General features: G+C 42.8%; 1 protein-coding gene across 2 annotated transcripts; it reads left to right on the top strand.

Annotated features, from left to right (window-relative positions):
- Window positions 1-27,895: 27,895 nt before the first annotated feature.
- HNRNPLL (heterogeneous nuclear ribonucleoprotein L like) lies at window positions 27,896-73,182 on the top strand. 2 transcript variants are annotated; one of them, XM_037066487.1, is made up of 13 exons: window positions 27,896-28,474; window positions 42,522-42,640; window positions 51,533-51,770; window positions 53,186-53,271; window positions 54,659-54,755; window positions 54,841-54,913; window positions 59,059-59,130; window positions 64,066-64,283; window positions 67,489-67,610; window positions 68,093-68,294; window positions 68,884-68,941; window positions 69,026-69,124; window positions 72,959-73,182. In XM_037066487.1, the coding sequence occupies exons 1-13, from the start codon at window positions 28,286-28,288 to the stop codon at window positions 73,012-73,014; spliced, it is 1,629 nt and encodes a 542-aa protein (XP_036922382.1). In that variant the 5' UTR covers window positions 27,896-28,285; the 3' UTR covers window positions 73,015-73,182. The 2 variants fall into 2 exon arrangements, with proteins under 2 accessions (XP_036922382.1, XP_036922383.1); XM_037066488.1 differs by lacking the exon at window positions 59,059-59,130.
- The last annotated feature ends 54,094 nt before the right edge of the window (window positions 73,183-127,276 follow it).

The raw sequence follows: 127,276 nt of genomic DNA, 5'->3' as shown, positions 1-127,276 counted from the left end.
TTCTTTCTGTAACAAAAATATTTGTTGGTGTATAATAATAATTTCTATAGAACAGATTCCTGGAATGTTTTTGAACCAAAGGATATAAACAATTTAGGACTCTTGATAGGTGTTAGTAAATTGCTTTTCAACAAATTTGTATCAATTTACCTGCCTATCAGCAAAATAATGCCCAAAAGTAATATAATATTTAATTTGAGAGGATAGTATTTAAATATTAAATATTAGCATATTTACTACTAGACTGATGGAAGATTTTTATATTTTAACCTGGATATAAATAACTGTTATTTATATATCCTCCTGTTTGAATTTGCTTATTTTGACTTCTGTTTCATTTTCTAACATGGTCTTAGTATTTATCTGATCAATTTATATGACCTGTATACAATATTGATACTTTGTATGAGTTAATGCATTTTCATCTTTTTTTTTTAAAGATTTTATTTATTTATCTTTAGAGGGGAAGGGAAGGAGAGAAGGAGAGAAATATCAATGTATGGTTGCCTCTCGTGAGTCCCCTGCTGGGAACTGGCCTGCAACCCAGGCATGTGCCCTGACTGGGAATCGAACTGCGATCATGTGGTTCACAGGCTCGCACTCAATCCGCTGAGCTACACCAGCCAGGGCATCATCTTTTTAATTTAATAATTTAAAAATGAACTCAGAAAATCTTTTAAATTAAAATATGAAGATTTTAAAAAAGATTTTATTTATTTTTAGAGATGAGGAAGGGAATGAGAAGGAGAGGGCAAGAAACATCAATGTTTGAGAAAAACAACACATGCCCCACCAGGTACCAGGGACCCGCAACCCAGGCATGTGCCCCGACTGGGAATTGAACCAGTGACTGTTTGCTTTGCAGGACAACTCCCGACCAACCGAGCCACACAAGTCAGGGCAATAAAATATGAAGATCTTAAAACAAAAGAATATCTATAGCATATTTATAGTTAAAAGATTAATAATGAATTCAACACTTCTTCCTTTCCACTTAGCCTAAGGAGTAGAACATTAGTGATACTTCTGATGCCACCTGTGTGCAATTCTGATCCCAAGCCCTGGGCTTACCAAAGTTTGAATTTAATTTCTTGCTTTTAAAAATAATTTTACCAGGTGCATATGTATCCCTAAATAATGTATTGCTTGATTTTGCCTGTTTTCGACTTTTGTATAAATTCAGTCATGCCATATGTATGCTTCTATTACTTGGTGCAATGCCAGTTCTATTATCTATCAGATCTCCACATGTAAGTATTTCTGGATTATCTGGTCTGTTCTGTTGGTCTGTTTGTCTCTGGGTGAATGCCCCAGTCTTTAATATCATAGCTTTATAATAAGTCTCAATGTTCAGTAGGACAAATCTCTGCATCTGTTTCTTCAGGAATATCTTGGCCATACTTGGCAATTTGCTCTTCCACCTAAATGCTAGAAAAAAAACTTACAAAGGTTAATGAAAAAATCTGATGGGATTATGATTCAGAATTGCATTGAATCTACAAACCACCTTGAGGGAATGGACACTTTAAGGATGTCTTATTTACGAAAAATACATTTTTCCATTTATATTTGCGGTAGACTGATTTTGCTCTTTGTTGTTTCTGATGATTCTCACCTACAGTGGTTTGACTTGTGATGTGCTTTATGATTTTTGGTTGTGAGATCATGTTTCTTGGGAACTTTGTGGGAATTCTTTGAAGCCTGGGTTTAATGTGCATCCCACCAAAGAAATTTTTTTTGAACCTGTTTAGTGCTTGAAAGCGTTGACAACCTAGGATCACTTAAGCTAAATTTTCAGACTGAGGGTTTTTAGGCCATGCTGGCAGTGCAAACGCTCAGGATTTAGGCGAGAACAGGGTTTGTGGTTAGGACATCTCAATACCAAGGCTCTGGAGGGTCTCTCTTCATTGCACTTTGCTGGGTGTTTTTTCCCTTAGGTCATACATTTAGTGAATCATCTTTTTTTTTTTTTAACAACAGAGTTTACAGTTTTATTTTCACATTTCACAATGCAAATGACATTTTTTTTTTGTCGCACTACTCCTCTCCAAATGATAGAAAGAGGGAGTGAGTCTTCCTTGTCACACTATTAGAAAACACCCAGAGACACAACACCACAATCTCCTGGTGAAGGAGAACAAGTAATATAATACCGATAGAAAGAGGCTCCCCTCTCCTTATCTGTCTGGTGGAGTCATTCCTGGCCAAGTGGGCACCATCATGGGTGGGCAGGAGGTCTCATCACTGGGGGCCCAGGCATCATGAGCATGTGCCCTCCCATTGGTGGCCTCATTCCGGGAGCAGGTCCCGCTGGCATCATCCCCGGAGCATGAGGACCCATCATTGGCATCATGGGAGGGCCCCCCATATGGGGTGCTGGCATCATACCGGGGTGAGGAGGACCTGGAAGACTGGGTGGAGGTAGAATCATCACCCCTGAAGGTGGAGGAGGAGCAGAGAATGGAGTGGGAGGTATCTGTCCTTGCTGACGTGCTGTGGTTGTTTCGATCAGGCTCTGAGCCTGCTCCTCCATCCGTTTCTGACAGTAGCTTTTCACATTCGCTGTGTGTTTCCTCCCACTGCCGTGTGTCTTTCTCACAGGTGGAGAGTCGTGGGTGAAGTGTGTATCGCGGTGGTCACAGTAAAACTCGGGCGTGTTGTTCTGCAGGCCGTTGGCCACTCGGTTCCGCACCACCAGAACGGAGTCATCTTTAGAACGTCCTAATGAGGGTCTCCGTTCTGCTGTCTTATCTCGTGAAAGACTTTTCTGCCGCCCTTACACTCAGAGGTTCATTAAAGCCCAAGTACTAAATCACCAGGGGTTAGCAGAAGCCCCAGGGCAAACACTTGTTATTTACCATAATACGTTGGTGTTGTTTCTGGCCCACATGGGTTTCCTTCACATTCCAGCCAGCTCAACCTCGCATTTAAAAAAATGTTTCTTGAATGTGGATTAAAAAAATCTTGATACAGAATTTTCAGGTGTTCTTTCCTGAGAGAGTTATTCTGGAGAGTTAGGCCACCATCTTGCTGAAAATGAAAGCCCTTAATCACCTTTTGTATTTTTCTTCTAAAATCTCAATGTTTGATGATACTTCGGCTTTCAAATGACAAAGTATTTTAGATGCACCAAAGTGTATGAAAACATTACAGTGAATCTCTAGCCAGCTGATAAATAAAACATTACAAATATATTGTTTGTGATGGCTTTAACAATGTAGGTATGCAGTAGGTATTCCCTTTCCTCCTTTCAGAACAACATGGTGGGTAAGAACTCTGGCTCTTGAACCAAAGAAAACCTGCATTCCGACCTGACCTCCAGCACTAGGGAACACTCATTTTGGGAAGTCTGCCAGGCACAAGCCTTCTCTGAGAACAGCCCCCCGGCGCCATGCCCTGCATTTGTCTGTGTTGTATGACTGTCTGACAAGACTCATCTGGTTTGATCAGAAGGGGAAATAAGATTAATCCACTTCTCTCCCCTAATATTTAGAATTGCGACCACTTCAGTTAAGAGCAAGTAAAGTAGCCCTGTCGGGCGGCTTGGTGGGTTGGTTGGAGCAGTTGGCTGATCGCCAAAAGGTATGATAGGCAGTTCGGGTGGGTACATACTGGAGGCAAACAATTGATGTTTCTCTTTCATATCAGTGTTTCTTTCTCTTCCCTCCTTTCTCTCTCACAGCAATATCCTCTGGTGAGGATTTAAAAAAAAGGAAGAAAAAAAAAAGAACAAGTAAACTTGCAAGCTGGGGCAGGGTGGAGGGTAAGTATATTTGGCCGTGCACATATGCCTGGAGCATAGAAAAGGCTGAAACAGAAGAAAGAAAATATGCAGAGAACGAGGCAAGAGACCTTAAGGAAGGAGGATAGAAAGGACGAGGGAGAGGAAGATGAACACCTAACCACAAAGCACCTTTGCACGAGTTCTGGGCGTTCTCTTGGCCCTGACAGGTTTCCATAGCCTGGTTCAAGTTCCCCCTGGTGCCTGATGTTACCACTCCTGACCCTGGTAACGCTGCTCTTACATTTCCTTTTCGTGTAGGAGGGGAAGCTTAATTTAGTTCAAGTGGCTCTTCATCGCCTGCAATACAAAAAAAAAATGTGACTATCTGGTTGTGTAACTTTAGGCAAGTTATCTGACTTCCTAGCCCCATTTTTCTTGTTGGTAAAATGGGATACCAGGAGTTCACCCACCAGCGTGACTGTAAAGACCATGTATATGAGTTAGAATATGTGAAGTGTTTAACAAAATGCTTGGTGTGTGGTGTAAGAGCCAGCTGCAAGTAGAAATTTCAACAGGATATAGTTAGGCCCCCACCCCAGAATGTATTCAGTGTACAAGGCCAGTCAGGCATGAAGCCAGATAAGGAGAATGTGGAAGGCCAGTAGGAGGAAAAAAAAAGGAAAAATATATATTCTGCCTTCCAACAAGGGGTCCCACCAATGAGTAAGGAGGCTATTGTTCAATGGTACCAATCGCTAACAGCCACATCTGCTTCTGTATATTGCTTGCTTGCAGTATTCTATAAAAACCCTTTAGTCTGTAAGCCAGGCGCGACTTCCATATTGTAGCTCTGAGGAGCTACGTGACTCTGGTCACAGTTGGGGAAGTTCGCCCCTGCGCAGGTTAAGAGTTTGGCCAATAAATAACATCTAAATGCTCTAAGTGCCTGGACATTTGGTTACTCGCTCTTCGAATGTAACATGTGGTATGTTATCCATACATTAGATGTTATTTTTACGGCTGCCTTCTTTTTTCCCCCAGCCAGGCTGCCACTACACTGAGGACAGGACACCAGTGGTGCCACTAAGAATCGTATGACGCTGCTGTAATGTGGCTTGTCACCGTGATTCAGATACACTCCTGGTCTCTTCATCCCCTAAAGCAGTGATCTGTCCCCCCTGAGTGCTTTCCTGAAAGTCTCCAGTCAAAGCAGAGACTGGAGTAGGGGCTGGGCACGGTACTGAGTGACGTGGAGGGGAAGTTTCTCTCTGGGCCGACCACACGACCTGCAGCAGAGAACCGGCTGACGCTGTCTCTTTCCCCGTTGCTGGAGCTGCAAGTCTGGGAAGGCTGTGAGGGAAGCAAGTGGTTCGCAGACTGACGGACGGATGGCTGCCCCAGGCCCAGAGGCAGGTTCCCGGGTTTAGTGGAGCCCACTTGCCATCTGAGGACTCTAGGGTTAGGCTAGTGATTGTTCATAGCAGGTGACCAGGTAACGATCATTGGAAAACCAGCAGGTCGAACTGCTGCTGACACCTGTTTCCTCGACAAAGCTTTCTATCTAGCGAACTAGCAGGAGCATGCCCTTGTGGGACTGTTCTCACCAGCATCAGAGGATGCAAAATGGGTCTTGAGAAAAAAAGTTCTACAAGCATGTCATTTTTCTCTCCCCCCAGCTCTACGGATGTGCAGTTGATATATAACATCGTAAGCTCAGGGCGTACAAGGTGGTGATTTGATAACATGTATATATTGCAAAATGATGACCACAATAAGGTTAGTCAACATCCCCATTATCACCTCACATAGTTACTTTTTTTTTGTGGTGAGAATATGTAAGATTTATTCTCTTAGCAACTTTCAAAGACGGAATAATTTGGTATGGTTAACTGCAGTCCCCGTGCTGTACTTTAGAAACTCAGGACTTACTCATCTTATAACTGGGCACTTACACCCTTGACCAACGCCTGCCTACCTCCCCTCCCCCCAGTCCCTGGCAGTCGCCATCCACATTCTATTTCCATGAGTTTGCTTCCTTAGATTCCATTGTTTCTTTAGACAAATACTGCATAAGTGAAGTCATACAATATTTGCCTTTTCTCTGTCTAATTTATTGCACTTAGCATGATGCCTTCAAAGTCCATTCATATGGTCACAAATGGCAAGATTTCCTTTTTACTGCCAAATAATATTTCACCGTGTATGTATCACATATTCTTTATCCATTTATCCATCTGTTCATCCATCGACACTTTGTTGTTTCCACACAGAGGCAGCTGGATGGAGATGTTGTAATGAATGTAGGGGTACCTAGAAGGTCTGCCAAGAAGGTATCCATCTGATGTAACATGTGAAGTAGAAACATTTATTGAAGAAGATACAAGAAACATTGTGCATGGAACAATGATACCTCAGTCTTCAAAGTAGGCACCTCCTTCAAAGTAGGCACCTTGGAATCTCACACAGTTCTCCCAATCACCGTCAGCTGCCTGGTTGCATTTTCCTGAATCTCACTGATGGTCTGAAATTTCTTCCCTTTCTAAGGTGATTTTAGTTTGGGGAAAAGCCAGAAGTCACAGGGCACCAAATCTGGGCTGTGGGGAAGCTGAGTCACTTGGGCGGTTTTATGTTTTGCCAAAAAGCTCTGTAGGACACATGCTGCATGAGTGGGCACACTGTGGTGAGGAAGCTGCCAATCCCCAGTGGCCCGCAGCTGCGGCCTCCTGAATCATCCGAGTAGTCTTTGTGGAGGAATGTTCAAGCTTAACACAAAATCCGATGCAGATTTGTTGTTCTACTTGCTCAGGCATTTTGACTGTAACAGCCGCACAGGATTCATTTGCACTCAACAGTGTCTACGCCCCCACTGACTAGTACAGTGAAGTCATCATTGTTCACACAAGTGCATTCCAGTTCACTCTCCTTGGCTGCCGGGTTACATCAATGTCACACAAACTGTTTTCATTATATTAACAATGGCTGGACCTTTTCTGGAGAAATCTTGTCACATATCTTTTAAAATCAGTGTTCTTGTGTTCTTTAGATAAATACTCAGAAATGAGACAGCTGAGTCATATAGTAGTTTTATTTTTAACTTTTATGAATAATGAAAAATGCTGTTTTTCATTGTGACTGCACCAATTTGCCATAGTACCATCAGTGCATAAGGGTTCCTTCTGCAAAACAAGTGGGAAGTGGAATATGGAACAAGGAGAAAAGAAAAAGTCAGGAGATTCATTCATTTAATTTATTACTTATTGAGTCTTACTGTATTCCAGGTGCTGTTCTAAGTACCGTTAATGGAAACAAAACAAAGACCCCTATGTTTGGAGCTTGAGTTTTTGCAAGATAGAGTTGAATAAGGTTTCATCACAGCATGCATTGGACATGGGTGTGGGAGCTGTTGATGCAAGTTCACAGTGCAGTCCATAGTATGCCTCCTGTCGCCACATTTGAAACCTACTGTAGATATTAATTATACACATTCACCTAAGAGGATCCTGATAGCAAATTGTGGCAGTGCTGTCCTTGCTGCTGTGAGTGAGCCAACATTCACCAGGTGTAAGGGGTGCAGAAATATAAAACCTAAGTTAAAAGGGAAAAATAAGGCTGGAAAATGTTATATACATTCATTGTTTTAGCCTCAAGTATCTGCGGCACTGTGGAATCTCCCGAACTTTGCTACAAGAAAGACCACTAAGTGATGTCATCGATAGCAAGGCTCTTCTAGTCTGGAAAGAGGACACTACAGTCCCCATGAACACTTCCCAGGCCTTTCTCCTGATATGTTGCTACTTCAATCGATTATGATCTTGTAAGACGTTAGAGAACAAGCATTAGGTAACGTTAGATAACATTTCAGAGAAGTGCTTTTCCATGTGAAGACTGTGGTAGACACCGAGAGTCATCGATTTAGTGAACATTTCCCTTCTTTCTTGTTGATTTTGTTAAGGCAGCAATGGCTCACCCCAGCAGAGACATGAGCTTTCCCAGGTGGTGGTGGTGGTGCGTGTGATACGGTTCTGACCAATAAGATGATATCACTGAGACACTGAGAGCCGGCACCATCTTTGGCTCCTTCCTTCCCTCTCCTGCCTTGAACAGGATGTGATGACTGAAAGTGCAACGGCCATCTTGGAACATGGGGGTTAGAGTGAGAAAGTCACAGATGTGCCATCTCTGACTTCATTGAAGTGGTGAACCAATGCCTGCAGCTGCTACCTTCATCTTGTTGTCAGAAAAACAAACTGCTATAATCATGCACCATTTCAGTCAAGGACACATCACATCTGTGGCAGAGGTCCTATAAGATTATACTGGAGCTGAAAAATTCCTATTGCCCGGTGACATTGTAGTCATAGTACAATGCACACTCACATGTCTGTGGTGATGCTGGTGGGAACAAACCTACCAGTTATACAAAAGTATAGTGCACCCATGCTGGTAGGCCATTCCATCAAGGTTTGTGTTAACTCAGTCTATGATGTTTGCACAATGACAAAATTGCCTAACAACACATTTCTCAGAATGTGACACCATAATTAAGAGGCATGTGGCTGTTTTTCTTAAAGCCACTGTGGCCCAGTTTTCTGTTACTTGCAACTGAATGTAATCCTACCTGATATGAGACATTGAGGGCATAGCAGTGCTAACTCTGCTGATTAAACATTCTCACAGGCAGTGACTGTAACTGAACTTTACTTTTTCCAGAGTCAAGAACTGATTTCCAACAGCTGAATTTCATTTGTCTGTGTTTGTTTCGGGATATGTCTTTCATGGTCAGGCTTCCCTCAAATGTCTGGACTCATTAGCTGGCCATTAATTTTATGAGACTCATGAAAAAGTTCTGGGTAAACTGATAAATTTTGTTGCCTGAAGAGCTTTGCTGTTGGATAATTGGGTAGTGAACCAGCTTCATGACCACTGAGGAGCCCTCTGATGTCAGCCTGTGGAAGTCTTTTCTCCACTGGGACTGTCCCGTTTCTCCAGAGGAGAACTCTCTGATTGAGGGAAGGCAAGGATAGGCGCATGCTGGTTGCTGGCATTCTGGGAGCAGGACAGGGAGGCGCCTGAGGCTTCCGTAGTTCTGTGTATAACTTCTGACATTTTGTACCAGCTTTCAACTCTATGACTTGCCCTTGCCCTTCCTGTGGCTTAGACTCCAACTCCAGAGCCTCTTGGGTTAATTTCTCCAGAGTACAAACCTCTGTTCTCCCAGGAGGTGGTGAGTTGAGAGGAGAATACTTGTTTGGCTACTTAAGAGTTGGGAAGGGGACCTGGGACTAGAGGTCCAACAATTTTCCACACGCACGGTCAAACAATCCCATTAATTTTAGGGACACACCTTCATTTCCACCTTTTGTGGACCTTACTGTCTCCAAACACTGAGATTCTCAGTTTCAAGTTCATTACTCTTTGGAAGTCCCCTCTGATTTAATATCCAGCTTCCACTTTATTATGTTAGTGGTGACTTCTCCATTCGCTTTCCATCTTCCGTAAGTTTGTTGAATATTCTTTGTTTCTGTTCCTCTCCATTTTGTTGTTGGGACTTATACCTCTTTACTATATTTCTTTACTGTAATTTTGAGGTGTTTGGGAGGTAGAATACTGTTCTACCATATTTTTCCTTTTTAAAAATATGTTATTTTATTTTTTAGAGCTAGGGTAAGGGAGAGAAAAAAAGAGGGAGAGAAACATTGATGTGTGATTGCCTCTTATGCACCCCCACGGGGGGCCTGGCCTGCAACCCAGTCATGTTCCCTGACTGGAAATTAAACCAGCGACTCTCTGGTTCACAGGCTTGCGCTCAGTCCACTGAGCTACACCAGCCAGGGCTCCTTCCTTTTTCCAGCTAACCTGATTTTGAATGCCAGGAATTATGGTAGAAAGCATCCCAAAAATTGGCTATAGGAATGAAAACCCCTGAATATTGTTTAATAGGTCAGCATGTTGTGGCAGGAAATTGAATCATTTTTTGGTGAAAGAAACCCTGCTCAAAATAGGCTAAAGCAAAAGAAGAATTTATTGCCTTTTCAAAGTTGGTAGGTTCAAAGAATTGAATGACAATTTTGGTCTATAAGAGAGATTCAGAGAGATAACCTGTTATGTAGGGGGAAGAAAAGCTACCTACATTAATCTGTAGAAGTAAAATACATTAAATTAGCAAATCAGGGCAAAGTAAAAACATGAGTTAGTTTTAGAAGGAGAAACAAATCAAGGAGATGTGGGCAGGAACAACAGAATGTCTATTCTTATGAACTCAAAAGCAAGAAGTTCCAAGAACACAGTGGGAAGTGAACCTGGCATGGTTCAAGTTCACTCAAGTTGTAATGTGCTCTTTCCCCACAGTCATTACTGGCAGTGGAACACCCTCTCTCTAATAACGACAAAGACCACATGCAGATGAGGAAAGTAACAATTAGGGGCAAAGCCACAGGGAGTCTAGCTAACGGAACCTTGGGCACTCCCTGGAGAAGAGCTTCGGAAGTAACATGCGGAGAAGCTTTAGAAGTGATTTGGCCACAGGTAACAATAATATCATAAGAAAAATAATTTCTGTTTGTAACAAGGATGATCTAAAACCTGTTGGCTTGAGAGAGCTAGGTATTTCCAACCTGTTGTCTTCCTCCCTGATTGGTTAATGTTAATGAAAATAATGAATCATAGGCTCATATATTCTTATTGTCTCACTGTGCACCGTATCATGTGTGCACCACCCCAAGCCAAGTCTCTGTCCATCTACATTTATCCCCCTATACTCTCCTCCACCTTCTCCCACAACTCTCCCAGGCAATCAACCCACTTAAAACATTCTAAACGTTTAGAGTGAACATGAAACATAATTTTAAGTAAACTTTAATTTGGTGTAATGATCATAGTACCTGCAGAAGTGATGCTATCACAACCTCTCCTTTTTTGAAGATTTTAATTATTTATTTTTAGAGAGAGGAGAGGGGAAGGAGAGAGAGGGGGGAGGAGCATCGATGCGCCAGAGAAACATCAATTGGTTGTCTCTCGTGTGCTCCCAACCAGGGACTGGGCCCCCAACACAGGCATGCACCCTGAGTAGGGATTGAACTGGTGACCCTATGCTGTGCCGTAGGGCACCCATCCCACTGAGCCACACCAGTCTCACTCTTTAGGCTTTATAAATAGCAGCTTCAAAGTCTGGTTGCTGTGAATGTGACGATCATGGCGGTGGCTAAGAGTGGAGGAGTCATATGGGTATAGTGGGTTTGCCCCAGTTGGCTTGTCTGATCTAGGCTTCATGTCAATGTCTTTCATTATCAAGGTTTTAATCCAACTTACGGATTTTTCCCCCCACTGGAAAAGAATTTAATGGTACTCTGTATATAAATTATACCTAAAAATGACTACTTATAAGAAAACAGGACTTGCTCTACCTTTTATGTATAATCAACTTTTCTGAAGTATTTATGTTATAAAGTGAGGAATACTTATCAAATATAAAACTGGGAACTGGTGGAGTATTTTTGTAAATCAAGTGTAGCATGAATGCTCTTATATCCAGTCAGCCCTTTGGAACCCCAAAACGTCAGATTAATAAAACAATACATGCCTACCTGAAAGACTTCAACAACATCCTCTCAAAATCTTCACCACTAAGTCGGAAGTTGTAGATTGGTTTCTTGCTCACATCCCTGTGGTGGTCCAGCCTCCTGGTGGAATGGAAGTCCCTTGTTCAAAAGTTGTTTGAAGGAGTCACTGGCCCTGTTGCTGGAATCCACCATGTAAATACTGCTGTTCTGTTGCTCCATTCATTTGGAAAGAAATGAAGACAATGTCCCCAGCCCACTCTGTCCTTTACTACCGGGGTCTCAAAACAGTGCTGCATGTAGCCAGTCTGACAAAGTATCCTGAGAAAGTTTCTTCAACTTCTGACTCTAACACTACTTTTCATGAGGATCTAATGAGTCCACAGAACCAAGTGAGTTGACCAGGTAGCGCTCCCAAATTCCCCAGGCTTCCAGGCATAACTGAGTCAAGCATCAAACACCCCGGTGTTTGGTTACAGATTCAAACCTATGCCCCCAGGACAGGAGAGGCTGTGGGTCAATCCCCACCCACCCCTCTCTACCAAGTCTTAGGTTCACCAGATCACCTGCTTCTCAGAGAGATTGCTTTTCAGAATAATGCCATTGAGACTTTCAAAAATAGATTTGAATCATCTGTTCTCGTGGAGCAAGGAACAGGATGGCAATGTAGATGCTGACAGTGGTTTTCTTCTTCCCCAATCCTACAGTGCTAGAGTAGCCCACGCTTTCTTTGTTCTACATTTCGTACTTGCCGTGTTACTCAGCACATACTCATAACTGAGCCTCCACTTCTTGCACTCACATCGATTAAAAGAGAGAAGGAAACATAGTATTCTGCAAGTTAGATGCTATAATACTTAATACATAATTTTAAATAAAATTGGGAGTTGTCAAAATATTTTCAATTATTTTCCCTCTGAAGCCAAACATACATCAAGTCCTTACCCAAATCCAATGATGGGATCAGTGATAAATAATTCTGAATTTTGTTACTTGTACAAAGTCTCCTTTGAAGTCAGCAGCAATTTTGAATTTGGGCGAGCTCTAAAAAGCATTCTGTAGAATAAGAAATATATCCAGTATTAATGAGTCATCCTGTCCTTCTTCCCCATGTGAATCGCATATCAGTTTGACTTTATGGGCTTTTAAAAAATGATTTTGTAATCATCTAAATAAAGTTTCTTTTGATGTTATTATTATAGTGGTGAGATTAGCATTATCTCTAATGAAATGTATAGTAATCTGAAGATTAAAACTCCTTAGAAGAGTTTCTGAATCATAATAGTACTCAATTTTATTTTAACCCTCTTAATATTTTTATTGCAAAAATAGTAAAGAGAATGTTTAAAAGCTTCAATAACTTCATCATCATAATACAATGAAGGGCCTTTCAAATTTTTTCAAACTTCTTCCCAGCTGGGTCCACATGTGCATGTATTTGGTGTAACTGTGACCATAGAATATACATCACGTGTTTAGTTCACCTACTACGAATTCTCAGCTGGGCGTGATTTTGCTGCACACAGTACAGAAAAGAATGTCTAGAGACATTGGCAATTGTCCTAGTAGGAGCAGGTGGGTGCTGCTGGCATCTCGTGGCTAGAGGTCAAGGATACTGCTCAATGCACTACAATGTATAGTTTCCTCTCAAAAAAAAGAATTATCCAATTCAAAATGTCAATAGTGCCATGGTTGAGAAGCCCTTATAAACACACACACACTCTCAGATTTTTAAAACTTTCTGTTAAATAATGAATCTTTTAAAATTTTCACACACTTCTTTTAATTCTCCCTTATTTTATCTAGTTAACAATAACTTCTTTGACGTATTCCCTACTCGCAGACATCATTGTTAACATGTGAACATCTTTAGCACGTGGCTTCTATATTGCTTTAGATTAAACAAATTCTAAGTAAAATGACTTTGAGGGTATTATTCTAATGGTATAATTTCGTAAGTGGGAAGTGATGATGTTGGGGGAGGATTACATCTGAGAGTTAGTTTTAGCTTTTGGGATAGACAAAGTGATTTCAGGAGGAGAGAGACTTCTTTACCCTCCTTTATGTTCCCCACTGGGTTTTGAAACCTCACATAAGTCTGCGGGGAGAAAAAGATGGCCATACACCTTAGACTTCTTTAAGGTAGGAGTGCTGACATGGCCACAGACAGGGTTGCGATGGTGTCTTATTTATCTTCATACCCTTAGCGTCCACCACAGGGTGAGGTTGAAAACGTACATTATAAATGCTTGTTGAATGGACAGAGAGGGGTAGGCGCAGTAGCACAGGACGTGACTAACTGAATGTGACTGACTTATTGGGGCAGATGACAGATGACAGTGTAGAAAGTTTTGTGTTCCTATAAAGCCATGAGCATTCAGTTTGCAATTTGTTTTTACAGTTATCATGCATAATGATTGTGGTTCTTTCTCTTAGACTTGGCTCAAAATATCTGCTAAGGTTGGTGGTCGAAGCCAAGTTATCAAAGGCCTGGGACCCAACACATGGCTCTTCTCTCAACCAGGATGAAAAATCACGCTCTATTAAGATAACATTGTTTTTGATATAATTTAAGAAGAATACAAAGGCATTAACAAATGAATAATTTGACCAATGAATTTTTAATATCTAGGGAATACATGCACATGACACAAAAAGTTGAAAAGTGTAAAATAATATATATTTTTCCAACAGAATTTCCAGCCATCCAGATTCTTTCCCTGGAGGGTCTGACATAGACATGCTAAATATAGGCTAGAAACTGCCATAATTGAGACTCTAAAACAAGGCACATGAGCAAAATAGAAGTTTGCCGTTTTCATGTAACAGTCTGGGAGTACATGGTCCAGGGTGGTGGGGGCGGGGAGGCGTAGCTCTGCTCCAAAAAGTCATCCTGGGACCTGGTGCCTTCAATCTTGTTGTTCTGCCATTATCCCTTGTAGTGTTGTGTACAGTTGCCCCTAACTCAACAACACACCTGTACTCCAGTGTGTGGGAAGGGAAAGAGAGGACATGGTCAGCAAACAATTTCTATTTAAGCAAGTAATCCAGAAGTTGCACCATCATTTCTACTCTTTGACAATTACTTTGGTTGCATGGCCATACCTAGCTGCAAGGGAGGCTGAGAAATAGAGTCTTTAGCTGGATGGCTGTATGCCCAGCTGAAAATGCAGACAAGAACTGATTTTGTAGCTGTGGGTGTCTAAAAATAAAAATTGTTTCACCATGTAGCAATGGTGTCAACTGGGTTATAAGTCACTGAATCTGTCTTGAACTATGATGTCTGATATGTCGCAACTAGATCCCGCCAAAACACCAGAAAATAAATAGCAATCAAGAGATGCCTGATGCTTCAATCCATTTCACTTATATATCATTCGCCTTCTTTAACTCATTCTTCTTTTTTTTATATTTGAATCACTGAGCCTGGGGCTTAATAATATGAAGACCATCGGCAACCTTCCTTCTCCACTACAACAGTGGGCAGAGTTAATCTTTTCAAGTTGTAAAATAGGCAAAATTTGTCATTGGTTATCTCATTTTTCTTTACCCTCTTTCCCTGGTCATACAATACCCATGTTTCCCCGACCATTCAGAAACCCCACATCATAGGGCCCACAGGACTGCTTTCCATGTAAGGCTGTAGCTACGAAATTCTCTCTCTTCTTTGCTCATCCAACAGCTACCCTATTAGTTCCCCATCTCCAGCTGGTTGATAAGAGTTGGGAAGTGGGGGACCAGAGAAAGGGTTTAAGTAGTGGTTGAAATGTTAACATTTGTGAAAAGGACTTAATTCAAGTAGGTAGCATTGTTGCCTTACCTAGTTTAAAAGGGCTAGAGTTTCTTACTCTCTTCAGGGGGAAATATACACATGTGTATATGTATAAGTCACAGACGTGCACATTGGTATTCATGCAGAAACCACCCAAATGCCATTTTTGAGCCCTGGATGGTATAGCACAGTGGATTGAGCGCTGGCCTGTGAACCAATACCATTTTTGTAAATTTTTACTTTTCTGCAAAAAGTATTGCACCCTGGAAACAATCAGGTGGATTGACTTTCTCTCTTCTCCTTTCCCGTGATCATTTTGGTGTCATTAGCAGAATAGCTGAAGTCATCTTCAGCATCTTAAGGTTTTGTTTTCAGGTTGAGACAACATGCCGTACTAAACCTTTATTATAAGAGTTGATTTTGTGATACGAAAAATTGATTATTGCTATCTTTAGTTCTCTTAATTTGTTGCAAGAATATTTAAATTTTTTTCTGCTACTAATAAAAGCATCCCAAAAAGAACACTCGTATTGGTCAATAGTTGGCCAAGACTCAATAACTGACATATTTATTCAAATAGTGCAATGCTTCCCAAATCCTTGCACAGGTTAGAAAATATTAATATTCATCTGTCACATTGATGGGAACTGGAGGTAACTGCCCTGGAGGCTTTGCTTTCTCCAGCCTTATCTGACTGCCCCAGGGTTAAAGGGAATCATCCAGCATACCTCATTCACCGGGCAGCCTCGTCTGCTGCAAGGGCTTATCTAAAGTGCTGCTATTGGAAATGTGGTCTTCACATCAGCTGTTTCAGCAGCACCTGGGAGCTTGTTTAGAAATGCAGAATTGCAGGCTTTATTCCAGTTTACTGAATCATGATCTGCATTTTCATAAGATTCCCAGGTGAGTTATGTGCACATTCAAATTTGAGAGCACTGATTTAGAAAACAGTCAGTAATGTAAGTAGATGGGAGGTTGCACTTACGGGGTATTAACAAAGAGCAAATCATGAAGATGGTATTCCCCCTCCTGGAAGACATTGTACTAAAATGGTGCTGCCTGGGATCTGAGGTTTGATTCTGCAACTTTCCTGTCATATGGAGCATATGCACTCTCTCACACACACGTGTGTGTGCACACAAACACACATCTAGATACATGTGACCTTTTAGTATTTTACAAATGTGCAGCACAAATGTGTGATCTACTTAAACGAAACGTTTAATTTCTTTAGAGAAGTGTGGAGGATAAGGACGATTGTACCTAACAGGCATTTCTTCCTCCTTCAAGCTTAAGTGTGCTTTACTGCAGAGACCTGTAGCCAAAAATCACATCTTCCAGACTCTCCTGAAACTATCATTATGGAAGTGCTTAGCTTTCAACATTCAGATGTTTCCGTGTAAGATCCGGAAGGCTATTTCTCTGATAGGAATGGTTGTAGAGGCATTTTTTCTTCTGTAAAAGTCCCATTGTTCAGTCATTAGCTTTATGAACATGAGCAAGCAAGGGACAGTGTTTCCAGACAGTGGCTATGGTGATGTAGTTGACAATAATTCCTTTAAAAATTGATTTTAGAGAGGGGAAGGGAGGGAGAGAGAGAGAGAGGAAGAGAGTGAAAGAAACATCGACTTGTTGTTCCACTTATTCCCCCCATTTGGCTGATTCTTGCAAGTGCCCTAACAGGGGGTCAAATCTGTGACCATGATGCAATGAGATGGTGCTCTAAGCACCTGAGCTACCTGGTCAGGGCAGTGTGTTTCTGAACTGTCACTTACTTCTTGGGGGAGGTGGGCCATTTCCAAGGTATTTTTGTTTTGCTCAAATTAAAAAAAAGACAGAAAGAATTGATACCTCATACTTAACAACAAAGTTATTAAGAGGTATAGATCACTCCCAATTATTTCACATTCTACCTTAATAACGAAGTGTGAGCAACTGCTTGTTAATCTTATCTATATTGTCACATGCAAGATGATTTACTTCGATAAATTCTGTTTATTCTCAGCTGAGGATGGAATGTTCCGATTTTACTTTTTAAATTAAAATTATTAATATTATTTTAATTGTTGTTCAAGTACAGTTTTCTGTCTTTTATTCCCAACCCAGCCCACCCACCCCTCCCTCCCCACCTCCCTCCCATTTCCACCTAAAATTATTTTTAAAGACCTCTAAAGCACTGTCGATTTACAAGTCAGAGAGAAAAGTAAATTAATTTAAATATTATTTCTAAGGCTGCGTGGCTATAACTGAAAGCAAGTATCTGAATTTTACCTATCATTATCTAATATATGAGCTAGGTCTTCCAAGGTCACCCTGTTTTATTTTTGCAGACTTATCACAAATTATTATATATCTAAAGAGGCTAAACATGGTGGCAGCTCTCCCCCCAACCCAGATGTGTGTGAGGATAGCATCTGAGAATACTCTGGTTACACTTGACTACACACACAGTGAGCTAATAGTGCTCGAGGCACTTCCTGTAGGCTGCACGCTTTTGGGATGGTGGCGCCCACCTTAACTAATCAAATGTGGATGGAAGGAAAGGGGCTAGTTTGCACACCAGGGCCACAGTGCCGCTTTCTCGGTAATCTCTGCCAAACGAAGAAAATGGTATCACATATAACGTACTCTGAATTTGACAAAGTTTTGTAGGAACTAATTGCCTTGTCTCTGAACAAACTTTGTTCTGTGCCGAATTCATGTTAAATATGTCTTAATTAAAATACACCTCTGTGGTCCCAACTCTTTGGAAATGTGGCTCACAGATAAGGTGTGTGCGTGTGAAGGTTTTGACTTTTTTTTTAGGAGTTGAGGCAGGAAACAAAAGTTTTGTATTTTCAATGAAATAGCAGGAATATTGGAAATTGAGTTTTGGTATGAAAAGCTTATAGTTTGTATCTCTAAGTGTTCAAATGATGTACCTACCAAAATTTGAGGCTTTTCTATAGAAATTATATTTTAAAACAAACACTAAAAACAGTGCCTTATGTTTGTAATTTCCTATGGAAGCTAACTGAATTCCCTTACACTAATAAAAATGATGAAAACTATGATTTATTCACCCATTCCCATAATTACAGTTGCATATGCCCTGGTAGCAATTAGTGAATGAATTAGTATCAGGATAAGTGATTATAAATTAGATCTATATGTTCACGGTGGTAAATACTTAAATCATCTTTCTTTTTGATGAAGAGCATTGGCTCTGAAATTAGTTTGCTTGGGTTCCGATCCTGGCTCTCTAGCGTACTAACTGTGTCTTCCAGGGAAGGTTTCTTAATCTCCCCTACACGGTTTCTTCACTTGTGCAATAGGCATAGTAATAATGCCTCTGCTAGGGGCATTATTCTGACATAAATTCTGACAGAATTTACCAACATGACTTTTGTAGCATTTAGCACAGTGTCTGGCACAATGTAAAGGGCTGTTATTATTGTTACATGTATGTAATGTATGTGCCTTGAACCTACCTTCGGGTGTGTACCTTATTTCCTCAATTCGATCGCAGGCGTTGAGAAGGCAGGGAATAGCTTATCTACTTTTCTAGTCCCTTCCTCGTTTAGTACAATGTCTTACAAATTACATAGCAGCAATTTGGGGCTAGATTATAGAGGGCCATGGCTCTCAGTTTCCCTAGGCTTGTCCTGGATCTGTTTGCCACTCCAGGGTAATCCTCTGAATTGTGGCCTAGAGAATTCTTGGCTGCTTCCCTCCCCAGTCAACAGCAGCTAATCCAACCGAGCATTCAGACCATCTGCCCTTTGGCCTACAGCTGTACCTAGCAATGCAAAAGATTTCAGCTGTCATTTAGGAATTGTTCCTGAGTTTGTTAGGTGCTCCTGGCTACAGGGCAATGTATAATTTATTTTTCTCATCCAAATTAAATTACACAGAATATAATTTATACCCTCCTTCATTTCCTCTTCTCATGGTAAGGTGATGAGCTAGATAGCATTTTCCTTATCAAAGAACCTGGTGTCACAGTGTGAGCAACTTATCTGCCAAAGGCTCAGAGGTCACCTGAGGTCAATGTGCTGACCTGTGTCCTTTAAACATGTTAATTTTTACTTCTTCAGGGTTTCTTTTTTAACCTAATAATTTTATTCGAGCTAGTCCCCAAAAGAATTAAGTTTAGTGCAGGTACATACTGACTTCTACTTACAATTCATGAAGTAAGACACTGAGTATAGTGCAAGATTCAGAAAGCGTGGATTTCCTTATAGATTGCTGTGAGAGTTGTATTTTAACCTGGTAGAACCCACAGGTTGGATGAAGGCTTATGAGAATTAAAAATATTTTCATCATCACGTGAAATATTTGGAAAGTTTATATAAGGCCTTTGTTTGGGCTTCTCTCATTCTTCCCTGTGCTCTGCCAATGACGTCTCCTTGTCTGCAACCAGATCTGTAGCTCCCTCTTTCGTATTTCTTCTATCCACTTCCACTCTAACTTAATTTACAAAATACATTCCTAATTTTTTTTTAGTTCTATTTTGCTTAGTGAGTACTTGCAGCCACACACAGATTTCATTATAGCTGTATGGTGTTGTGAAAAAGCTTGCAGCTGAATTCCAAAATGACAGCCAGTGTAAATTGCAAAGTAGAAAGCACCATATTAAAGCATTGCCAACAAAAAAATAAAAATAAAAATGTTTAAAAATGTTTTGGAAAGGAGAGAGAACTAGGTTGGGAGAGGAAACAATCCACACCTAGGAAAGGAAGAGCCGCGTGTAGAAAAACATCTGAGGGCCAAGGACAATGGAAACACTTAAGTGACATTATTTTTAATAAAATACAGTTAACATACAATATATTAGTTTCAGATATATGACATAGTTATTCAACACTCATATACCTAATGAAGTGATCACCATGATAAGTCTAGTAATCATATGATGCCATGCAAAGTTATCACATTATTAACTATATTCCCTATTGCTGTACATTACACCATGACTTATTTATAACTGGAAATTTGTACTTCTTATTCCCTTTCATCTTTCTTGCCCTTTTCCCTACCTCCTTCTCCTGCAGTAACCACAAATTTGTTTTATGTATCTATGAATCCATTTCTTTTTCATCCTTCCTTCTTTTCTTGTAAGAATCCACATATAGTGTTTGCTTCGGCAGCATGTATACAGGAACAGATTCACAGAAATGGAGATCACATAGAGGATTATCAGAGGGGGGAGGGGGAAGGGGAGATCGGTGGAAAAGGTACAGGGAATAAGAAGCATAAATGGTAGGTACAAAATAGACAGGGGGAGGTTAAGAACAGTATGGAAAATGGAGAAATCAAAGAACTTGAATGTATGACTCATGGACATGAACTGAGGTGGGGGAATGATGGTGGGAGGGGGGATACAGGTCACAAGGAAATAAAGGAGATAAAGAAATGGGACAATTGTAATAGCATGATCAATAAAATATATTTTTAAAAAATGGTTCCACATATAGGTAAAATCATACGGTATTTGTTCTGTCAGATTTACTTCACTTAGCATAATATTCTCTAAATCCATCCATGTTGCCACAAATGCCAAGATTTCATTCTTTTTCATGATTTGGTAATATTCCATTGTGTGTGTGTGTGTGTGTGTGTGTAAACTTTTTTATCCATTCATCTATCAAGAATCACTGAGATTGCTTTCATATCTTGGCAATTGAAGTAATGCTGCAATGAATATAGTGATACATGTACTTTTCAAAACAGTGTTTTTATTTTCTTTGGATACATACCCAGAAGTGAAATTGCTGGGTATGGATCCCCTTCAATCCTCCAACGGCTAAGTCACAGAGTTGCATTAGATTTGACAGTGACTCCCCTGGAAGATATACTATATTGTTGCATTCACCAACCTCAAGAACAAATGTCGGAGACTTTCGGGGTTCCAAAGATGTTACTTTATTGGCCAAGTTTAACCTGCGCAGGGGCGAACTCTCCAAAGTGTCCGGAGACACGGTGCCCGCAAGGGCTGCAAATGAGAGTCGCGCCAAACGCTTACAGGCTTAGGGTTTTATGGAGGCGCACAAGCAAGCTGGATACAGAAGCAGATGTGGCGGTTAGCGGTTGGCTCAGGGGCACAATAGGGTTACTGATCATTGGTGAGTTAACTCGTGCACTGGCTCGTGCTCCTTTACTTGATTGGTCAGTTGAGCTCGTGCACTGGGGTAAAATTTCCCTCCCTAGTAACTGTCCAGATGGCTATCTGCCTGACTAACCTTGTTGCTCTTACACCACATCCTGGAACACACCCTGCTTTTCCGGCGTGTCCCGGAGCCTCTTTGCGTTAGTTAGTAAAACACCTTTTGCTTCCTTACAGCTATGTTCTGGCTAGTTACTCTTGCCCTCAACATTCCCCCATTTCCTTTGGGGGTAGGTCAAACCTTTGACTTTTCTTTATTTGGGATGATCAGGGGTCCTAGGACTGGGGCTAGGAAGGAGAGAAGAGTATCCTGCCACTAGGAGGACGCTCCTGTCCTGGCCCTGGGCCATAGTCAAGCCTATTTGTGCATTGTAAGTTTTCTTCAACTAAGCCACTTTCATTATTTTTCTCCTCCTGTGATTAACTATTAGGAGGGGTTCTGAGATTCCTTTCTCTTTCTGGAATCATATAAAGGACAATGGACGAAGGTCTCATCTTCTTATAACTACTTCAGGCTGGACATGGACGTCGTCCTACCTACCCTTGGGTCAGGGGTACCCTGAAAGAGGAGGAGGTGGGTGCAGCACAGAGGGAGTCCTTCCTGCAAGGGGAAGGACCTTACAGGGTCCTGGTCATTTGGCTGTCACCAGGAAGTCGCAGGCTTAGTGTCCAAAGGCTGGCATTACTGGACCGTTGGCCTTCTGATCAGGTCATATTCTGGAGGTGACAGATTAGGCAGGTCATAGGCATACGGCCTATGTAAACAGAAGAACACACAGATTAATTCACACAATAATTCCCAAACCAGTTGCTGTGCCTGTGAGACTGTCTTTTGGGATGACATTCTATTGCAAGGTCCTTCCTGAAATGACATTTAACAGTGGCAATTTGACAGGTCCTTTGCACCTGTAAATTGTACATCTTTGGTGACATCACAAACCTGGTTTCAACTCTTAAATGAAAATTTAAGACAGTTAGCTGCGCCATTCTGATATCTAATACTGAGCATAGTGATTTTCCTAGAACTGTAATTTTTCTCCTTAAGATCACCCTCACTGTTATTATAAGGACTACTTTAGGTTCCACTTTTGATTTTGACTGTTTATTTGCATAAACACACCAAGAGCAGCCTGGATCACTTATGATCTTCAAATCCGCTTTGCTGGAACTCACACAGGGAACCTTCAGATTGACTTCTCAGTCTGCCCCTCAGGGCACAGAAGCAGAGCCACACATCCTCCATCTGGCTTCGCCTGTACTAGTCGTTTTACTCAAATCCTTGAGCCTCCATTGTGCCTATAGGTTCCTTTTAGCCATCTTTCAGGAAGACAACCTTCGTTCCTTCCCTGGAAAGGCTGGCTGGAACTGCACAACCAACCAAAGTACCAGGTTTTTTTTTTTTTGGGCTTTCGCTAGCTTCACAGGTCAATCCCAGTTCCTCTGAGCTCTCTGGTAACGACCAGAACCCATACATGCCTCCTTCAGGCGTGACATTCCAGTCAAAGTCCTGGTTAACAAAACCACTATTAATGACTGGTCTTATTGGTTTTATGCAAAGAAACCTTATGTTATCATTTATTCCTTCAGAATGCCAAATTCTGGAGGGATCAGGTAGGGAGAAAAACACAAAGCTTGAAGGAAAATCTTTCTCCTTCTAATACCCATCAAGATGCATCTCCATGCCTTATACCTTCTGTACTAACACCACATAATTTCTTTCCAAAACTTTCACATTTCCATTTATTTTTATAACTTCCCACAGACTTTCTACAATATTTATAAACCTTTTCCTTATTCACTTTCTTACAGAGTATGAAGTTTCAACCTTTTCTAGAATCTTCAATTTCCTTTTCAGAGCAGATACAGAGCAAAATATGGAACACAGAGTTTCAGAACAATATACAGGTAGAGGCATTCTCTTGCACCAATGTGTCCACTGGTGCCTCGCAGAGACATACTCCTTCAGGCCCGGTCTCATGGCAGAGACATACTGCTTTGCCTCAGGTGGATACACCTATCAGCCCCAAATGACCCTTCCTGGGTCCTGGCTGGCAAAGCATTCTCCCCAACCGGCTACAGGTGACCTTTCCTAGGTCTTACAATACAGGTTTCTGATCAGAAACAGAATACATGTGAGAAATTTGCTCTCTTTCCACCAAATCAGAAAACAAGTAGTTGAGGTTTCCTTTACTCCAGGTTTAAAACTTTCACATTCTTTACATATATTTCTGCTCATCTAGATTTAACCATCATTCTCTTTTAATCTTGGTTCCTTCCCCACACGGGAAGAACTATACTTAAACTCAGTACTTAAACTCAGTATGTGGCAGCCAAAAGTCCCTAGCACTACAGGTACCTTCCACTAAAAGTCCCTAGATTCGCAGGGACATTTTTTCACCTTTTTGAAGCTTAGACCTTGCAAACACCTTGTAAATCAGATGGTCAGCCTTGGACCTCAGTTCATGACCTTCAAAACTAGAGCTATTCCTATCAGAACCAGTTACACAGAGAATTTTGACTGCTGCAGTGTCCACACAGCAGCAGCACACAGCTAAGCAGGTTTACAGAAGCAAGAAATCAGGGCTACTGATAGGGTCATGTTCTTTTGTTCTTACTCCTTAGTTACTTAGTTGTTTACCCCTCCTTATCTTAGTGGCTCAGCAAATGGACTCAGTCTCTCTGACTTGTCTGGGCTTGTCTAAACAGGTCTCTTGCTACATTTCCCCCTTTATCTATTCTGAGGATGGGAGGAGGTCTCCTGAAGACTTAGGGGCATTCCTAATTCTAAGCAGTGCCAGCAGCAGCAAATCTGTCCAAGGTCATCCAGTCTCCTTTTCAGTGAATGATTTTAGATCTCTGGCCAGGGCCTCTCTGAGGGCAGTGGGAGTTTGTGAAGCCCTGTGGCAGTCTGGTCTGGGTCTAAGCCAGCTAGAGTTAGACCCTCAGCAGGCTGAGGGCTGTAGGTGCCTGCTAGTGGGCTTTCTCTTCCCTTTCAGATACAGATACAGAACAAAACTTAAAACACAGAGTTCCGAAAATAACACACAGGCATTGGGCTTTCCCGCAGCTGCCCCGAGCCCCGCCCAGGGGCTCTGATGTTTCCAATTATATAAATCACCGGTGGAGGCGAAGGGCGGGGCCAGGCGCTGGGCGGAACTGCCGTTGTGGCCTCGGCTCCGAGGGGCGAAGGGCGGGGCCGGGAGGAACTCACGTTGTCGCTGGGGCTCAGCGGGGCCAGGGGCAGGAGGAGCCAGACGAGGATTCCATCCAAGAAGCATTGGACTCGGGAGGGCGGGCTGCCGGCTCCCGGATCGACGCACGGCTGTATCTGCCCACGCCGTGGACACACGGAGGAGGCGCGGCGGCGGGCGCGGCGGCAGTGGGGCTTCGGCCCTGGATGCGGCCTGGCTGCACCAGCCGGGGGGAGCATCCCACACCAATGGCACTTCCCGGAGACAAAATGGCGGCGTCTCTCGTCCCTCCAGCAAGGGGGGTGTCACTCCTGCTCCGTAGGTTTTCTTGAGCTTCTGGATCTAAGGGGGTGTATACCCTATAAGCCTCCATAAGTCTTTCTAGGAAGGCAGCAGGGGACTCCTCTCGTCCTTGTATGACCTCACTGACTTTGCTGAAGTTGGTGGGCTTCCTAGCTGCTGCTTTTAGTTCCCTGAGTAGAACCCAGCGATATTGGAGGCGCGCGTCCCTCCCCCACTGGAATTGGAGTCCCAATTAGGTGGCTGAGAGGGGAGGATATCTTCTAGCTCCCTCCTCCCCGCTGCTGTGCCGCCCTCCTCTCCCATGACAGCTTTTGCAGCCTAATAATCCTGTCCCTTTCTTCTGATGTGAAGAGGGTCTGCAGGATTTGCTGACAGTCATCCCACGTGGGCTGGTGGGTTCTAAAAATGGTCTCAAGGAGGGAGATTAACCCTTGAGGCTTTTCCGAAAATGGGGGGGTCTTGATGCTTCTAATTATATAAATCACTAGTGCAAAGGGTACATATATTAGCCGGGGAGGAGCGCACAGAGAGGCATCCAGGGCTGGGGGCGCCTCTCGCAGCGGCAAAATGGCCGGCGCTTCCCGTGGAAACAAAATGGCGGAGGCAGCGTTATCTCCCGCCGGAGGGCCGTGAGCCCCGCCCAAGGTTATGGCGCCTTCCCCATAATGTGTGCCTCCGCGGGTATGTGGAGGACTTAATACTCTATCCCCTCCCGGGTGGGTGGAATCTGGTTTTTCTGGGAGAGGGTAGGGAGGTGGAGCATTCACAGGATCGAGTGGGTCTTCTGGCTGCCCTGGGAGCACCGGGTAAAGCCTGGGCTTACCCAGCGGTTTCCTCAGGGCGTGACCATCGCCAGATTCCTCCCCACCCCCTGGCCTGGGCTTAGAAGTAACACGTATTGCCTTCCTACCCCTCCGGTTTGTCTGCACGCATCTTCCAATAGAACCTGGGCGCTCAGTGGCAATATCCACCCAGACGTCTATGTACAAATATTGGTCCGGGTGGGGGACCCTGTACACGGTTGCCCGGACGGCAAACAGGGTGGGCAGATCAAAGGTGCCCTCCGTGGGCCAGCCAACATTAAAGGCGGGCCACTCGAGCTGGCAAAGGGTTCGGAGGAACTCTGGGTCCGGCGGAGGTCCCCCGTAGCCGCTTGCGCGCCTCTGAAAATCAGAAAAATTCCTTAGCAAGCAGTCAAGGGGGGGGGTCCCAGGCAGGGACTTTCTCTCTGGCCCATCTTTATATATTGGATGACCTTTCGGATCTCGAAAATGAGAGCTGAAATCAAAAGAGTTAAGAAACCAGTCGCCAAAACACACACTCGTCTCTCACACCCACACAAAAGCGAACCGCGGTTCTCAGGCATACGATCACTCTCAGACGGTCGCGGCGCAGCGCAATCCGGAAGCAAGCGCAAAATCGTAAATAATACCAAATGTGACCCAGTCACAACTCCCGAGGGCGTCCCCTCCTTGGGAGCCCCTGGATGGAATGCCGGCAACGTCTCGCCTACCATCTCAGGGCCAAACGGTCTAGACCTTCCAAAACCAAAAGAGGATCCTCACAAAGACTTACTCAGCCCGGGCTGCCCGTCCAGTCTTCCGAACCCAAACTCCACAAAGGGAAATCTCGCTGGGGCCTCCAAATGTTGCATTCACCAACCGCGAGAACAAATGTCGGAGACTTTCGGGGTTCCAAAGATGTTACTTTATTGGCCAAGTTTAACCTGCGCAGGGGCGAACTCTCCAAAGTGTCCGGAGACACGGTGCCCGCAAGGGCTGCAAATGAGAGTCGCGCCAAACGCTTACAGGCTTAGGGTTTTATGGAGGCGCGCAAGCAAGCTGGATACAGAAGCAGATGTGGCGGTTAGCGGTTGGCTCAGGGGCACAATAGGGTTACTGATCATTGGTGAGTTAACTCGTGCACTGGCTCGTGCTCCTTTACTTGATTGGTCAGTTGAGCTCGTGCACAGGGGCAAAGTTTCCCTCCCTAGTGACTGTCCAGATGGCTATCTGCCTGACTAACCTTTGCTCTTAACCCACATCCTGGAACACACCCTGTTCTTCGGGCGTGTCCCGGAGCCTCTTTGCGTTAGTTAGTAAAACACCTTTTGCTTCCTTACAGCTATGTTCTGGCTAGTTACTCTTGCCCTCAACATATATCTTTATTTCCCAAGGCATTGCTGAGCCCTAACTTGTGCGGGGACTGTACAGGAACTAGGTTTGAAACAATGAAAAGAGCACAGTTCCTATCCTCAAGCACCTTCAAGTCTTTGAAAAAGAACATCTTAAGAGGTAAGTACAAAGGCCCCAGCTGCAAAAAGAGAAAGCAGCAACTAGAAGCTTGGAAGAGTCCTCCAGGCTCCACAGAGGAGGGGAGCTGTTGTCCAAATGACAAAGACAATTGTGATAGGCTTTCGTATCTTTCAAAAATAAACGATAATGTGAAATAGATCGTCCATAAAGGAAAGGGTTGTGATGATGAAATTTTACATGGAAGGTTTAAAAGTCATTTAATTTGCGCAGGGAACTTACACAGACAAGTCCCCTATTAATTGTCAGGAAAGAAGAAAGGTCTAGGTGACCACGAGTGCTAACTGATCAAACTGACATTCGCTCGTGTGGAGCGTCTTCTGCAGACTTGCACTTGCTGCATTTAGTCAGTGTTGACTGCTGTTCTCCAATATCTAGTTAGGGGCAGGGAGTCCACCACTTCTACCAGATTTTTTGCACACAGTATAGGGAGAAGGCTACTTTTGTGGTCACAAACCCTTTTCTTTCCTCTCTTCCTGTAGTTTTAGGTTGTGTGAGGCACATCTGCAGGCATTCTAGAGATTTTCCCCTTCTTTTTCATGACAAATAAAAGCATTTAAATTTGGGCGGTTAACAGCCGCAGTTCTAACACCTCTGCACGCCTCATGGCCTGCCCTCCCGGCTCACCACCCGTAGGCCTCAGGTTAGCGTTAACCGCCAAGGGGACGCAACCGCTATCTGGAGGCGCGCGGCGAGCGTTGCGCAGTCTGGAGTCTTAGGCCAGGGTGGAGTTCAAAAGGTGCAGGGAGAAAGGCGAGGCCAGCCGGGCTTTTGACCAACGGCCCTTATAGCCAATTGGAAGCCCGGTCGACTTTTCCCCCTGCCAATAGGGAACGAGACTCAGGTAGGGGTGGCGGGGTGGGGGGGCGCTTCCCGAGGGCTGCGGCTGGATTCGATCCTGAGTAGCCACAGCGTAGGCGGGGGCGGAGGCTCGGCCTCGGCGGCGGGCGGCGGGCAGCGGATCTAGGGAGGAGGGAAGACCGGAAGCCACGGTCGCGTCCCATCCATAAGATTCGCTCCCCCGGGCTTGGATCGGAGACGGAGGAGCGGGGAGAGGCTGAATGTTGGCTCCTTAGTACCAGGGAGCGGCCACTCGGGAGCCTCCTCCCCGGACGCTCTCCTTACGCACCCGGCTCCTGAGCGCGCCGCACCGGAGGACTGCCGGGTAGCGCAGACCTCGCGGAGGACGCGCTGCCCGCGGTGGGGACAGACCAGCGGTCCGAGGCCCGCACCACGCAGCCACCCCCCACTCGCCTGCCCGCCTGTCCCTCCGGCCGCCGCCATGTCCTCCTCTTCATCCTCCCCGAGGGAGACGTACGAGGAGGATCGGGAGTACGAGAGCCAGGCCAAGCGCCTCAAGACCGAGGAGGGGGAGATCGACTACTCAGCGGAGGAAGGAGAGAACCGCCGGGAAGCGACGCCCCGGGGCGGGGGCGATGGCGGCGGAGGCGGCCGGAGCTTCTCACAGCCGGTAACAAAGCGCGGCGCTGTGTCCACTGTTCCTGGCGGCTCCCTGGGAAGCAGGGCCCGGTGACGGGGACTCAGCTGCGGGCCTCCCTCCCACCTCCATTCCCTTTACTGCGCCGACCGTGTAGGGAAGCTCCGGCTCTTCTCTTTAGGGCCCGTATTTGCCCAACCTGTTTTCCGCATCCCGCTCGCGAACCAGGCCCTGGCCCGGCCGCAGGCCCCGGCGCGACTCGGCTGCCCGCCCTGAACTTGGAGAGGGTCGCGGGAGGGGGCGGCGGGGAGGCGTTGCTTCGGATCCGTGGGGCTTTGGTGCGCGATGAGGTCTTTTGTTAATTCAACTCTTGTCGCTGCCGCTGGCATCTGGACGACCCACTCGCTCCTTCCAGCCCCTCTTCCCCTAGCATCCGCACTCTGGTCGCGGTCACAGGCTGGTTGCGTCTGTTGCGACGCGGACGCCTCGTCTAGGTCCGGTGGAGAGTCGCAACCAAATTAGTTGATTACGCTCTGGCGCTCACACCCTAGTTCCACTGAAGGTTTAACTTAAAATGTTTCCTCTTGGCAGGTGTGGCGTGCATGCTTTGCTACCCAGTTTTATGATTATTACTCAATACAGTTTTTAGCTTCGGTTTTAAAAAATGTATTGGTAAGTGTAGGACGCCCTAACTTTCAAAAGAAACAAATCTTAAAATCACCTCATTTTTTCATCGACAGTCCCCCCCCCCCGCCAAGATTTGCCCCGCTAAAGGAGGAACTAAACCCAGGACAACATTAAACACACGTTCCTGGATTCTTGTTTCTCTTAGCAAAAGTGTTAGGTGGAGGTAGAAGGAATATGAAAATCGTTTTTTATCTACAGCAAACAGTAACTCAGCTTCAGCTGGATGGAGGCTTTAAGGAAAGAAGCAAAGCAAGTATTTTTGCCCTTTTTTGGCGCATTAAGCTGTATTAATGACGTCGTAGGTGGTCTTTAAACATTTAACACATTTTAATTGTGATTTCATTTTTCATTGTTCTTGTTTTTTGGGTTTTTTGACTTTGTTTTTTTTTTCTCGTTTCTTCGTTTTTCCCTTTTTTAATTGTGATTTTTTTAACGCAAACTTTACCGGAAATTTATGAAATGGTATACAAATATTATATTATTAATGTGGTTTTCTCCTTTGGTAAGAGGCAAATTAGAAGTCTTCAGCTATTGTTTGAATTTGTATGTAAAAAAAACTCTGATTAGTAGTCCCCAAACTGCTGTTAGAGTCGCAGATACGACAATGTGACAGTTAAAAGGTTGTAACACATTTAAAAAAGGAACTCCTTCCTCTGCGTAAAATATCTTTCTTATGGCTAGATATTACATTCAATTTTTGTGCCTAGCTGTTTGAGATGTTCAAAATGTAACTTGGAAGGGTGAATAAAGACATTACATTTCTTCTTTTAAAGAAAATGCCCAAAGCTATTTCCATTGTGGGCGTTGGGAAGGGTAATATCATAAGTGATACTTAGATGCATTGGATCAGTGTATTTCTTTTGCCAAAAGTCTTGCTTGAGTTTTTGTGCAGCATCATGAAATGAGACACTTTATCAGTTTATAAAAATAAAGCATTAAATATTAAGCCAGTAGTGTAGGATGTTGGGAAGAAAATAATATGTAAGTAATGTATCCAGAGTGATTTGTATTGGGCAGTGGAAGTAGCACCAGGCAGGACTGGGAGGAGTGAGAAGTCTTAGCTAGCATCCAATTTATATGACCTTAGGAAAGTCAGTTAACTCTGCTGAATTCTCTTAGTCTGTAAAATGTGGAAGTTGAACTACATGCCTTCCATACCTGAAGTTGTGGTAAGTGATTAATATAATACAGGTTTTAAATTACCCAGGCAGGAAGTAATGTATGCGGATTGAGTTATAAATTCAAATTTTTGTTCTATCTTGCTCTTAAGTGAGAGTGAATTACTTTTGTTTAACAGTGGAACCCATACTGCACTGCGAAATCTAATGATTGCCTGTTTTTCCTGTTTTTAAACATTTTCTTACATGTTATTTTTGGTCCTCTTTTTGAATTCATTGCAACTATGGAAACCTGTACATAATAAAACTCTCTTAGGATAGGAATTTGTTGAAGTTGACTGTCTAGTGCATCATCATCTACATATATGGTAGTTCTTCCAACTGAAAAGGGGTTTTTGGCTCCACCCTAGTGGCCCTTCAGCCCAGCCTGAGAAGACATACCTTTGTGCTCAAACTGTTAGAAGTAAAATGCAGATTAGGTTACAATGATGGGCAGGCTTTTCAAATCTAGTTGGAAGTTTATAAAGTGCAAAATGAGACTTCATAGATTTACATTGTTTGGCTTTTCATAATTCTTTTCATGAGTGCTTAATAATATTAACTAGATATAAAGAGAAAAGTGAGTGCATATTAAGAATAACTTTCTACAAATGTTCCTAATTTAAAGATTAATTGGTTATTGTGAATGATGATGACGTTTTTAAGGTACAAAGAGAAATGAGTTAAGTAATTTAGACATGAGAAATGAGACATTCTTTGAATTCATATCTCACAGTCTTATTTTGAAGAGCAAAGATTCCCTGAGTGGTTTAGATTCATTGGGATACATTATTGAACAATCCTTGATTATAGAGGTTTGTGCTATGTATTACAGAGTTACTTTACTCTTACAGAGTAAATGATGTTCTTAAGTTTACCAGCCATGACCCTCAAGATTATATTAATTGTAAATTTCTGTATCTGCTTACTTTTAAGGAAGCAGTTTGACTTGAAAATATTGGGGATTGATTTTGCAAAATTAATTGAGGAATAGAATTGGGAGGTTATCTAGAAAAGATGTGTTTTTACAAAGGCTGGTATCAATAAAAAATGTTGGAGTACTAATTTATTTTGGAGAGTTTCAAGAGTTTTCTTTTACTCTATTCTGCTAGTGAGTAAATAGGAAATTAAAGATTATAAAGTGGTTTGTTTGCTGATGAGGTGAAAATTTATGTCTCAATATTTATTAAATAGACTTTTAAGCTGGCAAAATGCCAAGATAAAAATGTAGCTCCTAGGATTTCCAACTAAAGAAATACTATGTAGAGACTCTATTTTTGAATTTAAGACACACTGTCATACTTTAATGCTCTAAAATTACAGTGATGATAGGACTATTACGATAGCTTTTTGGGTGGGTATGGGAGTTGGGAAGAGGTCACTTTGTCAGCTTATCTCCCACAGGAAAAGTTTAGAGACTCTGACAGTAACTATACTCTGGGGAATAAAACATTTCCAGCATGTGTGCCCTGGAGGTAAGTGCCAGATCCTTGAGGCTTCTATTGCAGTAAAAATCACCTTTAGCTAAGCTTGCTACAGTAACTGTGGATTTTCAGGCCTGGTTTTGGGTAGGAAATGAAAAGCAGTAGGTATTACTATCTTTTGGTTTTATTTTTCTGTGTGAGAAATAAGCGAAAAGAGCTTAGTAGAGCCATAAGCCCAGACAAGGCAGGTGCCTTGGCTCTGCTATCAACATGCTTTGGAACTCAATTTGCCACTATCACGTGGGATGGTTAGAATAGATGATCACTGTGATCTCTTTAACTCATTAAAAAATAATTCTTGAGCCCCGACCTAATGTGCCAGGTGCAGTTAGTTATCAGTGATGTAATAGTAAAAAAAAAATCTGTATCTAAAAAATCAGTAAGTCTACATCATTTAGTGTTTTTTCCTTTATGAAATGAAATTGAATATAACTTGCAAAACTTACCATTGCAGTCGCAGCAACAACTCAGATGAACTTAAGCAACACTAAAAGGGGGCAGGGCTAGAGAGAATTTATTGGCCCACGTAACTGGGAAAGCCAAGTTGTGGTGCTAGTTTTGGCATGGCTGGACCCAAGGATTTAGATGGTGCCATGGAGACTTGATTCTGTCTCTTTCTACGTTTCAGCTCTATCTTAAAACCAGCAAATAAAGAGGACATTTTCTATTCCCCAGTGCCTGTTTATCTTCTCTGATCAACCATTTTTTATCTCTCAGTTCATTCCCCTAACTAGTCACTGCCATCTCTGAAATCAGGGAGACATGGCTGTGTGATTGAGAATGCCAATATCATAATACGGAATTGAAGAGGTTTTTATCCTCTTCTTTTTTTGTTGTGTTTATCCAGAAGAAGTGAGAAGGGGTTTTGGGGTAGGCAAAAACCAAAGGATTTATAGTATATGAGAAAAAAAGATTATTTAAAAGAAAGTTATTTGAGTCATATGGCTGTTCCTTTTCATCTTTGCTCTGTTAGTGGATCAAATATACCTTAAAAACTTTGGATAGGAAAATTAACGCAGTTCCCATTTCGGAGTCTGCTGCATTCTCTTGAAGACAAAGACCGAGTAAAGAGATGTGGTTGTTTAGTTTAATTTAGTAAGAAAAAAAATGTAGTTAAACTCCTAAGTATAGAGTGAGTTAAAAAAAATTGCAACTGCCCCTTAAAAGTAGTTTGCTCTTGGTCTATATGAAATCTCCAAAGTCAAAGAAGGGGTAATCTTAAATATACTTCTTTCTTGATACTACAAATTCTAACGAATCCAGAGAAAAATGACCAGAATGGAGAGGGCACTTAAAAATCACGTCGTAAGAGGAATGGTAGAAGAATCTGGGAGGATATTGAACCTGAAGGGTAAACCTAAAGGTGCAATTTAAGAAATCATTATAAGTAATTGAAGGTTATCATGTAGAAGAGAGAAATATAGGTAAGGGTAGGGGTGCCAGCTAATATTGAAACTCTGTTCAGTAACGACATCTAGCAGTGCTAGGCATTTTTATTTTTTGTTTCATTTACTTATTGTGACGTTATATGATAAGGATATTGTTTTCTTCTTTTTCTTTTTTTAAATAGTGAAACAAGCTCAGAAAGTTTAAGTAATTAGCCTAAGGTCACTGAGCCAGTAAGTGTTCAGAGATTTGAAAGCTGGGCTGACTCCCGATGCCATTTTGTATAGGACACTACAGCGAGACAGAAATGGATGCAATATTATGAAGAATTTTCTAAGAATATAATGGATTGCTTCTGTAGGGGGTATGTTTCCTGTCAGTGGAAGTGTTTAAGGAGAGGCACTGGGTTTTCGTGTCTGGCACTGGGGGATGAATTACTGAATTTGAGATTACTGAATTACTGAATTTGGTCTTTTTTTTTTTTAAGACTTTGAGGAAGGGAGAGAGAAACATCAATATGTGGTTGCCTCTTGCGTGCTCTCTACTGGGGACCTGGCCTGCAACCCAGGCGTGTGCCCTGACTGGGAATCAAACCTGTGACTCTTTGCTTCGCAGTCGGGTGCTCAGTCCACTGAGTCACATCAACCAGGGCTGAGATTGGTCTTTCTTAATCCTATGGTTGGAGGGCAGGAAAGGTAGTTCAGTGGCTCTTGAGCACATGTTGGGTGTAAGAATGTTGGGAAAACAAAAAAGCCTAAGGACATTGTGCCTGGCCTTTGTGAGTTTACAGTCAAATTACTGCTTGTCTGTATGAAGAGATGTTAATGGGCCCTGCTCATTTCTCTTAGATTGACACCTCCCTTCTCTTTCGTAGTGCTTGGTCTTCAATCTGCAGTAGTAGAAATCAGCACTCAAGATTGATGTTATTAGAGTTTGTCCTTGAGGGACGGGGCATTTGGGATGGTTATGACTAGCCTGCCATGGGGACCAAATAATGCCTCCATAGTGATCCAGTTTGCCTAAAGAAAGGGTCGAGTAATTAAAAAATAAAAATATATACGTGAATTGCAGGCATACCTTCATTTTCTGGGTACTTGGAATATTGTTTCTAGTCTGATAAGTAATAGATATAAATAGACTGGGAGACAACCTAGATAACTAAACACTTGGAAAGAAATTTGGGCTTTTGTATGAGAATTTTAAAAAATTAATTAAGCTGGAGATAACATGATTAAAGTATTAATACATGATTGGGGTAAGCACTACTGATTGATTTCATCCCGTTAGGAATTAAATGCATGGTGTGATCCTTCAAAGAGGCAATTTTAAGGTAGATAAAAGAAGCTTTACAAATGACTTAAGATTTTTTATCACTAGTTTATAATATAGGTAGAAATAAGAAAAATAACTTTTTTAGAAAAGTGTAAAGCACTTTTATTGCAATAATGCAATAAAAGTTTCATTTCACTTTTATTGCAATAATGAAACTCATTTGTAGTGCTGGTGTGGGGGTTGGGGGTTAGGCAGCAATAATTTCTCTCAAGAACTCATCACACAGGATAGCAAGGGAGCGAGGGGGTAGGGGAGAGGAAAAGCCAGGAAACAGATCTGCGGGGGGGGGGGGGGGGGAGATGAGCATCAAAAAACAGGAGATGCTGAAGCTGTGATGACCAGCATCATTTTCTTAAGATGACCCTCAAGGGTATGTCATGGTGGCTGGGTACAAACAACACCTTCAATTTTATCTTTTGCTTAAAGTTCTTAAAATTTAAAAAGTGGAGCCTGGAAAGCTAAGAGATTATAAAAGTCCTGAATATAGAGAAAAAGTCAGGATGGGGATGGGCAAGAAAGCCAGACCAGGAAGAAGGCTTCAGAGGTCCCTGCTGGCCTGGGGTCAGATATGTGCAGTGCCCAAAATCACAGTGAAAATGGGTTGCTATTAAAAGACAGGGTTTAAGGGGAGAGTGGGGTGGGACACTGGAGGCGAGGCCTCTCCCCTTCCCCACTTCATTTTTGGGTAGGGTTCTAAATGCAACCCAAAGACATCTCTCAACTTAGAGATAATTTGGCCAACAACAGCATCTCAAATCTGCTATAGCTTTGCAGCGCAGCAGCAAGAATGTTAAATATGTAATAGATAAAAAAGTTCATCCAAAAAATAAAGGTTCTTCCCCTCCTCCACCCTGCCAGCACACACACACGTACCAATTCCTAGTCTGAAGTTAACCCATTACTTGTGCTGTTAGTACTTGACTAATACTTAATTGGAAACCTAGACCCAAAAGACTGAAACTGAATCTTCACCCCAAAAGGAAAACAAAGTAGCTTGAGGTTTATGGCATATGGTTTAGCTCAGCACACACAGGAAGAGAAAGGGAAAGAGCAAAGCTGGGTGACAGAATACATTCAGTTGGGACCGATGTTTGTGCAGAGTGTAGTGGAACATAAGGAAACTGCAGATTCGTGTGTGGCACATCCAAGAACAAAGGGCTCGGGGTAGGTCCTTCCTGTCATTCCAGTTTTAGAAGCTCCCCTGGAAGAAAAGTGGCTTTTGGTGGAATGTTACCTGGGTGGCCAGTTGCGCTGTAGGCACGTTTTGGGGAGATAGTTTGGCTCTCTGACCCACACTCATCTGGACAACCCGGTCTTCCCAGCCTCAGGTCACCCCCTGCTTGCCTTTTATTAACTTACAGGGCTCTTTTTGGGTCCTAGGAGAAATCAGATTTCTTTTTGTCTTCACGCGTGGTGTGGCGATGCACCATGCAGGTCTCTCCATGCTTCAGGAAACTCCACCCAAGTGCCCCTGCACTCCTGTGGCCAAAGCAGCGGTGGCTGTGGATGAAGAGCTGTCTAGAGGCGTGATGGGCGGGGTGGACCAAGACCTGACCTGGCAGTGGTTCCGTAGCTTTGCCTTTTCCCCAAGAAAATACTGATCTAAGAAAAGTAATTTGGCGGGTAATGGGGGAGGTGAAAATATGGTTTGAAAAGATATCTTTAATATATGCTTTATATTTGGAAACAACCCTAGGTTTTTATTTTTCTTTTTAAATACACAACACAGAGGATGAGAAATGCTGAAGTTCAAGAAAAGGAGACATAAATTAAAGGTAGAGAAATATCAAGGTCTATAAATTCATGAATAGCAAGTTCACTGAGTGGAAATAAAGGAAATACACGGATACAGGAAATGTTGTTTTCTCCCTTGGGTTTAAGATAACCCATCTTCTCCTGAATACCATATTGATAACATTTCCCAGCTTTTATAGAATGACTTGAGTCTTGCTCTGTTTCATTTGGGAAATAGAACTAACTAATGATATTGGTCCTGTCATCCCATTTTTTTGTGTGAGAAGACTGATTCGGATAGAAGTCATATTCTTTAGAAACATATATACAAGACAGTGGTTATCCATGATGGGAAGGGAGGGAGGAGGAGATGTGTTCCACTGATCGGGGGTTCATGTCTTAGACTGGGTGGTAAGTTATGATGTTCTTTATTCCCTTTTGTAGGTCTTAAGTATTATATAGTAAAACATTTCCCCAATTTTATTATGTAACATGTTCAATTACATATTCAATTTTTAACATTTTGTATTTGGGATTTTTATCTCCAAATGTCTGTATCTACTTATATACATACTTTCCCCCCAAAAAACTGTTTGAAAGTAACTTATAGACATCACAGTTGTCCTTAAATATCCCAGGAATATTCCTAGGAATTAGAGATATTTTTTCCTATACCATTACTATTATAAGCTACCTAAGACAATAATTCCATTGTATAATCTACTACGCTGCCTACTTAAATTCTCCAATTTGTCCCTAAGGTATCTTTTTTGTTGTTGTTTTGAAGATTTTATTTGTTTTTAGAGAGGTCAAGGGAAGAAGAAAGAGGGAAAGAAGTATCAATGTGTGGTCACTTCTTTGAATACCCTCTGGCGGGGGGTCTGGCCCGCAGTCCAGGCATGTGCTCTGACTGGGACTCAAGCCAGTGACCCTTTGGTTCACAGTTCGGTGTTCAGTCCTCTGAGCCACACCAGTCAGGGCCCTAAGATGTCTTTTATGGCAGTTTTCTATCAATCATAAAATTCAGGCCCACACATTGCATGTGGTTGTTGTCTGTCTTTAGTTTCAGTCTGAAATCTTCCACTGTGTTATGATACTAACTTTTTGGAAGAGTCCAGGCCAGTATAGTTTTCTCTGTACTTTTACTTTTGCCAGTTAATTTCTAAGGATCAGTGGAGATAACTGTCTTATATCTTGCAGTTTATTATTGTCTAAATATTTTTAGAGTAAAACTTGTTATTTTTATACTTTAAATGTTTGTTTAAATTTAGGTTTTAAGGTGTTATTTAGCTCTCTTCCTGCATTGTTGTTGTCCAGCAATATTTAAGAGTTTAGTGGTGATACTGCACATTTGGTTGTTGAGTTTCACACAGGCATGGTCTCATTTGTTCAGGTTGCTGAGAGAATGCTGGTTTATACAGGGAACAACCAAAATGTCTTGTTTCAAACTTAGTGGCATGTAAACATAGAAGAAACTAAATCTAAGCAGTTCAAATGAAATTCCAAGGGTTAAATTAGTATTTGCAGATCATTGAAATTATTTGTTGGCTATGACAGTCATGTAGCATAGTCTCATGGTTACTTTTTATATTCAAATCAGCTCTTTTCTTTAAATTCTGATGTGAGAGTTTGCTACATTTTTCTGACAGTCTTTATGATGGAAACAAATTTGGTGAGTCTTTTAGAATAGCCATAAACGGGTTTAATTTTCTTAAAATGATTCTGAAGCTTTAATGGTGCTTTTAGATTAGTCTGTAGGACCCCCCCCCCAAAAAAAAGCTTTCACTTAATAGATTTTTGGGAGACAGACATACATACATACATCTCTCTCTCTGTCTTATCTATCTATCTATCCGAAGTTACTTTAAAGTGATACAAGAGAGGTGCCCAGCAGTGAGCTGTAAATATAAATCTTTGTCTTAATTTATAAATAAGAGCTATTTTACTTTTCAAAGTATTTTCTTACATAGTTCCTTCTATAAATTTAAGTTGCACTTCAAATTATGGTGGGACGAGGTAACCAATTAAACAGGACAAAAATTGATATAAATGTACTATATTACAGAAAAAATAAAGTATATAATCTTTATATTTAAAAAGTTTTAAATTGGGACGTTTTGTTCATTTCTACTACTTGCGATTTTGATTTTATGAAGGTAAAGCTGAAGTTTTGAGTATAAAATCTATTTCCAATCTTAGCATGCTTTATCTGTTGATGTTTTTTCTGAGATTTTCTAAGAAGTTAAAATAAGTTATTAAGTAACCTATTTTTACTTCTTAACTGTAAAAGAATGTACCCATTTGTTTTTATAAATATACTTTTATAAATATATATTTTATAAATATAAACATATTATAAATATATTTATATTATTTTATGCTATTACAGTTCCAATTTCCCCCCTTTGCTGTTCTACCCAGTACTCCCAATTCTCTCCAGCAATTTCCCCCCTTAGTTCATGCCCATGGGTCATGCATAAAAGTTCTTTTTTTTTTAAATTTATTTATCTTTAGAGGGGAAGGAGAGAGGAAGAGAAACATCAATGTATGGTTGCCTTTCATGCGTCCCCTGCTGGGAGTTGGCCTGCAGGGAACCGACCTGCAACCCAGGCATGTACCCTGACTGGGAATCGAACCACGATCCTCTGGTTCACAGGCCTGTGCTCAATCCACTGAGCTACACCAGCCAGGGCGCATAGAAGTTCTTTAGTATACGGTTCTTTTTTTTTTTTTTTAAGATTTTATTTATTTACTTTTAGACAGAGGGGAAGGGAGGGAGAAAGAGAGGGAGAGAAACATCAATGTGTGGGTTGCCTCTTGCACGCTTCCCTTACTGGGAACCTGGCCTGCATCCTAGGCATGTGCCCTGATTGGGGATTAAACCGATGACCCTTTGGTTTGCAGGCCAGCACTCAATCCACTGAGCCACAGCAGCCAGGGCTAGTGTACTGTTCTTAACATTGCCTGTTTATTCTATAATTACCAATTTGTACTTCTTAATCCCTGCACCTTTTCTCCTATTCTCCCCCTTCCCCTTCCCAGCGGATAACCCTCCAAATGATTTCCATATTTATGGTTGTTTCTGTTGAGTTTGTTTGTTTTTTATTTTTTAATTTTTTTTATAATATGTAGGAAGACTATGCAGATTTTTTTTAAAGGGACCCTAAGGTCCTTTTTTTTTTTTAAGATTTTATTTATTTATTTATCTTTAGAGAGGAAGGGAAGGAGAGAAGGAGAGAAACATCAATGTATGGTTGCCTCCTGCCTTGCTGGGACCTGGCCTGCAACCCAGGCATGTGCCCTGACTGGGAATTGAACCTCGATCGATCGTTGTTTGTTTGTTTTTTAAATTCAGTTGTTGATAGTTGTGAGTTTATTGCCATTTTAATATTTGTAGTTTTGATTTTCTTTTTCTTAAGTCCCTTTAACATTTCATATAATGGTGGTTTGGTGATGATGAGCTTCTTTAGCTTTACCTTTTCTGGAAAGCACTTTATCTGCCCTTCCATTCTAAAGCTTTGCTGGATAAAATAATCCAGGTTGTAGGTTCTTGCTTTTCATCACTTTCAACACTGCTTGCCTGTCCCTTCTTGCCTGCAAAGTTTCTTTTAAGAAATCAGCTGACAGTCTTAATGGGAACTCCTTTGTAGGTTACTGTTTGCTTTTCTTTTGCTGCTTTTAAGATTCTCTCATATTTCACCTTTGGCATTTTAATTATGGTGTGTCTTGGTGTGGTCCTCTTTGGGCCCAACTTATTTGGGACTCTCTGTTTCCTGGACTCGTTTGTGTAGTTCCTTCACCAAATTAGTGAAAGTTTCTTTTGTTATTTTTTTTCAAGTAAGTTATCAATTTCTTGCTCTTCCTCTTCTTTTCATGGCACCCCTGTGATTCGGATGTTGGAATGTTTGAAGTTGTCTCAGAGGTTCTTAAGCCTCTCCTCATTTTTTTAAATTCTTGTTTCTTTATTCTGTTCAAGTTAAATGTTTATTTCTTCCTTCTCTTCCAAATTGTAGATCAGAATCCAAGTTTCCTTCCCTTCACTGTTGGTTCCCTGTGTGTTTTCTATATTTCACTTTGCATACTCTTCACTTTTTCCTCTATTTTGCGACCATACTCAACCATTTCTGTGAGCATCCTGATTACCAGTGTTTAGAACTCTGTATCTGATAGGTTAGCTATCTTTTCAGCACTTAGTTCTGTTTTTGGAGCTTTGATCTATTCTTTCATTTGGGCTATATTTCTTTGTTCGGTGCACCTGTTACGTGTAAGGGGCAGGGCCTTGGGTATTTGCCAGGGCAGGGTATCTTCCTTTGCTGCATTGTGGTGCTGTGTGTGGAGGGGGGGATCAGAGAGGGAACAGTGCCACTTTCTCGGCTCTTGGCAAGCTTTCATTCACTTTCCCTGCCACCCACAAGCAGATTGGCCCTTCTGGTATTGATTCCTGGGTGCGTGAGCTTGTGTATGTTCTAGAACTCTGCAGGTCTTCTCCAACAAACTCCAGTAAGGCTGGGAGTTTCTCCTGCCACCACAACCCACATAGGTTTTTATAGCCAAAGGTTTTGAAGCTTCAGTTTTCCATACTGGAACCCTGGATTGCGTGGTCTGTCTTGCTCCCCAGTTGTTCCTCCCGGCTTATCCGCATGCGGATGTGGGACTGCCTGCTCCACCAGCCACAGCCTGGCCTCTAGTCCTCTCTGCCCTGGCTGCCCATCTCTGCTCCTTCTGCCAGTCTGCGTTAACGTTTCTTCTTAAACGCCTTGGTTGTTGGACTTCCATACAGTTCTGTTTTCTGACAATTCTCGTTTTTTGTTTTTAAATTTGTTGTTGTCCCTCTTCTGGTTGTATGTGGAACCAAAGTGTATCTGTCTCTGCCTCCATCTTTGCTGGAAGTCTGATTCCCTGTAAATTTTTCTTTATTTTACTTTGTGTAACCTTTGTTTCTGCCTGGGTCTTTTCTGTGCTGTTGAAGTACCCATTGAGTTCCTTGAGCATCCTAATAACCAGTGTTTTGAACTCTGCATCTGATAGGTTGCTTATTTCCATTTTGTTTAGTTCTTTTTTTTTTTAAGATTTTATTTATCTTTAGAAGGGAAGGGAAGGAGAGAGGGAGAGAAATGGCAATGTATGGTTGCCTCTCATCGGTCCCCCATTGGGAACTGGCCTGCAACCCAGGCATGTGCCCTGACTGTGAATTGAACCTTGATCCTTTTGTTCCCAGGCCTGCACTTAACCCACTGAACTACACCAGCCAGGGCTTGTTTAGTTCTTTTATTGGGGTTTTGTTTTATTCTTTCATTAGGGCCATATTTCTCTGTCTCCTCAATTTGACAGCTTCCCTGTGTTTGTGTCTGTGTTTTAGGTAGAGCTGCTTTGACTCTCTGTCTTAGTAGCATGGCCTATCAGAGAAAAGTGCACCTGTAAGTTGGATGGGTTGGAGCCTTAAGTAATTACCAGGTCGGGGCAACCTGTGTGAATGAGTTGATGGATTCTCAGGTATGGTGTTGTCACTCTCTGGCTCTTTGTGGATGAGGGCTCACAAAGGAGACTATGGCCTCTGCCTGGCCTCTGGAGTTTTGTCCGAGAGGAAGCTATCCCCTAGCATTCACCCTGATGCCAGATACTTCAGTTTCTCCTTACGTGCTCATGGTGCCCTTCCAGCTGCTGCCCCTGGTGCTGGAGCCCAGAGGGAGTGAGTTTGAATAAATCCTAAGTCCATTGTGGGCCCTTTAAGAGGAGACACCCAAGAATCCTGCAGTTTCTTCTGCTGCCCCAACCCCCACTGGTTTTCACAGCCAGAAGTTATGGGGACTTCTCTTGCTGCCACTGGAACCCTGGGCTGGGTGATCTGGTGTAGGGCTGGGATCCCTGTAGATTTTTAACCACCACACGTGGGTGTGGAACCTGTGTGTCTCTACTCCTCCTACTCTTCTGCGTGGATGTGATTTCTGTAATTCCGGGGTTGTCAGACTTCCATATAACTTAGTGTTCTGATGATTCAGGGTGATAGTTATTTTCTAGCTTAGCTGTAAATTTTGCTGTGGTTTTATGAGGAGGTGAGCCATGTTTACCTATGCCTTCATCTCGTCAGGGAGTCTTAAGAATGCTCCCTTTTAAGAAATCAAAATCTTCATGCCAAGCATTTAATTGTTAATTTTATTCTTAGGTTCTATTTACTAACTTGTGGATTGCACTTTTTTGTTGTTGTTTATTTGTTTGCTTTTTATAGCAGAGTTGAATTTACTAAAATAATGCAATTTGGAATTTTAAAGTTTTTTATTACAAATTATTCTCTCTTTCTAGGAGGCAGGTGGAAGTCATCATAAAGTTTCTGTTTCACCCGTTGTCCATGTTCGAGGACTCTGTGAATCTGTGGTGGAAGCAGACCTTGTAGAGGCTCTGGAAAAATTTGGGACAATATGGTAAGACAATAAGGACTTTGTAAAGATTGAAAGCAGTATGGTAGAATAAGCCCTGCTTGGTTGCTGCTACTGGAACCATTGTATGTATCAAATTTGCATATCAAATTTGCATATACTTCGTTGTTTTTAACCTTTCTGGGATGATTCAAGGATGTGTTTTGGGGGCCATTATCACCTCTTATTCCCCAACCAGGTTGTATGTAAAATGGATTATTGCTTCTTTCATCTGATTTTCATGGGAATCCGTGATTCCTTCTTAAACACTGCTTTTAAACCATTGAGTTGATTACACCCTTCAACTTTGGAGTTTGAAAGTGGTTAGTGGTACTTAAATACTAATTTTCTTTTTTGTTTTTTAAAATTATTTTGGAATATTTAGGAATTGGTAACTTAAAGTGGGTAGATGAAAGGTAGGCACTGTTAGCTTAGCTACGCGTTGCTGTTGCTGTGCGTTCTGGCGCAGATCACGAGCAGGCAATGTTTTATGCGAGCATGCCCGTCCCCTGGTGTTTTGCGTTCACTCAGCCTCCCTTCTCTTACCAAAGCTGCTGTGTGCCAAAGAATACTGACTTAAGTGAAAACATACTAGAAAAATGAATCTGCTGCCAAAAACAGACACTTAAAATTATTTTTCGATTATGTCTGGTTGTTGTTCTCTTCCTAGTATCGATAGTCTAGAGTTGATTTTTATAATAAGTTTTTCCTTGATGAATATGTTTGGGTTTTTGTTTTAGGCCTCAGTGACCTAGACTAAGTCAAACCATATAAATCGGAGAGAAATTTCAATGTATTTGCTGAGACAGCTCGATTGCTTTCTCTTGCTTCAGTTTTATAAAAACTTGTATGGAGTTTTTGAGTATTGAAAGGATGATGCGTAACTAGATGGTGAGAACGTGAGCTGAGATGTCAGCAGAAAGGAGTCACTGCCTCTGAGGAGTGGGAGGGGTTTGGGCAATGTCTTCCACCACGGCCTCCTTTTTGTTACTCTGGTCACTTCATTGGGAGGTAGGCAACCTGGTGAAACTGTTTTCCTCAACTTGGGTACCTCAGAAATCATTGACTATTACATGTTGTCCTTGGAGGTACAAATTGGGAATCCATGTGGCCATAAAAAAGCATAAAAAGCCCACTTCTTGAAGTGTCCCTGCGATGACCATGTCACTTCTTAGTCGTTTGGAGAGGATCTTGGCAGTTAAGTCTGTCTGGAGAGTTACACATATATTGAAACAGACTCCTCAGAGTTTACTTGGACTTGCGTGTTGGCATTAGACTAACTCCATTTACTCCGAGGACCTTCTGAGTGATGCATTGTCCCACGGAGTTATAAAGAGGTGGTTATTTTGGGTGTATTTTTCTTTTGCTCTTGTATATTTAGTGCATTTAAAGTTATTTTCTTATAGCCAAGAAATACTGAAGTGATGTCAGAAAAACAGTTGATGAGTATAATATAGTTGGAAATTTTGATGTTAATTATGACCATGACTTAAATGTTGGGATTAAATAAGTAGAATGATATTTAAGTAAGTGGGTGAGTAATTTGAGTTACTTTTGGGTGGCTTGTTCATTTTTAGACTCTATACAGATTGATACTTAAGTCCACAGTAAAGTGTTCCGTATGAGAATGTTACTCAGTTAACTTGCATAGTCCGTCATTCTGCCCTCAAGATTGGTAGTTATGTGGAAAGAAAAGTCATGAAATGATTGGAACATATTAGTGTATAATTAAGAGCTTAATTGGCATAAATAGGAAATTAGGAGTTTCAATTGTATGAAATGATATTGAAAAAGTGACTGGTATGAAAGAACCTTGAATAGTCTCCAATGAAAAGCAAGTGTTTTGCTTCAGAATGTTGTATTTATAGAACATTTTTTGCCTTGGCCAGTATGGCTCAGTTGGTTAGGCTGTCACCCTGCAAACGGAAAGGTCACTGGTTTGATTCTGGGTTTAGTGCACATGCCTGGGTTGTGGGTTCTGTCCCCAGTGGGGACAAATGCAGGAGGCAGCCGATCAGTGCTTCTCTCTCACATTTGCGCTTCTCTCGCTGTCTTTCTCCTTCCCATCCCCTCTCTCTAGAATCAGTAAAAGAAAAAAATTTAGAACCTTTCTCTACTTGTTTCTTTATTTTGTGATGTGTAATTATAAATATTATATTAAAACTGCTAATATTAGACAGATGAATCACCAGGTTTAATATTTGGTAAGTTTATACCTGAAAACTAGATGCATGGGAAAGATGTTCAGGAGAAACTATAACAAAGTGTTAAGAATGACTTTGTCATGATAATAACATCGCTATATTTTTGTCTTTATTCTGTAATACATGTTCATGTATTACAATCAGAAGAATATTTAAAAATATGTGCCCAGTCTCTTTTTCTCTTTCTCTTCCCCCTTTCATTTGCGTTTTAAAAATGCCTCACTCCCATTGAAGGAGGGGATGCCAGGCAGTGATTAGTTAAAATTTTATAACAGAACTTTTAAGGCCTAATGTATGTGGCAATTTTTTTTGCCTCCCACTGGGTTTATTTAACATTTAGTGAACGTGTCTCGCGCTGTGAAGCGAAAGTACCTACCACATCCCTTAGCCTTTTTGTTGTTTTTTCCTGTTTGGTCTTTCAATCTTCCTCATATTTATGCTTTTTAAAGATTTTTAAAAAATTATGTTCCAGGCAATTTAAATGCATTCTTAAAATATCTGCAATATCAAGCGCGGGCCTGCGAACCAGAGGATTGCGGTTCGATTCCCAGTCAGAGCACGTGCCTGAGTTGCAGGCTGGTTCCCTGCAGGCCAACTCCCAGCAGGGGATACACGAAAGGCAACGATACATTGATGTTTCTCTCCCTCTCCTTCCCCTCTAAAGATAAATAAATAAATAAAATCTTTAAAAAAATATCTACAGTATCTGATTTTCCCTTCTCAGTCTTCATATGATGCCACTTTTCTGGGTAACCTTTTTAAGTTTCAAGTCTATTCTTATAGCTCACTTCTACTGCAATTCTGGAAAGCAATTTTACTATAACCAAGTCTAGAATAGTCAATAAAGAATTTATTTTTTAATCTTTATAATCTTTCTGTTTTCAAAGAGCCAAAGGCCATTATTAACATATTTAGTTGGTAATATAGTTTAGCTATTAAACCAACTTAAGTTTGTGAGAGAATATTTTGTCTATTTTTCTTTGATTTCTTTAGCATAGACCTCATTGCATGGTTTTCTATTTTTTATGTGTCTAAGATTTTAGAACTTCTGCAAGTCTGTGTTTCTAAAGGGAGTTTTCTTTTCAAAAAACCAGTTTGTTAGAGCATTGTCCTCCAATGCTCCAACAAAAGGTTGGAGGTTTGATTCCAGGTCAGGGCATATACCTAGGTTGTGAGTTTAATCCCTGGTCAGGGCATGTACAGGAAGCATCTGATAAATATTTCTCCCTGACATTGATATTTCTCTTTCTCTCAGATCCTCAGGTGAGGATTTTTTAAAAAAAGTTATATTGTTTGAGTTTTTTCCCATTTCTTGACATAGACCTGTAATGCTATGAATTTCCCTTTTAGGACTGCTTTCTCTGTGTCCTACAGATTTTGGGTTGTGTTCTCATTTTCATTTGTTTCAAGGTATTTTTTGATGTCTTCCTTGATCTCATTGTTAACCCATTCATTCTTTAGCAACATATTATTTAGCTTTCATGTCTTTGTGTGTTTTTCAGTTTTTTTCTTATAGTTGACTTACAGTTTCATACCATTATGGTCAGAGAAGATGGTTGATATAATTACAGTCTTAACTTTGAGACTTGTTTTGCGTCCTAAGATGTGGTTTATACTAGAAAATGTTCCCTGTGCACTTGAAAAGTATGTATGTTCTGCTGCTTTGTGGTGGAATACTCTGAGGTATCAATTAAATCCATCTGATCTAGTGTGTCGTTTAAGGCCACTGTTTCCTTGTTGGTTTTCTGTCTGGAAGATCTAACCATTGATGTCAAAGGGTGTTCAGATTTCATTATGACTGTGTGACTGTCGATCTCTCCATTTATGTCCATCAGTCTTTGCCATACATATTTAATTAAGTGCTCCTATGTTGGGTGCATGAAGTCTAATTTGTCTGATAGAAGTATTGCTACCACAGCTTTTTAAAAAATTTCCATTTGCATGAAATCTCTTTTCCCATCCCTTAAGTTTTAGTTTGTGTGTATCTTGCTCTGAGGTGGGTCTCTTATAGACAGTGTATTTATGGGTCTTGTATGGGTCATTTTGCCTACCCTGTGTCTTCTGATTAGAGCATTTAAGCCATTTACATTGAAAGCAATTATTTTTTTCTTTTTAATATATTTTATTGATTGTGCCATTACAGTTGTCCCATTCCCCACCTTCGTTCCCCTCCGCCCTGCACACCCCCCACCATTCCCCCCCTTTAGTTTATGTGTCACAAGTTCTTTAGATTTTATATCTCCCATACTATTCTTGCCCTCCCCCCTGTCTATTTTCTACCTACTATTTATGCTACTTATTCTCTGTACCTTCTCCCTCCTTCTCCTCCTCCCACTTTCCTGTTTCTAACCCTCCATGTGATCTCCATTTCTATGGTTCCGCTCCTGATCTAGCTGTCCTCTTAGTTTGCTTTTGTTTTAGGTGTGGTTGTTAATAACTGAGTTTGCTGTCCTTTCACTGTTCATATTTTTTATCTTCTTTTTCTTAGATAAGTCCATCTAACATTTCATGTAATAAGGGCTTGGTGATGATGAACTCCTCGAATTTGACCTTATCTGAGAAGCACTTTATCTGTCCTTCCATTCTAAATGAAAGCTTTGCTGGATAGAGCAATCTTGGATGTGGGTCCTTGCCTTTCCTGACTTGGAATACTTCTTTCCAGCCCCTTCTTGCCTGGAAGGTCTCTTGAGAAACCAGCTGACAGTCTGATGGGAACTCCTTTGTAGGTGACTGTCCCCTTAATCTCTTGCTGCTTCTAGGATTCTCTCCTTCATTTTGGTCTTGGCTAATGTAATTTGATGTGCCTTGGTGTGTTCCTTCTTGGGTCCACCTTCTTTGGGACGCTCTGAGCTTCCTGGACTTCCTGGAAGTCTATTTCCTTTGCCAGATTGGGGAAGTTCTCCTTTATTATTTGTTCAAATAAGTTTTCCACTTGCTCTTTCGCTTCCCCTTCTGGTACCCCTATAATTCAGATGTTGGAACATTTAAAGATGTCCTGGAGGTTCCTAAGCCTCTCCTCATTTTTTTGAATTCTTGTTTCTTCATATTTTTCTGTTTGGTCATTTTTTTTCTTCCTTCTGGTCCACTCCCTTGATTTGAGTCCCAGTTTCCTTTTCATCACTATTGATTTCCTGTGCATTTCCCTTCATTTCAATTAGTTTAGCCTTCATTTGTTCCTCTAATTTGTGACTAAAACCAACCAGCTCTGTGAGCATCCTGATCACCAGTATTTTGAACTGTGCATCTGATAGGTTGGCTATCTCTTGGTTGCTTAGAAGTATTGGCTCTGGGGCTTTGAGCTGTTCTTCTTGAGTCATAATGTTTTGGTCTGTTTGTGCCTGTTACATATGAGGGGTGGAGCCTTAGGTGTTCACCAGGGCCGGGTGATCCAGTTGCTGGGTTGTGATGGTGTATGTGTGGATGGGGTCAGAGAGGGGCAATGACGTTTGTTCCGTGCTCTCTCGGTTTCCTCTGCTGCTTTCTGCAAGCAAACTGGGCCCCCCTGGTGCCGGCTCCCGGGTGTGTGGACCTGTGCACCCTCCAGGACCCTGTGGGTCTCTCCAACAAACTCTCTGTGAGCCTGGGAACTTCTCCTGGCTCCTTGACCTCAAAAGTTTTTCCAATTGGTACTTTTAGGCTTTAATTCCCTTCACCGGGGCCCTAGCCTGTGTGGTCTGTCTCACTGCTTGCTCTTTCACCTGGTTTATCTGAGTGTGAATGTGTGACCTCGGTCAGCCAGCCACCGTGCGCCCTCACTGGGTCAGCCCGTTGCCACCCCACACCTGGGATATGTCAACTGACGCCTGCACACCTGTGCCTGGGTCTGTCTGGCCACTTTTTCCTGCGTGACCCCGCTCGGCCAGCTGCTGACTCTGCCCCTCTTACTGGTCTGGTTGAGTGGTTCATTGTTGTCAGACTTCCGTACAGTTCACTTTTCTGTGTTTTGGTTGTGTTTTTGTTACTAAAACTTTGTTGTCTTTAAACTTGGTTGTGCGAGGAGGCACGGTGTTTCCACCTATGCCTTCATCTTGGCCGGAATTCCTGAAAGCAATTATTGATAGGTATATATTTATTTCTACTTTATTTTTTACAACTATGTTCCTCTGTTCTTTTCTTCTGCTCCTCCCCTTTATTCTCCTTTAACATTTTTTATAATACTGGTTTGGCAGTAACAAATTCCTTAGCTTTTGCTTATCTTGGAAGGTCTTTATTTCTTTTCCAATTTTAAATGATAGTCTTGCTGGGTAAGGTAGTCTTGCTTTTCATCACTTTTAATATTTCATGCCAGTCCCTTTTGGCCTGAAATGATTCTGTTAAGAAATCAGTTGATAGTCTTATGAGAGCTCCCTTGTGGGTAACTCTCTTTCTCTTGCTGCTTTTTACATTCTTTGTCTTTAATCTTTGTCATTTTAGCTGTGATGTGTCCTGGTGTGGGCCTCTTTGGGTTCAAATTGTTTGGGACTTCGTGCATTTCCTGAACTGTGTGTCTTTTTCTTTCACCAGGTTAGGAAAGTTCTCAGTCATTATTCCCTCAAAGAGGTTCTTGGTCCCGTGCTCGCTTGTCTTCCTTCTGGTATCCTGGTGCTGTGGATGTTTTTATGCTTCATGTTGTTCTAAAGGTTGTTCACCACAAAGCAGCAGAATATACATACTTTTATTATCCTTAAATTATCCTCATTAAAAAAGATTTTTTCTTTTCTAGGTATTTTCTGCTACCTTGCCTTCCAAATTGCTGATTTGATCCTTTGCTTCATCCACTCCATTTATTCCTTCTAGTTTATTCTTACCTTTTGGGACAGCATGGGTGGACCTGGGGGGCATTATGCCAAGTGAAATGAGCCAGTCAGAGAAAGAGTACCATATGGTTCCACTCTTATGTGGGATCTAAGGAACAAAATAAATTAACAAACAAAATAGAAGCAGATGTATACACAGAGAACAGACTGACAGCTGTAAGGGGAGGGTGAAAATGGTGAAGAGATTAATAAAAAAATAAACTCACAGACACACAACACTGTAGTGATTACCAGAGGGAAAGGGGTCAGGGGGTAGAAGAGGGTATGGGGAGGTAAATGGTGATGGAAGGAGACTTGACTTGGGGTGGTGAACGTACAATACAATACACAGATGATGTATTACAGAATTGTACACCTGAAACCTACATAATTTTATTAACTAATGTCACCCCAATAAATTCAATTGAAAAGTAAAAAATAAGTAAATAAAGTAAAGGGAATGTTTCTCTCCTAGGACTTACATCTCATATTTTTAGTTGGTAATCTTTAAATCAAGGCCTTATTATTTCTGTGTTCTTTAATTTTGCATGATGTGGGTGGGGAATGCTAACAAGCCTCATAGACTGACAAATACTGATTGAATGTTATCTGCCACTTGCTTCTGAGGATATAAAGATGAATGAGGCAAGGCAAGCAGTTTGTCTAACTATAATCTTGATACAGTTCCAAGTTTTATAAATGAGGAAGCTGAAATTCATAAGAAATTACATAATTTGCCAGGCTTCAGAGTGCTCCGTTTATTATTAATGGACCCTTGGCCAGTTTCTAAAGTATAGCAGTGGGTCCTGGATGCCGGATTGAGAAGCAGTGTTGTCCCCAGGTAGCTGACCTGATGTTATTGCTCCAGCCTTTTACTGTTAAAAAAACCATGTTAATTGTCTTTAAGAAACATTTTTAAGGTTCTTGTTCCTGTGAATAGAGGACCTGTTGTTCCTCTGTTGTGTGATCCATGTGCTCTCGTTTCTTGCCTACTTCTTTCATATCCTTATTTTTTATTTCATGTATTACAATAGATTCCTTCCCCTAGAAGAGCACAGTGAAAAGTAAATACCTCACCTTCTTGCCCATAGACAGCCACGATTGCCATGTTCTAGTGAATATCTTTTCACATCCTTTAATCTTTAAAAATGTTTGGGGAGAGGTTATTGGTATGGAATTTGGTAATTTTTTTGCACTTCATTTTATTTATCTTTGGTTCTCTTTTTGTGAGATAAATGAAAGTAAAGTCAGTTATTAGTGTGGGTACTGGTTTGGAAAAATCAATAGAGGTAGTAGTTTCTGTTTTTAGGGGTCCCATCCACTAAACTTCTGTTGAGTTTTATCATTGTTGGTTTCTTTTTTTTAAATTTTTATTTATTTTTAGAAAGAGGGGAAGGGAGTGAGAAAGAAAGGGAGAAAAACATCAATGTGTGGTTGCCTCTCATGCGCCCCCTACTGGGGTCCTGGCCTGCAACCCAGACGTGTGCCCTAGACTGGCATTCGAGCTGGCAACCCTGGGTTGCTAGGCCGTCGCTCAAACTACTGAGCCACACCAGTCAGGGCTTCATTGTTGGTTTCTGTATTGAAACATTTTCTGATAGAGTTGGGAGTGGCAGCCTGAAGAGTAAACTGAGTAGGGTCATCAGTAACTGGTAACAGAAAATTGTGCCTGAGGAAGGTGTGAAGTGGATATGCTTTCAATCACAGGAGGGTAAGTTTTCAAATATGCACCATCTACCTGCTATAGCACAATGAATTTGGATGATGTAAGAGGTGACTAACTTTGGATACAGGTAAAGAAGACTAATTTGTATAATTTGACACATTTTTTAAAGAAAAAGTCTGCTTTTACTCGACTGAGAAAAGTGATGGTAATTGAGCTTACCGTATGTGCATGCTGTCTCCCAACCCCCTTTCAGCTATGTGATGATGATGCCGTTCAAGCGGCAGGCGCTGGTGGAATTTGAGAACATAGACAGTGCCAAAGAGTGTGTGACATTTGCTGCAGACGAACCCGTGTACATTGCTGGTCAGCAGGCTTTTTTCAACTATTCTACAAGCAAAAGGATCACTCGGCCAGGAAATACTGATGATCCATCAGGAGGCAACAAAGTTCTTCTGTTATCAATTCAGAATCCCCTTTATCCAATTACAGTGGTATGGATTTTTACTATGACAAACTAAAAGTGATTTTCGAGTTTGCCGCTTGATCGACAAACGTATAGTCTTCTTCAGTGTCCTCTCGATATTTAGAAATAGTGGTTGATTTTAGAATTATTAGAATGAATCTTAACTTTGACTATTAAGTGTAATGGACAAACAAATGGTAAACACTTATACTAAAAAGTTCAGGAGTAGAGTTGTCATAGTCAAATAAGCACGTTTAAAGCATCCGTGCTGACTGTTTCTAGTAAGGGATTAGACAGACGTGTTGGAAATTATCTCTCTCACTCACGTGCCAGCACATTGATCAGGAGCATCTCCTAGGTAATGGCGGACTCCTTTAGTACAGTAAGATGCCTATGTCGTTACTGTAAGGTCTTTTGATGTAGCTCATTAAAAACTGGCCTGATTTACTTACATTCCCTGCCTCACCCTTTAAAAAAGTGATATTAGTAGAATTTTAAAAAGGATTCGTGTTGTAGACCAGTTGAGTGTTCTATTTTATAATCCCATGCTGTTTCATACCAAACGAGTGACAAAGACACTGGATTTTTGTACCGAATAGAATATTACAGTAAGGGAAACTTCAGTTAGTGTAACTTCTAGTAAGGGCATATGATATTGGGACATAAATTTAAATATTATCTCATGCCTTTAATTAGACATTTGTCTTTATTTTATAATATTTATAGACATGAGTATACAGTATTGACATAGTTAAAATATTTGGTGTTTTGGGGAAAAGAATATAACTTAATCTAGTACAATTGCCCTTGTTTGATTGTTGTTGAATCCCTAGCACCTCACAGTACGGCTGTGTGATTGTAGATATTCAAGAAATTTCTTGGAAGTTGAAAAATTGTTCCTAAGAGGGTGTTTAGGTTCTCCCTGGTTGATTCAGGCATCCTGTTTAATGTCATTTAACACTGTATAAATGGGCTTCTCTGGGTCTTTTCTTAATAGACATTGCCCCTTGAAAAATTGATACCAAGTTGTTCTACTACCCCTTAATAAATATTTATTACCGCAATTCAGGTGGTTACAATATGAACCATTTCAGAGTCATATTTGGAAAGCAACAGATTAATTAATTGCAGTTCTGGTATTAGTTGTGCTTACATATTGTATTTTAGTCTGTTAAGAAAATAAAAGTTGAGGATTCATTTAGGGATCAAACAGATAATAGTGCTTTTCCGATATTTCATTGGAATTTCTCTACTGTGTGGGTATTGTGTAGGTGAGAAAATAACTTTAGATTTATTGAAGTGAAACCATTTTTAAAAGTAATCAGTAATTAATAGAAATGACATCTTGACAGTTTGTTGTTTTTTTAGTAAAAGAAATCAGTGTATAGCCGTGATGTTTTTTCAAATATAAAATGTGAATAAATTTTGTTTTTTCCTTCTTAGGATGTTTTGTATACTGTATGCAACCCTGTTGGAAAAGTGCAGCGTATTGTTATATTCAAGAGAAATGGGATACAAGCAATGGTCGAATATCCTTTGTAAATTTTTAATTGATATGAATGAATGCTGTGTAACATAGACCTTATTTTTTTCTGCATAGTCGTGTTTAGACAAGTGGTACTTACATCCCCCCATTTATTTTTCTTAGATTTAAAAAATGAAACTGCAGTACCCACAAATAATTTTGTGTGCTATTATAAAACAATCTGGTGCTTCATCTTACAGAGAGTTTTGCCTTTTCAAAGAAGGAAAACTATTTGATAATATGTAAAATTGTACTTTTTTGAGATTTATCTTGAATAAACTTTTCTGGATATCTTCTTAAAACAAGTCATTTGGAAGTACCAAAACTTTAGAACCAATAGAACCTTTCTTTCTTTTCTTATTGAGTCTGAAATGATCCTAGTTTGTGTAAGAACTACTTCTGTGTTAAATTTGTTATGTGTTGAATAAAAAAGAGCAAGTTGCAAAATAGTAAAATACAGTCCTGTTTAAAATAATAATAATTTTTAAAAACTAATGTATGCGTAGAGAAAGGTAGGGATAAACAGCAAAATCCTAATGGTGCTTACTTCTGGCAAAGTGTTTCACTTCTCTTTTTAACCATTTTTGTAGTTTGATTTTATTTTTCGGAAAGAATCATAGAGAAAATTCTTTTAAAACCAATATAGTGGAGATAAGTACATGATTATAAAACCCTGCCTTTTCAGAAATATATGAAATTAAATGTTATTTTGTATTATTTTGGATCTTTGTGATGTTAAGAGTAAAATATTTCCTGTTTCAAGATAGTGAGCTCTCTTTTGCTGGGGAGTGTGATCATGTACCCTTTGCCTTCTCTGTTCCAATTTATAAAGTACTTCTGATTATTTAGAAGGATTAATGTGTAGCTAGGTTGGTTATATTGTGTTGCTGTTTTTTCTTATATTGTTGATTCCTTTTTCTTTCCCGATTTTTTAAAAATGTTTTGTCACATTCATACTTTTATTTTTTTAAGATTTTATTTATTTATCTTTAGAAGAGAAGGGAATGAGAGAGGGAGAGGAATATTAATGTATGGTTGCCTGTTGTGCATCCCCTGCTGGGAACTAGGCTGCAACCCAGGCATGTGCCTTGATTGGGAATTGAACCTCGATCCTCTGGTTCACAGGCCTGTGCTCAATCCACTGAGCTACACCAGCCAGGGCTGATTTATTTTGAAATTACAGTTAACATATTAGGTTCAGGTGTACATTTATATATCTTGCGATGGTACTGTTGCACCTAAAAATAAAATCTACTAAAACTTATCTAGAAATTTTATTTGTTAAAACATTTGCTGAAGTGAAAGTTCTGATTTTTTGAGTCCTTTTCTTAGGGATTGAATAATGATTGAGAATTGGACATGTTAAATCAAATTTCCTTAATAGAGCTTATGTTTGAATCAGTCCTTTGTGCCCAGAAAGCTAAAGCAGCACTCAATGGAGCAGACATTTATGCTGGGTGTTGCACACTAAAAATCGAATATGCAAGGGTGAGTATTTTTCCAACATTTCACCAAAGAAATATTTAGACTTTGGGTATACAATTTGAACTTACTTTCTTTTTAATCTTAACAGCCAACTCGTCTAAATGTTATTAGGAATGACAATGACAGTTGGGACTACACTAAACCATATTTGGGAAGACGAGGTAAGTATTTTACACATTTTATAATGTACTTATATCTGCTGAAAATTTTTGTATGAGCTAGTTCGTTCCAATGAAAATCTTGGTGAATGCTTTTGTTGCAAAAGGCCATGCAATGCTGGAAAATAACCTTGAACATTAGTGCCCCCTACTGGTATGTACTGAGTTATTTATATTTAGTTCAACAAAGGAGCCCACACATACAAGCACGCCCGCAGTTCCAGGACTTGCATTTCTCCAAGCAGCTCTCTCTCTTTGGAGGAGAGGAAACTGATTCAGAATATTCCTTACAAACTTCAAACTTGCACACTGCTTCTCTATGGAAAGGACTTTTCCCCCAAGCTGGACGAGGCATTAAGAAGGATAGAGGACTCCAGCAGGCTGACTCTACACTTCATCATGCACAACATCGGCATCAGCAAAAAGCCCTCTGAAAAACTCAGACTTGCAATTCACCTTGACTGCATACTGCATGCACCATCACCCAAGTTTTTAAAGGTGGACACTTAACAGTACTTCAGAGTTGCATGGGATGAACACCATGATAGACTGTGCCCATTTATTCAAGTTGTATGTGTATATTGGTCTGATTTCCCTTAAGGCTTCAGTTGTAGAATTTAAGACTTTTCATTAACAAATACTAGCCTTTATCTACAATGTTGTAAATCTTAATGCCCATTACTGTAACTGTTTGTAGCTTAGATTCAAATTGTTAATTGGCAAATAACCAGGGCCAGTTTATCTGTAGGTCTTGGGAATTGATAATGCTCAACCAGTCCACACAGATATTAAAGGTAAAAGGATTATTAGAAAGGTGCACACTTGCTGCACTTAAGGTTTTTTTCTTCCCTCAAGTGTGGTCATTGAATAGAATAATATAATGAAAAGTACATTATATGTAAAAGACGGTTTTCTGTGTGGTTTGATTTTTGTAAAGTGGTTGCTTATAAGTTGTTACTTTTTGTAACAATTTAAGGTTATCACTCATGTTAATTTGTACAACTAGAAATTTTGACATTTCAAATGGAGGTGAAAGTAATGTGTCTGTTCAAGGGAGAATCTATTTAAACTTGATAAATCTGAAAGTAAGAGCAGTGCACTTGAGGTACATTTTCACCTATAACCTACAAATGCTAGATTTCATGAGCATAGATTTTACTGATAAAATTGTTCAACGTAAATGTGTGGCAATTTTGGAATATACAGATTAAGATGTGGATCTTGTAAAAACAAGGGGGCTGCACTATTGGCTACATCTCAACTACAATATCAGCGTTTGAACCGTATGTTGGGAAAACTCACCAAGATGAGTGTGTCTGTAAAATTTAATAAACCAGAAAAAAATGTATGGCATCCAAAATATCTTGGGCAGTAGGGACTCTGCAGTGCATATATTCTTGCTCAAGGAAAAAAAATACAATGCAGTGGTTCTTTGCGTGTTTAAATATTTAGGACTTTTGTACGATTGGCCCCTTTAATTCTCAATTCTCAGGAAATCATCTTGCCTGATGTATGTATGGGGTTACAAACATTTGTTTTGTAATGCAGCTTTGGCTGGACCCCACATTTTTTACTACTCAGAAATCTGCTTGGTATAGGCTTGGTACACTTGAGTCCAGTGTTGGAAAACAAAGCCTTAGCACTCAGACAACAGAATGAGTGACTGATGAGAAATCTCTCACTTCTGTCAGATTACAGTCAGTGAACACTCAGGGTTTTGTTTTGTTTCACTTTTTTTCTTATTTGAACTAATGATTTTGGTTATATTTCTCTTAAAACATTTGTAGACATGCTTCTTATTTTAATAGTATTAACATCTTTTTTTTTTTGAAGGTCTAAAGTTTACACAAAGCCAACTTACATTAATTTTTCATGCAAGGAATTACAATCAAAAGTTTTAGAAATGTGTAAGGTAGATATTTAAATAGGGAAGTATAATTAAAGGAAGCCAAACAGAATTTTAGTTGTTCATGCTTTCAAGGGGAAAATTAATTTCTTACAGGTAGATGTTAGTCTGGCAATACTATACCAGTTTATGTTTTCATTTTTGTAGTGAGTTCAGCTTCTACTCAAGTTGATACTGAATTGTAACTTTTTTTTTACCAAAAAAGTACTTTTATAAATATAACTTTATTTTTTAAAAGTTCTTTTCAGCCCAAATTACATTTTAGTGTAAAGAATTTTTAGCCTGGACTGCAGAGATTCCCTCTAGAAATGTTCAATGAAACTTGTGTATATATGTATCTTTTGGTGGAGAAGGCCCACAGTTTCCAACAGGTTTCTGATGAATCCAGGAAAGGTTATAAACCACTGTTTATAGATTGGTGTATTGGGTGTTTTTCGACTCTTCTGCATAGTTCTTCTCTTTTATGTGATCTTATATTAGGTAGTGAGTGCTTCAAATAACGAGAATTATTAGTAATGGGAATGTTTGGCTAAAAGATACCTTGGAGATCATCTACCCTAACTCTTTCATTTTGTGAATGAAGATCGTTTCTGTGATTATATAGCAAACTAGTGGTTAAGTGGGGATGATCTTTCCTTGATAGCACGTGGTTACCTGTATGGATTAGACTGAGCCTTGAAGACACGGTGGTTTTGGTTGAAGTTCCTACATCAGATAGGAATTGTATTTATTGTTTGGTGGCATGCTTAAATAGAAGCACATTAGCAGAATGCATTAGCAGATTGGATTGAGTCCAAAGGAGTGAGATTGAGATGGTGAAGCCTTGTAAAGGGAGGAAGAAACAATGTTTAGACTGGAGAAGAAATGGCTTTGGGGAAATGGAGGGTCATAGTAGCTTTCAAGTACTTGGAAGGGTTTTGCAGAAAGACTTAAGTCTGTGACGTCCCAAATGGTATAGAATGTGGGTAGGGGACTAAAAAGTAAATTTCCTAGTCATTTAGGACTAACTGAAAATGTAAGGGAAAGAAGTGAGTGTCTTGTTACTGGTGTTGGGTCAGCAGAAGCTACATGGTCCCAATTGATCGGGATGCCACAAAGAGGCTTGACTCACTGAAGAAAAGTCGAACTCAGTGACTTCCTGGGTCCCTACCAATGCTGTGATAACTTGGAATAGGTAATTAAAATGCTACTTCTCTAGACAGAAGTGAATATTAAAGTATTTCTCACTCCCGTAAACCTCATTTGTTTAGGTGACTAAGGGTGTATAGAAAGCCTCGCTCTCTGAATTTCAAAGATCAGAATGACCAGACTGTTAAGATAAATTAAGAAAAAGTCTTACTGGTTGCTATAATTTGATCGGCACGCTTTCTAAAAGTATTGTACAGTGAATTTTAAAACTTACTAACCAGTATAGGAAGTGCTTTTAGAAACTTACAAGTCACTTTTTAGTGAAGACTCAAATTAGATTTGGGAAAATCGGCATATCTTCCCTGAAAATGTAACTAAAATAATAATAAAAAATTTAGGAGTATTGTAGTACTCTCATCCAATAATGTAGCCCCCTTGGTTAGCTTCATCTTGGCATCTTTAAATTTTGAGGGTGCTCATAGTCCTGCCTGGTGTTAAGATCTATACACAATAACCAATCCATGATATAATCTGGGCCAGTGATGTGCAGATTTCCAGCTCTCGAGTGTGTAGGTGATTGTAAATATGTGTATATACATACAAAATACTCTGTGTTTACTGATTGTGAAACCATGTAATACAGGTTGTTGTTGGCTTATGCTGAACTTCTTGAAAGAAGCCCACTTTGAAAATGTGTTGCTGTTGAAGCTAATAGTATGATTCAGGTACTGTCTTTCAAAAGTACTGCACTTAAAGCTTGTTTTAAAGACATGTATTGGTAAAAACTTCTGTACAGTGTCAAACTTTAGCATTGTGTACATTCACTTTCTGAGAAGTATCCATTCTTTTCTTAAATTTGAAAGCGTGATTGTATTTGGCATTTGCCAAAAAGATATTTCAAGTCAAGTGGAGTTTGTTAGATAGAATTATTTTCTTAAACTTTTGGTGTTTGTATTAAAAATGGATATGAATGGATGTTTAAAGTTAACCAGGTATCATATATATATATTTCTTATGAATTGTAATGGATGTTTTGAATGGGTTTTCCCATGTGAGAACTCTGTTAAGTACTTGGGTCAAAATTGTTAAAACCATGTTTCTACTTTTGTGTCAGATAGAGGAAAGGGTCGCCAGAGACAAGCCATTTTGGGAGAACACCCTTCTTCGTTTAGACATGATGGCTATGGTAAGTTTGTCAAGGCAGAAGGAAGGTAGTATAGACGAACTATTAGCGTTTTTGCATTTCTTATAAAGAATGCCTCATTTCTTGTTTCTGTTTTTCCTATTTACCAGAGTTGGTTTATATGGGGTCAGTCCCTTGTAACATACTCCCAAGCAATTGCCCAAAATATTCTTCTTCTTCTTTTTTTTTTCTAGAATATTGATCTATAGTCTTTGAGATAAATGAGGCTATTGATTGGGAATTTGAAAGCTTTTTTACCATCATATTTTGTTTTGTTTTGTCTTGGTTTTGATTAGTAATTGGCTCTGGTTCTGTTAGAGGGCCAGAATGAAGTGTTATTGCTTAGTAAGTGTATTTTTGTCCATTCTAGCAATTACAAGCAAAGAGGAATTTTGAGTAATAAAGGCAGAAAGAATGGGGCATTTGTTGAAAAGGAAACATGTTTCTGGTTAGATCTTTAATTATTTTTGTTCTACAGTTGATATTTTGGTTTTGGTGAAATTGGTTTGTATTTAATTCCTCTTTTAAAACTTCTTTAGTTTTAATGTTTGCTGTGTTGGTGAGTTAAGATTATGAAGCATAGAATAATATTTTTCTATAGGAGGGAGTTAGGTATCAGGCTATTGTCCTTGTGATTAGATGTTGAGAAATGCTGTCAATAACATTTTTAACTGGTTATAAGTTCTGTGGTTTTAAATATTTTTTAGTTTTTAAAAAGCACTATTTATTGACCTCACATATTCTGTGGTTTAAAGTTGAAGTCCAAAGCCATTTAAAGAAGTAGCAAATAGAAGTTGCTGTATCATACTTTGAGGTTTAACATCAAAACCACTGGTGTTGCCTATTGTCTGAAATATTTTCAGATATTTCAGATATTAGACTACATGTTTGATAACCACTCTTGGCTGTGGGTTTTTGTTTATTCCCCGTTGTCTTTTTTGAACCCCCCCTCCACAAAAAGATTTATTATGTGTGTGCTCATATGTTTGTTCAAGTTTCTATAATAGTCTGTATGGCAGAAGAAGTTAAAACAATGTTACGTATGACAAAGGAATAGGTGGTGTAAATTAATAGAATGAAAATCTTACTGCTTGCTGTCATTTTAAGAGTGTGTTCCTTCATAATTTATCAAGGTTTCTTTCACACTGTAAATATTAACAGTGGTCGTGTGGATAGTTCTGCTCCTGCAGTAAAGAAACACGGATTAGGAGCCCACTGTGCTTTGCGAAATGGAGGGTCACGGAAGAATTGTTAATCATAAGTTCGTAGTGTGGTTGTGAACATGTAACTGTGCCATGGGCATCAGCTGAAGGTTGAAATTGGTTGAATGTTTTGCCAAAGCAGGCTAGAAAAATCTGTGAAAGAAGAAATCTTTCTTTTCTTTATGAAGGACGAAGAACACCACCATAGTAGTGTTGACACAGACTGTTTTCTCAGTGTGATTTTTTAGGTTTTTCTTCCTTTATAAAATATACCTTATTGAAAATTGTATAAACAAAAGTATGGTATATGCCCTAGAAGAACTTTATATATTTTTTAAAAGCATATTGTGAAATACTTTGTCAGTTTTATGCCCTAATTTATTTAGAGTGTTTGTGTACATAAATTTTAAAATACAAGCTTACTTACAGAGAGGAGGTGCAGAATTCTTTGAAGTGATATTTTTTTAAATTACTGGTTTTAGAGAGAGAAAAGAGAGAGAGAGAAAGAAACATCAATTTGTTATTTCACTTGTTTGTGCATTCATTGGTTGCTTCTTGTATGTGCCCTGACCAGGGATGAAACCTGCAACCTTGAAGTTGGGACGATGCTCTAACCATAGAGCTACCCAGCCAGGGCATGATGATGGTTGTTAAGTAGGGACCTTGCAGGCTCTGGAGAGTCCTGCTGAAGAGGAATGGTTGTGGTGGGGTTGTGTAGGAGCATCTGTTCAGAGCTGTGGTCATCGAAACACTTAACTCAGGAGAATTCTACTTTCTAGCAGAATGGGATATAGGAGGGGAGGGGGATGGAGAGAGAGATGGGTAAAGATGCAGAGAAGTAAGCGGAGGAAATTGGGGAAAGACGTAGAAGATGGGAGTAGGAGCTAGGGAATTTTTACAAATGCAGCACGTCACACTGTATCCCTTAGGTTCAGCAGTTCAGCAAAACAGGATCATTTGCGTTTTTGTGCCATATCACGTGTGGCTTTTCCTTTATGTCGATATGTAAGAAAGAGGGAATCAAAAAGGTTTCATTCTTTAATTAGATTCGATTTATTATTTAATGTAGTATAACAGTATAAATCTGTGTCTTCAGAATTCTTTAAGTCTTTTAATTTGGGAAGCCCAGCCCTATGAGATGAACTGGTAGAAGCCCTTGTATTTGAAAAGTGGCAAAAATAAATACACAGATTTATTTGCTGTGAGTCCATGAAAAGTTTGTGTACCAGTTGCTGGTGTCATTGGATGTGGTTCCTGGACCAAAGATTTAAGAATATCAAAGATGAGAAACGCCTTCAAAATACTAATAATGCCATTTATGTAGCATTTTTTATGTAAGTGGATTTTTAAAATACTACCTGAAGCATGTTTTTTAAGCACCAGAATTTTTTTGCATGAACTATTTAGTATAGAAAGCTTTTACAAGACTTCTTTTTTCTTATTTTCTTGAGCAATATAAATAACAAATTAAGTTTTATAGATGACATGATTTAATCAATCCTAATGGCTCAAGGTCATAATTATAAACATCAGTTATACTCTTGCACTGAATTTGCTAGTTAAGTGTGGCAGTAGATATCAGAAGTTTTTGGACCTTGGCCAACTTAGGAAGAGTGGAAGGTTTCTACTGCCCGTCTACCATGCATCTTTCCACTTCCCGTGGAGAAGGAAATTTAGTGATAATAGTAACGTGTCCTTATGGTGGGGGGAGTGGTGCAGTAGATTATGTACATATATTTGTGCATAGGAGTAGGAATGATTTCTGTATGACCCCAGTGTACGTGTAGCAGTTTAAGTTAGATGCCCAAGTGTGTATACTTACTAACAGGTAACTCACCATAAGCTGTATTGGTTGTTTCGATAAACTACCAGTTGCCAGCAAGAAGAGCCATTGAAAACCGCAGCCAGTTTAAGGCAACACTGGTGATGATGCACAGATAAAGGGTTCCTCCGTAACACTGATTTCTCACCTTTTTTTATCATGTGGCACATCTGCAGCGCAACAAAAACACATTTTTTGCCAATCTTGACCCAAAAGGTATAATTTTGATTATTCACACTGGACAACTATTGTGTTGGCTATTGTCATTTTTTAATTTGACAGTCGGAGAGGAAAGAGGTCCGTGGCCCTGACTGAAGAGTCGCATGTGGCTCCTTGGCCCACGTGTCTCAGTTAGTGGGAGCAGCATCCCATACTCCGAAAGGTCCGAGGATTTGATTCCTGGTCAGGGCGCACACCTAGGTGTAGGGTTCCATCCCCAGTCAGTGTTTCCCTCTCATGTCAGTGTTCTTCTCCCTCTCTCCCTTCCTCTCTCCCTCTTTCTCTCTCTCTTCCTCTTTCTCTCAAACCAATAAACATTTAAAAATTCTTGAGTCAGCTATTGCATGCTAAAATTTTTTTTGCGGCACACCAGTTGAAAATCGCTGCTCTATAAAATTGCAGAAATTCAGGCTGCTGGCATGTGCTCCGTGGTAGTATTACTGTGTTGTGATAAATGGCAGCTATTTTTAGAATACCGAATACCGAGTCCACATAAGTTCTAATAGCATGCTGTAACACCAAAATACAGTAGTTCTTAGTAACTCCGTAGGTAATAGTAAAATGTCATTACTGTGTCCCTTAGTCTTACATAAAAACGAAAGTCAGTAGCATTATAGTTTTCACTTTTTGAGAAACAAGGAAAGGACTTGGGATTTTGGATTAGTTTCTTGCACATCAAAAGGACCTTAGCATGTATCCCAGAGTATGCTTCCATGAGCACTAACTCACGAGCATCTGTGATGTGTAGGTTTATATCTCTGAGTTATTTGTCTCCAGCTTAGTTGCCTCTTCTGAGTGCTTATGCCTTTCTTGTTGTTGTGATAAAGGTGCCCTGTGTCTACTTGTGGTATCAGTTTCTTTCTTCAGACTCGCTCATTCCTGTTTGTTTCACGCACTGCAGCCTTATTTTTCTTGTTACTTCTAATCTGTTGTAGATGGGAAAACCAGATGAAGTTGTTTAGAACTACTCTAGATAGAGTTAGGTTGATTCTTAAGGATTCTCAGCATAAGAGACATAGATTTTTGTGACAACAGGTTCAGGTTAGTCTTTATCTTCTGCTTCTTGATACTGCAAAAAGTGGACGTTGCTGAATAATGACACCTCTGAATAGGTGGGGTGTCCATGGTTTTAGTTACCTGAGTTTGAACTGGAATAAAATACTAACCTGAGAGTACATTGTAGTAAGTTATGTTTTAGGAGACTTTTCATTGGAACTAAAGATGTTCTTGTTGTTATAGCTGTATAAAGATAGTGTTCCAGATTTTACTGTATATGTTTTTGTAGTATTATCCAACAAAGGACATTGGCAGAAGGTTTTTTTAAACTTGGGGTATAATGATGTATATACAGTGACCCCAAGTTTACACTGATTCCTCCACTCTGTCTGTGGCCTGATCTTTTGCACCTTTTTTTTGTTGTTGTTAAACCACTATTTTTTTTTATTTTATGAACTTAAAACCTGATGTATACAGATGCATGCAGGCCAGTGTATATTGAATCTGGTCCAAATAGATGTAGATTTTATTAATTACCACAGGTTATATTTGAACATTCACACATTTGAGTTTTCTTTGGGCAAATATTAGACTAATTATATTAAGAGTTTATTTTTTTGCGTGGTATATAGTATATTTGCTAAAGTTGTGTTTTTTTCTTTTCTTTTCTTTTTTTTTTTTTTTTGGTCATTTTTATAGGATCGCATGGTCCATTGTTGCCTTTACCGAGTCGTTACAGAATGGGCTCTCGAGATACACCTGAGCTTGTTGCATATCCATTGCCACAGGCCTCTTCCTCGTACATGCACGGAGGAAGTCCCTCTGGGTCAGTTGTAATGGTTAGTGGGCTGCATCCACTAAAAATGAATTGTTCAAGAGTCTTCAACCTATTTTGTTTATATGGAAATATTGAAAAGGTAAGTTTAATTATATATATATATATATATATATACACACATATATATATATTGCTAAGATAATATAGGAAAATCTGAAAAGACAGCAAATGCATGTTTTCTTGAATAAACATTCAAGTTCTTTTACTAGTAATTTACATGGCTAAAAATTCATTAGGAAGTCTAGAAATTGTTTTTTGTTGGTAAGTGATCAGTAATAGGTTATTGCTACTAAAGATATTTTTAAATAACAAATACAGATAGAAATCTAAAATAATTTAATCACCAGAGTATACAGGCATAAATCTTATTTTTTATCATCTCAAAGAGATTCTAGCATTTAAAAGATTTTATTTACTTATTTTTAGAGAGAGGGGAAGGTAAGGAGAAAGAGAGAGAGAGGAGCATCGACGTGTGAGAGAAACTTGGATCAGTTGCCTCTCACACGCCTCCAATCCCAGGCCTGGCCAGCGACCTTTGTGTTCATGGGATGATACCCAGCCCACTGAGACGCACAAGCCAGGGCAGCAGATGCTAGTATTGAACGTGTTAAACTGGAATTTGAAATAGTAGTTACTTTCATGGATCTAGGTATATAGACACATGTCTCAGAGTTTGGTTCAAGTCATGAGTTTTAGGAGAGTTCTGATTTACGTAGATTTACTTGCCTCCCAACCGCTTGAGTTCCTGTGTCTTCTGAGGAACGATGTGCTTTTAGCAGCAGCAGCGCTTGGTGTTTGGTGTTTGAAATGAACCCACTTCAGTAGCATTTGCCCAGAACGTCTTGTCCAAGGCTTATACTAAAAAAGAAGCAGAACGTTTAAATTGTACATATTTTGAAGATCTCTCAAATTGTGACTTGATTGTCACCAGATAACTCTGTGGTTTCTCCACATCTGTGATGTTTTGTTCATTGATAATTTTATAAATTCTTAGGATAGTCCCTATTACAAAATAGATATTAAACTATATTTGAATGCATCGTGGAAACTTTACTGGGGAAATTGTTTGATATACTTGCTGCTTTGAGTTTCAGTGTTGTAGTAATGCTATTTTCCCTGTTTTCACATCAATAAAAAAGTACGATTATGTTATGTGAGTCTCTTGGTACTCTTCGTCCTTAATTTGATTCTAAGGCCTCCCTGATTTGAGGAAATAACTTGGAAAAATCTCTGAAATAAGAGTTTCCTCCACATATTTGACCACATTTTTAAAAAATTTACATTTGGTCTAGGTGATGACATACGAGATGTATCGACTTATATAACTAGCCAAGACTACATGGGACAGATTTAGCAACATTGGGAGAAATAGTTCAGATTTTTTCATACAGACATTTATCTTAGATGTCTGGTTGTTAGTTAAGGTCTGGGAGCCTCATGCTTGATAACTAAATGGGCTTTAATGTATATTTTAACCTTCTTTACATAGTATTACTTTTTTTGGTGCTTTTCACATTTATTAAGTAATCAGAATCAGGCCGTTTAATCAATACTTTTAGTAGAGCTTTTTGTCTTTTGTTTTATGGACTAATTATGATGTAGTAAGCCAAATTACTTTGTCTGACAAAACTTTTAAGTTTTCTGTGTGTTGTTTGAATAATTCTAGTTTCTCTCACTTGGCATCTCAACATTTTAAAAATATTTTAAATGATGTATTATGATACATTAAACTCAAGCCATCATAATCCTTACAATAGCTCTATATAATTTTTCCTAACTTGTTTTAAAAATTTACGAGCGCAAAAACTACATACTTAACATATATATATATGTATTCGTGATTAGATTTATAGGGTGTTATTGGTTTTAATCAAGGAAGAGAGATTTTGCCCAAAAGAAGACAGTTAATTTCAGATGAAACTGCAAAGTCCTGCTATAGCTGAGTTCTGTTCAAGTGCAGGTGTAGTATAAGAATGCTAGGGTAGCACATTAAAATTGATAGTTGTGGTGGTGGATGTAAGTGTTACATTGCATTTGATGTGTAAGTATATTCCCAGTATTCCTTCGAAGTCAACTGGTAAGGAAGTATGTCGTGGCCCTGGCCGATGCGGCTCAATGGATTGGGCATCAGCCTGTGAACTGAAAGTTCAATCCCTGGTCAGGGCACAGGCCTGGGTTGTGGGCTGGGGCCCCATTTGGGAGTGTATGAGAGGTGACCATGTATCTCTCACACATCGATGTTTTCTTTCCCTCTCTTTCTTCTTCCCTTCCCCTCTCTCTTAAAAAAAAAAAAAAGAAAATAGAAACTTAAAAAAAGGTGTCATGGATGTTAGTAGTATTAATATCTATTTATGAACTTTTCAATAGGAAAATCACTATGCCAAGTGATTTTCATACTTTATCCCATCTAACCCGTATAGCACTTACATTAAAATGGAAATAAGAGAATATTGTGACCTCTGCCTAAGATGGCATGAAAACTTGTGAAGTAGTGCCTGTTTTTAAGCTGTCCCTGCCTTGCACAAACCTTTCTATAGGCAGTGTTGTCTCAGGGCCACCTTGTATTATTTTTTTCTTCGATAATTTTATTCATTTATTTTGTTCATTGATTCTGTGGGGAGAGAAACATTGATTTGTTGTTCCACTTATTTATGCATTTATTGGTTCCTTCCAGTATACACCCTGACCAGGGATGGAACCCATAACCTGGGTGTATCAGGACCATGCTCTAACCAACTGAGCTACCCAGCCAGGGCCTTTTGGTGTCTCTCATATAGGATTTTGTATATTGCTGTAACAGCACTCTGGATGTTGATAAATATTACTTACTTTTAAATTTCTGACCTACCTACTAGAATATAAACTTAAAGAGGACCATGTCTGTTATGTTCACTATTAAATTCCCAGTGCCTAGCACAGTGCTTATCAAAGCATAAGGCATTAATAAATATTTGTTGAATGAATAACTATTGATGAGTCCTGCCAGCTGTTGTTATCTCCATGTTACAGGGAGTCCGAGGCTCAGAGAAGCGGAGAAATTGCTGTACATCATGCAGTTAGTAACCAGCAGAGCCAGGGGACGCCTGTTCTCTTCCTCGGCGTGCTGTGCAGCATAGTTAAACTCTTCTCTCTAGCTTTCTTTGATACGGCACATCAGATAACGTTTAAGGTGCAGGTGATCTCCTGCATTTAACGTAACCATCTAAACCATATCACCTTCTAGTAATTCTGTTACTCTGAGAGGGAATGAAATAGTTACCTTTTTGGAATTTTTGTATTTACAGGTAAAATTCATGAAGACCATTCCTGGTACAGCACTGGTAGAAATGGGTGATGAATATGCCGTGGAAAGGGCCGTCACACACCTGAACAATGTCAAATTATTTGGGAAAAGACTTAATGTTTGGTAAATATCTTAAGTGCTAAATTTAAAAATATTTCCAAATCTTTATTCTTTTTATTAACAACATTAATTTCAGAATATTTTAATGTAACTGAGGGCACATCTGAAATTTCTACCTTGGTGTTGTGATTTTAGGCAAAGTATTAGGATTATGTAATCAGATTTTGCTCACTTCTATCTACTTTTTAGTTTTATGATTATAAAACAGCATGTTAAAGTGGGCACATTTTATGTTAAAGTTTTCTAGTATGAGAACATATTCAATAGATTTTTCTTTCTAATATCTAAAATATGAGTTATTTAACTCAAACTAAATTTAAATATGTAAGTAAATGTTAAATGTTAAATATTTAAACTGTGTTTACATAGCTACATATGCCCTTTTTAACATTGATGTGGGTATATATGCTAACATTTTGAGACTGTTTATGCTGCTTTTTATCTAACAAGGTGTGTTCTGTACTTTATCTCTTTCCACTCTGTAGTGTGTCTAAACAACATTCAGTTGTTCCAAGTCAAATCTTTGAGCTGGAGGATGGTACAAGCAGCTACAAGGATTTTGCAATGAGCAAGAACAATCGCTTTACCAGTGCCGGCCAGGCATCTAAGAACATAATCCAGCCGCCCTCGTGTGTGCTGCATTATTACAATGTTCCGTTGTGCGTCACAGAAGAGACCTTCACAAAGGTAGGCCCTGACATACCAATTGGGTAAAATGTTCCGATTTTCAGTTTTCAGATATACCATATTTTAGCTCTGTTCATCTGCTTTTGACATTGTTAGTATTCTGTTGTGTGTTTGGTGCTTTATTTATATAATTTATTCTTTGACTATTGTACTCCTGGCCTCTGTTCTTCATTGGTCTTTTTGGTTTGTGACACAGTCTTTTAAGAGTTGAAATTAGAATGAGATACTCTTAACTCCTGCATTCAGAAAGTTCTATTGCTGTGTTTAATTCTTACCCACAACAAAATTTTATATATCCCCGACTTTTCCCCTAACTGGAGAAAATACTTCAGAAAAGAGTTTATTTTATGGAACTCCATTCCTGTTGGTCAACCAGTAAATCCTGGTCTGAGAATATGTATTTCAGTTACAAATCTGTGGTTTTCATTGGTTTTCTTATACAACTTGTTAATCTAAAAACATATTTTATCTAATTCATTCGTGCCAGGCTCAAAACTTAAAAGCTGCTGTAAAGTTGATTTTTATTTTAAAAAAGGTAGAAATCTTTTTTTGACCATATTTTTAACAGAGCACCACATTTCTTTAACAGTTGTGTAATGACCATGAAGTTCTTACGTTCATCAAATATAAAGTGTTCGATGCAAAACGTGAGTGCACATTCCCTCTTCTGAAGTTTTCTGGTTAAGTTGATGACAAGCAAATAACAGCTGGATTTGTGATTTTTGCCTTAGCGTCTGCCAAAACGCTCTCTGGGCTCTTAGAATGGGAGTGCAAAACCGATGCTGTAGAAGCCCTTACAGCTCTTAATCACTACCAGATAAGAGTTCCAAGTAAGTGAAATTGTGTCGTCATTTTCCTGTGGGAGGTCCTGGCAGAAGTATTGACAATAATTTAAAAATAACACTTACTAGCTTTTAAAAAATAGAGAAGTACAAGGAATAAAAGGCATGTGAACCATATACTCGTTATATTAGTTACCGATTGCTGTGTAACAGATGATCTCAACATTTAACACCTTGCAACAGCAAACATGGCCCTGGCTGGTGTGGATGATTCGTTGGAGCATAGCCAAAAAGGTTGCAGGTTTGATCCACAGTCCCGGTGCATACGTTACCTTGTCTAGGAGCGTATGGGAGGTAGCCAGTCGTTTCTTTCTCTTCCTTAGTTAATCTCTCTCTAAAGGCAAGGAAAATGTCCTTGGGTGAGGATGTTTAAAAAACCCCAGCAAACATTTATTATCTTACTATTGCTGAGGGTCAGTAATCTGTATACAGTTCAGCTGGGTAGTTCTAGCTCAGGGTCTCTCGTGAAGTTGCACTGAGGCTGCTCCCTGGGCCTGCAGGCATTTCTGGTCTTAACTGAGCTTTCTCAGGTAGTTGTTTGCAGGCCCATTCAGGCCACGCCGTCCGTTTCCTGGTAACTGGCTTCCTTCAGAGTGAGTGATCCAAAAGGGATGAACGCAGAAGACCGAAGTAGAAGCCACAGTGTCTTTGATAACCTAACATCGCGAGTGACGTAATATCACATATGCTGTATTCTTTTGGTCACACAGACCATAAAACAGTGGTACACTGTGGAGGGGACACGAGAGGGCTGTGAATACCAGGAGGCAGGGGGGATCCTTGCAGCCATCTTGGAAGCTGGTCTCTACAATACCTGTTGATCTTTTTAGAGAAAAACAATATATGTATAGGGCTAAAAAACTCAAAAGAGTACATGAAGCTACAAAATGAAAATTGAGGCTTTCTATACCTTCTAACCCTTAAAAAAGATTTTATTTATTTTTAGAAAGAAAAGGGAGGGAGAAAAAAATGGGGAGAGAAATATCAATTGGCTGCCTCTCATATGCCCCCAGCTAGGGACCTGGCCTGCAATCCAGGCATGTGCCAGCCTGACTGGGAATCGAACTAGTGACCTTTTGGTTTGCAGATTGGCGCTCAATCCGCTGAGCTACACCAGCCAGGGCAATACCTTCTAACCTTTGTTTCTTACTTTTATTCCTTCTCCCAGTGTAAATATATATGTATATTTTGAAACTTACTCAGAATGGTTTCTTTGTACATACTGTTCAGTGCCTTGCTGTTTTCACTTAATATATCTTGGAGCTATTTCTGTGTCAGCACATGCAAAGCTACTTTTTATTTTTAAAGACTTTATATTTATTTATTTTTAGAGAGAGAGGAAAGGAGGGAGAAAGAGGGAAAAATCATTGTGTGAGACATACATCAATTGGTTGCCTCTTGCAGGCACCCAACCGGGGAACCTGGCCCACAACCCTGGCATGTGCCCTAACCAGAATCGAACCAGCAACTTTTCAATTCACAGGCCAGCACTCAATCCACTGAGTCACACCAACCAGGGCTTTTTTTTTTAAGTGTTTGCAGAGTAGCTAATCATAGTAGAGATAGATATACTTCAGTTTATTTGATTTACCCATTTCTGTACAGATGATTACTGTTTGTGTCCAGTTATTTCTGTTTCTGTAACATATGTCCTTAGAGTTGTGCTTTTCTTACTTGTAGGGCAATTTCCTAGTAGTGGAGGGCATTAAGCTGTGTATTTTGGTAAATGTTAGTTTTAAAAAGCTTTAAAAAGCTTGCCACCAGCCCTGGCTGGTGTAGCTCAGTGGATTGAGCGCGGGCCTGCGAACCAGAGGATCACGGTTTGATTCCCAGTCAGGGCACATGCCTGGGTTGCAGGCCAGTTCCCAGCAGGGATGCACGAGAGGCAACCATACATTGATATTTCTCTCTCTCTCTCCTTCCCTTCCCCTCTAAAGATAAATAAAGAAAATCTTAGAAATAAATATATAAATAAAAAATAAAAAATAAAAAAATAAAAAGCTTGCGCCAGTTTATATTCCTGCCTGTGGTAAATGAAAACGCCTATTTCCTAACACTTGTAGCAACAGAGTACTCTGACTTTCTGTTTTTTCAAAATTTGTATCAAATGAAATCACTCTCCATTGTTAATTCTCTCCATTGTATAAAGGCTTCTTTTTTACCGTGCAAAGTATTTAAGTCTTGAAGCTTTGTGCTGTGCAATTTACTTTGATCCTGGTTCTAAAGGGTATTAAAACTTTAGCTTTCTAAATAATAGGAGAAAAATGATTATTAATTGTATTAGGTGTAGTAATGAATGGCAGTTAAGGAAAAAAATAAAACACTGAAGGATTTGTGGATTTGCTTTAAAATATTCTTTTTTTTAGATTTTATTTATTTATCTTTAGAGGGGAAGGGAAGGAAAGAAGTATCAATGTATGGTTGCCTCTCATGAGTCCCCCGCTGGGAACTGGCCTGCAACCCAGGCATGTGCCCCAACTGGGAATCAAACTGCGATCATGTGGTTCGCAGGCCTGTGCTCAATCCACTGAGCTATGCCAGCCAGGGCTGCTTTAAAATATTCTTGCTCCTAGAAGTGTGTGGAAGGTAGGCAGATGAAATGGACTCCCAAATACTGACGATAACTGAGGTGAGGTGATATGTGAGAGCTTATTATACCACTCTGTGTATTTTTTGTTTGAAAATTAAAAAAAATTAAAAGTTAAATAAATAGGAATACTTCCCATTTTACCTCTGGTTACAAAAGTAAGTTTTAGTTAGGCTTAATTTTTGATAGAAAGTTTTAAAAGACTTTAAAATTATATGTACAGTTGAGATATATTCAAGGTAGTTTATGAATTACAAACTCTTTGGAGACAAAGTTATTTCTGTTTTATCCTTTGCACTGTCTTGCAAATACTTTTTCATGTATATGCCTTTTCCTTTATTTGTTTTTTTCCTCTTAAGTAGTTATGGCTTTTGAGACAAATTCTTGTATATGAAACACCAGAATTGGCCCTGGCTAGTGTGGCTCACTTGGTTGGAGAGTCATCTGTAGACTGAAAGGCCATAGGTTCAATTCCCAGTCAGGGCACATGCGTGGGTTGTAGGTTCAATCCCCAGTTGGGGCGCATATGAACAGCAATGAGTTAGTGTTCTTCTCCCTCTCTCTGTCCCTTCCCCTTCGTCTAAGATCAATAAGCATGTCCTTGGGTGAGGACTTAGGAAAAAAGATAAATAAATAAACAGAACTGTTTATTTGTATAATTAATTGATGAAGAGTTGTCTCTGCTTGGTCTGAAAAGCTAGAGAAAAATGCATGAAATGCACTTTTTAAAAAGTAATTTTAGAATTTACATGCCCTAGTGATTAGATATTTAATCCCAGATCTCCTGGAATTTTTCTCAGCTTATTGATATCTTCCTTTGCATTCCAGTCTTTTCCCTCTTCCCAAGCTATATTTGAATTGGTTTTTGTTGAGGAATTACCATTGGTAATATTTTCTGCAGAGTGAGCTTTTTGCTCATGGACATACACCTAATCCTGACACTATTTATCTGTAATGATTAATTCTCTGAAAAAACAATCATGGGCCTCGTGTGTTGTTGGATAGTGGTCAGAACAATAGGGGCGTAGCGATAGACGGAGTTGCTGGCGTCCCGGAGCTTTCCTGCCAGCAGATCAGAACACAGGTAATCTTCCCCTTGCCCTTTATGTAGGAGTTTGCCTTCCTCGTAGCCCTGCTTCTCATACCATAGAAAGGTAAAATGATTTATTCTGCTGATTTAAAGTAATCTTGAAAGTGTGAAGTGAGCTATTAACTTTGTTTTTTAATGTTTACAGATGGCTCCAATCCCTACACATTGAAGCTTTGCTTTTCTACATCATCCCATTTATAAGAAGAGAAGAGCATGTTAGAATTTATGTTCACCTTTATTACAATTTTAAAGCTATACTTCATTTAAAAAAATCTAAAATGGTTGATCTAATGTTGCCTTGCTCCTTTGACTTAAGATCCTGTTCTGTAATAAACAAATATTTTGCCTTGAGTAAATTTGTTGTAGACTTACATATTGAATTGTTTTCATTTTAAAATAGAATGTCATGATGTAGACTGTCTACAGCTTCCTTGTAGATCACTCAAATACACGGTTTCTAATCTTATTATTTTTCTTCCACAGTGAAAATATATTTGCATTCTTAATGCTATTATCTGCAAGTATTTTTCCATTGCGTGTGAGATTAATGCAGGCGAAAGTATTGCATTTTAATATTATAGAATTCCTAGTCTGTGTTTAGATGTTTAAGTATGTTGCAGTTATTCATAATAAACATAACTTGTATTTATTAAGTATTTTAATCAAGTTTGAAAATAACATTACACTTAAAATAAATTTTAAGTACTACAGATTTAGCTGATTTTATATTTCTGAAAGACTAACAGACATATGGATACACTTGTACAGTATGCACTCAAACTTATTTAAATTGGTGTATTTTTTTTAAGTCATTGTCCGTTTGTATTACATGCCTCTGTTTCTAGTTCCAGTTTGGAGATTTTATAAAGTTGCAACAATAACTTAATGTCTTCACCACCTTTATTGGTTGCATGTGACTTGATCTTGAAAACATGTCTAGTATTGCCATTGAGATTTTAATAGACACGATGGTTAATGGTTTCTCTTCTGGATAATCTGAAGTCCTTGTGTGGACTTCGGGGACTGTGAACCCCCTAAAATTCTATGTAGAATTTTGGGTACTTGCATTTTTATTTTTTACTCTTGAGTCCATCAGTAATATATGTATTTTTCTATATGGTGCAAGGTATAAGGATCTAATTTTATTTTTATTCCAAACAGATAGCTATTTGTTTCAACATCATTTATTAAACATTCTTTCTCCCAGTGAGTCTGGTTTTTTTTCCCTCCTTTTATTTGGAAAGTAATATATCTCATGTGTAAGCAAGTAAGACATACGGACGAAATATGGGAGTAAGACACTCTAGCACACTTATTGCCAAGTTCAGAGCTTTTTTATAATAGAAAACTGATAGTGATTTTATTTGCATCTTTGAAAAAAGGGAGAATGTGTTTACCTAGAATAACTGTGAAGTCTGTAGTTGTCTGTAGTAGTTTTGTTAACTTGAGACTTTAAAAAAATTGCATATAGAAGTTCCATTTAGATCTTTTCTGAAAAGCTTTGTAATTAAATTTTAACATTAAAAAAGGTAGTTTACCTTAATTGCTTTAGAAATGGCATGGGTTTTAAAAAACGTAAGAGCTGTTGAACAGAAAGTTTAGATAGAAACTAAACATGGTAATGTTTATTTCCCCTTAAATCCTGACAGAAGTGGACCAATGTCCTTTGAGCAAATTTACATTCAACCCAGACCAGCAAGTTTGAACCTTCTTCATCTCATGGCACACACACACTAATTACCAAAATTCTGTAGCACGCCAAAATATGTATTTTTTGCTGATCTGACAGAAAAATAGATATAATTTTGATTCAGTATGTCAACAGCTGTTGTTGTTCGGGCTCTTGTCGTTTTTTTTAATTTGACATTCTAAGGGAAAAGAGATCAGTGCCCCTGGCCACACAGTCAGGTATTACGTGGTTAAAAACACCTGTGGTTGGAGGTCACTGCCCTGGAAGCACTTCAGACCCTTCCTCAGCAGCCCAGTAAGCCATGCCGAGGGTAGCTCGGGGCTGAGCTTGTTCAGCATATGAAACTGGGCGGTGTTTGTTCCTCATTCATTGCCAATGTAATACAACAAAGCTGCTTTTTCTCCCCTATAGTTTCCTTACAATAGTCTAAACACATTGGTTGCAAAATAGAAATCTTAATTTTAAAAGTAACTTGTGAGTTTATGTGAAGTCATCTTTTCCTTTCCCTCCTCTGAAAGCCAGTACAGATGTCAGTGTTACAGGGTATTTTGTGCCTAAAATTTTAGGGAACAGCCTTTGGTGACACGGCATGTTTAAATTTGATTTGCTTTAAGTGGTGTTGCCTTTTCGACATGAATTCTGTCGTAATGCTCTGTCCTCCCCACCTACTGACAAGGAAATTCTTTAGGTGTGAACTGGCCAGTCCGCTGGTCCGCCGGGCCCTGGTGATGTGGGCACCGGTGTGCTGGCGCTGCAGTGTTGCCTTGGGCATTGCCACCGTCAGTGCAGTTTGCTTTGGCAGTATTCCCTCTTAGCCTTAACAGTAATGGTTTTTCCTGTGCTGTCTTTCTGCTTTTAGAACGTGAAAGAACAGATTTTATGGATGTAAAGAAGTAATAGCTTGGAGTGTATTTTTTTGATGTTGAAATTTATTCCAATTAAAAAATTGAAAATCTAAATCCAATTAAATATTTGATAGTAAGTTTGTAAGACTGAGTTATGGAATGTTAGCTGCCTTTTTGTAAAGATCATATTCATTTTTTTTTTTTTTTAGAGAGGAAGGGAAGGAGAAAAAGGAGAGAAACATTGATTGGTTTGCCCACAACCCAGGCACATGCCCCAACTGGGAATCAAACCGGCAGCCTTTCAGTTCTCAGGCCAACACTCATTTCACTGAGCCACACCAGCCAGGGTGTAAACTGCTTTTTAAAGGTTATTGTTTTTTTTCCTGAAACTTAGCGTTTCCACAAAATGGATTCAAGTGTTAATGAAAACCTGATATATTGTAGTTCAGCCAATCACCTTCCTAGCCATCTCAATTTTAACATGAATCTGAACAGATAACGGTGGATCTTGCTTTACTGGTAAAAGCTTCTTCAATAGGAAGCCCTTTCTTTATCTGAGGGAGGGCTTGAAATTCTCTTAGTTTTTTTTTTAAACATGAGATTTTTTAAAGATTTTATTTATCTTTAGAGGGGAAGGGAAGGAGAGAAGGAGAGAAATACCAATGTATGGTTGCCTCTCGTGAGTCCCCTGCTGGGAACTGGCCTGCAACCCAGGCATGTGCCCTGACTGGGAATCGAACCGTGATACTCTGGTTCGCAGGTCCATGTTCAACCACTGAGCTACACCAGCCAGGGCTGAAATTCTCTTAGTTTTAATTTACGAATGAGGAAATTAGAAGTGGTGGGTGTGGTTGCCTCTCCACCCTCCCCCATTTTATAGAGTAATCGAGGTTTGAATGGACCTGACTCACTCGGTGTCCTCCTGCCCCCTTTGGGGTTGGTTTGTAGGGGCGATCATCTCACAGGTTGGAGGATACTGCAAGTGTATGATGGGCAGGGACCAGGCAGACTGGTCCTGTGTCCTGTGTGACTTTCCAGTATCCCACCAGTTGCTGTACCCTAGAATGTAACTCTGTTTTGTGTATATAAACACGAAGTATTTTTGTGCACAGTGCACTGGGTTTCCTAGGAATGCAGCTACCTTGTAAATTGAGTAAAGATGATTTAGAATGTTTCCTAGAGTTGTTCGCCATTTGGGAAGATTTCATCAGCAAAGTGCATTTGCATTGGCATCACAATGCATCGGGTCAGTTTTTTGTTTGTAGCACTCACATTCATTTATCTACGTACAATAATGTGGCCATTCCTGTACATTTATGCATCGTTATATGCATTTTAATTGTAAGTTTATTTCTCCTTTGTATAAAGTTGGTTTTTTTTTTCAAATTGTGTGTATATAAGTAGGTTGGCATTGCACCTGTCTAGAGGTTTCATTTCAGTGGAACGAAAGGTATTATCTGCGTTGGGAACCATTTCTCTAAACAAGGCGGTTTGGTTATGGGATGAACGGGTAAACCCAGGTCGACCCAAAGACTGTGAATCATGGGATTCATTGAGGAAGGGGGAAGAGATGCTCTCCCCAGAGGGGTGATTGGTCCCTCGTGTGAGGTAGGCCTGTGACTGGTACAGCTGTTTTGCTGTTCGAGGGAGATTTGGCTGGTGGAGAAAAAAGTGGTACACAGAAAAAGGTAGAACTGAAGGTGCCCTAATTTGGACAGCGTATGGAAACCGCCGTGAGCACAGGCTGGTTTGACCATTTCATGTTCAGTGGACCTCTGTCTTCAGAGTTCCCTTTTCAGTTACAAATCAACCATATTTAAAAAAAATCTACAGTTGCCTAAATCTTAACCAATCTTAATCTTTAACCAACTGTCTGAATATACAAATGGTAATCAAATAGAAACACCACTGAGAATTGTTGGACAAGAGGCCCTCCCAGTTTTTTAAACCTAAAATACTTTTTGCTGGTCTTGGGTCTGTGACCTGTCTTATTTTCCTCTAACTGCTACAGTGAAGTTGAAATATGTGGTGTTCTGGACCCTTTTCTATATTGAAAATATTTACTTGTCGACTTGTTGATGACATTTTTCAAGAGCAGAAAACTTACGTGTACTCACAGTGCACATGCCTCCTGTGTGACAGTGAGCACACAAAGCTCAGGCTGCTAGACAGCCTGCACAGGTTTGCTTTGGTGGTTTGGTTATCATTTCTGGTTTTGTTCTGTTCTCCCCAGAAGTAAATACCAAGAGAAATCAAGAATCATATTACTCCTATCTGGGGGTAGTTAGGGCGTACTGAGAGCCTGGAAAATAAGCTGATAAGTGGCCTGAAAGATTATGATCGATACTATAACTTTAGAATAGCTTATTAGGTAAACTGAATACCAGTGGGATTGTTTGGGGGCTTGAAACTTGATTACAGTTAATGATTGTGAAACTGAAGTTGTTAATGATTTGGGATCGCTTTTCCTTGGGACAGTAGGGGAAGACGAAGACATGGTTGGTAGTGCCTGTGTGGCTCAGATATCGTTAGCTGTGATTCTCAACAGTTAGACAGTAGAATTTGGGGGGTAGGGTGGGATGATTCCACCAGTAGAAACTAGAATCACTAGTTTTTAGGAGCTTTTAGTAAATAGTGATATTCTAGACCATCAGCAGATTTTGACTTAATTGGACTGTATGTGTTTCTAATGTCAAAATTTTTATTAATTTCCATTTAAAGTTTAGCTTAGTGATTTTATGATGTCACAAAGCATATATGTGAAGTAGATGAAGTTGTTTTTGTTATGATTTAGAGGTGCAAAAGAAAAAGGACAGTTTGAACCAAAAGGTCTTCATTTCTGCAAGAACCGTTTCAGAAACGTCACTTGGAGCCATTTGGCTTCTTGGGTGTTTAACTATGTTCCAGTGTCTACCCAGTTCATGAAGTGGGCCAGACGGGAAACGTTCAGGTAGACAGTTAGCTTTAAAAAGTCAGTGGTTCAGTTTGAACTTACAGAGGAAACAACAGAAGAATGGCAAAGGCGTCTCTCTAGATAGGCAGAGCCTTGTTTCTTCATAGGAACTGAAGATTGATTCGTGAATCTCTAATCTTTCAGTAGGATAACCTGAGTCCATTGTGGCTTCTGTGACTTCTGTAAAGTGGGAGGAGAAGGAGGTCAAGGGGTGATGAGCAAGTTCTGCATGGAGGAAAGCAGGCACAGTGATGCTGTGGCACCAGTCAGTGGTGAGAGACCCAGATACCGTGACATGCCCAGGTTAAACAAGGCAAACCAGTAGGGATATTAGGACCTGAAGTTAAATTTGGCTTGGGATCAAGGTGTTAATACTCAAAAGTTCTCAAACAAAAAGTCTTTTGTTTTATTGAGTTAATTGGTCCTCCTCGGTGACTGGAAGTGTTAGCTATGTTAGCCTATTAACTGCTCCGGTGAATGGCTGGACAGAAAGTAAAATAGAGGTTGCCAGGGATCAGGGGTCGGGAGAATGGACAGTGACTGCCCACAGGGACATGATTTCCTCTAGGTGATAAAAATGCTCTCGGACCAGATGGTGGTGGTGAACAAAGGAAAGTTCTACCTACCAATTTTGCATCATCAGTGGTCACAGGAGAATCCTGAAAGCTGGTATATAGGTCAGAGAGGTGATCTGGATTAGGGGAAGAACTTGTTACCCCAGTTTGTGGGAGACTAGCGGAGAAGCAACCAGTGCAATTCCATGGAATTCCCAAACGACACCAGCCATCTCTCTTGCTCAGACTCTGGGTAAGGTGGGTGGACGGGGCCAGGATACTGGTTATGTTGCTGTGATGAGAGAGGAATAATAATGTTAGCACACCTCGGTATTGACATTGGGTATCTTGAAAATTGCTTGTTTTCAAGAGCAGCTTTTATGAGCTTGAAGAGATATTTGAGGTACACCAGATCTTAACTCCAAAACTTGGAAAAAGGAAACACAGTAGTTAGAACTTAGAGTCTCCCCAACCCTGAAGTTATGTCGCTTTGAGAAAAATTTAGGCCTTTCCTGGCTGGTGTGGCTCAGTGGATTGAGTGCAAGCCTGTGAACCAAAAGCTTGCCATTTTGACTCTCAGGGCACATGCCTGGGTTGCAGGCCGGGTCCCTGGTTGCGGGGCATGTTTCTCTCCCTGTCTTTTCCCCTTCCTTCCCCTCTCTAAAAATAAACGAAGTCTTTTAAAAAAATCTAGACATTTGTGGTCCCAAGAGAATCCCGTGCTATTGGCCATATAGTGGTGAATGGAGTGATAGTAGAAATTTTAAAAACATCTCCAATAAGTGGGAAGACCTTGACTGTAGTCATACTGTATCAACCAAAATATCCTGCTTTGATCATGTAATACATCTTGCTACCTCCCAGCTGTTCTTGGAGGAAATATCTTTGTGTTGGCTGACAGATGGTTGGGTATATATTCTAGGAAATGGTGGTATTTTCCATTAAGGCACAGTTTATACATATCCCAAAGTAACATGAGAGTTAAGAGGGACAAACAGAACTCATTCTGGTCATTCTGCATGAGTCAAGAATGAGTTGCAACTTTGAGGTAGCACTGTGCAGTCGTGAGACCTGGCTTATCTCAGCTGTGCCAGCCAACGAGCTGTGTGTAACTTGGAGCAGCTCATTTAAGAGAACTTTTGACTTTAGATTTATTTAGTATAGAATGAGAGAAAGAAGCTCAGTGGATTGAGCGCGGGCCTGTGGACCAAACAACCGCGGTTCGATTCCCAGTCAGGGCATGTGCCTGGGTTGCAGGCCAGTTCCCAGTGGGGGACACATGAGAGGCAACCATACATTGATGTTTCTCTCCCTCTCTCCTTCCCTTCCCCTCTGAAGATAAATAAGTAAAATCTTTTAAAAAATGAGAAAAAGATAGTATCTGACATACTTATCTCACAGTGAACTATGTATAAAAGGACTTTTGATGATGATATAAAACCCCAGGAGAGAGTGACAGTTGGGAAGGAAACACAGGCTGCCACCACCTAGTCATTGCCATTTCAATCCATGGTCAGCTGCTCCTTTGAGAATTTTTCAGCAGGCAGTCCAAACGGAGTTCGTAGATAAGTGTAGTTCAGGTTGTGGAAAGCCCAGCATCCTGTCCAGACAGTTTTTTTGTCTGTCTGTCTTTTAAAGACTAGGCTTACTCATGTCAATAAAAGCCCTCCCAAATTCTAAAGGCAGGCAGAGTTACTTTTATTTTAAGAGAAGTTAATGATAGAATTTTACTTATAGTACTGGATGTATATAAATTGTATTTGCAATACCTCGTACAGTAAATGGAGATCTCTTATACAACCAGGATGCTGTACATACAGACCTTCTTTCTTTGGAATGTGGGGTTTTGAAGTCATACTGGATTTTAACAGCACGTGGGTTTTATCTGTGATTTGACATAATTATCCCTTGGCCAAGACCCTTCACACCGCTCGGGAGTGGGAAAACAATTTAATTCCTAATGATCAATGTATGAATGAAGACTGCCTTTGGGCTTTCCTGGCTAGCATCACTTCGTAGGAGCGTAGGGTTTGATGTGTCTGCTTGTGAAGCAGTAGCTCTAAAGGCGTGTGAAAGGTGCCAACCCCGTTATAGCAGACGGGGCCTGTTGGTCTTAGTTCTGCCTGTCTGGATTGATAAAAGTTTCTTTTTCACCTCCCCCGAGCTGTGATATTTCTAGGCTGAAGAGTTCCATCTTTTTTCTCTTGTTTTAGTTCTAATGAAGTAGCTCTTCCTTCATTAAAGGTCTAAGATTTCTGCCACCAGGTAGTTGTCCTCTTTGTGGGCCTTTTTCAGCTCGGACGTGTAGCACGCTGTCCGCGATGCGAGCAGTGTGCCTGCTGTGGTTCATGGGAAGCTGTTTTCCAGTTCAGTTTTCATACCCTTAGAAGAGTTTTGACGGGGAAAGAGTGTAGAATTTGGAGTCGGAGATCCTGAACTCATGGCCTTGCTCTACCCTTTGTTAGTTATATGAGCCTGAACAAATCCTAAAAATGGCCTGAGCCTCAGTTTATTAATCAACAAAGTGGGGATGTTAGTATCTCCTTTATCATTTATTCACTTAATTAAGTTGTCATAGCCGGGGGGCCTTGGGTACCCTTGTGGTGACATTTTTTTTCTAATTTGGGAGCCCATTAGACTGTGAACTCCATAATAGCAAGAACCTTTGTATTTTTTTCTTTTTCTCTCAGCACCTCACCCACAGAGTTAGGGTCTCCCACATGGAATTGTTCTCATAGAGGAGGCTTGTCTTCCTTGGTGCCAAAGTCACAGCCTGACCTTGTGTAGTTTTGTGACAGATGAAGGAGCAAGCAGGCTTATCAAGTAAAGGGAAGTTATTTGTAATACTGAAGGCCACAGGGTCAAGATTACAAACTGTTGACAGGCTTTGGACAATCAGGTGGAATTTAACAGATAAGAAAAGTTTCCTCATTTAATAGCTAATGTGTATTGAGCATTTATGTAAGGTACCCTGCTAAACATACATGTTACACAATTTAATGACAGATGAGGTAGAGACTATCGTCAGAAAGATGGGGAGATTTAACCTGCTCAAGATTGCTCAGCCACAAAGTAGTAGAACCAGGATTCCGACCCTGAGGGTCCCAGAGTGCATACTCAACTGCTACGACCCTCAGAATAATGTCCCCCGCCTCCAAGACGGCTGCCTCATCCCCGGGACCTGTAAGTGTGTAGCCTTCGTGACAAACGGGACTTTGCAGATGTCAGTAAATTGACTGCCTTTGGGATGGGGACATTATCCTGGGTTATCCAAGTGAGTCCAGTTTAGTCATGTGAGCCTTCGAGAAACTTTCCTCTGCCCTGTGAGGGAAAGATGAGGCGGGAGGAGAGATTCAAAGCACACCGAACATACCACTGAATAATCCCTTTTTCCAGAAATGAAGTAGTGATACCTAATGCTTATTGCATAGAGGGCATGCTGATGGGCTTTTGCACATAGCTTTTAAAACATCCAACTATGTGTTCTTGATATTTTTGGAACTGGAATTTCTTGGCCCAAAACTATTCACAGTTCAAATTTTGTCTGAATTGCCAAACTTGTACCCTTAACCCCATGAAAGGTTGACCTGTTAAACTTTGTTAATCTGATAGGTAAAAATAAGCTCAATATTGCTTTAATTTTCACATTAATTGCAATATATTGTCATTTTTAATGGGGTGTTCCTCTTCATTGACTTCTAAGCATTCTTTCATTCAAATAGTGGGACTATTCTGTCTGAAATGTTGCATTTTTTTTTACTAGTTTGTCATTATAAAAGGATTATAGAAATAGTAATCTATATTTACTTAGATATCTTTATAAACTCCCAGACACTTTTTCAATTGCTAATTAGTGAGTGAACTGGACCCTACCTGTCAGCCTCACTCCTTCCTTTAGATTTAACCTTGCAGCAGCCTCGTTGGATGCGATGAAACATCAGGACACCCGCTGGGGTTGTTAGTTGGTAATTCAGAACTGTACGGTTTCTAGGTAAACGTTGGGGACTGCACACTTGTGCAAGGGGTGAACGTGTTTGAATCCACATAGGACAAGAGAAGCCAGTGAATTAGAGATGTCAGCAAACACTAGATAATTGGGAGTGGAAAGCCAAGTGTGGTAACCGACCTAGCCTACAGAGGAAAATGCCAGTGGGCACACCAGTTTGTACAGCAGAACTCTGAAAGGTTCAGGAATTGGAAGCACCAGGCACCTCTAATAGCTGAACGGGAGAGAGGGACTCTTAACAGGGTGATTTGTTGAAAGACTACGAGGAACAGTTAAACCATAGATCCCTGTCCACACCTACCCTGCAAGATGACGGCCTCTCCCTTACCCCAGAAGGAAAAAAGGAAGTTGGTTTATTAAGAAATTCAACTATAAAAGTATCAGGCTCAGGAACAAAGGTGGGGAGAATGAGTGCTGAGGCACAGTCCTAAAAATGAAACTGAAGTGAGTATCGACAAATGGAGGATGGAGACGCCCCCGACACTTGGTCCTCATCCAAGCCCCCCTTGCTTCTTTGAGCCAGGCTCTCTGGGCAACAACTGGATGATGCTTCTCTGGAAGAATATGTGTAGCCCAAGGCAAAACACTCCAATTTCTGACATTTTTGGGCTTCTTGTGAAATGGGCAGTCACCTCGTAGAGATGGCTGCTAGTGTCTCAGAGCTTCTGATTGGCTTCTTAGTGTCTCGAATATGAGTGGGCTGCTGTGGAGGATAAAGACCCAATACAGAAAAAAGAAACCTAGAGGAAACGTTCAGGGAGCAGAAGAAACTTAAAGTAACTTTTACATTCCTAGATGAGAAGATTTAGCATGAGTAAAAGAAGGATGGGATGCTTTTATTTTTTATTTTTTTAATTGCCCACCCTTCTTTTTTTTAAATATATATTTTATTGATTATACCATTACAGTTCTATTCCCCTCCTTCATTCCCCTCCACCCTGCATACCCCTCCCCCACTATTCCCTCCTTAGTTTATAACCATGTGTCTCAAGTTCTTTAGATTCTATATTTCCCCTACTATTCCTGCCCTCCCCCCTATCTATTTTCTACCTACTGTCTGTGCTATTTTCTGTGCCTTCTCCCCCCTTCTCCTCCTCCCACCCCCCTGTTTCTAACCCTCCATGTGATCTCCATTTCTATGGTTCCACTCCTGATCTAGCTGTCCTCTTGGTTTGCTTTTGTTTTAGGTGTGGTTGTTAATAACTGTGAGTTTGCTGTCCTTTCACCGTTCATATTTTCATCTTAGATTAGTCCCTTTAACATTTCATATAATAAGGGCTTGGTGATGATGAACTCCTTGAACTTGACCTTATCTGAGAAGCACTTTATCTGCCCTTCCATTCTAAATGAAAGCTTTGCTGGATAAAGCAATCTTGGCTGTAGGTCTTTGGATTTCATGACTTGGAATACCCAAAGAAGTTGGACCCAAGAAGGAACACACCAAGGCACATCATAATTACATTAGCCAAGATTAAAATGAAGGAGAGAATCCTAGAAGCAGCAAGGGATGGGATGCTTTTAAACAAAAAAAGAACTAAACTATATATAAAGGACTCTTAAGAAATTAAATAAAAATCAATTAAATGAATACTAACAACAACCAGAAACTGAACAAATGTACGATACCACTTCCAATAGCATAAAAATGTGAACCCTAGGGACTAAACCTGACAAAAGGTGCAAGGCCCATGCACTGAAGATGTGAAATGCTGCTGAGGTTGCAGAAGGCCCCGATGGAGAGGCATTTCTTGTTCGTGAGTCGGAAACCTCAATAGAGTTGAAAGGTCATTTCTCCCCAAACTGGTCTGTAGATTTAATTCAATCTCTATCAAAATCCCAGCAGGCTGTTTTTTTCTTGGATTGAAATTTATTACCTGATTCTAAAAAAATCATATGGAATGTGGAGGACCCAAAATAGCCAAAGCAATTTTGAAAAAGAACAAAATTGGAGGACTAAAAACTACATGGTTTCAAAAATTATACAGTGTAGTAATCAAGACAGTGGTAGGTGGTGTGAGACAGAAACAGATCAGTGAAACAGAATAAAGAGTAAAAATGGCAGGGGAGAGTAATGGGAAAATGGGGACGACTGTAGTTGAACAGCAATAAAAAAGTGTAAAAATAGATCCACACATACATTGATGACTGATTTATTACAAAGATAAAGAATTCAGCGGTGAAAGGATAGTTTTTTTCCCAACAAATCTTGCTGAAACAATTGGCTATACCTATGAAAAAGAGAACTTCATATCTTACACCATATACAAAAGTTAATTCAAGATGGGTCATACACCTCAATGTAAAAGCGAAAACTCTGAATCTTATAAAAATATAGGAGAAAAATCTTTGTGACCTTGGGTTAGGCAAAGATTTTTTTGGTCATGATACCAAAAGCATGATCTGTAAAAGGAAAAGCTCATAAATTGGACTTTATCAAAATTAAAAGCTGCTCTTAGAGAATGAAAAGATTAGCTATGGACTAAGGGAAAATATTTGCAATGTGTATATCTGATAAAGGACTTTGTATCTAATATATATATATACATAAACTCTGAAGACTTAATAAGAAAACAGTACTATTAAAACTTAGCAAAAAGAGCCCTGGCTGGTGTAGCTCTGGATTGAGCCTGGGCCTGTGAACCAAGGGGTTGCTGGTTCCATTCCCAGTCACGGGCACATGCCTGAGTTGCAGACCAGGTCCCCAGTAGGGGGCGCATGAGAAGCAACCACACATTGATGTTTCTCCCCCTCCCTTCCTCCTTTTCCTCTCTCCAAAGGTAAATAAATCTTAAAAATAAAGACTTGGCAAAAAGACATTTCACCAAAGGAGTTTTATGAATGATCAATAAGTACATGCGAACATGCTTAGCATCATTAGTCATTAGGAAAATGGAAATTACTACTCCATACCTATTACAATGGCTAAAATTAAAAAGACTGAGCATACTAAAAGTTGGTGAGGATGTGGAGGAACTAGGGCTCGCAGATACTTCTGGTAAATGTAAAACGGCACAAAATTTTGCAAAAGCAATTTGAGTGTCCTCAATGTCAAGACACACACCTGCTGTCCAGTCCAGCCATTCACTCCTGAACTTGTTTGTACACACGTTTGTGGCAGCTTTATTTGTAATGTCCCCAATTTGGGGACAAATACCCAAATATCTGTCAACAAGTGATTGAATAAACACATGGTGGTGTCTGCACACCTGGTGTCACTTCTGCCACACCACAAGCCTCCCCAGCTTCCAGGGCAGGGGGCACAGACCCCCCTCTCACTGGCAGGAGGGTCAGAGTCAGTGTAGGAAAAGCATGTGAGGTGAGAGGTCATTGATGAACATGCCACAGTGTGTCGCATTTTTTAAACTTAAGGTTTTGCTTATTTCTCAGAAGAAGGGAGGGAAAGAAACATTCATGTGCAAGAGATGCATCAATTGGTTGCCTCTTGCACGCCCCCAACCAGGGACCTGGCCCTCAACTCAGGCATGTGCCCTGACTGGTAATGGAACCAGCAAACTTCTGGTTTGCAGTCTGGCACTCAGTCCACTGAGCCACACCAACCAGGGTAGAAATACCCTTTTAAAAGCCCTGCACCACATGTCAGAGTTGAAACAAAAAGAATCACTGTCCCACAGCTTGGCACGGTGCCCCTGTGTGTTGAAAACTCATTAACTAGAACTGCTCCGCCTCTGCTTAGTGAAAGCTCTTTTCTGAGAGGCAGCAGAGCGCGTTCTCTTATGAACTAAGAGCTCTTCCAGAACTGCCTGACTCGAGTGCAGTGTGGGATTGTGGCCCAGGGGTCAGATGCGGACACTGTGGTCAGCTTAGGTCAACTCTTACCATGGCTACTGTGTGCAGTGGGATATTCCTGGGTGCCAATCGTGTCTGTGCAGCGTGGCCACACTTTTCAGCATTGTTCAGCTGTACAACCACTAGACTTTTTTTAGAAGGTGCTTACTCTCTTAACGGAGATATTGCAAGAGAACTCCAGGAACTGGATCCAAGTGGCTATTGAACTGGCTGTTTAATTTGAAAATGGTGAAGGAAAAGAAACATTTAACTTGCCTTTCCAGTGGGAACTGTTTTTTAATTCTGAAAAACTCTCTTACTAAACAAATATCTGCGAATAATGTAGTGGGATTGATAGAATTAGCAAATCAACAGTCTGCAGTGGCCTTAAATCGGGCAACACCGATCAATGGCCTTATGAGCATCAGGTGAGTGGTTGATGGGACACTGTTCATACAGAGCCAAAGGGATACGTATAGATTACTCCCTCGTTGCAAGGGAAAACATAACTGTCCCATCATGGGATCAGAAGTCATTACCCTCATCAAGTGGTTGATCTTAGCGTCACGAATGGTAGGTCAATCAGAGTTTGTGTTGATTCCTGCTGGGATACAGAGATGAGGTCAACAGCGCCACCTGTGGCGTGCAGCTGAACCAGACAGACTCCATCAAACTAAGCTTAGTAAGTCAAAGTGTGACAAAGAGAAACTGTTGTTAGTTTACAAGAAAAAAGCTATTGTAATGCAATGTGTGGAACAATTAAACCAGATGTACAGGAAATCCGGATATGGACCGGTGTTGGGAAAGATAAAATATTATTTCCATGGAAAAGTAGAAATCACTAAATAAAAGATCCAGGTTATAAAATAGCACATACAGCATGGCCTGGTTTTGGTACCAAAAATACAGAAATATATACGTGTAAGTTGTCTAAAGTGAAATGCTTACAACAGAAAGGGGAGCTCTATTGCTACTTATGCCAGGACAACGGGCATAAACCAGGTCTTCCTGGTGACTCAGGGCGGTGGTCCCTCTACAAGCTGCTGTTGTGCGCAGCAGAATTGCCTGGGGGTGTTGGGTGTGTGCAACATGCAGAAGGAGGGGTCCCAGGCCCCAACCCAGAGATTCTGACCCAGCAGGTCCGGGAGGAGCCCCAGAACCGGCATTTGTTGCAAGTGACCCGGTGATTCTGATGCTGGGACTGGTGGGGGGCACAGAGCTTGGCCTGACATGGTTTCTGTTGACATTGCCACTAAGCAGGGGTTGGCTACTCTTTGCATAAATGTTGGAGTGAATTTGCCGTTTGTTTTTCTCAAGTTAGTGGGTCACCTGTTCCTTCGATGTCCGTAAAGGAGACGAGAAGGAGCAGCAGCAAGAGAAAGGCCGGCAAGGCCCGAAGTACCAGCTTTCGAGCCTATTAGCTGCTCGCCACTGGGAGTGTCTCTTAACATTTCCACGCGTTTCCTTGCAGGTCAGTTAAGAATGCTGATAAAGTCGTTGTGGGGGTTACATGAGAAAACACTTAAAACATACTCGAGTCTCAGTGGAGAGCAGTTAGGCCTGTTCCCAGGACCACTGTCACTGTCACTGCCACTGAAGAGGCAGCGAATGCCTGTGCTGGTCCCTGGCAGCGCCAGGCTGTCTCCAGCTGTGCAGACACAGGGTGTCTCCTGGAAAGCGGAGTGAACACCTCTTCCCTGACCCTCGCGGAGCGCTCATCAACGCCCGGCGGACGGCTTCCCTGCACAGCTGTTCTCTCCGCCCCGTTAGAGGTCAGCACCACAGCCGCCTGAGCCCTTGGACTTCGGAGAACTGCACAGTCCCCCACTTTGGTGTTTTGCTCTGAAATCTTGGGTCTGATTACCGCGCAGTGGAAAGCTGGTGAGGATGGGACTAGAAGGCGATTCTCCAGTCGTTTGAACTCAACTTGACCTTTCCAGCTACCTTTTATTTCTTATCCAACCTAAGTCTAAGGAGGGAAGATTTTCTCGGCAATGCAATTATTACTGCCCAATAAGGCAAGATGACATCTGAAAGATTCCTGCTGTCTTCTCGGCAGGTGGGAACTTCCGTGCTCTGCACAGGCTGTGTGCTGTTCTTGTCCTTCTTGGGTCCTTTCTCTTCCGTTCTGAGACGGGAAACGAAACATGCGTCGGAAACAGTGGCTAGTTCTGTGACTGTTCGTCCTCATTTGTGGCGGGGCTGTGATCGTTTTTTTTTTTTTTTTGCCTCTCGTACTTCCATTCTGTAACATGATCACCTACGTTGTTTTGGAGAGTCGAGATGTATCATTTGACACATGGTCTAATGAAATATTTGGAATAGGACTGACCCCCACACTCTGGGGCCCCAGTTCCTGCGTGTGGTACCTCCTGGAGGGGTCAGAGCAGCTCTGTCCAAATACAAGTGCGGGATTAGGGAGGGGGGCCTCGTGGGTCCTACTTCCCTCTGTATGAGGCCAAGGGGAAATTTTACCCTGAAATTAATGGAAACTAAGCTTCAGTAACCCTCACTGGCCCGGGCCTGGTCTCTTCTAAGGCACTGGGAGGAGACCTAGTAATGTGTTCATACATTTTTATGTAAATAGCAAAGATACTTCAGGCCCCTTAACCTGGATTCACTCCTGACAAGGGGTTCCTCTCTGACCGTGGCTGGTGGATATCACCCTCAGATAACCACACAGCAAGCAGCCTCAACTCCAGGCCAGGGCACACGGGCATGCAAGGATCCGGTGGGACTGAAAGGAAAGAGGAGCATTCACCACCCAATGAGCTGCTGGATGCAGAGAAAACGGCAAGCTGGAGCCAGAGAAGACTCCCTGGGGAAAACAAGCCACAGGCGTGGGGCCTGGTGGAAAGGGCTCCTTGTTCAGAGGGGTGAGTGGTGAGTGGCACCGATCAGTTAGGCGGGTTAAAGTCCCTGAGAAAAATTAATGATCTGCTTTTAAATGCTTCTCAAGTAAAAATACCACTGCCAGTGTGCTGAGCCTCGACCACCCCCATGCGCCCGGAGGGGCTGTGTCCTACTGTGGGGAGAGCCCCGGCATGGTCCTCACCCCAGCTGCTCTGCAAAATAGCCTTGTAACTTTGGCTAAGTTATTAGTCCTTCTAAGCAACCAGAACGGTCCCAGCGAATGGCCCTACAAATGCCTCTTGACTCTGCTGCTCTCTTTAGAAGTTTCTAAACTATTCTTCACTATTTGGATAACTCCCTTGGTATTAAAAACAAAAGAGGAGAAGAGGGAGGAGGGAGAAGGAGAAAGGGGTGAGGAAAAGGAGAGAGAAACAGGGGATGGAGGTGTAGGAGTTCTGGTAAACAGCAGATGCCAAAGAATGGTGGCCGGGTGCCTAGACGGGGAACGAAAGACCCGCCAGCACCACCATCTCCGCCTTCCGTCTCTGAAATGCGAGGTGCTTCTCCACTGTGTGCAATGGGCAACTTAATTTAAATAGAACAGTTAAATTCTGGGTAGCCTGAGAGTTTACCCTCCCTCTGCGGGTCTTCAAATAAAGGCTCCAAAGGGCAGGAGCAAAACAAACACACAAACGAAAACAAAGGTGTTGGATTAGGCAGCCTCACTCTGAAATGTGATTAATTTCATGGTACGGAGGGAGAATGCAGCTGTCTCTGTAGTGATACATGGGTGCTTCCATGGGGAAAGGGAGGGCGACTGACATATGGAGAAAAATCGGACCATATGGGATTAGGTAATTAAAAATGATCTTCTGCTCAGTAGAGACGTGCCAAATATCAGACTCTCACCCCAAGAACTGTTAGCAAATGAGAAGAAGACGGTATGAGCATTTCCAAAATTAAAAGAATATTCATGTCATGTCAAATGTGTGACGTGTGTAGGCAGTGGTGTGCTGGGTTCTAGGAAGGGAATTTGTACTTGAGACACATTTGCTATTTAGAAGATTGCAACTTAAAACAAGGCTAGCCTGGATGAAGCAATTATAAACAGGGCTGGTAAGATTTAACGGCAGCCTGTGACGGATGACGGGGGCAGATTTGCTGAATCACGGTCTGGGTGTCCCGTCTGTGGCATCATCAAATTGAACGAACCACGTTCATGTGTAGCGAGCTGGGAAGGTGCAGCAGACATTTGGTGAGTGAAAATCGTGAGTGAGTCGTAGAATAGTATGAAGAGCATGATCATGCTTTTGTAAAAGAGGAAAAATGAAACTCTACACAGGTAATCACGTAACAGTCGTAAAAAGCATGCAGTGGTGCACGCTAACATGCTAATACCAGTTGCTTTGAGAGGGCGGGGTTGCACAGGGGAGAGGAGAGGATTTAAAAAAATTCTTTCTGTGATGCAGTTTGTATAAATTGGTACACTGAGTGTGTACTGAGTGCTTTTGTAAAAGAAACAAAAAAGTCTAATTTTTGTTTCCTTAGGCCTCACCAGCCCGGACATGCATGCTGGGTCTTATAATGGTTGGATCTTTTGCTTGGCAGTGGCCCCAGCTCCCCACTAAAACTCACCCAGTGATTTTGAAGCCAGCCCTGTCCGGTTTGGAGTGGGGCTTGAGCATCACCAAGGCAGGTGCTCTCCCTGGGGGTTGTCTGTGCTTGGTCAGGGCAAGACAGCACCTGCTCCCTCAGATTCCCCGGGCCCTCCAGCTGTAGCTCTTCTCCTTTACAAACTCTGACCCGAAAACAGGGTCTTAACCTCTATGGGCTGCAGAGCCTCATCTGTGGGATGCAGAGAGTATCACTTACCACACAGGCTTGAGTAGCACATGTCAGTCACCCAACACTCCCTGGTACATGGGGTCGTGCGTGCTCCCCGAATGTGCTCTTTTCTTCCCAGTAGGCAATCGGCAGCCACTTTAGAATCTGGAAAGAGAAGCAGCCCAAGGGGAGTGAGCATTTTGGGAAGATAGACCTGATGGGGGTGTGTGTGATGTCGACTGACGATGACTGACAACGACCGAAGTGGGAGGGCGTAGGCAGCCCTGGGAGACGCTGGGACACGCCAGGAGCTCATAGGGCTCACCGACCGCTGGGTAGATTGCCTCTGGTTCCTGGCAGTTGTGCAAGCTGCATGTGACCAAAGAATGAGTGTCAGAGGATGCCACCCAGTGTGTCCTTCGTGGGCGAGGGTAGAAGGAAGAAATGCCACCATTAGGGACCCTTCTAGAAAGGCAGCCAGACTCTGGGCTGGTGGGAACAGCAAGAAAAACAGCCCCTCGGGGTGCAGCGGTCAACCAAGGGAGGCCCATTTCTAACAAGTGCAAGGGCCACAACCTCTTCCGCTGTGGATCATTGCAAGGCTTGTGGGGCATATACGACACGGGGCTGGCCATGGGTGGATAATGATTGAAACTCACGTGATGAGACTACGGAGGCTCATTATATGTATTTTCTCTATTGTTGTAAACATGTGAAATTTTCCCTATAAAAGTTAACAACAACAAACACAAAATGTGTATCTTTCCTTTGTTTGAATGAAAAGATGTGTTAAAAAATTAATAATTCTGCGCTGACTGGTGTAGCTCAGTGGATTGAGTGCGGGCCTGTGAACCACACGATCACGGTTCGATTCCCAGTCAGGGCACATGCCTGGGTTGCAGGCCAGTCCCCAGCCGGGGACTCACGAGAGGCAATCATACATTGATATTTCTCTCCTTCCCTTCCCCTCTAAAGATAAATAAATATTTAAAAATAATAATAATTCATAGAAATTGAATACTATAATGTAAAGCATGCCTAACTTTATTGGTGCTATGTGCTGGGCATATGCATTGCATTACATATATAATTTTATTTATATATGTCATGTACCTATATAATTATATACTGCATATAATTATGTAATATACAGGTATACTGGCATACTTTTATATTTGTATGTAATTTAATGTGCATATGCTAAATAAACGGACACATAGTGTATCAGTTAGTTCAATTCCTGTTAACACCCCCGTGAGGCCAGTTCTACCTGAGTTCGTCTGCCTTTGACGTGACGAGGAGGTTAAACAGCGTGCACGCGTCGTTAAGCAGGATTCTAAGGCTCCAGAATCCAGGTTCCTTTGTAAACAGCCCCTTCTGTTGCTGCGTGCATCCGTGTGGCTCTGTACTATTGCGTTATCGCCAACAATGCCCCTTATCACAGTTTTTTACTTTTACACTGATCTGAGAGTGGTGGGTGGGGCGGGAACATTTTTAAACGAGACGGTGCAGCAGTTCTGCATAGGCTGCCCGCCCGCGTTGGCCCCAGGCAGGGCGTTGGTGAGACTGAACCCGGAGGGAGGTTAGGCGACTGGGCTCAGGAGGTCAGTTACGAGTGTCCTTGGCCCCCTGAACGCCCACGGCTCGCCTACCCTGGAGTCGCGCTCTAGCAGCCGCGTGCGCCACCTAGCGGCCACAAGCCCCTCAGGGGGCACCTCAACAGCGCGCCAGGGGCCCAGTTCGCGCCTCCCTCCCGCGGGACGAAGCAGAGGGGTGTCCCAGCCCTCGAACTTTCAAGCCCGGGCAGGTGGAGGGGCTTGCCAATGAGAAGACTGTTGGTGGTGGGGCTGGAGGATGGTGCCTTCTATGTAGAAATGAGGGACCTAAGGAGGGCACTGGAGGGCTTGTGTCAGATCTCCGAGATAGTGAATTGGGCTATGGCCTGTGAATTCTGGGGACAAATGAGCCCTGTTGGTTCCCTCCCAGGAGCAAGATCAGAGGTGTGTGCTTCCGAGGGATAGAGATCCTAATGAGGAGAGTGGAAGAGGCCAAAAGAACGATTGCCCAAGTCTGTTCCAGACCCTAGCTTCTTCCTCTTCTAGGGTGAATTAAGGGAGCCTCGAACCCCCCTCATGGCCATAGTGTGCCACACTTCTGGTCAAACCGTCTCTGTAAAGATGCGAGAGCCATTAGCAGACAGTGAGTTACAAGGACACCCTGAATGACCGCCTGGAAACCAAGAAACAGTTGGAGTCACTAAAGATGTTTGGTTTGGAATAAAGAAGGCATGTTATCTCTTTAAATACTTAGAATGTTTGTGGGAGAGGAGATATTTATTTTGTGTAGGGTTAGAGGGAAAAATTAGGACCAAGGATAAGTTACTAGGAAGGTGATTTTGCCTCAATATTAAAACTAGTCTCCCCCACCATTATCCCAGAGGTATTCACGACCGTGCTGCTGACTACCTGGGGCATGGCGGTGTCCTGGGAAGGAACATTCTGGCTGGGAGGCCATCCTTCTTGCAGTCTCTTGTTGCGGGCTTTCTGGGACAGTCCTATTTTCCATATTCTGCCTGTGATGGTGACTATAAACAATCATACGTCCCAGAAGTTCCATTACACCTGTATTCATTCCACACCCCAAGAAGGCCTCTTCCTTTTGGAAACAGAAGAAGGGTGCTCTGTCTAATATATCCTGACCTGCGGTTTGTAAAATGTGGGCAAAGCGCTAAAATGAAAGCCAACGCTAAAGGTTTTAAAAAGATCATTTGTCAGATGAGATTAAGTAATCACTTTATAGTCCCCAGTGACACAGTGGCAGGATGGCAGCTAGAACCAAGGATCTGACTTAGTTATTTGTCTTGAGACTTCATTTTAAAAGTCTCACGGAGACTTTTACAAATTCCGGCTCAAAAGGGGCTGGCTTCCTGGGTTGGGAAACAGGAGTTGTCTTGGTTTGGAACAGGCCTCGCCTGTTTAGCTCTGCCTGCTCCAGGCTGCGGGTCTTCCTCCCAGCCTCCCCTCCCACGATCAGCTCCCGAGTGGTGGCTTTTATCTCATCGGTTAGTTTGGATGCCCCTGGTACCGTAGGAGGTGGGTAGAGTTCGCTTCTGGGCTGAGCTGGTGTTTCTCTGGAGATGAGCTGTCGTCTGTGCGTATCCGCCTTTGGCAGGGACAAGCCCTACTGTCATGGAATGTCCCTGTGCTCATTGTGTATTTGGAGAGTCGGCCTCAGAGGCTGGAAGTCCTTGGGGGCAAGGTGCAGGAATCATTACTCCGACTCTTCAGGCAGCTAATAAGGTTTTACACCCTGGGGGCATTTGCTAGGTATTTGCTTTTTGCTTCTTTTCTCCCAGGTAAATCTCAAGATTCCGTCATCCAGGGAGCCTGGTCCACCTTAGTTTTCCTCCTCCAAGCTCAGCTTCGGAAGATAAGTCTTCAGAAGGGGGCCAGTTGTGTCTTTGCCTCACAACTGTTTTCAACTTCCCGTGTGTAGCTGAGTATCCAGACTCCACAGTGACAGGCGCCATAGAAACAGAAAGAGCGAGCAGGGAGGTAGAACAGAGAAAGGGAGGACCCAGAACGCCAGGACTCGGAGGCAGTATCTTGGTGACACCAAGTGTTTACTTCGAGCTGGCACTGTTACTTGTCATGCGTCCTGTGCATAACCTCTCTCTCCAGGAAACGAGAATTGGGTTAATATCCCCCTGGGTCTTGAGAGGTGGAAAAATGCAGAATTTAGCACGTAAAGATACGCATCCTAGTCACTACTCCCTATAGTCATGTGTCACTTGATGCTTTTTGGTGTACACTCACTGATGCACATTACTCCCCTCGTTTGATTTTTATGTCAGGAGTAGTGATCACCCTTTTTCCTGATGAAACGGAGGTTCAGAGACTAACCTGTGCAAAGTCACACAGCAAGTGAGTGGTGGAGCTGTTCCTGCTCTATTTCCTTGCATAGCTCTCCCGATGCTAAGAGCAGGCTGTGTGGTGATGGGAATTCAGGGCAGGCTGCAGACACCCAGTGCATTCTGGGCAGTGTCCTCAGGTTAGAATGAGCAGTGTGCTGTGATTGGGCCCTGAAGAAACAGCTGGTGCTTCTGCATGAAGCCCACAGAAAAATGTGATTGGCTGCAGAAGACATTTTGCTAATTTTATGTCTTGAGACAAAACTAAGCGTGAGCCATAAATGTGCCCTGTTTGGGGGCTGACAGCCGTTCCACACAGTTCCACACAAGCACACTTCAGGGCTCTCGGCCTCATCGGCCTGTGCTAGACCAAACAGTGGCCCCGAGGCTAGCCATACAGCTGCCTCCATCCCTGATCAGAGCAGACTGAGCCAATGTCACGTGCAAGAGAAGTCTGGGCATGGTTGGGCACATTCCCACCCCACTTCTATACCCGCTTCATGCATGGCTGATGAACTAAAGGGTTCCAGCTGCAAGTCCTACGGCCTGTCCCTGGGCCTCCACCTCTGCTGGGCCCACCATCCAGAATGCCCTCTGCTCCCCACCCCCCACTGACCACTAGGCTTGTCTTGTTGGTGATTCACAAATCATCTTTGGAGAAATGTCTATGCAAGTTCTTTGCCCATTTTTAAATTGGGTTATTGGGGAGGGTGCCATCATCAATATGCGGGTGTGCCTTGAATATTCTGTATATTAACCCCTTACTAGGTTTATGATTTGGAAATATTTTCTCCCATCCTGTCAGTTGCCTTTTTGTTCTGTTAACTGTGACCTTTGATGAGACTTATCAGACTTGAAGATCAGTCTGAAGTTTGGGGGGTATGGGATTACATCTCAGGGGATTTTAGTAAATGTGGAGAGAAGCAAGGGACATGCGCTGGGGATGATTAGGCGTGCGAATTTTTACTGAGGCAGGATTTAGGTTTTGATGGGCAGGGAGGGCAGATGCTGTGTGCCTGCGGTGCCCTCTCCCCTCCCACGCTTTTCTTCCACCTCTTCTCTCTGCCCAGGTTCTCCATCTACCGGGTGACCCAGTTCACTTCAGGTTAACAAGTGGTTATAAAACACCTACTGGGTGTCAGTAACTGTGTTAGGGGTTACAAAGGAAAGCAAGGCGAAGCCCTACCCCAAGCATGTGGTGACTGTACCCTGACGTGGTGGTCACCCACCGTAGGCAAAAAGGCAAAAAAGGGCATCTAGCCTGGACCAAGGGGTGACGGAAGGCTTCCTGGAGGAGGCGGTCCTAAAGTCATTTGGCTTTTGGCCTGGTTTGCCCTCAGGGCAGCCCTGAGCCCCTCCACTCCTCAGACCCGAGTGGCCACCATCTGCCGTCAGCCAGGAGAGGACGCGTCATTGCAGGCAGGTGGAGGGGGGTGGATGTTACGGTCACAGTTCCCCACTAACACGTTCACTATTTAAAGGTGCAAAATTAAAACAAATAATAATAAAGGTACAAAATGATTCCTAGGTAATAATTGAAGAATCTCAATAAACTTGATGTCCTTTGGAAAATCTGGCTGATAAATTTATTCTGAAAATTGGATGCTTAAATTAAAGACTTGGATTTAATAACATGTTGTGTTTTGTATGTGCTGGTCACTGTTCCAGGCACTCTGTGTGTGTTTAACTGAATTGCTCCTCCCATCAACCCTGCAAGGCCGGTGTTACCACCCCCACTTTGTAGATGGGGACACAGAGACACGGGGAGCTAAGTGACTGGCCCCAGACTGTAGAGGAGGAAGTGGTGGAGCTGGGATTTGAACCTGCAGCCTAGCCCTAGAGCCTGTGCTCACGGCCTTGAACGGTTTGGTTTTTACATGCTCAGAAAGGTTTTCCACTTCAACTGGAGCCAGCAGAGTGTGTGTTATAAGGTCATTCCCTTTAAGAGTCCAATGTGTCACTTGCAGCTTCTGAAAAATTCGCCATTGACTTAGGTGTTCGATGTAGGACTCAGGGTCCCAGAGCCCTAAGAATGTCTCCCTGGGCTTTCAGAGTCACTGCTTAGTTCTGTTGTCCGGATGTCTGGGAATCTCACTTAAAAAATAACTAAAAAGAAAAAAAATCTATAGACATAAGGAGGGCAAATATCTGAGAGAGGAATTACATCATAATCATACCATTATCACACTCCATAAAATTTATAATAATTCCTTAATACCATCTAATACTAGGGCTCAATTTTCTCTGATTACTTCAAAACTGTTTTTTTTTTTCAGCCTTGGCTGGTGTAGCTCAGTGGATTGAGCTCAGGCCTTCAAAACAGATGATTGAGGTTCGATTCCCAGTCAGGGCACATGCCTGGGTTGTAGGCCAGTTCCCCGCAGGGGGCACATGGGAGGCAACCATACATTGATATTTCTCTCCCTCTCTCCTTCCCTTCCCTTCCCCTCTAAAGATAAATAAATAAAATCTTTAAAAAAAAGGTTTTTTTCATAATTGTATTTGATTGTAGGTCCCTTAAGCCCTTTCCAATCAACAAAAGAATGTCTTCCTTTTAATTTGCATACATTCTAGTTGTGACAAAACTGGCCATTTGTCGTGTGGAATAACTAGGAAGACTGAGAAGTAGGGTTTAAGATGTCTTTGTCACTTTCTCGGTCTCTAGGCTCTGTCCTGTTAGGATGTTCAGTCAAGATATAATGAAATAGCCCTGGCTGGTGTGGCTCAGTGGATTGAGTGCCAGCCTGCAAATCAAAGGGTTGCTGGTTTGATTCCCAGTCGGCACATGCCTGGGTTGCGGGCCAGGCCCCCAGTAGGGGGCTCAAAAGAAGCAACCATGCACTGATGTTTCTCTCCCTCTCTAGAAATGAATGAAAGAATGAATGAATGAATGAACGAATAAATAAATAAATAAATAAATAAATTTAAAAGAAGATATAATGAACAAATTCTTCTCCACGAGATTAGGAATTCGCTGCGATACACTGCTGGTTTCCTTCATCTCAGTTTGTTTTTGACTGATGGTGGTTGCCTTTTCTAAATGCAATTTTGTTTTCTAATAATGCAAAATATCTACGTAGCTGAAAGTTGATATTATAGAAAAGACAGGAGCAGAGAAGTCTAGCTTCTGGTCTTCCTCTGCCTCCAACTGTCGCTCTCTTCCTTACCCAAAGATAACAGTTTTTAATTAGCTTTGCTTTATTCGCCCACTGTCGTTTATATGTTTGCATACTTGTATTCCTCCTCCCTTTCCAACGGAAAAAGGCAGTGTACCACACTTACTCCTCTGACCTTGTATATCTGGAAACCATTCTTACTTCTTCCCACAGCGGCGGAACACTTGTCCGGGTGCGTGCACAGCACTTTCCCAGTGATGGACATTCGAGTTGTTCCCAGCCTTTGCTATTACAGGTGGTGTTGCAATGGGTAACCTTGAGCACACGTCATTTCACAATTTTCATAGTTATTTTTGGAGTAGACTCCTAGAACTGTGATTGCCAGGTCAAAGGGAAAAGGCGCAAGCAAATTTGCCAGACATTGCAAAACGCTCCTCCATGGAGATCGGACCGTTTTGAATGCCTATCAGCAATGCTGGGGAGTCTGACTGTTTCCCCAGAGCCTCCTCACCAGACTATGTTGTCAGACTGCTGGATTTTTGCCTCTTGGAAAGATAAGAAATGTTATCTCAGTATAGTTTAAGTTTGCAGTGTTCTTGTTATGAGCAACGGAGAACATATTTTCATTTGCTTTTCTTTTTCTGTGAAATGCCTATTGGTATCTCCAGTGTATTTTTCCATCAGGTTACTGGGTTTTTCTTTTTTGAAGTTCTTTAGTTGTTACGGATATTAGCCCTTTGTCTGCAATGTAATTTGCACTTATTTCTCCCAGCTTTTTGCTTGCCTTTTGATTTTACTGAAGATGCTTCTATATTGCCATTGAGACAAATGCATTAGTCTTTTCTCTTATTTTGGATTTTGCTTCTCTCAGGTTATAAAATATTTCACCCCTTTTGCCTCTCATTTTTATGGTTTCATTTTTTATATTTAGATCTTTGATCTATTTGGAATTATCCTGGTCTTTAGTGTGAAAAATAGATCCAATTTTAACTTTTTCCATATGGCGACCCAACTGTATCCAATTGTATGGTATGTCAATTATGTCTCAGTAAAGGTGTCATAAAAATTTATCTACCTGTGTAAAACTGTTTGGAAGGATATCTGCCGACACTTAAACACGCCGACTCTGCGTGGTGGGATGATGAGTGTTTTCCATTTTGTGTTTTTCCTACTTGACCAGATATGCCTTATTTCTTCCTTCTCTACGCAGCAAGACCTCCTTTCTACATTATACGCCTCAGAGAGTTGGGATATGTACTTCTGAGAGGCTACGATGCAGGCCCAATAAAGAATGTGTTTAGGGGGTGGGCTGGAATGGGAGTAAAAGACAGAAAACTGTACTTGAACAACAATTAAATTTAAAAAAATAAAACTACCATATGGTCTGAAAAAAAAAAGAATGTGTTTAAAGAGTTTTTTCCATAATTCCCACTATGGAAAATAACAGATATTTCAGGAAAATATAAATCAGGAAAAATAATTCAGGAAAACAACAGATATTTCAGCACCACTGACGTGCACTGGACTGAGCGTTGCGCTGCGGGAAATTTCAAAAGCACGATCATCAGGGCAGATGTATCTCAAAGTCAAGTCCACCAACCTGGAGGGGAGCGGGGCCATTTAAAAAGCCAAGTGAGTGGTACAGATACTCGGGTGGAGGGGTGTTGGAGAGTTCACAGGAGGGACAGATCTCCATGGGCGGGGGGTGACACAGGGGGCTTCAGTGAGGAAGTGTCTCCTGTTAGTCCTTGAGAGACGAATAGGACTTAGGCTGATGGGGAGGAAACAGAGGGATAGCCACTCAAGGACAATTCCATGAGTAGAGGTGACTGAGAACCCCTTGGGGCATTTGGGGGACCAGGTTGGCCAGGCTGGTCAAAGGGGCTGTGCCTGGGGCATCTGACACTGTTACGGTGACTGGGGAGCAAAGCTCTCTGCTGAGATGAAGCTCAGCAGAGCTGAACTAGATGAAGCTGCCCTCAGCATGCCCAGGAGCATCCCAGGGGGTCCAGCTACACAAGAACCCCTCCCCAAGAAGCTCATTTTGGGTGGTGAACTCCCTGCAGATTCTGAAGCCTGTGGGCAAAGAGTCTGTCAAGGTTTGGATTTGATGTTGCTCTGAATCATCGCATTCTTGGCTGGCACCCATGGTGCGAGGACCTTGAGTCTGCTCCAGGACACAGCCAGCCCTTCATGATGGGAACACAAACAGCTGCCTGGCAGGGCCTGCGGAGGGCCGATACCGGGCTGGGATGGGCTTCTGCTAGGAAGAACTCTGGGCCAATCTCCTTCCTCTTCCTTCAAGTATCAGAATAAGCAATGGCATTTGTGTTGGGGGTGGGGAGAGCAGAGCAGTCTCACAGCCTCATGGTGGGGTGGGTGGAGCGTGGGTCTCAAGTTGGGTGAGCCCTGGCTCTGTCATTGTCTTTTGGGTGACCTCAGGCAAGTGACTTAGCTCTGAGCCTATTTCTGCTCCTTCGCCTGGTTGTAGAGGACTAAATTACACAGGCAAAGTGTCATGTTCAGGGGCAGAACGCCACAAGATTAGTTCTGAGAAAGGAGTGACAGAGGATATCTAAAATGGAGTCACTGTAACCAAGCTGTGAGCACTTTTACCATGATGGAGGTCAAGCCATGAGGAGAGACTCTATTCTTGTTCGGACTAGCCTGGACACTTGGACTCCTTTGAACTCTCCGGTCCTGCATTAATGCCTGGATATGCATCTGAACCTCCACGTAACCCTCTAATTACCCGCTGAAGCACTCATGCATCCAGGCCACCTGTGTACCCCCTGAAGGACTCGCGTATGCATCCACTTGGCACCCATCATCCAGACCACCAGGGTGTGTGGTCAGCCCTCCTGGCGCCCACTGTCCACCCCGACTGCCAGTCTGACGGGTGACTGTCCTGGACCAATCTTAGGGCTCAGAATGCAGGACTGGTAATCCTCAAGAATGTACTTTCTGCTATCACAACTTCTAACTTTTCTTTCTTCTTTGGAACACTTCTGGGGTTTTGCCTAGCTGTGTTTACAGTTTACCAAGTCTAAGACACTTGATGAAATATCTATATTTCTAGCACGGCCTCCAGACTCCACGTTTGCTTGATATATTCAAAAGCCTTAGCTGGTATAGCCCCCATGCTTCTGCGCTTTGAGCCCCTTACCTTATCCATCCTGATTTCCAGCACTTAAATCAGTCCCCCTCTTTGGGTGTGTTGCTGTGCATTGCCGTCCACTGAGCTCACCCAGAGCCAGCACAGTGGTATCATTCTTTCCCAGGCAAGGTTTCTATACCAAGACCTGCCTTCTAGGCCCTAGGAGGCTGCCCCAGGGAGACGATGTCCCCCAGATGCAGGGCTGGGGAAGATGGGGGCTCCTGTGTTTAAAATCTCGTCCTCAGTTATCTGACACCAGTGTCTGTGGGAATTAACAGACGGCAGCTCCAATCTCAGGGCACATATTTCTACCTGAGGTTGTGCTCTCTGTCTTCTCCCCCCACGAACCTGTACCGGATCCTCCCAGAAATAAGTGACCCAGTCTCCTTGCGGAATGACCCGCAGGACAGCCTGCCCTCTGTGGGACAGGAACTGGGACAATACAAGAGGGAGAGGGGAGGCTGTCGTGAATTAACAGGACGCACACGGCTGGTCAGGAGCCAAGTCATTAGTGCTTCTGCTGATTTCTCTTTGGAGCAGTCAGGAACTGTTTTCTCTCACCTTCAGTCTCGTCCTTTGCATCTCGCGGCCCCTTGGAAGGCAGCACAGCACAGCAGGTGCCCCAGTGCCCACCGGTAATCTGAGTCCAGTATCGCCTCCCCCACTTTGTCCCTGGTCAGCCACCCGCACCCCCAAGTCTTCAGACTAATCCCCTCACCTCATTTTCTCCAGGGGTTGGTTTTAGCCATGGTCTTACCTACAAGAATTTCCTTGCACCTCACTGTTTCAGCACCAAAGCGGCAACAGACTGATTTAATGAATACTTCCAAGTTAAATGATGGAAGACCAGAGAAACCCTGGGGTCCCTATATAGGTCCAGACACAGCGTCTTTGATTTCGATTCTGACGTTGGAAATTCCTCATGAAGCAGGTGATGCTTTTGGGCCAGCGGGTCGTTCGAGTGCCCTCCCTTTCACACTGGATACCAAAGTTATGCATAAAGCGAAAGCAACATTTTGAGACGACCTTCGTGCCCCTAAGCGATGCATGGAATCCTGCACACTGGTGATGAGGACCAGCGCTCAATGAGGGACCGTGATGGGGATCGTCTGCGGCCTATTTAGTGATACGATTTTATGCTTCCTTCCAGCCCTGCCATTAGCCATTGAGGAAGAGCATCCTTTCAGTTTGACTTTTCTACAACGAGTTGTAGTTTCTTTCTCCAAAAGGTAGAGTCATGGTTTTCAGAGTATGGTCCCAGAGGCAGCCACGTCAGCATCATCCTGGGACTTGTTGGAAAGACAAACCACACCTAAAACAAAAACAAACCAAGTGAACAACTAGAACAGGAACAGAATCACAGAAATGGAGATCACATGGAGGGTTAGCAACAGGGGAGTGGGAGGAGGAGAAGAGGGAGAAGGTACAAAAAATAAGTAGCATAGATGGTAGGTAGAAAATAGACAAGGGGAGGGCAAGAGTAGTATGGGAAACGTAGAAGCTAAAAAACTTAAGACACATGGACATGAACTAAAGAGGGGGAATGTGGGTGGGAGAGGGTGTGCAGGGTGGAGGGGAATGAAGGGGGAAAATGGGACAACTGTAATGGCATAATCAATAAAGTATATATATATTTTAAAAAGGAATAGAGCCAGGATTCAAGTTCAAAAACAAGAAAGACAAATTCTCAGGCTCCACCCCAGACCTGCTGAGCTGGAAATTCTGGGATGGGACCTGGCGATCCATGCCTAAAGCTGGCGATGCACTCTCAGTGTGAGACCCAGGGGTGGAGAGGAAACTGTTAATCAATGAATAGTCCATTACCTGCTGTGTGTAGCTGGAATGCTGGCCTGTCCCCTTGCAAGAGGTCTCACAGAGAAAGTAAAATTCTTGTCCTCCTTGTCTTTTATCTAATCAACTTTCTTTATTTTGCCTGGAGATGTGAGTCAGGTGTGGAGTTGGAAACAGCAACAGATGCCGATAGAACTCTCGGGAGGAACTTGCTTAGCACAGCTGAGGGCTGCGGGCAGAAGTTGCACCTGGGATTAAGTCCAGCTGAGTTTAAACTGAGCCAAAGGGGAGGCGTGGGCACCCACTGCACCCACTGTTCCACCATCCCAGGAGTGGGGTCCTTGTCTGATCTGCCCCTCCTCATTCCTCAGTAGGACGGAAGGAGCTGTGCAAACATCTCTTAGTGGGATGTGGTCTGGTTTTAAAGTAAGTCAGAAACAGGACTTGTCATCATAGGGGTGGTTTACAAGGATACATACAGCCTTTCTCTTGACTGAGAGATAAATTAGGCTGGACGTGATTTCTACCAAAAGGAGGTATTTGGAACCGTAATGGTTCCCACTGACTGCATGCTTCCTGGGATCTGTGGGGCCTGCCTAGCTGACGAAGCCTGGTAAGACACCGACTACCTCCCTGCGTTTGCTGCTCATGACCCTTCAAGAGAGGAACTATCATTAGCCTATTTATAGACGGGAAACTGAGGCCCCAAAAAGGTTGAGTCCACGGCCTGTTATTAAGGGACAGAACTGGTGCTTAAATCCAGCAGCTGCAGAAGCCCACATGTTGAACCCCAAGCGGGGCTCCCTCCCGTGAGTCTTGTTAGTTTTCATGAAATCCCACCCCTCTTAGCTTCCTGCCCCTCTCCCCTACTCAGTCTGTCTCTTCTTTCAGAGTTTGTCGACAGTCTTTTCTCTTTCCCAACTGAATGCTTTGTTTGGGGGGTCTCTGTGGGCCGTTCTCTTTGCCTGATCCATCCATAGTTAATCCTAAAAAATAACCCAAACCAGAAATTTGGATTAAAACTGTCTTTCATACTCTCTCCTGCTTAAAAACTGTGGGTTTGGAATAACGTATATTTGCTGAGCGGAGGACCAGCAGGTGGGTCCCTGGTAGGTGTTGATGGCCTCGGGCTGAGGTGGAAGTTGGAAGTGAACCAGGGGCTGCTGGAGCCCCTGGTTCCAGTGAGTGTTCTCAGTGGGTCTGGGTGAGTGGGCTACATCCCCCCGGGCGGCAGCTGAATCTGAGCCTGGCGTTTCTTTCTTTTTTTTTTTTAAATAAGGTTTTCTTACATTTGGCTTCACATTTAGCATGCTACTTTTAAACTCCATTTCATTTTTTATTTTTTAAAAGATTTTATTTCTTTATCTTTAGAGGGGAAGGGAAGGAGAGAAGGAGAGAAATATCAATGTATGGTTGCTTCTCGTGAGTCCCCTGCTGGGAACTGGCCTGCAGTCCAGGCATGTGCCCTGACTGGGGATCGAACCGCGATTGTGTGGTTTGCAGGCCCGCACTCAATCCGTTGAGCTACACCAGCCAGGTGAGCCTGGCATTTCGACTCCTCTCTCCCACTGTGAGTCTGAGTTCCAGGGGCAGGATCCAGGGGGTTGGGTTTCTGGGGAGGTCTCCAGTAACATTGAAGACTAGGCCAGTTTGGGAAATACTGACTGAAGCCATAAACCACGCTCCTCTCATTTTCTTGCACCTCTGAGCCACTCCCTTTCAGAAGCTCCCTTGGAAGACCCTGAGGCTGGGGATCAGAGGACCAGAATTTGAAAACAAGCCCTGGCTGGTGTAGCTCAGTGGATTGAGCGCGGGCCTGCGAACCAGAGGATCGCGGTTCGATTCCCAGTCAGGGCACATGCCTGGGTTGCAGGCCAGTTCCCAGCAGGGGACTCACAAGAGGCAACCATACATTGATATTTCTCTCCTTCTCTCCTTCCCTTCCCCTCTAAAGATAAATAAATAAAATCTTTAAAAAGAAAGAATTTGAGAACATGCTCTAGAGCCGATGTCCTTGAACTACAGCAGGCACCTCGAGTCCCCTAAAGCCTCCTTAACACACAGACTGTGGGCCCCCCTCCCAGAGTGTCTGGCCCAGCTGGCCTGGGGTGAGAGGTTGGCATATTTGCATTTCTAATAAATCCCCAAGAAACTGATGGCTGATGCTGCTGGCTTTACCTTAAATGATGTAACAAAGTAGGGATAAAAATGTTAAAGAATAAGTGACTGGATAAACCAGTGGTCAACACAGTGAATGGCACAGACAAATAAGAAACAAATACATCAGTAGCCTTTGGACTTGGCTTGATTGATAGAAAGAGGCTCTGGGCATCTTCTGCATTAGGGAGCATTTCAGGTCCCCCACAGGGTCAGAGAAAGCCAGCCCAGTCTGGATGGAGACCAAAGGAATGCGGTCGAGGTCATCTGGGGACTCACACACACTGGGGACACGGTGTTCCTCTGCCCAGGCCGGCCCAGCTGCCTCGTGGAGCCAGGCCCACGTTGAGCCCGTCCTGATGGGTGATGGTGGGGACAGTGTTTGCTGCTCAGGGACCCTCCTTGTGGGATGATTTCCCTTCTTCCTACAGAGCCAGGGCTGTGCTCCATGTCCCAGGCACACTTTCCCACCAGCGTCTCTCACAACACTGTCCAATTCCCCTGTATAGGTTTTCCTGCAGTTAAATTTGTCGAAGGCCCATGCCCATGTGGTCTGCTTTGCTCTGTGGACACTGGGCAGGGCCCAGTTAACCTAGTTAAAGGGAATTGCTGTAAGTGGTGGAGACTGTCGTGGTGCTGATGTTGGACATAAATGAAAGCCGGAGGAGAGGCATTTCTGGAAATGTGGACCATCAATTCCTTTTTTCTATAGGTTAGTTGTAGGTATTGGACTCCAGGCCAGATACTGTAGAAGATTAAAATCAAAGACAGACAGACAGACACACTTTCTCCTTCAGAACTTTACAAATGAATAGAGGATGCCATACAACGTACAGAATATTATAATAAAGTCAATATACAAGAACAATCATTCTCTGTTTAATAATGATTTGCTGATTCCTACAATTAGCCTCTCTTGCCCTTATTTTCCTCCAATTCACCTTTTCCTTCTCTCTACCTTTATCTGCTGGCACTTGGCCGCTCTTGGGGGCATTGCACAGAATAGCACCCACTATTCTTGTTTCTTGTGAAAAGCAAGAACCAGGAAAACAACAGTGTTTCAGTCAATTCTTGTCTGCAGGAAAACACTAAAAGGGTGGAGTGAGAGACTGAAAGGGTGGAGTGAGTCAGTGCCCGGTTGCTCTTGACAATTGAAATACTTTTTTCGTCATCAGAAAAAGAGAGGTCAGGGCCACCTGGAGTTCAGTTAGAGACTCGGGTTACCCGAGGTCTGGGCCCCGGTTGTCAGGACAGGAGAAGGGAGATGACCAGGTGGGGCTGGGGTCAATAAAGGTTCCCAGAAAGGATGCACCTTCTTATCTCTGCTCCTCTCTATCCTGCATCTGACTCCTCTGGACCTCTGTCTCTTCATTTGCAGCATGGCTATGATACCTGTTAACCTCACCAAGTTCCCATAAGGATAACACGAATTAACTGTGGACATAAACTCCACTCCACGCACACAGCACCATGCTTAGTGGCTGCTCTTGTCAATGGAACTCGTTACCTTGGCTCACTGGAAAACAGGTGAGGTTAGCAAGTACCCCTCCCCCCATTACACTGGAGAAGCGATTCAGCGATTTCCCCCACAAGCCTCCTGGGACCCAAACAACTTTTTCAGGCAACCACTCTTGCGTGACGGCCATGATTTAATTTAATCCTCTCAACAACTCCAGGAGGAAGGGGTTTTCTTCTTCTTAGACAGAGGGGGAAACCAAAGCTCTGAAGAGTAGAATACACCATGCCTGAGATCACATGGGGATGCGAACTCAGGTCTGTCTGACTCAAAGCACATTCATGTTTCACTGTACTGCACCGGCTCACCGCTCTGATGGGTATGGAAATAAAACCTAGGCCTACACATTAAGTCACCAGGACACCCAAGTAAGCCATGGAGGAGTGAGAGAAGAGATAATGGAATCTCTGGAGAGGTTGCCTTGCCTCAGGACTGTTTTGTGGAGACAGCTGAAGGACGATAAGAAGAGGTGTGTGTCCACTAAATGGACATCACCACTAAATGGACATTTTCCTCTGCCTTTCCTTTTCCAGTGTCTGTGTCCAATGACCACCAAGCCAAACGTCCACAGGGTGCATTTTCCTGGCTTCACACAGGTTTCCTGAAGCTGCCCAGTTACCCTCCAGCAGCTGCTTCAGGAGAACAACTCCAGAGCTTAGCAGGGCCGGGGAGTGGGCAGGGGCGGGCAGGCCTCCTTCTAGCTCCCTGTCTCAGCACAGTGCTGCCTCCTCCTTCTGGCCTGTTTTCTGATGTCCCCGAGGCCTTTTCAGGTAGGGAGAGTGGAAGGACAGGGTGGATGTGGCCAATCAAGAAACGGCATCCTCTAATCAGGCCACATGGGCAGCCCCTGGCCTAACCCAGCTGGCTCTGATCCTCTTTCTTGCCTGGTGATCATTCTGTTTTGTAACAGGAAAGCTGACCTCCAGCCAGGCGACTCTGTGTGGGTCCTTGCTTGACCTAAAGGAGTATAGCAGCTACCTTCCTGGGAGCATTCTGTCTTGCTGGTAGGTCTCCAGAAGGGGGTGCTGTTGCTTAGCCAGGGGAGTCAGCAAATGGTAGCTCCACCAGCTTAGTCACCAAGGTAGGCACCTGTGGATGAGTTTTTCTCAGGTGCAGAAGGATCCACATTTTCTAGAGATGTGTAAAAAACAGCTTCATACAATTTATAAGAGAATACATCATAGTTGCTAAATAGAAGATTATTATACAAAAACCAATTTTTATTCTTATGACCAATCACCATTAGAAAACAAAACTTTTGAAGCTAACCATCTATAAGAGAAACAAAAGCTATAAGGGACCAGAAACAAACCTAATGGAATAAATGCCTGGTTTTAATGAAGAAAATTATAAAACTTCACTTATTTAGGTATTCTTTAATAGATAAGGTTTACTCATAATTATTGCCATTTTAATTCTTCCTAAATTTATCTATAAACTCAATGTTCATAGATTATAAACTCCAATAAAATCCAGGCAGAGTTTTTTGGGTGTTTTTTTGTTTTGTTTTTTTGTTTTTGGTAACCAGACAAGGTGCTTCTAATCTCGTGAAAAAACAAAGAGCCAAAATAGTTATGAAATTCTGAAGAAAACAAGCTGATCGACCTGCTTTATTGGCAACCTGATGGATACTTTTGACGTGATTTGTTTGGGTCACACTGACTCCTGAAGGAGACTAATTATGATTTTTATAAATCCTTCATAGATTGAAAACTGAACAACTGTGAAGTTGCTAGAAGTTCGGTGATATTCTTAAATATCTGCCTTGGAAGTACAATTGTCTGCCAAGGAGGACCATTCCAAGGCAGACAAAATGTACCATTTGGAAGTACAAATTGTTGGGGGGTGGGGCCCCCAGTGCGCACCCCTGCTGGCAGCTGCCACACTGGCCCTGCCTTTGTCTCTCGGAAGGCTGACAGTCCAGCTGCCGCCCATGTGTGCTGTCCTGGAATTTCTCATTGTGTCGCAGGAATCCAGTTCTGGCCCGTGATGAAATTACAGACACCAGAGTCCAGCCTCGCCGATGTGGCCCAAGCAGGGAACTCTCTCTTCTGGATCCTGGCTTTGGAAAACCTCCCAGGCCTCTCTGCCTGGACCTTGTCCCCACTTGCCTTCCTGGACTGTTTACCGGCTCCTCACTTCCCACAGGAAAGTGTCGCTCTGCGGACCTTGTCACCACACCCTTTCATGAAGTCAACAGTAGGTAATAAGCACCAAGAGGGAGCAAGACCTGGGCTAAGGCTGTACATAAGCAGACCAGGTCAGGGCTAGTGCCGGAGTTTTCAGTCAGAGGGATTGTTATTTTATTTTTAAAAATCTTATTCAGAAAGTATTTCTTGAGCCTTATAACATTCTCAGGGGACAACATGGGACGAGATCCCCACCTTGCCCTCGACGTACGTGAAGCCTGGAGACGACAGACAAGTGAACAGTCAGTTACGAAAGAGCGAGGAAAGGGTGGAGAAGGTGTGAGCAGGACTCCATGCACCCACGGCAGCCAGATCTAACCTAAACCTGGGAGCCCAGGAAGGCTCCCTGGGGGAGGCCAGCTTCACTGGGAGCACAGGAAGGACCAGGTCCTAGCGAGGTGCTCTGTGTGGGGCTTGGTGTGGAGTGATGGTGCTTGTCCAAAAACCTTCCAGAAGAAGGAAATCGCCCAGAAAGCCTTTGACAAAGAGGAAGGCCGAAGGCAATGGCACAGCCCAGGGGTTGAGAAGGGGACGTATGGGGTCAGGGAAACTAGGTGAGAGACTGGGAACTAACATGTCCTTGTGCCTTCAAGCCGTCTGTTGGAAGAGGCTCCTTCCTCTCCCTTCTCCTTCTTCCCTGCTCCTCCTCTCCCTCTTTTCTCCGCCCCACCTCCCTGAATGTTCTGTGATTCCTCTATGCACCGGCAGTGTGCCGGTGATCCCAGAGGAGAAGGCTGGTGCAGTGGTGGTGGGGTTGGGAGGACGTGCCTGGCCATGAGCACGATCACCCGGGGTCAAAGGGGTCAAAGGGCAAAACAAAACGAACCAAAACCCCCCAAACCAAAACCAGGTTATTTCCTAAAATCTGGAGAGAAACGGCACAAGTGATTTGGTTAAGGATTTAAAAATGGGAAAATTAACCTGGATTATCTGGGCGGGGGGGCTCAGGGAAATAAAAAGAATCCTTAAGAGATGGACGAAGAAGGCAAAAATCCAAGTCAGAGAGATTTGAAGAGGCCATCAAGCTGGAGGAAGGGGCCAAAGGCCAAGAAACATCGGCAGCCCCGGGAAGGGGCGCAGCCCCGCTGACACCCTGACTTTGGCCCCGTGAGACCCATGTAGGCGCCCAGCCCCCAGAATGGCAAAATGATAAGTTTGTGTTGTTTAAGCCACTAAGTTTGTGGTAATCTGTGACAGCGGCAATAGAAAACTGATATAAACTGAATAGATTCTAGAGTGGTTTAGTAAATTCTTGGATTTAGAGAGAGGAGGTGACGGAGAGGCCTCGTGGGACTTCTGGGTCAGGGATCATGGGGACCCCAGGGGTCATTCCGGAGCTAGGGCTCAGTAGACAGGGCTGCGGGGAGGAGGGATGTCCGAGGTGACAGATTCCCCTGCGGACGCATTAGGTTTGGGTGACTGTGGGGTTCCAGGTGAAGGGGTTGAGTAGGCGGCTGACTGCCAGCAGCGAGACCGGCCTGGAGAGTGAGGTAGCACCTGGCAACTGAAGTCATGGGCCAGGCTGAGATAAGCCACCGAGAGCGACACTGAAGAGGCTGCTGAGGACAGAGCTGGACTTTTGAGGGAAAATCTCTTTACAGGGAGAGTCACACAGAACAAAACGTAGCTCTGGTGAATTCTCTTTTGTCCTGTAAACCCTTCCACGCTTGCATTCGCTTTGCCCCCAGGGCTCTTAGAAAAACCCCTTGAGTGCGAATGGGCAGCTTGCAGTTCTGCACTGCGGGATTCTCCCCTTTATCTCCTGCTCGTGCCTTCCCAGACACACAAGGCTGAGTACAGGAGCTTTAAAATGTTCCTGGGCCTCAGATCGCCCTCTGTCTTTGGCCAGAGCAGCACCCCTCTTACTGGTTGGGAACAGGCAGGTCTGCACGCAGCCAGCAGCAGCATGCCTGCCATCCGAGCTGGGCCAGCTCTCCCAGCCAGCATCCCCCGCTCCCCGGCCCCTAAGGGCCTCCACACGCCCAGGTTGTTGGGCAATGTCCTCGACCTCCCTTCTCCCCACCCTTCCCTGTCCATTCACTCCTAGCCTGTTTCCACCCACACTTCCTTCTGGTTCTCCTACTCAGATTTTGGTCCCATCAGAAGGGGGCAGCCTTCCTACTCTGCTTCTGCCACTTGACCTTTGGTTTAATTTACTGTCTCAGGATTTGAGAACCCTGGCCCTACTCTCCAGCTTTTGCAGATATTGTTCTGTCTAGTGTTGATGGGAGAGACCTGGTTCTTCTTGCTGACACATGTAAAGAATTACAGATTAGCAAATCAATCAGCATGCATTCAGAGTTTATTAGTGATCTGTTCCCATGGAAGAGAGCAGGCCTAGCTGGGGGCTGTGGGGGGTGGTGGTGGTGAAAGATATAGGTTCAGGGCAAAGCAGGGTGGCAAAAGTGAGGGTGGCTGAAGGCTGGGGTGGCAAGCCCCAGGGTGGCCTGAGGCCAGGTGGCCAGAGAGCCAAAAATGCCAAGGACACCCAGAGCACCCAGAGATCGAGTCCTTTGTCCTGAGGACTTAGAGTTGGTGGGATAGGAGTAAAAAAGTTACACATTGATTGATGGGTACATGCGGTGCCAGGTCTCCCCGGGGACGTGACTACCCAAACTTGGGTGTGTGTGGGGGTCCGTTAGCCCAAATCCTTATCTTGCTCCAGACTCCATTTGTTCATCTTGTAAAACAGATACATGGCAGGAGGCAGTTAATTACAGTTGGGGCAGTCACCCAAAGTTACTTACGGGCTGTTTCTGTAAGCATTAGGGACTCCCTCATAAAACAGATAGTGGACACAGGTAGACGATTAACCGAAGCTGTTTTATGGGCTTCTTTTTGGGGGGCTGTGGACCCCCAGTTCTTCCTCCTTCCAGGCCTTGGGATGGATACACAGTTCAGGGCTTTCTTTCCCAGATAGTGGAAGCGCTACATAGAATCATTTCAAGGACTTCCCTCCTTCCTTGCTAACATAGTATTTCTTGTGATGTGGGAACACTTGGCTATAGTAGGGAAGGCTCAGGACTGCTGAGTTAGTGGGTGAGACATATCTCCCTCTTCATCCCTGCCTTGCTTTTCTACTCATTCTACCTAAGTGATAAAAGGTGTTTCCTGGCAACCAGGATGCTAAACAATGGCCATCAACAGCAGCACAGCCTCAGAGCTCTTCCCATGCTGGCTCCTGCCTCACTGGAAGCCCCTTCTGGAGGAAACCACCAGGCCAGACTGACTCAATGTTCAAAGCACTTCTGCAGGACTTCTGCGTATGCTGGAGATACGTTCATAGCACGTATTACATGAATTGTACAGGACTGTTTAGTGGCCTGGGTCTCTCTTCTGGACCACAAGCTGCTTGTGAAGAAGGACCCTGGTTTACTCATTTCGGTAACCCCAGCACCTAACAGAGTACGTGGTTTGATAAATGTCTTTGTTGAACTGAACTGAACCCTTCCAGACTGCGTCTCTGTCTTCACTCTGACAGCGAGGTGAGCTTGCAGAAGCAGGCACATTTTTTCCCCAAGTCAGGCAGCGCACTAATTAGCAACAGGTGATTAGCAGTGTGAACACCCATGTGCTTTGCTTACATAACCACCCCCTTTTTCCACCTCCGTGAACTGCCTCCAGGCATTACGCAAAAGCCCCAGTGGCGGCCTCCTCTTCACCTGCCAGAAGTGTTAGGGACAACACAGATCTCTGCCTCCCTGACTGGATGTCTGTCTCTGGCCTCATGTATCTTGCTTGACAACATGAGCCGGGCAGGAAGGAAGCCTCTGTCTTGGAACGTTTTGGCTGGAACCCAGACTGAGAGAGCCAGACAGACTGTGTGGCTGAGGGGAGGGATGGGAGTGGGGCTAAGGGGTGACCGAGGGTTTCACGAGTCTCCAGGGGTATAAATTCCATTTTCCCTGGGGGTGGGCAGGAAGCGGTGTTGAGAAATGCTTGGATAATTGAACTTGAAAAAGGAAAAGGGAAGCATGTGAGTAGTCTGTCGTTACTCACCTGTCACACGCTGCCCTCTGAGGTCTGGCTTCCAAAGGGAAAGACCAGCTGGTGCAGGAATTAAGGACCCTTCGCAGTTGCCTTTCCGATGCGGACAGCTCAGAGGGAGGCAGGTGCAGCCAGAGAGCATCCCTCCACCCCACATCTCTTTGTTTACTTTGTTGCATTTCCCCTGGCCTAGACAAAAAAGGGAGGTGGTATGGATCGAAATAACATTCCAGCCCTGGCGTGCCTCCTCCTCATCCCCAAGGTTAAAATAGTTGACCCAATAACGTGCATAATAATCCCGTAAACATTGAGCTATAAGTCACTGAAACCCTGCACATTCCTGCAAAGAGCATTTAAACACAGCAGCCAAACAATGATCGATAAATAGCAAGAGGGGAAATATTTGGTGCTTTCATAGTTCAGTGGGTCTGCCATTCTGCTAACGCCCATGATGATTCTCAAGCAAGCTTGCTTCAGCATCTTCAGCATCTTGGGAAGGGCTCATTAAAATGCAGGTCACTGGCCCTACTCCTCAAGTTTCTGTCGCTTTCCATGCAGGGTCTGGTGGGGTATTTACATTCCTAAGTCCCCAGGTGATGCTGTTGATGCTGGTCCAGGGACCTTGCTTTGAGAAGCACTGGTTTTTCTTTTTTTTAAACAGCTACAGAAATTTATTTAGAGAGCAATAAAAAATAAACAAAGAAATAAAAAAGCAAAAGCCAAACAGACACAAAAGGTACTGGGTGAAACCTGGCCACAGGCAGTCACAAAGGGGAGACCACTGGACACTCTTCCTTGCCCCCTTGTGTGATAGGTCACCCTCTTCCAGAGGCAGCCAACCCAGGGTTATGGCTTTTCCAAAGCGGGCCCTCCCGGTTCATGGCCTTTCCCCCTCTTGGCTCCCACCTCCAGCCTCTTGGTGCACAACGCAGTGCAGACCAGTGTCAGGGCACGGCCTGTCTAAGATGTGGGATTTAGAGGTTAGAGGCTCAGCTGGTGCTAACCGAATATGCCCCGGAATTCCTTCCAGACCTTTCTGGTTTCCTGGTCTTCTCTACTCCCCAACCCCGACGCTGAGCCTAGTGTCTTTGAAAGCAGGCCTGAAAATCCGATGCTTCTGCTTGGACAAGTTCTGCACAAACTTCTCCCTTCAGAACACATGCACTTCTCTGTGGAAGCTGAGTTATTGTTTGTGTCCTTGGTTTCCTGGGTGAGTCAAGATAATTTTCTGCTTGGGCTCCCTGTCTACCCTTTGATTCACCGCAGTCCCGTTCCCCCAGTGGGATCCGACAGTCTCAGTTCCCTTCCATGAGACTTGAGACTTGCGGAGTAGGACTCTGCCACCTCTTCCCGACTCTGAGGTGACAGCCTAGAACTCAGCTCCTCCGAGAATTCTCGTTCCTTCCCCAGCAAGCTGCCTTTCAGCTGCCCTGGCCTACTTCAGACCACTCTGCAGCATAAGGACGCCCTGTCCCTCCCCTCCTCAGGACAACCTCTCACTTTCTCAGCAATAACTTCACTCCAGGGCAAGCACCCCACCCCCACTTGGTGCGGGGAGGAGGTGCAGGGGCGAAGTAGGGGGTGGGAGGATGGGAGAGGTGGAGATCATTTGCTAATGATGTATTCATCATAGGGAAAAGCAGATTCTTGTTCTCCTTCCTTCACACTTAAAAAAGAATGCGATTTGGTGGTGTTTTTTATTTGGGGTGAGGGTCCTTAATCGGTTTTGTATTTACGGTGTGACTTAATCAGGCTCCAACTGCCACTGCTGAACCGCCAACTCTGTGACGACAGGCTGTGTTTTAGTGAGAGAAGCTTGTACATCGCTTAGGCCATGTGAGTTTTAGGCTGGTTCGAATATTTGTTGAAGGACAGAATGCTTTACTCTCACGTCACGCCATGGGCCTCAGTCTAGCTGTCTGATGGGGTTGATACTAACAATACTGTGCCAGTTGTAGACTTTGCCACTTACATGATCTTACATTTATCAGAAAATATCTTGAATTAAAAAATATTTTTGAGGTTGAAACAGGTAAAAGAGTCACTTTCTCCTGGAGGAAAATGACACGTCATGGGACAGGGCCTGCGAGAACGGGATGACCCAACACAGCACTCAGCCTTGTTTCCCCAGCCTTCCTGGGACTGAGTGCTGGCCTCCTCAGAACTGGCATGCTCAGCACGGCCCGAGGACAGAGCTGTGCTATTTCTTACCACTGATTACACAGAACAGTCCTCAGGAAACGCTCATGAAGCAACAGTTGGAGCCGGGGCAGCAGAATCCAAGGTCTGGGTTGGGATCCGATTCAAGGACAAAGGTCTCTCTGCCATCTGAGCAAATACCAAGAACTGGTCACTGCTCTGTGCCATTCACAGCTCACATCTGGGGGTTAAGAAATCCGAACTCAGAGCCAAAGATGCTCTTCTGGCTGCACATGAATGCTATCCTTGATGGACGCTGCCGCTGAGGGTGGAGGTGCAGCCAGCAGCTAACTGGACACAAAGGAGCCGCTCAAATGCAGCGGTCACTGTCCTCCTCCCCAGTTCTCCTGTTCTGGGCGGGGGGCCTTGGAGGAGCCATGTGATCCCATCTCTGGACAGTTTGGACTAGAACCACTACAGAAACAACAGAGTGATGATTGGCAGAGACACCCGTCCCTGCCACTCCCACCCACAGCCCTCTGCCACACAGAGCGATCGTAGGGCCTGGGCCAGGCCCTCAGGGTTTGGGCCTCCCTTGCTCAAGCTCTTTCCTCATAAATGGCCAAGTGAGGTCCCTGCAGGCTGAGTTCATGACCTCCCCACTCTAGGGCCCACCCATGGGGTCAATGACTGTTATTCCCAGTAAAGGGCTTTGCTGGGAAGAATAGACTATATTCTTGAAACAAAACTCCTATTGCAATTTCCACCTCATTTCTAACTTGAGGGGTTAGGAGGACTTCTGTGATCCTCCTAATCAGGAAAACTAAAGGCAGAGGAAAAGTTAGGGAATCACTTTTTATTTTTATTTATGTTTATTTTTTAATTTATTTTTCATGATGGAGAATCACTTTTTAAAAGGTATTCACAGCAAAATAACTCTCTGTACTTTTCCAGTGGAGCTCTTTGGGCCTAAGCTGTTTCTCTCTGGGATTCCGGGACCTCTGCTCGGGCACCCTCGGCAGAAGGGCACATGCCTGGGAAATCATGGAGTCGGGGGTTCTTCTGGGATACCACCCATGAAGCAGTCCTAGTGACCGTTCGTGGGACAGGTCATTACGATTGTCTTTCTTTTCTAGGGGGATGCTGAGGCTCTCGGGCAGGAGGGAGTTACAGGGGCTCCCACAGAACACACGCAGCTGAACGGAAGACCAGGCACCCAAGGGAGGAGGCGTGCTGGCACCCATCGCCCCGCCCAGCTTCCCTGCCCAAGGCCCACGGTAAAGGCTTCATCCGCATGTGCACAGGTGGGTGGTGGGAGCTTCTGGCCAGAGGAATGTGCTGCTATTAATAATAACAGACACTAATCGAGCATTTGCTATATCCTAGGTGCTGTTCTAAGCACTTGACATTAACCTAATTAACAACCCCCCGAAGCAGGGGTTTTTATTATCACCCCCATTTTACAGATGAGAAAACTGAGGCACAGAGAGGCTAAGTAATTTGTTCAAGGTCACCCTTGTCACCTCCAACTCCAGTGCCAGCACTCTTACTGTCCGCATTCTGCCATCTTGTGTCCTTTACTCTTTGTCTGGGTGTTAAGGACAAATATTTGTGTAGTCAATCAATGAATATGCCTAAGTAGGGGCACATGCGTGATCACACTTGATTTCTTTGTACAACAGCTGTAGGAGGTAGGTGGATGTCGAGGACCCAGAGACAGAGGTCAAGCACCCTTCTCAAGGTCACCTTACTAGTTAATAATAAACTACTGAGGGCCCCTGAATCTGAAGAAAAGTTTGCTCCATTGACCCACAAGGCACTGAATCCCACGTGTGGGATTAGGAAGGAGAAGTCATGCCCGACACTGACGGCAGGGCGTCAGGTGATTTAGGACCCAGGCCTGACTCATCATGACCTGCTTACAGAGTAGAATGGGATAATCGCCTCCAGGCGCTTTGGGGTTGTGGGGAAAAGACAAGCCTGTCTCTCCTCGGGCGATGGATGTTGATTGAAGCCCATAGGAAAAGTTAGGAGCTGAGGAAAGCTATCTCAACAACAGCACCCCAGAGCTGGCTGGTGGGTGTGCCTTAAAGAAGTGGGACGATGGCCAGTCTTGACTGAGGGCGCTCTGTCTTCCTGTGGTTGCTCCAGTGGGCTCTCTGTAAGAACCTCATGCTCATCCTCCTGATGTGAGCAGGTCTGAGGGTCCGGTCACCGTCAACAAGGAAGACCCCTTTTTGATAAAATGCTCACCTGCTGCCTCCCTGGTGGCCAGCCTCATGGTGTCCAGTGTGCGGATTGCTTTTGGCTCTGGACACCTTCTCTGTTCCAGGCAGTCCTGAGCAGGACCTCAAAGCTGATTTTCTTCAACATGCAGGACATGATCCAGAGTAACATCACTGAAAGACCTCCCTGGGCCTCTTCACTCAGAAAGGGACTGAGGGCTTGCCAGATCAGTGGCCTGTTCCATGCAAAAGTGGAGCTAGAAGAGACCCGAGAAACCACCTTTTAGTTGCATTGAAAGCCGAGTTTGGCGACGCAAGACATTTGCTTGGGCCCATTGGACCTCTTTGTGACAAAGAAGGACGCAGAGCCTGGCTCCAGACCTAGCACACTTCCTGCTGGCCCAGAAGATGTCCAGGAGGAGTCCGTCATCTGCTCTGCTGGATGCTTGCTAAGTGCTTTCCATGAGTTAAAAAAAAAAGCAGGACTTTCTTGGGTACGAACCTTTCCATATCTTTTCTCTCCTCCACATTCCTGCTGTCTCATTTAACATAGACTCAGTATAGAAGGGATGGGAAGGCATGAGGAAACCCCATGCAACAGAGCCAGGAATCTGTCTGCAAGAGGGAGAGATGTGGGAAGGACCAAGCAGGTGGGCAGGGATCAGACATCATGAGTCTTCGGGCCGGCGGCACTGCCACCCAAGCCTGCCCAGGCTTTCTGGCTCTGTCTGCCATCCCAAATGCCCCCAAAGGGCTGATTCAGCCAGAGGGCACAGAGAACCTGCTAGGCATGGAACACCAAGTAAACAGCCCCTAGGAATTTCTTCTACTTGAATTTCAGTTCATTTGCTCCTGAGCATCTGTCCTCCTCTCCTCTTTGGGGAAAGGGAGAGTGGGGGTGGGGACGGCTAAGATTACAGTGTCCTTCTGCCTAAAGGAGGCTGTGTGGTCTGGAGGTGCAGGGGTCCCCAAACACTGTTCCTAGGAAGTTCGCTGGGGACGTTGCCAGAACGGAAGGGAGGAGAAAGGGGAGACTGGGAAGGAAGCTTGTTCTCTTCCTCCCCACAGTCCTCGCCCCCAGCAACTCAGCTGCTGCTGCTTTAAACGGCGAATTCTGCCTAAATTTTGTTTCAGGCGATGATTCTATGGCTACGACTTTTTGAGAAGCTCTGATCTAGTGGGCAGATGGGAGTGAGCAAGGTCTTAGGCTCTCACCTGCCACCAACTTTGGAATGACCTTCATCAAGGCGCCAGGCTTCGGTCGGTTCCACTTTGAGGAAGGCTCGCCTGGGCTCTGCCGTCTCTTTCTAATGGGAAAGGGGGTCAAGGTAACAGCTTAGGCAAGCTGCCCTTCCTCGGAAACGTTCTCCGAGTTCTACCTACACTGTCAGGCCAGCTGCTTAGCTCGCTGCCTGCCAGGCTCCCCCACTCCCCTGCCATCCCATCTCTAGAGTCTTTTTCCCAGACGAGTTCAGAGGTGTGACACGAACTGGAAAGATAAAAAAGATGATTAAAAATCAAGGTGTTATTACCCCATAAATTGACAAAGCAGAAGAAAGTTTGGGGGATGGGCGCAGGGAAGGGCAGGAAGCGGGAGGAGGGATTCCCGGCCTGCAAACACTTTCAGGGCTGCTTTTAGCTATTCACATTTTCTACCTAGTCAAACAAGCTCAGTAAATTCAGTAAAAAGAGATGCAGCATCTGAGGCAGCTCTTGCTGGCTCCGCTTAGGTAGGGCACACTAATTAGAATGAAGAAGGAAGCCAGAAAAGACATAATTACTCATCTGATTCCAAATGAGGCTCATTGAACCAATGGGAAGCTTGCCACGGGTACACACCCAGTTGGAAAGGTCAAGATCATCAAATGGAAGTTGCAGACAGATCAGGAGTGTGCTCTGACATTCAGCCGAGACCTGGCACGTCCAGAGCCATGATGAGGACCAGCACCTTTGCTGACTGCTGAGTCCCCAAACCCGAGGTTGCTCCCTAGTTTCCACGAGGAGCACAATGCTCTGCCACCCCCGTGCCTCCTTGCTGTTCCGTGCAGTTATCTATGAAAAGAAAGATGACTTTTCAAAACAGCATTCCCTGTGTGGTAGGTGTGCACGTGGGGGGACTTAAGTGATTTGGGGAGTAATGATGACAGAACGTAAAGGGGGGAAAATAACACAATTATAAACAGGTTAGCAAATCTGGACTTGTAAACGTCATTTTTATTTTTTTTTAGATTATCTATGCTCTCAAAATGAAAGCTATGAAAGAAAAAAAAAAAAGAAACAAACCCAAAACACAGGCCTAAGCTTCCCATAAAGATTCTTAGGAACAAATGGATTTCAGCCCAAGGGGATGATTACATAGTAATTTAACTCCCTTGTCCCCATGACTAAAAATAAGGATGATTAAAGAATGGAATTTCAGCTCCCTGTCATCCCAGACAGCCAAGCCTTGTCCCTGGGCTTGCAAATTGAGCAAGTGAGCACACGGGAGAAAAAGAATCGCCTTTATTAATATTTTGCATTATTCACCCATTATTGAGGCAGTAGGGTTGAGGGTCACGAGGTCACTGTTGGATCCCCATTGGGTCCTTCCCTGGCCAGCAGTTTCTGAGTGGGTCAAAGGCCATGCTTCATGACCCCCGAGCCACCTGCCCTCTCAGACCATCTGTCTACGTGTCCCTGTGTCTTCTACAGCTGGTGGCCATTTGCATGTCCTCCGGAATTCCTCAGGCTGGATCTCCAAAGGCTGCCGGCTCTCTCTGGAATGTCCTCCTCATCTCACAGCCTGTTTCCTCCAGGCAGGCATTTCTTCCAGCGCATCCGTGCATCTACATTAGGTGCTCACACTGCCACAGCCGGGAGAGGGGACCGAGCCAGTAGACAGGTGACGCTGTCACTTCAACAACTTCTTAGACAAGGCAAAATTATTCCGGCACACCACAGGAGCCAAAGAATGTCTCTGTTGTAAAGGCCAGCCAGTGGGACACAGGGATCCTTAGGGGGAAGGCTCAAAGTTTTCCAACAGAGTTAAGGCCAGTACTATGGCCTTAATAAAGGCCCTAATAAAGCCTGCTCGGGACTGGGAGAAGCAGAGAGGGAGGAGGATACGAATACATCCTGAAATGTCCTGAACTGGGCCAGCAGAGGACAGATGAGGTTGCTTGGGTGTGTGTGTGGTGTTTAAATCACTTTTGGGATCTCCCTATATGAAATTCTCTGAGACTTTGAAATGACAGCAAGTGCAGGGAATAAATTGCTCTGTGTTCTGTTTGCTTTCTATTAAAGTGTACAGATTATGACAGTCTTTGGCCCTTGTGGGCTGGCTGTAAAACCAGACTGCACAGACCCCCATGAGAGGTAAGGATATTACATAGGGATCTACACACGTACACACACACACACACACACACACACACACACACACACACACAGTACAACTTCATTATTATGTTGAGCCAGATTTTCTGCTGTCTGGAGAAGAAGATGAGATGTTAATGGTATCTGTACCTAGCTGAGTTAGTACGGATTGTTTTCCGGGTTTGCCTTTGGCACTGAAAGCTGGGAAATCCAATTTAAAAGAAGTTATCCTGCCATCTAGAAATCTCAGAAGATAAACAGCAGGAAGTGACCTTGTATTGTTGGTATTTTCAAGGCTGCCCCTTGGCCCAGGATCCTGGAACACCTGGGAGAGCAGCAGAATTCCCCCATACCCCCCCCATAAACCTGAGATACCTATGGGTGGGCTGACCCTTTGGGCCCCTCCAGGAGACTGTGAGGTTCTACACACAGCCACAGAGGACCACTGGGTGCACAGCAAGGATGCTCATGAGATGTGGTGTGGTGGAAAGTCCTGACACAAAACCTGGGTGCCACCACCTACCAGTTATGTGGTCTTGCCCACATGTCTTAAACTCGGGGGGTCGCAGTTTCCTCGTGTAGTGCAATGACCAGAATTGTCTGAGGTGACCATGGGTGTTTCTTCTAAGTAGCTTGGACATGGAACCAGCTGGGACTGGATCAGAGGTTTCCACCTTCTTCCTACAGGAGATGCTGCATTTCAACTTAGCCCCTGGGCCCCATGATTCTTTCCCTGACAGGAAGGTCTCTAATGTCCCACAGACCCCAAGGCGTGGGTGGTTGGCATTTTCAGACAAGTTCTGTCAACAGTGGGCAAAAATCCAGACTGCCTGGTACAACTGTGTAATTTGCTCTTATACATGCACCGTGTGCAAATAGAGTGACTGGGGTGCGGCCTCCATTGCCACAGGCCCTCGGTGAGGGCCCAGCTGTTCCCTGCCCTGCTCACCCCTCCAAGGGAGGATGCGTGATTGCAAGGGGCCGCTGTCTGCACTCAGCGCGTAGACCCTTTGCCCTTTCCCCGAGTAGTGTGCTCCTTCACCCACGCCTTGGGTTTGTCTTGGAGCCTGGTAACGGGGACTCACCTTGTGTGCAGAAATGGGGTTAGTTACGCTCACCCTGAGGGAGTGTGGTGAAATTCATTTGACAAGCCAGACCCAGAGGTAACAGCCTGAATTAAAGGCATGAACCGGTGCCTGGGGTTGACATATTCAGGAAATTTAAAAATTGAGATACTTGAGAACAATGAAATAAATATTAAGAAATTTCACCTATCGAATCTATCGACTGAAGCTTGCTTTGTTCACCTAGGTTTCCTACCTGCCCCTTATAGGCATCTGGGTTCTTGACTCCTGTGTGATAAAAATCGGCTCCCTAATTAACTACTTGTATTGAGTTCGGTCTGTGAGCACCGAGAGAAGTGCCTGTCTGCAAGACCTGAGGTAGGTGGGTGGGTGTGTGCTGGTGCAGTGGATCTGTGCTGAAAATGAGAGGGGGGATGTGGACCCACAAAACATGGAAGTTCTTACGTCCCATCAGCCCATCACAACTGCTCTGAGCGCTCCACTGCCAGCCCAGCAGACGCTGACTCCTGGCTCCCGGGGCGCATGGGTGGGGGGACACAACAAAATTCCCGGCTTTTTGAGGTCTCTACCCCTAGCCCCACCCATGCCCTGAAGCCAGCCTTTCCAAGGATTAGCCATTCTCTCTGCTGGATGCACCGAGAGATGAACACCAATATCATCTGTGCAAGGACTGCCCTGCCCTGGGGTTGGGGGGAGGGTGTGCGGGGTAGGGTGGAGCTTCAGCTGCCAGAGGAAATGACCAAAGTCCTGGGAGATGGCTGTCAGCAAAAATTCAGAGTTTCCTCAGAAACCACCGGTGACAGGCCCTGCGGGCTGGCCCTGGGAGCCGGGAAGAAGGAAGTCCAGAGGGGGCCAGAGCTGAAAATGCCACATCTATTGTCCAGTTGCGGATTGGGTTCTTTTTTTTTCTTTGAATTTATACACCTCTCTGAATTTGTGCTAGGATAAACAATTACAGTAAATATGATTTATTTTTGAAAACAGTTTTATTGAGATATAATCTGCATATTATACAACTCATCTACTTGAAATTCAATTCAGTGATTTGAGGTATATTACAATATCAATTGTAAAAAATTGTGGGAAAAATATGTAACATAAAACTTGCCACTTTAACCATTTAAAGTGTAAATTCAGTGGCAATGGTGATAGTCACGATATTATGCAACTACAACCTTTATTTATTTCTTTTTATTGAATTTATTGGGTGACATTGGTTAATAAATTTCTATAGTTTTCAGGAGTATAATTCTACAATACATCTTCTATACATTCTAGTGTGTGTGCACCACCTCAAGTCAAGTCTCCTTCCATCACCATTTATCTCCCCTTCACCCTCTCCTACCTCCCCTCAGTACACTCCCTCTGCTAATCACCATACTGTTGCCTGTGTCTATGAGGTTTTTTTCTCAATCCCTTCACCTTTTTCACCCAGCCCCCCACCCCTTTTCTCTGACAGTCTGTTCTCCACATCTATGAGTCTGTTTCTATTTTGTTGGTTAGTTTATTTTTTACTAGATTCTGTATATAAGTGAAGTCATATGGTATTTGTCTTTTTCTGGCTTATTTCACTCAGCAGAATGCTCTCTAGTTTCATTCATGCTGTTGCAAATGGTAAGAGTTTCTTCTTTTTTATGGCCCAGTAATATTCTATTGTGTGAATGTGCCAAAGCTTTTTTACCTACTCCTATTTCTAAAATGTTTCTATCATTCGTGACATAAACTCTGTACACATTAAGCTGCGGGTCCCTCACCTCTGGGCTGAGGACCAGTATCGGTCTGTGGACTGTTAGGAACCGGGCTGTACAGCAGGAGGTAAGCTTGACTGTACCACATTTGAATCCATCCCCCAAACTGTCTCCCTGATCCTGGTTTTGTGGAAGACAAGAAAAAATGTCTTCCACGGAACTGGTCCCTAGTGCCAGAAATGTTGGGGACCACTGCTGATCAATAACTCCCCACTGCAGGCTCCCTCAGTCCCTGATAATCTCTAATTTGCTTTCCATCGCTATGAATTTGCCCATTCTGGATATTTCCTATGAATGGAACCATACATTTGTCCTTTTGTGTCTAATTTACTTCACTTAGCTTAATGTTTTCAAAGTTCATCCACATTGTAGTATGTATCAGAAGGTCATTCCGTTTTACGGCTGAATAATATTTTATTGTATGCATACACCATGTTTTTAAATCCAACGATCTGTTTGGATTGCTTTCGCCTTTCGGCTGTTGTGAATAACACTGCTCTGAACATCGACGTACAAGTATCTGTCCGAGTCCCTCCTTTTAATTCCTCTGGGTTTGCACCTAGGAGTGAAACACCATCCACCTTTAATTCCCTCCCCCATCCTGATTGCTCACACTAGGCCGGAAAATTAACTCTGATCCTAAAAACAGGCAAAGGTTTAGATGTTCTAGGGCAAGACGACTGCAGTGTGACTGCTTAGCAGTACCTGTGAGTCCTTCGTCTTGTCACAGGCGCAGTGGTTTGACACTGCTGTTTGCAAATAGTCAGCCCCCAAAGAAGGCAGGATGTGAGACGGTCGGGCACCTGCAAGGGGGCTCGTGCTGGGGGCTCGTGCTGCTTCCCTCCATCTTGAAAGAGCATGAAAAGAGCCAACCCCACTTGTTCCTGAGGGGAGCAGCCCCTGTAGGAGGCAGGAAGCAAGAGATGGGCACACTGAGCTTTCTACGAGGGCCTGGCGCTGGGGTCGGTTGTGTAACCCTCTGGAGTACCCGTGTTCCCATTGTACAGATGAGGAAACTGGCTCAGAGGAGGTACCTCACAGACTCAGAGACTCAGTGGCAGAAATGCAAAAACTTGAAAACCCAAACAGATATTGTATCCCGAGAGAGGGTCACGCAACATGCTGCAGGAGTCCAGGATGGGGAGAGACCGCCGGTGCTCGGGGGTCAGGGGAATTTTCATGGAGAAGGTGGGCCGTGATGCTAGACAATAAAGGATCAATTTATAATAGGGCGGGGCAGGGGTGCAGGGTGGGAGCGAGAGGAATAGATGCTGGTGAGCAACATGGAAATTTGTTTGTATTCTGTTATACCTGGTTAAATCCCTAAGTCCAGAAACTGCTGTCCTATGCTACAGTGCTGCAGGGGGGTTCCTGGGAAGTGCAACTTGAATGGAGATAGAGAGCAAGAGGTTACAGGGAGTGCCCTGGGGGGTCAACATCTGGGGAAGGGAGGGAAGGGAGGGGAGGGAGCAGGAGTGGCCTGGGCCGGGAGCTGGACTGCAATGCCTTCAGCAAAGGTGGGTCCTTAGTTTCCGAAGGTGGGCTGAGGGAGCCCAGCCTTCTCTTCTGCATCTGGTCAGTCATCCGATATGGACTGCCCTTGGAGCTGGGCATGACCTTGGGTGAGGCAGTCATCTTCAGCCGAAATAATTTCCAAAGAGGGCTGACAGCTGAGACCTCTCAGCTGACAACCTCTCAGAATCTCAGGGGGATCAGCTTGCCATTCCCAAAGCGGGATCTGGTGGCGCCTCACAGGGTCCTGATGTGCCGGCTCCATGTGGGCCTCCCAGCCCTATTGTGCATTCAAGGCTGAGGACCTTCAGACCCCTTGGGCCTCTTGTCTCTCCTCATCCAGACAGTGGTTTAAAAAAATCAGCTTGAATATGTCGAGAATTTCACATGTGCAACGTCTTTGATATAAGACTGGAAGACAAATATATGTGTACTTATTCATGAATTTACTGATTTATTTGTCCTCTGTGCAAGAAATTTTAATATATATAAAATATTTTGAAAATACACTAATGCATTCCAATATTATTATTACTTTTAAATTAGATCCCCAAGAAAAATGTTAAGACTCCTTTCAACTTTCTGAGCAAAATGAACAAATCCCCAGTCCATTAGGGATTCAGGGACAAGAGCAGTTCTTACAGCAATGGAGAAAAGCTTGGACAGCTGCAGGCTCACTCCAGCTGATCACCTCTCTCCATTGCCTCTGGACTTTCTCACTTCAGTGTGAGTGGTTAGCTCTTAATGAGCTGGGGGACGAATAATAAGCCAGTGGTTGCCTCTTTTGTGTTAAAGGGAATAATCAAAGTGGGTTTTGGACAATATTCTTGTATCCATTTTGTTTGTTTGTTTTTGTTTTGCAAGTCACAGTTAAAGTTGACTTAGACAAAAAAAGAAGATATTGGCTCATGTACCTGACAAGGCCAGATGGCTTCAGGAGTGGCTGAAACCAGTAGTTAAAAAATGTCACCTGATTCCAGCTTCCCTCTGCCTCTTGGCTCTGCCTTGTCTCAGTTGGCTCCATTCTCAGATAGGCTTTTACCTTGTCCTGGAAGGTAAATGTAGCAGTGCCAGGTTTTTCAGGTTTATGTTCATCTGGATAAAGCAAGTCCAGGATTGTCATGTGCTACACCCAGAAATCAGGGATAAACCTCTTCCCCTCTCCCCTTGAATGCATGAATCAGCCCAATTAAAGATAGAAATTATAACCACAATAAGAGTGTGGCCGACATGACTCCTTGCTGTGGTAGATTTGGGAAGTTGGAACTCAGAACCTTCCGTTCTTATTCTGTTGTGCCTTCCTGTATTAGGGGAGATTGAGAACTAACAATTACATTTCTCAGACTCTTGCAGCTATAACTTCTGCTGTGATTTGATTCTGCCCATTGGATGCTCTCCTATAAATCTTGGATCACTGAGTTGAGGTGGGGCCAAGATTTTGCCATCAAATTCAGTTGGGGAGGTGTGTGGTTTTTTGTAGTAGATGTAGCTGAGATCTCAGTGTCTAGTCTCTGGCCTTATAGGGGTCAAGAAGCAGGCTGGACTTCCTGTTGAGCTTGTGTGAATCACAGCAGACATTGTGCAGTCAAGGAGCTAGCAGCAGCACTGGTGGCTTCCTGATGATGGCCATGGCAGTGTGCTTCCCCGGCCTTTGACTGTCAGAGCACAGGCCAGGGCAGTAGCTTACTTGGTGGCCCAGTTCTGCACAGTAACTTGAGGACTCTCTCACAAATGCTCAACTCCGAACCTGCTTCTTCAGCCCCATAACATTTTTTTTTGGCCAGTTAATGCCCTGGAACAAATACCTTCTGCTTCATTAATGAGAATGAACTCCATCCGAACCTTGTCCCCAGCCCTTCAGCTGTCTTTCCTGTGCTGCCCCCTTGTACTCCTGACCTCTGCCTCTTCCTGCCTATGGTGCCCACTCCTACTGAAGAGGCTGAAAATCTTTTCCAGTGTCTTTCGCAGCTGGGCCTATGTTGGGCATATGTGTGTAAGGAGGGAACCTTTCCTGGACAAGTTTCTGTCCTAATAAAAAAAGACATTTAAGCATGACCTCCTCTCCT

The sequence above is a fragment of the Sturnira hondurensis genome, unplaced genomic scaffold, assembly GCF_014824575.4.
Source record: "Sturnira hondurensis isolate 20B ecotype Veracruz unplaced genomic scaffold, ASM1482457v3 Scaffold0016663, whole genome shotgun sequence".
In the NCBI taxonomy this organism is placed as follows: Eukaryota; Metazoa; Chordata; class Mammalia; order Chiroptera; family Phyllostomidae; genus Sturnira; species Sturnira hondurensis.
The sequence above is the reverse complement of the archived record's forward strand: the minus strand, read 5'-3'. Positions and strand labels throughout refer to the sequence as shown.

Coding starts and splice junctions, on each gene's coding strand:
- HNRNPLL (XM_037066487.1), top strand. CDS start 28,286: ATGTCCTCCTCTTCATCCTCCCCGAGGGAGACGTACGAGGAGGATCGG. Junction 28,475..42,521: donor GCCGGAGCTTCTCACAGCCG/GTAACAAAGCGC, acceptor CTCTCTTTCTAG/GAGGCAGGTGGAAGTCATCA. Junction 64,284..67,488: donor TATATGGAAATATTGAAAAG/GTAAGTTTAATT, acceptor TTGTATTTACAG/GTAAAATTCATGAAGACCAT.